The 126298-nt window shown below is 57.4% G+C and overlaps 2 protein-coding genes across 15 annotated transcripts; one reads left to right on the top strand and one right to left on the bottom strand.

Moving 5' to 3' along the window:
* The first annotated feature begins 4633 nt into the window (after positions 1-4633).
* Positions 4634-17176, top strand: DPF1 (double PHD fingers 1). Of its 11 annotated transcripts, none has more exons than XM_023649630.2 (12): positions 4634-4785; positions 10200-10360; positions 10444-10551; positions 11883-12010; positions 12256-12345; positions 12704-12782; positions 12977-13108; positions 14000-14050; positions 14142-14261; positions 15231-15343; positions 15891-15972; positions 16081-16502. In XM_023649630.2, the coding sequence occupies exons 1-12, from the start codon at positions 4643-4645 to the stop codon at positions 16149-16151; spliced, it is 1278 nt and encodes a 425-aa protein (XP_023505398.2). In that variant the 5' UTR covers positions 4634-4642; the 3' UTR covers positions 16152-16502. The 11 variants fall into 11 exon arrangements, with proteins under 11 accessions (XP_023505398.2, XP_023505397.2, XP_070080447.1 ...); XM_023649629.2 differs by having other exon boundaries at positions 15861-15972; positions 16081-16501; XM_070224346.1 differs by having other exon boundaries at positions 15891-15984; positions 16081-16460.
* A 2380-nt stretch (positions 17177-19556) lies between these two features.
* SIPA1L3 (signal induced proliferation associated 1 like 3) lies at positions 19557-112589 on the bottom strand. 4 transcript variants are annotated; one of them, XM_023649620.2, is made up of 20 exons: positions 110968-112589; positions 107089-107219; positions 99738-99926; positions 98709-98883; positions 95189-95292; positions 92361-92518; positions 86338-86914; positions 79737-80011; positions 73060-73311; positions 72263-72400; positions 62932-63059; positions 57438-57556; positions 54934-55361; positions 44456-44677; positions 34528-34693; positions 33881-34130; positions 31350-31493; positions 24360-24495; positions 23080-23161; positions 19557-21678 (listed from the first exon to the last, which is right to left on the bottom strand). In XM_023649620.2, exons 1-20 carry the CDS (start codon positions 112451-112453, stop codon positions 21535-21537), a joined length of 5304 nt encoding a protein of 1767 aa, XP_023505388.2. In that variant the 5' UTR covers positions 112454-112589; the 3' UTR covers positions 19557-21534. The 4 variants fall into 4 exon arrangements, with proteins under 4 accessions (XP_023505388.2, XP_023505392.2, XP_023505393.2 ...); XM_023649624.2 differs by having other exon boundaries at positions 33881-34127; XM_023649625.2 differs by lacking the exon at positions 44456-44677.
* Positions 112590-126298: the final 13709 nt, after the last annotated feature.

Genomic DNA, 126298 nt, shown 5'->3' with positions numbered 1-126298 from the left:
GGTCCCCTGGTGCTAACCAATGTCACATTTCAGTCCTCATCTCACTTGACCTGTCAGCCGCACCTGCCCGGCGATCCCTCCCTGTGCCTGGACACGCTCTCTTCTCTTGGCTCCTGAGGGACTGGCCACCCTCTCCTGGTCCCCTCCTGCCTCCTGGCTGGCTGCCTTTCAGTCCCCTCCTGGGTTCCTCTGCATCTTCGGGATCTGTCACTGACTGCCAGCCCCAGGTGTCCACCTTGGTCCTTTTCTCTCCCTGGAGAGCTCCTCCCGGCCCCCTCACTTTACATGCCATTGAGAACGCATAGCTCCCAAATTTCTCTCTGTGACCCGACCCTGAGGCTTACCCAGCCGCCCCACTTGGATGTCTCATGTGCATGTCAAACTCAACGTCCCCAGCTCAGCCCCTGGGCTCTCCCGAACCTGCCCCTCCCCCCCCTTTTGGGAGGGGGAATGACGCCTCCATCCCTCCAGCTGCTTAGGCCCCAGACCTTGGAGTCCTCCTTGACACTCCACAGACTTTCCCCTAATGCCCCATAAATTGTCCATCCGCAGATTGTGCCCACTCTGCCATGGTAGGCAGAACAATGACCCCCCCAAAGGGACCAGGTCCTGATCCCTTGTAAGGAAGTCTTTGCAGATGTGACGAAATCCAGCTTCTTGAGCGGGGCAGATTATGGTGGGTTATCCCAGGGGGCCCTAAATGCCATCACGGTGTCTTTATAAGACAGAAGCAGAGGGAGACTCAGCACACGCACAGGGGAGAAGGCGATGCAAAGATGGAGCCTGGAAGACGGGAGCGATGCAGTCACAAGCCTGGGAACGCCAGCAGCCCCCAGAAGCCAGAAGAGGCGAAGCACAGATTCTCCCAGAGCCTCTGGAGGGTGTGTAGCCTGCGGACCCCTTGATTTCAACCTCACGATACTGATTTCCGACTTCTGGCCTCACATTATGTCACCTTATCCCCTGTCTCAGGATTGTTGTGAGGGTTGCGTGAGCGTGCACGCTCGGAGGGGGCCTGGAGAGGGAAGAGCACCCATGGGCGGGACTCCTCCCATACCCACCCATCTGGCCAGCATACAGGTGCCTGGGGGTCAGCACACCCGAGTCCAAGTCCATGCTTTGCAATTTATTTGCGAACTCCAACCAGAGCCTGCACCTCTTTGGGGATGACGTCACGTCTGTCCCACTGAGCTGTTGAGACTACGGACGCAAAACCCTCAGCCCAGGGGTGGCCCACAGTAGGTGTCCAGCCACAGGAATTTATGGTGTAAGGATTACAGGTAACATTCACTGTGTGTTAAAATGTGCCAGGCACTTCTAAGAGCCTTACATGGGCCGCAGCATCCTCACCACGAACTGGTGAGGTTGGAGCCATTCCTCCCATTTTACAGAGGAGAAAAGTGAAGCACCAGAAAGATTGGGGAGGTTCCTGTGGAGCCACAGGGGAACAAGGGACATCAGCCTGCAGAGCCACACTCTCCACTCCTGGCTCTGTGGCCTCTGATACAGCTCTGCCTCCCGCCCCACCCCATCCCAGAGCCCGAGAGCCATCCGTCCAACTGCGTTGTGTTCCTTCCTTCTGGGTTTGCTCCAAACCCTACCCAGTAATCTCAGGCCTTGAGGTCGTTAGAAAGGCTTGGGGCTGGTGAAGGGCAGATTCTGCGATCTGCCTTCGGAGTCCCTGAATGCCTAGACTGATGGGGCGGCGTAGCAGGGGTGGCGTTTGCACGGGGGGCCTGACCGGATTCTGACGCGGGCAGTCAGCAAGCCCCCTCAGAGGAGCGGAGGGAGGAAGCTTGAGGTGTTAGCTGCAGAGCCAGAGCCGGGTTCAAATCTCGGCTCTCCCTGTGTGACGGGGGGAGGGTACGGTCCCATCTGAGCCTAAGCTGCCTCGTCTGATGCTGAGCTGACGTGCTCCTGCTTCCTGGGCGTGGTCTGGATGGTTCAGCGATGTAAAACCTGTGAGAGTCCAGTTCAGGTCCTGACACACAGGACAAGCTCAGTCAATGGGGCTTTATGTATTGTTGTTGCCCAGGTATTGTGCGACCCCCCCAGCCTCACCTCCTCTGTACCTCAGTATCCCCATCTGGGCAAGAGACTTCTGAAGTCATGTCTGGACATCCCAAGGGCAGCTTAGGGGAGGGCTGCATCCTCTGAAGATTAGTGGGGAAGAGAAGGATGGGGAAGGGGTGAGCAATAGCGTCTCCCTCAGAGGTGCAAGCCGGGCCCCCAGGAGTCTGGGACAGAGGGTCTCCTGGCAATTGCACACGAGCCTTTGGGGAAGGGGGTCAGACTCCGGTGACTAGGTGCTGCGCAGGGTCTGAGGCTCAGGGTGGGTGGACCAGTGTCTCCAGCTGCGGCCCCATGGCCAGCAGGATGGCTCTCCTGGGTCTGAGGATTCAGGAACAGGCTGTGCGGACAAAGACTGGGGCCACAGTGCCCTCTAGTGGCAAAATCTTTGGGTTCCAGGGTCAGGAGAAGCGACAGAGGTTGCAACTTCCAGGATGAGGGTTTGTTCCCCAGACTTGGGTGACAGCAAGATCAGGCATCAAGGCCCCAAGAGGTCAGGACAGAGTGCCCTGTGTCTTGAGAGGTCAAGGGGTCAGGCCTTGAAAAGATTCCCCTGAAATCTCCTCCAAGAAGCCCTCCCTGCCTCCCAGGCTGGGTCAGGAGCCTCCTCTGGGCTCCCACAGCCCCCTGTGCCTCCCCTATCCCGGCCCTGACCCCTCTGCCTGCGCGTGGCTGTCACTGTGTGGTGATGGGTCTGTTACCCCGCTGGACTGCGAGCTTAAGGCAGAGCCTGGGGCCATAACCGTCACTGCTGTGTGCCCAGCACGCCCCCGCAGGGCTGGGGACCATAACACTCTAGAAACGGGTGAATGTGCCTGCTAACCTCTGCCTTCTCTTTGCCTTGGGCCTTGGTGTGTGTGAGAGGGCACAGCCCGGAGCCCACCCTACCCTCTCCCTGCTGGTTGTGTGCCTCTGAGCTAGACCGTGCGGTGAGATCCGGAGCACAGTGACTAATCGATCCATTCACTTAGTCAACACACAATTACTGAGCACATACTATTTCCAGGCCCTGTTCTAGGCACCAAGGGAGGTGGAAGAACAGCCCCTGCCCTCTCCAAGCTGACATTCTCAGGGGTGGAGACAGACAATAAATCAAATAATGAAATAGGTCTAACAAACGATGACAAACTATGACAAGTGTCGGAAGAAACAGAAAGCATTTAAGAGGACAGAAAGTTATGGGGATGCTGTTAGGCTGAGGTCGTCCGAGGAGGTGACATTTAATTAGAAACCTGAATAAAGTGAGGGGTGGAGCCACGCAGCTATCTAGGGGAGAAGTGTTCTGGGCAGAGAGAACAGCAGGTGCAAAGGGCCTGTGGCTGAAGTGGGACTGGAATATTCCAGGAACAGGGAGGAGGCCAGTGTGGCTGGAGCAAAGTTGGCCAAGGGAAGGAAGGAGGCAGATGAGGTCAGAAATGTGCTGGGGGTTGGGGAGGGGATGGAGCAGAGCCTGGAAGGCACAGTGAGGACTGCATTTTATTCGAATTGTGAGAGAAGCCAAGGGAGGTTTTCAGCCAGAGAGCCTCTGGTGTCCTATGCTTTAGATAGCCCACTAGCTGCCATGGAGGGAACAGACGTGGGACTGCCCAGGTGGGAGAGGTGTGGATATTAGCAGGGTGGAGGCTGTGAAGGGAGAAGACTGAGTGGATTCTGGATCTATTTTGTGAATGTAGAGATAACAGGATTATTAGCTGATGGGCTTGGTGTGTGTGTGAAAAAGAGAAGAGAGTCACGGATGATTGATTGCACTTAGAACAAAATCCATTTTCTTTATAATGGCCTGCAAGGCCCTGCGTGATCTGGGTCCTTGCTCTCTCCCCCACCTTGTCTCCCCCCTCACTCACTCTGCTCCAGTTACACTAGTTTTCTTACTGATCTTTGGACGTGTCAAGCTTGTTCCCCTTCTCCTCCTATTGATGGCTGGCAGCTTCTCAGGGCTCAGCTCAAATGTCACCTCCTCAGAGAAACACTTATCACTCTCTCAAATGATCTTGTCTATTCATTTTCTTGCTTACCATCTGTCTTTCTCCATTAAAAGGTCAGCCCCTTGAGGGCAGCGACTTTGTCTGTTTGATCGCCGCTGTATCCCCTGTGCCTAGAAGAGTGCCTGGCACGTAGCAGGCCCTTAATAAATGAACAAAGGCATTGATTAACTCCCGTTCTTGTTTACAGGCTGGCTTACGCAGAAAAGACACACAGACAAGCCGGCCTAGACAAGAAGACATGACAGACCCCAGGGTCACCACATACCCTGGGGAGACCCAGAGGCCGGGGATCACCCACTCCCGGGCCCGCAGTGCCTAGAGGATGGAAAGCCCCGTCTGGGAATGGAGAGCCCCAAGGGAGGAGGGAAGGATGCTCTGGGGAGAACCCAGCCCCGCCCCGTATCCCCAGCAGCCAATGGGCGCGCGGTCCTCCCGACGCCCCCTGGGACGTGTAGTCCGGACCCGGGCGCCCTCGGGCGCCGCCGCGCGCCCCTAGACTCCACGTCCCGTCGTGCGCCGGGAGGAGCGGGGATTGGCCGAGCCCCGCCCCCGGTCCGCCCCGCTCCGCTCGCGCCGCAGCCCCAAGAATGAATGAAATCGTAGCGCGCTGGGCGGCAGAGCGGGCGGCGCAGGCCGGGCTGGGCCCGCGCGCGGCGGCAGCGGCGCCCCGGGCCGGAGGCGGCCCAGCCGAGTGGGCCATGGCCACCGCCATTCAGAACCCGCTCAAGTCGTGAGTGTCCCCGCCGTCCACATCCCTCCATCCCGAACCTCCCACCCCCGGAGCCCTTCCCCCTCCCTCGCTGGGGAGGGGGACGCAGCGCGCGAATGGTAGTTGAGTGGGGGCCTCCAGCACGCCCCCCCGTGCCCCTGGGGGGCCTGCCACCCCCTGTCGCCCCCTGGGGTCTGAGGCCGGAGCCCCTCCAGGGTCGCGGGGGCGCCTCTTCTTTGTCGCTGTCAGTGAAGGAATGTGGCGCGGGCTGGGGGTGGCGGAGGCCGTTTCCCCACCCAGAGTGGGGGTAGGGGCTTCCCTCCCCTCCTCCTGCATCTCTCCTCCTCCGTGTCTCTGGGGGCGCAGGCCTGCCCCAGCACGAGGATGGCAGTACGAACGCCCAAGTCCAGATCTCAGTCCCCGGGGTCTCCACCACCCTCTTCCCCTCATCGAAGCACCTTTCTCTCTTTCCCCGCTCTTTCTCCGAGGACCTCGGCCCGCGCGGCCGCAGGGTGGAAGCTGAGACGCCGGGGGTCCTCGGTTCGATCCCTGCTGTCGACCCTTTTTCCTTCCTGGGTCTTCAAGACCTAGAAGCCTCGAAGCCCCGGTCAGCTTAGACTGTGGGATCCCTCCCTCTCTCCGCCCATACACATCTAAGGAGAGCATCTCCCATCCGCTTGGGGACCAGATGCTCGGGAGAGGGTGCTCCGAGCTCCCCCACTCTCCGGGGATTCCCTCCCTTTCTCCCTGTCCGCGTCCGTCCTCCGTGCGTGGGCTTCCTCCCGGGCCCAGTGGCCAGGAACCTGGAGGCCCGGGTTCAAGGCTACCTGCCTCCCATCCCTCCCCTCTCCTAGCCATCCCTCGCTTTCTCCATCTCTCTTCTTCCGTCTCTTTCCCTTTCTCTCTCGCTCCCTCTTCGGAATCCCGGACTCCTGGGTCCCAGCGCTCCCCACCCCCCTTCCCCAGGCAGTGACAGCGGGTTCGGAGTGACAGGCGCGGCCGCTCCCGCCTCCCGCCCGGGCTGGCGAGCGCGGCACTCCCTTCCCCCTCCTCCTGGGCCCGGGGGAGGAGGCGGAGGGCGAACGCCGGCAGCGCCGCACAAAGGGGCCGGGGCGACCTCCCCCACCCTTCCCCCAACCCCGTGCGCTCGCCGCCTTGACCTTGAACAACGTGTGCGGGGGTGGGGGGTTAGGGAGGGGAGAGGGTTGGGAGGGGGAGGGGCCCGGGAGCGCCCCCCCTTACCCCAGAAGGGCTGTGCCTGGTGGCTGGACCACAGGCCCCTCTTGCTTCTGGTTTCTGGCGGGGGAAGTTGAGAGAGGAGGGGCGGGGGCTTGTAGGCACACGCCTACACGTGCGGCTTTGCGGGGAGCGGAAGAGGGCTGGGAGGGCGTGTGTGGGGTTGGGGTCTGTGTGACGGCGATCCCCTCCTGCTTCCCTCTCACTCGAAGTCGTACATACAGACAGATGTCTCCGCTATGAGGGACACCCTCACGCTGGCTGGGATGGGGGTCCTGTGCAGGTTGGTGGGTCTGTAGGCATCCAGGCCTCCGCACGCTAACCCTGGCCCAGACCTTGGGGGAGGCGTGGGGCAGCCCATTGCAGGGCCGCGGAGGCCAGAGGAAGCGTTGTGCTGGGAGCGCCAGCGCCCTTCTTTGCTGTCACCTTCCCAAGGGTCTGCAGGGGAGAGGGTGGGACTCCTGCTCCTGAAAGAATGTGAGTCAAATCCCCTTGGGAATGGGAGGCTGGAAGGTGCAGCCCTCAGAGTTCTGATTGCTCGCCTTCAAACCCCGTCTGGAGACACGGATCCCCCCTCCAGCCTCAGTGTTACCATCTGTGACCTGGGGACTCATAGCAGCTCTTATCACCTCGTGGGGTTGTTGTGATCTTTGTAAAGCCCTCACTACAGAGCCTGACCCTAGCGGAGTGGAGTGACGATTATTAATAGTATCAATATTGATTTCACTTGTGCTCCAGTTTCCACCTAGGGCGCTGGGGGTGGGGACAGGAGAGTGGTTTGCAGGGAAGTTCAAGTGTGGGAGAGGGGTAGGTGAAGGGAAGGGAGGGAGCCCCCTCCACAAGTGTCAGCCTGGGTCTGGGGGTCAAGTCGTGCTGGTGGACAAGGGCCTCTGGGGAGGCGACGGAGTGTTCCACACTCAGACTCCAAAATGACGGAGTTGGTGTAGGGTTCTGGGTGTGGCAGCAGTGAGCCGGGGTGTTGAGGCTGGAGATGTGGGGAGCAGTGTAAGGGTGTGTTGGGGGGTCTGTGAGGTGCAAGAAGAAGGTGGCAGGGCTTGCTGTGGGTAAGATGTGGGGTGGCCCCTGTGGGGGCCTGGGGGCCGGAGTGAGCATGGGGCTGCCAGCATTCCTGACTTACTCCCCTGGCCAGCTGCTCTAGGCCAGATGTAAAGCAGAGGCCCGCTCCCTTCCTTCCGTTGGGGATGGGGGAGGGAGAAGGTCAAGACCTTACCTGGGGGCAAAGGGGAGCCTTTGAGGAAGAGCTCTAAGACTAAAGGGGTGTGTGCACCTGTCTGTTTATCAGTGACCATGGGTGTGGAAGACCCCGAGCGGGTCTCTCTCACTAGGAGGCAGGTGGGGGCATCAAGTGACCAAGAAGCGAAGGCTAGTACACCTCTTCTGTCTGCTGGAGAGCCCTCTGGTGGACAAGGACATTTGTGGGCGTTGTCATCCATGCAGGGGCTCTAACTTGAACACAAACTTTGGACCAACTGGGTTCCAGGTGCATGCGTGGCACTGGGTGAGTGCCATGACTCGCCTCACTCTCTGGGGGTCCCCTAGGGCAGATCCTGTTTGGGTGACGTGGGAGAGAGAAGGAGGTAAGGCTGACTTGGGTACAGACATCATGGTGAGGGGTCCTTCCCGGAGTCCCACCTTCAAACAGCTACCAGCGGCAGAGAGCAGGTGAGCTCACCTCTCTGTGCCTCATCTGGAAAATGGGGTCATAACAGCATCACCCAGGAGGGTCATAATGAGGCGTAAATGAGTTAATCCCTGTCAAAGCACTGAGAACTGTGCCTGGCACATGGCAGGTCCTCAGGATATTTATTCACTCAACAACTATTTATTGAGCATCTATTCTGTGCCAGGCATTATTCTTTTTAACAACGGTTAGCTCTCACCATTTCACAGCTTAGTACCTGCCAGATCCTCTTTGTGGAATGAATGAATTTATTGAACACCTACTCCCTGCCAGGTGTCTTTTAAAACATCTTACCCATGTTTACTCATTTAATCATTTTACAGATGAGGAAACTAAAGCCCAGAAAGGTGAAGTTATTTGCCTAAGGTCACATGGTCACCAAATGGCAGAGCCAGGATTTGAACCCAGGAGGTGTGGCAACAACTCTCAACCAGCCCCGGGGCTGTCAGGCCTGCGGAGAGGGTTGAGCAGGGCGGGGTCACTGTGAGGTGACAGCCCCGAGTGGGAAAGGACAACAGGGGTCCCTGGAGCCAGGAGGGACTGGGGGGATGGGGGTGGGGGCGGTGTCAGTGAGCCACCGCCTGCGCCAGCGCGGGTGTGTTGGTGGGACCCTGTGTGGGCACCTGGAAGGCAGGCGTCGCTGTCTCCTGGCATTGAGGTGTGCGTGCGCGTGTCACTGAAAGTGCGTCTGGGTGGAGGCGTGGGAGTGGGGGCGTGCGTGAGTCTACGTGGGCGGCTGTGAGTATACGTGTGAATGTGTGTACACTGCCGTGTGGGTGTGCGCGTCCAGGTGTGCACGTGTGAGCGTACGCCCTTGAGGCTAGACGTGTGTACGGGTGAGCGTGTCGGGTGAGCGTGTTGAGTGACCGTGCGTGCTCCGAGCCCTCCTAGGCGCCCCTCCCTGCGGGTCCCGCCAGCCCCGGGCCCGGGACTACAACTCCCGGCATGCCCCGGGCCGGCCCGCCCCGCCGCCGCGATTGGCTGCGGCCCGGCTGTGCCCGCCCCCCGGGAATGAATGGATGGGCGGCCTCAGCGCCCGCCCGAGCGCGGGGAGGACCGACCCGGCGGGGACCTGCTGGGGGCAGGACCCGGGGAGCAAGATGGCCACGGTCATCCCCGGCCCCCTGAGGTGCCGCGGGCGGCGGGAGGCGGGGGAGGGCGCGCGGGCGGGTCGGCGCGGGCGGGCGTGTGTGTGGCGGCTGGGGGTGGGGCCGCCGGGGTGTCTGGGGGGCTGTCACCGCGGGCCGGGCTGCGCGGGGGTGCGAGCGTGTGTGACTGTGGGCTCTGGCCAGAACGGGGTCCGACGCGCTGCTCCTGGAGGAGCGGAGGGCGTGGGGAACTCCGAGTCCTCGTCGGGTCCTCTCCGGGGAACGGGGTCATGTCCCGACCTGCGACCCCCGGGGCTGGGGAGGGGGTGAAAAGGCCCGGGGGTGCGGGGGCCTTGGTAAACTTGAGTGAAGCCCGTACCACCTTTGTCTTGGCATGTGGAGTGTGTGTCACTTGTTTGTGTTCTGGTTTTCGTGGCTATGTGTGTGGATATGTGCTTAATTTCTTTTATTCGACACTAGGTATTTTTGGATATTTGGGTCTCTGAGTGTGTGTGTCCATGTCCTTTGAAACTGTGCCTCATTTGTGTTCTGTGGCTTTGCATACGTGGGTATGCATGTATTGGTGTGTAAATTTTTGTGTGAATATGGGTGGATTTGTGTGTTTCTGTGTCCTATATGTGTGTATCTTTCTGTGTTTGAATATGTGGCATTTATATGTTGGTTTTTATATTGTGTATCTTTGTGAATGTGTGTGTGTATCCTGTGTGACTCTGTGTGATTTCTTTGTATAGTGTGTCTGGATCGTGTGTGATTTGTGTTGTGTCTTTGGATATGTGTGTAAGTGCATATGTAGGTAGTTTGTTTTAACATTTCTTCTAACATTTGTGTATCTGCGTGTGTCTTTGGATGATGAGTGTGTGTGTGTTGTGGTGTGTGGGAACTGTTTGCATGTTGTGTGTCTTTGTGTGGGTGATTTGTTTATGTTGTGTGTCTTTGGATATGCCATGCGTATCTGTGCATGGATATATGTGTGATCTGGCTGTTTCTACACTATGTGACTTGAGATATCTGTGTTTTTCGGAAGATATTTGTGTGTGCACATATGTGAGGTTTGTCTGTTTCTCCTTTGTGAGTCTTGGGATGTGTCTCTCTTTGTGTGTGAATCCTGTGTGACTGTGTGCGATTTGTCTGTGTTGTGTGTGTGGATATGTGCTGGGATGGTAGGGTCTCGGTGTATTTTTGTCTCTTTCTATATTGTGGGTATCCACTCGTTGGCTTGAGGCCTGCCTGAGCCCCGGGTTGGGGGCTCCTGGGTCCAGGAGCGGCAGGAGGGGGAGAGGTGAGGCTGGGGAAGTGGGCCCACCCACTCCCGGCGGGCGGCTGGGGGAGGGGTGCTGGGCGCCCGGGGGCGCGTGCCCTTGCTGACAGCAGCCCGCCCGCCCTCGCAGCCTAGGCGAGGACTTCTACCGCGAGGCCATCGAGCACTGCCGCAGCTACAACGCGCGCCTGTGCGCCGAGCGCAGCCTGCGCCTGCCCTTCCTCGACTCGCAGACCGGCGTGGCCCAGAACAACTGCTACATCTGGATGGAGAAGACCCACCGCGGGCCGGGTACCGGCGGGAGGGCGGGGCGGGGCGGGGTGGGGCGGGGCGGCGGCTTTGCGCCCGCGTTCTGACCGCCCTTCTCCCTCCAGGTTTGGCCCCGGGACAGATCTATACGTACCCCGCCCGCTGTTGGAGGAAGAAACGGAGACTCAACATCCTGGAGGACCCCAGACTCCGGCCCTGCGAGTACAAGATTGGTGGGTGGAGCTTGGTCCTGTGCCTGGGTGGCCGCCATCCGTGCCCCCAGCAGGCGCTGAGAAGTGTGTGGTGGTGCCAGTGTGTGTCTGAGCATCCGCCTTTATTCCCCTCCCAGCCAGTGTCCGAGGGGCTGGCTGTGTGTCTGCAGGGTGTGTCTGGGTGGGACCCAGAGATTCTCCGCTGTTCCCTAAGTCACTGAGCTTCGACCTCTGTCTGGCCCTACCTGGGCCCAGGTGTATTGCAGGGTGGAGTGGTATCTGCTGTGTGTATCGAGTCTTTGTGTCTCTCCCCTTATGAGCTGGGGTGGATCAGAGTGTCTGGCTGTATTTCCTCCTGTGTGTGCCTTCGTGTGTCTGGGTGTGTCAGAGTGTCTGATGGTAACCCTTCCATTTGCAGTGGACTGCAGCTAAGTGTCTCAGTCTCTTTCCAGGTGTTTCCAAGTGTATTAGAAGGTTTATTTCCCCTGTGTGTGTCTGGCCTGTCAGAGGATCCAGGTGTTCCTGAGTGTGTCTGGGGGTTTCAGGGTGTCTGCTGTCTCTTCCTGGGGGTGCCCACATGCTCTGGAATGTCTGGGAAAACCTCTTCCCTTCGGGTCTGGCGTCTTCGGTGTATTTCTGTCCACGTGCTGGTCCAGCAGAATGTCTGGCCTTGCCGCTTCTTGAATGTGTCCAGTACGATCAGAGTCACTGGCTGTTTCTCTGCCCCCATCCAGGTGTATCCAAGTCTGTGTGGGTCCAGGTGTATCGGAGTGTCCACCTGGCTGTCTTCCCAGCTGTGTCTGTATCTCTGTATCTCTATGTATGTCCGTGTGTATCCATCTGAGCGACCCTCTCTGGGTGTGTCTGGATCTTCCCCATGGGTGTCCAGGTGTATCGTAGGATCTGGCTGTGTCTTCCCCCATGGGTCTGGGCACATCTGATGGTCTAATGGTCTCTTTCTGAGCGTGTCTGGGTGTATCCAAGGGTCTGGAGGTGTCTGCTCTACGTGTCTCGGTGTCTCTGAGTGTCTGGGTGTCTCTTCCTTTGTGTGTCTGGCTGTCTCGGATGCTCTGTCTGTATCTCCCCCATGGATGTCCCTGTGTTGCTTCTTGTGTATCCGGTTTGAGTGTGTGTATCTCTCCATATGTGTCCACGTGTAAGTGAGGGTCTGGCTGGGTCTCCCCAGGGTCTGGGCATCCTCCACTCTGTATGGTTGAATCTTGGCGTCTGTTGCTGGCTGAGTGTGGGAAAGCCTCGTCCCTCCAGCCGAGAGCGTGGTCCCCGACCTGGGCAGTTGGAGGAGTCCTCTAGGGACAAGTTCCCCACTTGACCCCCCGTGGCCTTGTCCCCAGACTGTGAGGCGCCCCTGAAGAAGGAGGGCGGCCTCCCGGAAGGGCCGGTCCTTGAGGCTCTCTTGTGCGCGGAGCCGGGGGAGAAGAAGATTGAGCTGAAGGAGGAGGAGACCATTATGGACTGCCAGGTAGGACCCCAGGGGCCCCAGCTGCCCTCTGTCCCCTGCCCTCGCACACCCCGTCCCTGTCTGAATTCTCCCTGTGCCCTGGGCCTTTGTGCCTCTGAGTCTCCATCCTCCCACGCCTTGTCTCTTTTTGGAAGACCTCTTGACTTGCCCTACCACCCCCCATCTCCAGCTCTGCCCAGGACGCCCCAAAGCAGAACAGTGCCCCCCACCTTCTTGACCCCCATCTCCCTTCTCCTGATGCCCAGAAACAGCAGCTGCTGGAGTTTCCGCACGATCTCGAAGTCGAAGACTTGGAGGATGACATTCCCAGGAGGAAGAACAGGGCCAAGGGCAAGGTACCCCCCAAACCCCCCTCCCCCTTCCCGTCCCTGCAGAGCCCGTTTAGGGAGTGTGCCCAGCGGTCAGACCCTGCCCCAGTTTGACCTCATTTACTCCCCAGAGCAGCCTGAAGCATTTTATGCCCATTTTACAGATGAGGGAATGGAGGGTCGGAGATAGTAAACCGTTTGCCAAACAGAGATAGTACAGTGGGTGAGCGCTGTCTTCATACCTGGGTTGCATATGGGGAAACTGAGCCCCAGAGAGCTCAAGGGAGTTAGGCCCACAGCTAGGAAGCGGCAGAGCTGCGATTCGACTTGTGGGCCCTTTAGTTCCCTCCCTGTCTCGGCCCCTCACTCCTGCCTCTCCCCCCAGGCATATGGCATCGGAGGTCTCCGGAAACGCCAGGACACCGCTTCCCTGGAAGACCGAGACAAGCCGTATGTCTGTGATAGTGAGTCCTTCTGAAGAGGGGGAGAGAGAGAGAGGGGGGCCCCAAAGACCCCTCCCGGCCCGCCCCTCCCTCCTGTCTGGACCCTGGTGGGGCAAGCTCAGGCCTCTGGCAGAGGGGGGAGGCATGATCCTGGAGGCCAGTGTGGAGGCAGCCTGGGCTGGGGGGCTGACGGGCCCTCCCTGCTCGCTCTCCAGTCTGTGGGAAACGGTATAAGAACCGGCCCGGGCTCAGCTACCACTACACCCACACCCACCTGGCGGAGGAGGAGGGGGAGGAGAACGCCGAGCGCCACGCCCTGCCCTTCCACCGGAAAAACAACCATAAACGTGAGCAGGCCGGCCGGCCGCGGGGGTGGCGAGGGGCCCTGGGAGCGGGGGCTGTGCAGCCTGCGAAGGAGGGGGCACGTTAGACATTTCTGGAAAATCTCCAGCTCGGCGGTCCCCTCCCCCCACCGACCATGGGGATGCTGGCTCTGGGGTTGCCATGGCAACCAACCATCTCTCCCTCACTCCCGGCCGGGCGTAATATTTCTGGGTCTGATTTATTGTTTCAATTAGAGCTTGGGGCGGGGGTGATAGATGACTCCCCTCCCTCCCCGCCCCCCTTTCTCCCTTCTCTGCTGAGCCCCGGCTGAGGCGCAGGGTCGGTGGCCTGGAAGCCGGTGGTGACCGCCCATGCCCATCCCATGCCAGCCTCGACAGCGGAGGGATGGGCGAGGGCTTGTGCAGATGCTCTGCTGGGGGAGAAACCATCTTCCCACCCATCCCTTGGCAGGAGAGGGCAGTCTCTGGTCCCGTCCCCATGCTCGCCCGGGCACCTCTGGCTTCAGAATTTTCCTTTGGAATGTCTGTTTCCATACCAGATCTTGGCCAGTGGCATCGACCCAATTTTTATCTCGCTGGGGCTGAGTGGGGAGTGGCTGTCTGGTAGAAGCGTGTACGAGCCGGGAGGCAGGGGACTCTTTCTGATGCTGTATTTGCCAAGTTGTTACCTAATAAAGAGGACATGTCCGTTGTCCTCAAAGTTAGGGGGCTCCTGGTGAGAATTATTTGGGTACCCCCAAATCTCTTTTGCTCCTGGCCGCAGCTCGGGGTAGCTACTCTCTCTCCCTGCCTCTCTCCTGCCTGGACCAAGGGGTCCACCTTTGGGGCTGAGGCTGGGGTCAGGGTGGGGCCTTGCCTATGGTGAGAGCCCCTCTCTCTGTCCTCCACCCCCAGAGTTTTACAAAGAATTGGCCTGGGTCCCTGAGGCACAGAGGAAACACACAGGTAGGGACGCCTCCCTCTGCCCCTACTTCAGCAGCAGCCTTGGACGGGGTGCCCTGCCTGCCCGTGCCAACCCCTGCCTGCTGTCTTGCAGCCAAAAAGGCGCCGGACGGCACTGTCATCCCCAACGGCTACTGTGACTTCTGCCTGGGTGGCTCCAAGAAGACGGGGTGTCCCGAGGACCTCATCTCCTGTGCTGACTGTGGGCGATCAGGTGATGCCCCTGCCGGAGTTTCCCGGGGGCCGGGGTGGAGAGGCCTCCAGGAGTGCCGATCTGGAGCATGGGAGGCAGACACTGAGGATGGGGTCCCCACGGGGGCCCTGCGGATAACCAGAGGGCTGCTGAGGACTGTGGGAACTGAGTGTGGTCGCGAGGCTCTGGGAAGGAGGCGATGTGGTTGCCATGGCGTGGCGGGAAGCGGACTGTGATGGCGGGTAATGGATTGCCACTGCCTGGTGCTGTGGCCGAGAGAGGGCACTTGCCACGGAGTTGTGGTTAACGGAATGTGGTTTCCCACGGTGGATTTGTGGGGAATAGACTGTGGTTGCCTCAGCACAGCGGCTAATGAATTGTGGTTGTCATGGTGTTGCGGGGAATGAAATATGGTCATTGTGGCAATTGGGGATAGTGCAATGTCGTTGTCGTGGCCCTTGGCTGTGGCTGGGGTGTCTGCACCGGGGTAGTGGGCTGACTGGCAGATTGGCATCACATGGTACTGTTAGAACCAGGTCGGTCGCTGCGGCATCCCGTGCAACGGGCTGGGGGCGCAGGGAGGCAGGGTGTGGGACCCTGCTGCAGAAGGTGGTTGCCATGGCCTCGTGCCTGGGAGGACGTGGCTGCCACGTTACTGCCGGTCCTGCCGTGGGTAATGGACGGCGGCCACCTCAGCACGGTGGTTCAGAGAGCGTGGCTGCCCGGGGTTGTGGGTGGTAGGAAGTGGTTGCCACAGCACCGTGGGTAATGGAATGCGGTTGCCATGGCATTCTGGGGAGCAGAGGGTGGTTGCCATGGCGGCTCGTAGGAGGCTGGTGGCCAGGCGGCCCTGCCCGCAGGACGGTGGCTGGGCCCCGTGGGCAGGGTGGGGCCGGGCTGTGGGCCGCAGAAGCTTGCCCGGCCTTCTGAGCTGTCTCTTCCCCAGGGGCACGATGACCCCTAACCGCATCCCTGCCCCTCGGCCCCCAGGACACCCCTCGTGTCTGCAGTTCACCGTGAACATGACAGCGGCCGTGCGGACCTACCGCTGGCAGTGCATCGAGTGCAAGTCGTGCAGCCTGTGCGGCACGTCGGAGAACGACGTGAGTGCCGCCCGCCTCCCCGGGACCTGCCCCCAGGCGGCCCCCGTGCCCCCGCCTCTGCCAGGAGCCCCTCCCTGGTGAACTCTCGTTACTGTATTAGTATTGTTGTCAGTGTCCATTCACTGGGCCCCGCATTTCATACTCCTCATCGCTCTGAGCCCTCCCAACACCCACAGAGGGAGGAACTCTTGAGAGAAACTGAGCCCAGAGAGGGGAAGGGACTTGCCCAAGGGTGCCCAGCTAGGAAAATGGGACAGCTGGGACTTGAACCCCTGTCCACTGCTTCCAGGGCTGGTATCAGCCCATCTCAGTGTCATGTGAATGCCCCACCGAATCTTAGAGAGCCCAGGCTACAGAATGCACACTGACAGTCCTCAGGGTGCTGCAGGGTTTTGCAGAGTCCGTGATGCAGACTTTCTCAGAGCCTTTTCTCGTGGAAGGGACCGCCTCCCCCAGCCCCTCGGACCTAGCCCCTGCCCCAGCCCCCCACCCCGGTTTCTGGTACCCATGCCCCCAGGGTGCCAGCTGGGCGGGTCTCACCCCCCAGGACCAGCTGCTGTTCTGTGACGACTGCGATCGGGGTTACCATATGTACTGCCTGAGTCCCCCCATGGCGGAGCCCCCGGAAGGTGAGAGAAGAGGTGGGTGGGCAGGAAAGTTGTCTGCTGGAGGTGGGGGGGGTTGGGCAGCCCTCCCCGGACCTGGGCCTCACTCCTTGTCCTCTGCCGCCCCCACAGGGAGCTGGAGTTGTCACCTCTGTCTTCGGCACCTGAAAGAAAAGGCTTCTGCCTACATCACCCTCACCTAGGCCTGGCTCTGGCTCACCGGAACTCTGGGGTGGTGCTCGCCTACCTGCCTCTTGGGGCTGCTCGGCTCTCCCCGTCCCTGAGGCCCCCCAGCGGGAGGGGACGGGGCCTGTGGGGGCTGGGCCCCCTTCCCTCCGTGCAAGTGGAATGTCGCCCTGGGGGTCGGCGCCCGGCAGGGCCCCCTCTCTCCTCCCCCACCCCTTGGCCAATGGGCACCAGGGGCTTCTGCTCCCCTCAAAGCCATACCCCGCCTCTGGGCGGGCACGAGGGGTCGTGGATGCCAGCTGGGGGCACGGACACAGTCTTTTTCTAAAGAAAAAGCCAAAAAGTTAAAAAAAAAAGAAAGAAGAAACTAATATATACAAAGAGTCCTATAAGGCCTGGCTGGGTGGACGGGGGCACCGCTGAGCCGTCCACTGGGCACCAGTCTATGCCAGCGTTCTGCCTGGCGGCCTCTCTCTTGAGTTTCTGGAGTGGCAGCTGTCCCCCTCCCCCCAAGGTGGCACCATTCCCCCCTGTGCCCACGGCAGGTGGGTGTGGTGCCCCCCCCCGCCCCTCTTGGTGCCCACCATGGATACTGCATGAAGTGAACCATGGCTCTGAACGCCGTTCCCGCCCCGCCCTGGGAGCCCCGCCCTGCCGGTGGCTGTGGCCGGCGTGGCTGGGTGGCTGGCGGCCCCTGCCTGGCGCCTGCTGGGATGAGAAGCACATACTCTGCAACGGACTCGTTTCTCCTGCCCCCCTGCCCCGATGCCCCGCCGGCCAGGCCAGACTGCCCTGGCCCCCCTCGCTGGCCATTTTGGGGGTAGCGAGGGGGCGTGGTTGTTTCTTGTGGTTGTGTGTGTTTGTTGTTCGGTTTAAAAAAAAAAAAGGGAAATTGAGGCTGCAAGTGGGGGAGGTGGTGGGTTGGGGGGTCTCCCCCAATCCAGGCATGCCCCTCCTTGTAAACGAGTCTCCTTTATTGCCTGCTCTGCTGTGAATTAACTTGTTCTGTGTATTAAACCGGGCCTGACCCGTCTGCCCACAACTACCTCGTCCTCCAGGCTGGTTTGGGGCGTCACCAGGAAGGGGAGATGGGGCCTCGCTGGGGAAGAAGCAATTGAGGTTAACAGCTGGAGCCGGCCCTACCTCCGTCTCCCCGTCTCCCCCCTGCACCCCGCCTTTCTCTGGCTTTGTCCCAGCTCCTCCCTGCCTTGCCGGAAAGGAGAAGAGGGGGGATGGGGTGGAGGGGGCTCCCGCCCCGCCAGCTGTGGTTGCCCTGGCAACGGACTGCTGCAGCTGCAGTGGGAAGTGAGGAGGGAGGCGGGAGCTGGGAGCTGGGACGGGGGGAAGGGAAGGGATGGAAATGAAGACGGTGGCCCCTCCCGGGCTGGGGTGGGAGCTGGGAGCCAGCAGCATCTCGTCCTAGGCCCAGACCTCACCTGGGGCTCCCTGTCCTGGACGGGTGGCAAAGAGCAGAGGGAAAGGGGCAAAGGAAAGAAAGGTGGAGACACAGGGACATCAGGAGACTGACATTTGGTTGAGGCGAGGTGAAGAGTGAGAGAGAACCAGGACACAGATGGGGAGAGAGACGCGGACAGAGAGTCACAAATTTATAGAGAATCAGAAAAAGAGAGCAGGAGAGAGCTGAAGAGGGAAGAAATAGAGCAGGAGAGAGATGGAGATGAGGAGAGCCACAGGAATTATGGCGAAGAGAAGAGATGGAGATTTAGTGGGAGAGGGGAAATAACTAATGAAAAATAGCAGACACATTTTGGGAGACAGAAGGAGGAAGGAGACAGTGATTTGGAGAGAGAGAAGCAGAAGAGATTCACGGAGGGGAGGCAGAGACCCAGGGCACACAAATGAGGAGAGAGAAAAAGAGAATCAGAGGAGAGGACATTTGGGGAGAGAGCCTCAGAGTCAGGACCAGGGACAGGCAAAGGCCCAGGACGACGACAGAGAGAGAGGAGACTCAGGGAAGAGAGGGACACAAAGAATTTAGGGGGCAACAGGAAAATCTGGAGACAGCCAAAGGGGGGAAAGGGTCAGAGACTGGATGAGGAGAGAGCCAGAGACGGGGTGGGAGGGGGAGAGACCGGGGGAGCATCCGAGAGGGCGCCTGTGTGAGAGAGAGGGGGACAGGGCACCAGCCAGAGGGAGCGGACAACTGGGGCAAGGTGGGGAGGGGACGGGCAGGGCACAGTTGAGGTGAGACCGCGGGCTGGCATGTGCCGTCCTGGGATCTGGGATCTGGGAGTTGGTGTGTCACAGGCGCCAGGAGAGGATGTGAGAACAGCTTGTTCCACCCGTCCAGGGCTGGTGGGGGAGGGCGGCACGGGTTAAGGATGAGGCCTCACGGAGGGTGGGGACAGCAGGGAGCATGTCTGGAACACTCTAGAATTTTTAGGAGATGTGGAAATAGTTGGTCCACCTCTTCTGGAAAAAGGATACATACCCGTTTTGAAAAAATATATTTTTCGGGGGTTGGGGGAAGGCCTGAGTCAGAGAAGCATCAGGTTTTAGCTCAGAGATGAAAAACTCAACGGCAGGTACACGGGGCTGGTGGGCCTGAGACCCTGCCACGTGGCCAGCCCTGTCCAGAGCTGGGCTGCTCTCAGATCCGGGTGGAGCCAGACCCAGACTTCCCACGGGAGGCCAGACTTTGGGATTCTCGTGTGGAATTTCGAGATTTGGAGAATCAGGTTGACCCTGCTCCTCCGGTCAAACTGCAAGTGTTCGCGTGGCAGCTGCAGATCCGGACCCCGGGAGCTGAAGATGCTCCCCGGCCAACGGCCAGGAGAGCCCCTGGAGGAGGGCCTGGCCCGGGCTGAGGCCACCGAGGCCGTCAGTATCTTTCCGGCCACCTCCACCTCGCCGTGCTCCCCCGGCCTGGAAGCTGGGGCATTTCCCACCCCAAACCACCAGCCAGATGACGGGCAGAGGCCCAATGCCACCCACGGGGGGGGAGGGGGGTGGAATGCAAATTCAGCAGGGCTGGGGGGGCTGGTGGGGGCGACAGCCCAGCCCCAGAGGCCCCAGACTCAGCCCCAGACTTGCTGCGAAGGAGACATTTACTGAGCTGGAGATTGGCTTTCCTGACACCTGGTCTCCAGAGTTCTAAAGGGGACAGTAATTCTAAAGCCAACACAACTCCGTGGGCTGGGTCTGGCTGTCGGGCCACCGGTACGGGACTTCCGGGGGACAATCTCCTGCTTTTTAACTTAAGGACTTTGACATTCCGCGTGATAGATTTCTGTTGTCTGGGTTTCGAGGAAAAGAAATTTGCAAGGCTGGTGTTCCCGGGCTCTTAGGGAAGTGTGTGTCACAGTGCTTGGGACAACGGGGACAGGGAGGGGGCCCACGCTGGACCACACCCTCTCGTCAGTGACTCCAGGCAGCTGCCCAGCTAGTGAGCACACGAGCCGTTTCTATGAAACATTTATTTCCTTTGAAACCTCCAGAAACATGCCAGAAAATCTCAAGACAGGAATAGGAAAAAAAAAAAATAAAAATAAAAAATCCAAATGAAACAAATCAACACATGAAAAAAATGCTCCCGCTCTCTTCAGCCGTCGGATAGAACACCAATCTCAAATTAAATAGATTTGTTTTGCAGAGATCCTTAAAAAAAAACAACAGAAAACAAAACCCAAAATCATAATTTACACTTGTCAATGTACATGATTAGGTCCCCAAAATGATTTGAATGATCTGAAGAGGTGAGGAGATGACTTAAAAAAGGGGGGGAGGGTGGTCTCCAGGTTAGGGTCCGAGGAGGGGGGGTGGGGTGATCCTGGAGAACCTTCTGGAAAAGGGGGTCCAGGGAGAGGGGCAGAGACGTCACAGTAGTTGGCCAGGGCTGAGGACCGAGCTGGTCCCGCCTCACCCCCCCCCCCCCCCCCCCCCCCCCCCCCCCCCCCCCCCCCCATGGAGGAGCCGGCAGGGCTGAGGGCTCCCCGGGGCGGGGCTGCGGGCAGAGGGGGATGGCAGGGGGGCACAAAGGGGCGCCCTTTGCTCTCACCCCTGCTCATCCAGCCTGGTACCTGCCCGAGTGCCTGTGTCCTGTGTGGTCCCCAGAACCCCCTTCCCTGAGGTTTCTGGCCCCAAAGAGAAGGCGGTGGGATCTCTGGACAAGGGCTGGCCGCCTGGTGCTCCCAGCCTGAGCCAGGCCCGCACAACCCCCTGCCTGGTGGCTCCCCCTAAGGGAAACCCGCCCGCCCACCCTGTCTGTCCCTCCTAGTCCTCTGTGCAGCCCCAGCCCTCGGGGGACGCGCCTTGATCCTCAGCTGGAGGTTGGGGGGATCCACAGATTGTGGCCATAAGGACTTGTTCTGGCGCAACTCTACATGAAAAAATAAATATATATATATTTTTTTGTTTTGTTTTTAAAGGAAAAAAAGAAACTCTGTTTCCTGGGTGAACAGTGTAGTACCACACCGGCCTGGCTGCTGGCCAGCTGCCCCTTATTGCCTTTAGAGAAGCAGCACCCCGTGGGGGCGCACGGGGAGGCCACCCCGGGCGGGGGGGGCCTGCGAGCCGGGCCGAGAAGGGCAAGCAGACCCGGAGAAGAGATGAAGGCTGTCTCTCTCCAGCCCAGAGCTGTCGCTGCGTGGTCGGGGCCGGTGAGGCTGGGGGGCTCTGCCCCGGGCCTGGTGGGCAGCAGCTGGAAGTGGAGGGGCCCAGGCGCCGAGGCTGCTGGCGGGCAAGGGCCGATAGAAACAGACCGTGTAAACGGTCCCACGTGTGCAAAGAGGGCGCTCCCTCCGAGACGCTGCCTCTGGATGCTGGGATTTCTGCTCTCCATCCTGGGACCCCCAAGAAAACCACTGAGCCTCTAAGAAAGTGCTCCTGTCTGCTTTCGGAAGGATGGGGTGGGAGGGGTCATGTCCGTGCTTTTTGGAGCAAGGGCACTGTTTCCCCTGGGGCCTCCTCTCTCCGGGGCCTCGGGGAAGGACGGTGGCTTTCACGCTGTGACTTTCATGCAGCCCAGGCTCTGTCGTATGTGGGGAAGCCAGCTGGTCGTGAACTCCTGGAGTGCTGAGGTCTGAGCCTCGCTCCTGCCCTCCCTCCCCTTCCTCCAGCTTCCGATGGCTTGGTCCTAGGAAGAGGCTGGATGGGGAGGGCAGGATGGGCCCCCGGGGCGTTGTGGGCACAGCCCAGCCCCCCGGGAGCGGAGACAGGCAGTTCAGAGGGAGGCCTGAGACCATGTCACCCTCTGGGGCTCGGGGACCATGAGTCCACCCTGGCCCCCAGCCCCGGTGAGGCCTGGCTCAGGGCCCACTGCCGTCTGGGGTTTCCGTGTCCACCGGGAGGGCGGCAGGGCCCTGGCTGGGTTCTCTTGGTCACGCCTGCAACCCGGAGCGAGCTGAGGGAGAAGGGAGCAGGGGCCGCGGCCTCTCCGTCTCACAGGTCCTTCTTGTCCCTGCAGAAGATCTCAGCGAACTTGCGCAGCTGCTCGCTGGCGGCCTGTGACTCCTCCTGCAGCCGCTGGTTGTTCTCCCGCAGGCTGGCCACCTCCGACTGCAGCACGGCCTTGTCCTGCTTCTCCTGTGGGTGGGGCCGGGCATCAGCAGGCGGCACAGCCAGTGGCTCCCGGACTGGGGAGCCCCGGCTCGGCTGTGGGATAGAGCCAGGCTGCCAAGGTTCCCATCCCAGCTCTGCTTCTCGACAGCTGAGCAACCCTGGGGAGGTCGCTGCACCTCTCTGGGCCCTGGGTCCCTCAGCTCTAAGAGGGGTGGCTGAGGTTTCTATGAGGACATATATGCCAAGCTCTTGAGACACAGCCTAATGTGGAGTAACCGTTCGCCAAACCCCACTGTCATTATCGTCACCTCATTTCACCCTCACAGCCGCCCAAGGACTTGGGGACTGCTGTCACCCCCATTTTCCCGGAAGAGCAGGTGTGGAGCTGGGAAGTGGGTGTGGGGCTGCTGCACAGGCTCCACGGCCTCTTCTGAGACGCCCTTCCAGGATCATGGACATCCCAGGGCAGTGACTTGTCCGAGGTCACACAGCATCGAGCGGTGGGGTGGGGCTGAACCCGGGCCCCTGGAGTCCTGTGCTTGAGACCCGCACGTTCTACTCTGCCACCATTTGCCTTTCACCCCAGAGTACATAAAACAACAAGTCGGCATCCTCTGACCTCTCTCTCCTCCCTCTTCCACACCCTGGAGATGAGGATGCGGAACAATCCGGAAGGTTGCCTTCTGCATGCCCCTCTGACTCGTGGATGGTAAACATTTAAGTGTGTGCTGTTCCAGGAAACAGCGCTGCTGCTTGCTTAGTTTTTTACTTACTGGACTTCTTTTGTATGTTGGTAAATATACAGATTTCTGTTATTATTTTAATTGGCTGCAGGATATTCCGCTGCATGGGTGTCCTGTCATTCACATAACTTTCTCCCGTGAAGGAATGGCTGCACTGGCTCCAACTTTTTATTGCTAATAGTGCAGCAATGAACATCCTGCAATTACATTTTTGATAAATATTGTCCAGCTGCCCCCCAAAAAGGTTGAGCCAATTTATTCTCCCTCCAAGAATGAATGAGAATTTCTCCGTGTGCTTACCAGCCTTCACTTTTTTTTTTTTTTTTTTTGGTGAGGAAGATTGGCCCTGAGCTAACATCCGTGCCCATCTTTTTCTATCTTGTACGTGGGATGCCTGGCACAGCATGGCTTGATGAGCGGTGCTAGGTCCACACCTGGAATCTGAACCTGCAAACCCTGGGCTGCCGAAGTGGAGTGCATGAACTTAACCACTATGCCACTGGGCTGGTGCCAGTATTGTCACTTTTTTCTCTTTAGTCTTGACTACATTCAAAGGTGGCGGCCTCCCCTGGAATAGAAGGGGTGGGTTGGGACATGGGCCTCAGTCTCGCTGGCCCCCAGAGCGTCTGGAAGTGGAATTGGGAGGTGCGTGCCACATGAGGCGGCTGCCTGGTTGCCTTACCTTCTGGAGGTCCGTGTGCAGCTGCTTCAGCATCACCTCCAGCTGGTACACCTTGCCTGTCAGATCCAGGGGCGGCTCCTCGCTGCAGGGACAGGGGACAGGGTCAGGCCCAAGGCCCAGAGCTAGGAGGAACATGGGGCACAGGCCCCTCTGCCCCCAAGGTTCTGGGGAGTCCTCTCCTTGCAAAGCCCCGAGGGGCGCTGGGAGGAGCAGCTCCGGGGGAAGCCGGAAGCCAGCCCTCCCCCCAAGCTCCACCCAGCGAGGGCAGTCTGTGGGTGAGGCTGGCGTCGTGGGAGCACTGAGGGATGCACACAGCCGCTGGGGGTGCGGGGAAGCGGGGGCTGCAGCAGATGAGGAGAGAGGCAGGGGTCTCGGCCCAGGGAGCGGGGAGCACTCGGCCCTTCCGCCCCCCCCAGCCCTTCCTCCCATCACAGTCCTGGACCTTGGGGACCAGGGGCTGCAGGGGAGGTGGAGGCGGGGGGAGGAGGTCACCAGTTTAGGGGCAAAGGGGGCGAAGGTGTGTGCCCAGAGGCCACAGGTCCTCCATTTCCGCCCCCGCCCTGTCCCCACCCCGGCTGCACTGGCAGTCACTGCCTAGTCCTGTCATCCCGGGGGCACAGCTCTGGTGGGGGCTGAGTTCTGCAGCCAGCGCGGGAAGCCAAACCAAGAAGAGAAAAGCCGCCCTGGAACAGCGCTCACAGTGCCCGAAGCTCAGGGCCCGGACGCCGGGCACGGCCAGGAGTGCAGCTGAGTGTGAAACGCACTACTGAGATCCAGGGACGTGCATACACGCCCTGCCCATTCTCTCTCCCGCTTTTTAATTCTAGTCTCTGCCAAGCGAGTGCCGACAGACATGGAGCACTAAAGGGGAGGAGACAAACGCACATTTGTCTCTGTCCTCCTGCCCCCGAGAGCCTCGTGAGCAGAGCCTGGGCCTCAGTCACCAGTGACTCGGTCCCCAGAGAGCCCAGCACAGGACCTGTGGGGCGGGGGAAGGCAAAGGGCAGGCGAACGTTTGCATAATTGAGGAATCCGTGGAGGAGACCCAGGAGCAGACAAAGGGGAAACTGAGGCAGAGAGCAGGGCCCCGAGCTGGGCAGACGGTGGGGGGGGGCCCTACTGTCAGTGACGTGCGAGGAGATGATCCTGGCTTTGCCTGGCGGGTGGCGGGCTGACTGCAGCACCTGCCTCCTGCCCGGTGTCCCTCTTTCACTGTGCGGGCGGGCCGCCTCCTGGGCCTTGGGTGGCCGGGCCCCTGGGTGCACCCAGGGAAAGCTCACCTCATGGTGGGGGTGGTCCTGGGGGTCGCGGGCCCCCTCTCCAGGCTCAGGTGGCTGTGGACAGCACTGTGAGCAGGTGGGACGTCCGGGCTCAGAGTTGGGTCGTTGAGAGAGAAGAGCGAGACGGCTCTTTGCACTGCCGGGGAGAGAGGGGGGAGCGGGGTTGGCAGGGCCCCCAGACCGACAAGCCACGCCTCCCCCTGCACATCCCCATGCCACTTCTGTGAGATCGCGCAAGCACCTGGGGGGGATTCTTGCCAAAAAACCAAATAAGGAGAACCAGCAAACCCCACCCTGATTCGGATCCTTCTAGATCCAATGGCCACTTTACACCCAACTCAAGGCACAGAGGAATGAGTGAAATGACAGTGTGAGGAAGGACCCAACCCAAGTCAGCGCCAGTGACCTGGTGTCATCAGTGAGTCAGTGGACCGGGTCGAAGCTGGCTGGTGGCCAGGTTGGGGTTTGCTACGCTCTAGCTCTGAGCGTGTCTGCGAAATTTCAAAGGAAAAGTGCAGCAGAGAATATCGTGTATACGGGGGGAGAAGTCACGGGGGGCTGCCAGTTAAAGCGGGGATCCCTGGGTCCCACGCAGACACGTGACGCTCTGGGTTCGGCCTGAGCACCTGCATTTTTAGCTGCCCTGTGACGGCAGGAATTGCTGCCCTCGAAAAGCGGGTCAGGGAGCCCCGGGGCAGCCGGACAGGGGACCACGTGGACCCAGGCAGCAGGCAGGTCTGCGCGTGTGCCCCGGGGAGAGGGCACCGCCAGGGGCAGCGCACACACACCGCCAGCGAGCAACTGTTTACACTTCTGTGCGTGAACAGCAGCACAGTAAAACCTGAACACCCTTCCCTTAGACTCTCCAATTATTCACATCTTGCCACAGTGTCTCTTTCTCTCCTTATCGGCGTGTGTGTATATTTTTTCCCTTAATCTTTGAGAGTAAACTGCCAACGTCACGGTCCCTTACCTTATGGACTTCACTACACTTCTCCAAAAAGTAAGGACACAGCACACTATCACATTCAAGAAATTTAACATTTATACCATACACTGTCTAATAGAATCATCTTAAAATTTCCCTGATTCGCTAATATCCTTCATAGCTCTTGTATTCTGCCTTGGATTTAATATTCTCTTTGAAAATATTTTTATATGAACAACTTCAAACGTGGCCCCAAAGCAGAGAAGATAGCATCATGAGTCCTCCTGAACCCATCACCAGTTTCAACACACCCTGGCTTCCCCCCCAGCATTTCCTTGCTGTTTTTCATTCTTCTGATTACTCCTCTCCTTTACTTTTCTTTTTTTTTTGGTGAGGAAGATTGGCCCTGAGCTAATGTCTGGTGCCCATCCTCCTCTATTTTTTATGTGTGATGCTGCCACAGCATGGCTTGATGAGTGGTGTGTAGGTCTGTGTCTGGGATCTGAACCTGCGAACCCCAGGCTGTCAAAGCAGAGTGCATGAACCCAACCACTACACAACCAGGCCGGCTCCTCTCCTTTACTTTTTAAAAACAGTTTATTGAGTGGCCAGCCCAGTGGGGCAGCAGTTAAGTTTGCATGTTCTGCTTAGGTGGTCTGGGGTTCGCTGGTTCGGATCCTGGGCGCAGACCTATGCACCACTTGGCAAGCCATGGTGTGGGAGGTGTCCCACATATAAAGTGGAGGAAGATGGGCACAGATGTTAGCTCAGGGCCAGTCTTCCTCAGCAAAAAAGAGGAGGATTGGCAGATGTTAACTCAGGGCTAATCTTCCTTAAACAAAAAAACCAAAACAGTTTAGTGAGGCTGAATTCACATACAGTACGCTGCACATGTGGAAAGCGTCTAACTCGAGAAGTTGTGAGGCATGTTACACACACTGTGCCTCCATCGCCATCCTCAAGATCACGAACATACCTACTCCCCGGGAAGTCTCCTGTGCCCATTTGCAAGAACCTTCCCCCAACTGTTTCCTCAATTTAAAACAACTTTTCATTTTGAAATAACTAGGTTTACAGAGGAGCTGCAGAGATGGGAGAGACTCCTGTGTCCCGTCCACCCAGCCTCCCCCGACGTGACTTCTCAGATAACCGGGACACTGTGAGCAAACTAGAAACTGACACCGGTCCCCATTATTCACTCAACTACACACTTTCTGCGGGTGGCACCTGTTTCCCACCCGTGTCCTTTCCCTGACCTGGGGTCTCATCAGATCCCATGTGGCACTCAGTTGCCACATCTCTGGGTCTCCTCCAACCCGGGACAGTTTTTCAGCTGTCCTTGCATTTCGTGACGTTCACACCCAAAGTGTTCTCGTCAGGCTTGGTGGAATGTCCCTCAGGTTCGGTGTGTCTGATGTTTTCATGGATTTGGGGGAAGACGAGACAGGTGGTGTGTCCCTCTCAGTGCACTGTACCAGGGGTCCATGATGTCACGCGTCTGGTCGCCGGCGATGGTGACCTCGCTCGCCTGGTTACGGTGCTGTCTGCCCACTCTGTCCACCGTGAAGTTACTGTTTTTCTCTTTCCATACTCAATTTGTTAGAAGTGGGGAACTAAGTCCAGCCCCCACTCAAAAGGAGAGCAGAAAAGCATCTGTGGAGAGCACAATAATCCAGAATATTCTGAGGCAGACACTGAGGCTATGTCAGCATCCTGCTTCTGCTGAAAGCTTCCCCACGAATTTCAGCACTCATCAACAATCACAGTGTCGTCCTGAGGATTCTCTGCTCCCCCTGTGCCTTCTAGATTTATGAATTGGAACCCTCCTGTGACCAAGAGTTGCCGCGTTACCCCCATCTGTGTATTAAGTTATTTACTTGTAAGAGAATGGACTCGGGTATTCATTTTATTCCTCGGGTTATAATCCAAGACGACCGCTATTGATTTTGTCGCTCAATCCTTCCACCGTAGGCCACCGGGAGCGCTCCAGGTTGGCTCCTGGGTCCCTTTGACACGCCCTATCCCCTTTTATTTTTTTTAGCCCTTCCCTATTTTCTGATACCATAGAAGGTGATCCCCTTTACTTTTTTGTTTTCTGGAATATTTTAAAGCAAATCCCAGACATCTCTGTATTTGTGTTTCACCTGAAGAAACATCACTAAGTATCTCTCCTGTTAGTTTTTTTTTTTTTTTTTAACAAAACTACTATGCCACGGACGCACCTACCCAAATTAACAATAACTCCTTTAGTCTTTTCCATTTATTTTTATTATTTTTTTTTGAGGAAGATTAGCCCTGAGCTAACTGCTGCCAATCCTCCTCTTTTTGCTGAGGAAGACTGGCCCTGAGCTAAAATCCATGCCCATCTTCCTCTACTTTATACGTGGGACGCCTACCACAGCATGGCTTTTTGCCAAGTGGTGCCATGTCCGCACCCGGGATCTGAACCAGCAAACCCTGGGCCGCCGAGAAGCGGAACGTGCGCACTTAACCGCTGTGCCACCGGGCTGGCCCCTAGTCTTTTCCATATAATCGACCGGCACAGGATAACCCACATATATCTTCACTAAAAAAATCAAACCTTACAATGAGCTGAAGGCACCATGACTCCACTCCCGGACTGGCCCCCTCCCAGCTCCAGGGCAGTAACTGCCACTATGGTATCCGCATTTCCTTCCAGGCCTCTCAGCTGCGCCCCCCACCTGACCGCCCCCCCCCCCCCCCCCCCCCCCAACCTCCATGCTGTCACTGCGCTGCATTTGTTAATTTCATAAAGGAGGAGGAAACAGCTCCCTGGGTGACTGACGCACAGTCTGGGTGAGGACCCAGCGCCACCGAGCTGGCTCCCTGAGCTTTCCCACCCGTGGGTGCGTTTCCCACAGACACGGGCAGGAGGGTAAAGCGGTGGCTGTGGGGTGCGGAGCAGGGGCAGGGCCCTGGGATAAGGGCCCATGGCTGGGTGGGTCAGTGTCTGGACAGCTCTGCCTTCCCCAGACGGCCTCCGGGTCTCCAGGGAGAGGCCTGGAGCTGGCCATCCGCCTCCCGCGGGCACAGGACCAGGATAGGATGCCGGGAGACCCGGGGGCAGAAGCCGGCCCAGCACCTGGCCCCACTCCCTGCATTCCTCCCGGGACACAGCCTGGCCCGCACACCCCATACAATCAAGAGCCCTGGGCTGGAGCAGACCCTGCCCACTGCTCCGGGAGCCTGGGGAGGGAGGGCCCCTCTGCAGGCCCCATGGAGACCTGCAGGGGACGCTCAATAAAGGCCCTCAGACCCCTCCTGGCTCCCAAATCTCGGCAAAATCCCAAACGTCCCAGGGACACACAGGCGTTATAAACGGTGAATCTATGTAAACCCACTTAATGCTCAGAGCCCCCTGCAGGGCGGGACTAGGATCTGACTTTACAGATGGGCAAACTGAGGCCACAGAAGCCAGCCTGTCACCCAGCCCACCCACCAGCGGCAAGGCTGGGGCTAGGACCCAGGCCGCAGCTCGGGCTTCCTTTCCAACCCCTGGCGATCCTCCCTCCCTCAGGAGACACCGTGTCCTCCACTCTCCGGGCCCCGCACTGCCTGGACCCCAGTCCTGCACAGCCTGACAGTCCTGGGACTTATAGGCGGCACGCGAAGTCCTTGGGCCACCAGCATCCAGTCTGTGGAGTCAACCAATGAACCAATAAAATATTCGGGGTTCTTGTTTCTCCAGGAATCACCCCTGCTGCCCACTGTGGCCTTCTGGACGGCGGGGGAGCAAGAGGAACGACGCCAGGCCAGATGGGCCATGACGACGGTCACTGGCTCACACAGGGGGAAGGCTGTCCCCACACCCCGGCTCCTGGGAGCTGTCGGCCGGAGGAGGGGCACTGTCAGGCTTGGGGCAGGGACGGCCAAGCCGCCCTCCACGGGGGCCTGTACCCTGCTCACACCTGCAATGCACATGGGGCCCTTCCCTGCTTGCCCGCCCCCCGCCCCCGCACCGTCACGCTCCATCCCCGCAGTCCTGTGAGGGCAGGAAGCGCCAGGAGCTCCCACTGCACCTGTCTTGTTAGGAGAGGCTGAGCGGAGTCCTCAGAAGCTGAGGGCCACTGAGTCCTTTCCCTGTAAACGGTCTGTTCTCTGAACAACGGAGGGCTGTTCAGGCGTGGGTTCAAATCCTGACCCATATGTCCTGGCCAGGTGACTCTGGCAGCCGAGCCTCGGTTTCCCCATCAGTAAATGGGAATCCTAACACACCCCTCAGACTGGATGGGAAGAGCTACTGTTTGTAAAGCGACAAAGCGCCGGCTCAGGAGGGGCTCCTGCTGCACAGCTGCCTCCTCCAAGAAGCGCCCCGAGTAACCCTCTCCCCACTGAGGGAGTCAGGCCTCCAAAGGCTCAGATCCACCTGCAGCACTGGGCTGCTGCCCGGCAGCCCTGCTCTACTGGTGCCGGAGCCTAAGACTGGGGTAGACCAGAGGCCCGGCCGGCATTCTCTGACCACTCCCCCCTGCCCGGTGGCCCCCCTGTCCCCCTGGGGCCTAACCGCCACAGCCTGCGGCCAGGAGAGGCTGCAGGATGGACAGAAGAAACGAACGAGAGCAGATGAGGAAGGAAGCTTCCTCTGGGGCCTCCTGCCACATGCGGACTGCTCAATCGGGGCAACATGAAGCACAGGCACCCTCTGCATCTGCACTGACGGATCCTGCTCTGCCAGACCCATGCTGGGCACCCAGTGGTGACTAAGGCAGCCCTGGGTCCTGCCCTCCCAGCCCGATAGGGAGAGAGACACATCATGAGACAGTGACGGCCCAGAGTGGTCAGGGCTGGGATAGGCACAGCACAGGAAGGGGGTCAGGGCAGTGGGATCACAGGGGCAGTGCCTGATCCAGATGGGGGATATCAGGGAGGGCTTCTTGGAGGAGGCACAGCAAAGGAGTGGCCTAAAAGATGGAAACGTGAGCCAGAAGAACATGCTCGTGTCTGTCAGGGATCACCCTGAGTCCCACTGTACAGATGAGGAAACTGAGGCTCAGGAAGGTGAAGCTGCTCGCCCAAGGTCAGGTGGGAAGGAAATAGCAGAGAACGCTAGCTGTTCCTCAGGATCGGTTTCCCGTTTTCCGTAATAACTTAATCCCACATTTTAGCTGGGCACATGGCCTCATCTCCTAGCCTGCCTGCAGCTAAGTGTGGCTGTGTGTGATGCTCTGGCCAATGGAAGTCAGCACAGGAGGAGGGTGAGGCTTCGGGAAGCATCCGTAAGGGGAGGGGATGTGTCCTCTCTCCTGCTGGTGGGAGCTGAACTTGATGGCCAGAGCTCCAGCAGCCATCTTGGACCATGAGGATGACACCCCCCCCCCAACCCTGCCCCCCAAAATGGCAGAGCAGAGGCTAGAAGGAGTCCAGGCCCTTGTGAACTTGTGGAAGTGCCACACCAGCCCCAGAGTGCCCACCCCAGGATTTTTTTTTTGGTAAGGAAGACTGGCCCTGAGCTAACATCTGCGCCAATCTCCCTCTACTTTGTATGTGGGACGCCACCGCAGCATGGCTTGATGAGCAGTGCCATGTCCACACCCGGGATCCAAACCCATGAACCCCTGGGCAGCCAAAGCGGAGCGCAAACTCAACCACTAGGCCGGTCCCCCGTTCCAGGATTTTTACCTCCACAAAACTTTGCATGTTTCAGTTATTGTTAATTTGGGTTTGCTGCCAGTTGCAACCAGAGCAAATTTAAATACAGTTTGGATTATGGCAATGTTGCCCTGTAATAATACAAGGTACCGTCTGTTGAGGGCTCGTTCTGTGTCTGACACGTTTCACACACAGCATTTCATATACTGCTCACTGGGGCCCCGGCAGTGGGAACAGTCACATCCCTGTTTTGTAGACAAAGTCACTGGGGATCAGAGAGATGAAGACACCCGCCCAGGCTGCACAGCGAGCAAGTGACAGGGTAGGACGTGAAGCCTGCTCCCCAATTCTGGGACTCAAATGCGTCCCCCTTCAAAGCCCCAAGGCCCCTCACTGATCCTTCTGAAATGGAGAAGGGTAGGGATCCGGCGAGGCTGGTGGAAGGCGCCTACCTTCGTATGCCTTGGCTGCATTGACCAGGCTGGACCACTCGAGGCCGGCGGCCGTGTCGGGCAGCGGCATCATCCCGGGGTCGAGGCGCCGCAGCGGCCGGTCCCGCCCGTCAGCCAGCGAGAGCTCCGAGGCCGAGATGGTGGCTGGCGGGGAGAGCAAAGACGGGGACGGTGAGGACGGCAGGCGAGACAAAGCAACTGACATGTCAGGTTCCACTTTATACCCGATTGTTACAATATTACACACAGTGAGATAAACACGTCATCTTTATTAGGTGAAAAACACCAGGGAGATGCCCTGCAGGGTGAGGGGAGTCACATGTTCACATGGGTACAATTTAATGAGGGTGCGAGGGGAGGCCTTGCTGAGAATGTGGTGTTTGAATAAAGCTCTGAAGGAGGGGAGTGAGTGAGCTGGGGGATCCGTGGGGGAAGAGCATTCCAGGCAACTGGAACAGCCAGTGCAAAAGCCCCGAGGCATGAACGTGACTGTAGGTTCAGAAAGACGGAGGAGGCCCGTGCGGCTGGGACAGAGCGAGAGGGAGAGAGTAGAGGGAGGTGAAGTGAGAGAAGTGACAGGGCTGGCCGTGTGGGGCCTTGTGGGCCACGATGACATTGTCCCTTCCCGTGGAGCCACGGGAGGGCTCTGAGCAGGGAGGGACGTGACCTAACATGGGTGCTCACAGGCGCCCTCTGGCTATGTGTAGGGACAGACGTGTGTGTGTGTGTGTGTGTGTGTGTGTGTGTGTGTGTGTGTGTGTGTGTGTGTGTGTGTGTGTGTGTGTGTGTGTGTGTGTGTGTGTGTGTGTCGCAGTGGGGGGAGCAGGGAGACGGAGAGGAGGCTGTGCTGGTCCAGGAGGGAGACGAGGGCGGACAGCAGCAGGCAGGGCTGTGGAGGGACAAGTGGGCAGATCCTGGATCTCTTTTTTTTTTTTTTTGAGGAAGATTAGCCCTGAGCTAAGACTGGCCCTGAGCTGAGATCCGTGCCCATCTTCCTCTACTTTATATGTGGGACGCCTGCCACAATGTGGTGTGCCAAGCAGTGCCATGTCCACATCCGGGATCCAAACCGGCGAACCCTGGGCAGCTGAAGCGAAACATGTGAACTTAACCGCTGCGCCACCGGGCCGGCCCCTCCCGGATCTATTTTGTAGGCAGAATGAGAAATGTTTCCTGGAGAGTGGGTGTGGGTATGTGATGGGGGGGCCCAGGATGTCATCGAGGTTCTGGCCTGGGCAGAGTGGGAGACCGCTGGCACTAAGGGAGACAGGGAGATCTGGGTGTGGGATCAGAAGTTTATTTCTGGAGGTGCAGTGTGTGGAAGCCATCGGACCCCCACCAGGAGCCAGCAGCCGGGGGGCCCCAAAACACCAGGACAAGGGATATGGACCCAGACACTGGAGAGCAGTGTACCAGAGGCTCCTTCTAGATGATATGGGGGGCCGGCCTGGTGGCACAGTGGTTAAGTGCGCATGTTCCACTTCGGTGGCCTGGGTTTGCCGGTTCAGATCCCAGGTGCGGATATGGCACCACTTAGCAAAAAGCCATGCTGTGGTGGGAGTCCCACATATAAAATAGAGGAAGATGGGCACAGATGTTAGCTCAGGGCCAGTCTTCCTCAGCAAAAAGAGGAAGATTGGCAGATGTTAGCTAAGGGATAATCTTCCTTGGGGGGGAAAAAAAAAGTAAAAATAGATGATACGGGACCTCAACCAAAACCCTTGGGATGGACACATCTCTGAAGTCACGATCTGTTTGGATCTGAGAAAGCTGTGCTGATGCTGTATATTCCTAACACCCCCAGAGAGGTTGGGGAGGACCCCATAGTTGACACCCCAGTGTCTGCGGGGAGCAGTGATGGCTGACACTGAGTGGGCTAAAGGACCAGAAACAGCCTCATGGCGGCCCAGGTTTGGGTCTCGCCACCCAATGAGTTTGGCCCCAGCTTCTGTGCTGCATTTCAATTTCAGAGCCTTTGGGGTCATGGATAAGGGACGACAGGGTGGACAAAGCCACGGCCACCCCCAGCCAGCGCTCAGCTTTTTGATGGGGCTGTGTGCACGGTGCCCCTTCACAAGGGACAGCCGGTAAATATCTGAGGATGAACAAAGGGGTGGGGGAGTCACACCCCTGCACCCCCCGCAAGAGGTGGCAGACTTCGGGTGAGTCAGCTAAGTCAGTCAACACTCATGAAGCAATCTGTCTGGTGCTGGAACCAGGAGTGGGGAGCAGCAAATAGACACCCCACCCTCGGGGCCCCACGATGAGCTCTCCAGTCTGATGTCCTCTCTCTGGTCTCAGACAACCCCAATCCTTGGGCGCTCTGCATCCTAGGTGATCCCTAGATGCTCGGCTAACATCCCTTGCCCCGAGGGTGACACTCAGTGCCCAACCATCAGGGCCCCCCTCCATGCTCATGTGCCCCCCAGATCCCTCCCTCAGCTGACACTGACACCAACAACCTCCAGTGGTGATGCCCCCGCTTCCCAGCCCTGGGGTCGCCCCCTGCCACCCCCAGAGTCCCGGCTCACATTTCTTCTCGGGGAAGCCGTTGCCGGGGGCAGGGCCCGTGCCAGGGCCGCCGGGGCCGGGGGGGTGGGGGTGCTGGTGCTGGCGGCGGGCGGGCAGCGTGCTGGAGGGGAAGGCGCAGGTGCTGGTGAAGAGCACGTCGCTGGGCAGCCCGGGCTCCAGGCCGGCAGGGCTGGCGAAGCTGGGCTCCCGCCGCCCGCTGCACAGGCTCTCATCCGACAGCGTCCGCTGCAGGCTCTTCTGTGGCGACTGCTGCCGAGACAGGGTGGACGTGTGGCGCGTCACAGCCTGGCCATGGTCACCGTGCTCTGAGATTTCTTCCCGGCCTGGTCATCAGTGGCGCTTACGCACCCAGCGTCCAACCCTGCCCCCTTTCTGGTCAAAGCACCCTGGTTTCCCCCTGGGGATACCACCTCCCCAACTTGTGGCCCACCAGGTTCTGGAGGGCCAGCACCACCTGCCCCCCAGGCCCCATGAGAAGGACATGAGGACCAACGACAGCGTCCTTTTCTGGCCACATGCGGTACTATTGGGATAACTTCCCCATGAGCCCGCCCAAGCCGGTTCACACTGATTCTGTCCCGGAACCATGGGACGTCCTGACTCTGTAGGCAGCTGGCCGCCCCCCGCCCCCGGCCCTGCCACGTACGCCTGCCTCCCGCTCCTGCTCGGGCGCCAGGTTGTCCATGATGATGAGCTTCTTCAGGTCGTCCTCGATGGTGGATTTGTAGTTCTTCCGCGGGGAGCGCAGGTCTCGGAGAGATGCCCGCAGCCGCGGCTGCCCGAAGACGTTTTTCGTGTTGGTGTCCACCTGCCTGGAACGAGAGGGTCGGGTCAGAGGGTCTCGGGCAGGCTCGAGTGGCTTCTCCAAGCTGTCCTGACCTGAGAAGGCTGGCTGCCCTGGGTGAGTGGCCGCAGCCGTGTCCACTTCACCTGGCGGAGTGCGACAGAAGCGGGACTCCGCTTGTCCGCTTGTTCCCTCAGCCCACAAATACCTCCTGGGAACCTTCTCTGGTGCGGGGTGGGGCGCGGGGTTCAGCCGTGAACGTGGAGCCAACCTCCAGGAGGGGAGACCTACAATGAGCAACTGAATGGAAAGGGAGACCCCATGAGGTGCGGTAGAGAGAAGGGTTTTGAAGAAAAAGAGAGCTTGGTAAGTGGATAAGGAGCCATAGGGATGGAGGATGGCGTTCCTGAGGAGGTCACTGCTGAGCAGGGTCCTGGGTGGAGGGAGGGAGCCACAGGGCGGAGGAGCATCCCAGGCCAGGGGGGCAGAGGGTGTGAGCAGGCCGAGGGGTGGAGGGAGGGGCCCGGGAGGGGCGGGGGCAGACGTGAGGGAACGGTGAGCCTCAGAGGGGACCTGGCTGCATGCGGGAGCCCCCGGACTCTGAGCTGGGGAGTGCTGCTCCTCATCTGCGCTTTGGGAGGACTGGCTCTGGCTGCTGGAGAGAAAAGAGACCCTCATGGGAGTGGGGACAGGAGGCAGCGGGGAGGCTCCTGCAGTTGTTTGGGTGAGAGATGGGGAAGGGGGGGGCCAAGACCAGGGCTTCCAGTCAGAGAGGAGGGATGGGGCCTCCCAAACAGACAGTCCCCTGGGGAGGACTGGCCCCTGTGGGAAGTGCAGGGCCCCAAGCAGCAGCTCCGGCCCGGGTGCCCCAGGGCCTATCATCAGACCTGCCTGACCTCGGGCTCCTCATCTGTCACGTGGGGTAGGAGAGCTCATGCATCATGGGGTGGCTTGCCCTGAGCGGGAGCCTAGAGCCCTGACTGCCACCGTGCCCACTGTTCCACTGGACTTCCCGCTCCAGAAGTCGGCCTGCGAGCCTGGCCACTCCGACCACCATCCCCCTCTTCGGCATTCCCAAAGCCGACCTTGTACCACCTTCCAGAATGCTCTGTGGGCTAAAAGCCACTGAAGCACAGCCTGGGGTTAAAAGCAGGAGCCTGGAGGTGGATGGGCCTGCGTCTGAGTCCCGGCTCTGCCTGTTCCTGCTGTGCGACCCTGGGCGGATCGTACCACCTCTCTGATGCTGGTTTGTTTATGGGAGAACACCCTGACCTCGCAGAGCTGGGGGCTTTGCTGCACAGGGCTGGCTGGCGCCTCACATGGCGCGGACGCTTGGAAAGTGAGGGCTGAGGGCTCTCACCGTTTACTGGAGGGTGACCAGCACCCTGACCAGCACCCACCCTGCTCAGCGGCTCCCTCGCCCTCTGCTGGCTCCACAGGTTGTCATCCCGTGGCTCCCGGGCCCTCTCCCGGCCACGGCTGGCGCCCGCGGGACACCATGTCCTCCACTCCTGAGACTGCCCCTGACGCCTCCTCTTGCCTTCCGGTTCTGGCCCAGCCTGTAGGCTCAGGTCTTACCTCCCCAGTGAAAACTGGGTCCCTGAATTGATGTGTCGCCATCACCGGGGGACAAATAATGACAGCTAACAGGGGCACAGCCCTCGCCGTGCGCCGGGCACCATCCCCCATCCCGAGGGCTCTGTGTAAGCCCACTTGTTAAACCCACATGGCAGCTCCCCCCGGAGCCACTATTCCTATGCCCCCCCCCCCCATTGTACAGATGGGAAACTGAGGCACGGAGAGAGAAAGTGACTACATGACACTTGTCCAAAGACACATGGCCTGAGTGGAGGAGTCGAGATGCCAGCCAGGGCCACGAGGCTGCAGAGTCTCCAGGGGTCACCGTGCTGGACCACCATGTTTCTATCACAAAAGACGGCCCCCAGAAGACGTATGGTGTGTGGAACATAGCCGCCTTTGGCTTAATAATACGCTTTTATATGCGGAAAGAACATTCTGGAAGAAACAATGAACAATGATGACCTCTTGAAAGGAGGAGTCATTAGGAAGTGGAAAAACAGGACTTTTTCATCTGATCCCCTTCTGAACTGTCTGAATTTACTGTACCAGAATCACATGTTATGACAACAATGATAACAAAAACCAGTTTTACAAAAGCTGACATCTAGACTTCATCACTTTGTAACTCAAGACAGAAGTCTTTGGCCCGTGGGGACAGAAGCTGTGGGGCTCCCCATGGTTCTGAGGTCGATGTCGTCTCTCTCCTCAGCTGCCAGCCTTGGGACTTTAACAAAGCGAGGGCGGGCGGGCGGCAGGCTTTGTCAGGTCATATTCCTCCCAAATGAGAACGCCCGGCCTGGGGGTCTGGCTGCATTAGGGAGCTCTCTGAGGGCCTTCTCTGGGCAAGGGAAAACCTTCAGATCCGAGAGAGAAGGACGGAGAGACGCAGAAACCCCGGAGCACGCGTTCCTCCCATGGGAGCTAGGAGGGGACTGACCCCCCGCGTTCCCTTTGGATTTCGCCATTTCCCAGAAGCCCCTGCACGGGGAGAATGAGACTCAGCAAGGACACATGATGTGCGGTGCCCGTCTCCCCCGGGGGGAGCGGCTGGGCCCTCGCTGCCTATACCGCAAAAAAGGGGCACTGTCCACAGGCTCTCCTCTGGAGGGCGGTCACAAGACCTGCTGGAAACTTTAAAGTGTGCTCTCCTTCTGGGAGTGTGTCCTTCAGAGAGGCTCGTGTGGACCCACGGGTGCCAGGGACACTTCACGGGGTCCTGCCTGTGAAGCGCACAGAATCGGTGGGCAGGAGAAGGGCGGGGCCCCAGAAGACAAGACCCTGTAGCTGCCAGAGACAAGAGGAGCTGACTCGCACGACATGGCAAGAGCTTCTCCCAGACCCGTCAGGGGAATAAAGCAGTGGTACGCATAGTGTGAATTCATTTTTAGAAAGCAAAACTCACAGAGCGCTTAGCTTGGCATATCAAGTTTACCAAACTCTCGGCTCAAAAGGTGGATATGTGGGGGATTCACTTTCAAACTACGTTCCTCACCACAGCCCACGAGGTCTGAACAATTTGTCCTCATCTCCTCCCACACAGGCCTCCCAACATTCCTTAAACACACCGGGCACGTTCCTGCCTCAGGGCCTTTGCACTGGCTGTTCTGTCTGCCCAGAGTGCCCTCTCCAGTATTCCCCATGACTGGCAGCTTCTCATCCATCCAGCTTAGCTCAAGTGTGACCTCCTCAGAGAGGCCTCGTCTGACCGCTGGACCTTCTGGGGCTCCTCCCAGCCCAGGAGCGCACGGTCATCAGTTCCTGTGCTGCTTTCTCACTGTGTGTACCTGTGCGTTTTGGCCCCACTCCTCCCACCTCCCCTGCAGCCCTCTGCACTCTATGGCCAGTGTCGGAACAGGGCAGGCCACACGGGGTGCACCCCGACAGTGCCTGCTAAACGTGGAGGACATGGAACCACCCCTCCTTCTAACCAACCGACCAGCTTCCCTACCTTCTTCCTTCCAGCCCTCCTTACTTTCTTCCTTCCTTTCACAGGTGTAAGTGACTTTTATAAAACAGAACAAAGTATAGAGATACTCTGAAAAACTGAGCCAAAGGACGGAAGTATTCCTTCCCCGTTCTGTTTAATTTGTGTCCATTTGCTAAAGTCACCTTCCCGCCCCTAGGACCTCCAGGACTCTAGTGGGACATCCTAATTCTACAGTGGAGGGCTGGCTCACCCGAGGAAATCATGCTAGAACCTTCTCCCTTGACCCTCAAGTCTGCACCTATCTCATCCCCTGCAGGTCCCACAGCCTGACACTATCCGTGGGCTGCCATGACACGTCTAACAGGAAGAAGCACGATGAAATTCAGTTTGGAGAGTCAAATTCATCATTTTTGCTCTTATTCTCTTTCTTCTGGAAGAATTTTCCAATGTATTTTCTTTTGTTTTTTTGCTGAGGAAGATTGGCCCTGAGCGAACATCTATTGCCAATCTTTGTCTATTTTTAATGTGAGTCACCAACACAGCATGGCTGATGAGCCGTCTATGTCCATGCCTGGGATCCAAACCTGTGAACCTGGTCCACCAAAGTGGAGCATGTGAACTTAACCACTGCGCCACGGGGCCGGCCCCCAATGTATTTTCTAAATTGCACATCCCAAGCAATAATTCAAAATGGTATTAACTCCAGGTTAAAAAACCAAACTGGCCTTATAAATCTCTGATCCTTTTCCTTTTTCTCAAGATCTCCGCTCTCCTCCACTGTTAGAGCCTCACAGCCTCTGAGGGTGAACTGGACACTCTCTGACGGTTCAACAAGACGAGCTCCCTGTCTACGGTCTGATATGGAACTGTCACCAAGGCATCTGGAGAGAAAAGAGCAGGCAGAAAAGGCTGAGGGCAGAGAGAGGAGGTGGCCACACTGGTAAATAGAAGGGGCTGTGAGGGATGCACAACCACACGCCTGGTGGTGCTGGGAATGTTCTGGAAGGATGCAGGAGAAATGAAATGACAGCCACTCTGGGGAGGGGGCTGGAGGCGGGGGCCGGGGCCGGAGAGAGCCTCGGTTTTCACGGCAAACCCTTTTCTGCTGGTTTGGTTTTCACCCTGTGCGTGTTTGACTTTTCAAAAAGCAAATGAAGAAACATCCAGAAGGTCCTGACTGACGGGCCCTGGACAGCATCTCTGCTTTGCCCGTGTTGTCTGAACTGGGATCCTGTCATGTTGTGGCATTAAACCACTTACGTTAGAAAAGAAAAAGACAGAAACATTACAGAGAAGGCTCTGCAGTCAGGACCCCGGCAAGAGCCGTGTCTTGTTCATGTGAGGGGAGCGCCAGAAGCGGAGGGCGACCAGAGGCTGCAGCTTGGCTGGGCCCCATCCCGCGACTGCAAGCCTCCACCTGGGGCAGCTCCCGGGCCGGTTAATAAGCTGATTAGCATCATTGCCCCATGGCTGGCGAGGACACGCACCAGGTCTGCACGGCACGGCAGGTGGCTGGCGGGTTTTCCTAGAAGGATGCTGGGAGAGGGGCCAACCCTGCCCCTGACGCTGGGGAGAGGCCTCCTCGGCTCCTGCCATGGCTGCACTGAGCTGGACCCAGGCCCGAAACCCCAGCAAGGAGGGGCCCGAGTGCCAGGTGTCACCCTCCAGATGCCAGTTCCCGCCAGCCTGGCCAAGAACAGCCAAGCGCCTCTGAGCCAGTGCTCACCCTCTCCCAGGCCGGGCCTCTCCGTGCCCGCATTCCTTCACCTCATCCCCTCGGAGGCCCAACAGGAGGGGGGCTGTCCCTCTTGTGGATGAGGATGCTTGGGGCCTGGGCCCTCAGGGGCGGCCCCCAGCCACTGCTCCACCTTCAGGCAGCACAGGGTGTGGTCCCCAGGGCCTGTCTCCCCCTCACTGGGCCTGGGTTGTGGAGTCAGGGGCCAAGCCACATGCACCTCATGACAACCCTCTGTGGTGTCGCTGACCCGGTTAACACCCAGAGGAAGGGTGGCAGCGTGGCCCTCTCTGGAGGAGGAGAGGCCCGTCCTGGCTATGCCAGCCTTGGGAAGCTTCTCGAGGAGGCCAAGGGCCACTGGCCTGCCGGGGCAGTGCCAGCCCTTCACCTGGGCTGAGATGAGACTGCCAGGGAGGAGGTGCCCAGGACGGCCACAGGGCAGGGCCAGGGACACTGGTGCTGCCTGCTCCCTGTGAGCCTGGATCCCCTGGGCCCCGTCACACCCGCCCCTGTGAAGCCCCGGGCAGCTCGAACTCAGTACTGGGCCACATGGATTAATGGATTAACGAAGCAAGTCTGCACAACTCTGGAGGTGGGACTGTCACCCCAATTTAAGGAGAGGGAACTGGAGGGGTGAGCAGCCCACGAGGACCCACCCTGACCCCATGTGGCTCTGCCCCCCAATGGCTGGAGAAGGCAGGCCAACAAGCTGAGGGTCCTGGGACCAAGTGGTCAGAAGGGGCTTTGCGGCCCGCTCCCGAGGCAGATGCACTCGGTCCCCTCACACAGACTCTCTGCCCTCCCCCAGCTCACTCCATCTGTCGTTCAACCAACAGAGCACATGCCCAAATACAGGGGGCCGCTTCCCTCCAAGAAACGAGTCCTCAGAACATACGAGTCCCTGCCTTGGACGGGGTCCGCCTTGAGTCTCTCCCGGGACGAGACGCTCTGCTCCTGATCTTGCCGGGTATGGAGCTGGCTCTGCCCCTTCTCACTGGGCGACCTGGGCTAGGCACTTCTAACCGTGCCTCAGTTTCCTCATCTGGAAATGGCAATAAGAATAGGATCCCTCTCCTGGGGCCAGGCCTGGACAGCCGGCGCAGAGTGGCCTGGCTGAAAGGCAGTGTGCCCTGACCAGAGAATGGAGGCCAAGAAAGTTAGGGCACGGATGTGGTAACTACTCCTGGGGGGATGGGCTCATAATACGTGGTGACCTTGTGGGGACAAATTACAAAACCAATCATCATACACTTGCAGTGATGAACCTGAACTGACCAAGTGAATCTGGGCAAGTGTCTCAACCACTCAGGACCTCGATTTTTCTCATCTGGAAAATGGGGTGCCAAGGGCCCACGCCTACTGTTCCGGACTCAGAAAGTACATGAATTTACGCAGGTAAAGGGCTGTGACGGTGTCTGGCAGGGCAGCTGTCTGTAAATGTAGGTAAATGTTATGCAAATAAATTCTTGTGCCTCGGGATAAAATTTTAGCAACAGCATCATACACAGATCAAAAAAACACATGCTTAACCTCAAATAATTTAGTTGGAAGTGATGACAATGTTTTCTGGAAAACTGGGTTAGGTGACTCACAAGTGACTGTAACAATGACAGAGACACTAACCTCCAAAATGCTCGGGGAGAGTTTGAATAAAACGGCTTTATGAAAGGGGAGTATGTGGACAAAAGCAGTCACTCTAGACTAGCGTATTATCTTATGCATGGGATTTTAAAAACGTATCGATAAATTAATAAATATTGTAAGAATCCATGGAGTTATCTTATTTGTGTCCCCAAATACTTTATAGATTCAGCTTACATACGTTCACACGGACACACACGTTACGTGAAGGGCTTCTCGGATCTTCCCATTGGGAAGGGGCTGGTTTTTAGGGTTGTCCTATATCCAGGCATATTTTCTGAGCATGTACTACGTCCAGGGCCCTGGGTGGGGCTTGGGGTGTCCCTGCTCTCCCAGGACTCTCAGCTCAGTGGGGGCGACAGACAGGAAGGCGGTCACCAGGAGATGACCTCCGGATGGGCGCTGGGCTGGGCCCACGGAAGGGAGGGGGCGCGGGCTCTGCGGGAGGGGTGAGCCTGGAGTGCGCTGGGAGACATTCTCCAGGGCAGGCCCCGTGTGCTGAGGTCGCGACGGGTGTTATGGGTCTTCCCAAAGATGCACTGAAGTCCTAACCTGGAGGGTCTTGCAATGTGACCTAAGTGGAAACAGGGTCGCTACAGAGGTAACCAAGGTACAACCTGGCAGTCAGGGCGGACCTGAACATGGTGGGTGTCCTCACAAAAAGGGGCAACGTGGACACAGATACGCGCACAGGGAGGACAGGAAGCCTGGCGAAGAAGGCAGAGGAGGGGAGACGCATCTGCAGGCCGAGGACTCCCCCAGATGGCCAGCAGATCAGCACAAGAGCAGATGACAGGGAGGCAGGGGGCACATCCCTCTTCACGCCCTCGGAGGGAACCCGCGCTGACACCTTGATCTGGGACTTCGAACCTTCAGCACCGCCTGAGCCTGGGCCACCCTAAGAGTGGGCCTTACATACCCTACCGGGTTGCAGTGACAATGAAGCGAGATGCCTGCCTCAGAGCTTCACGATGGGGCACCCAGAGTGCCAGGCAGGCCACTAGTGTCTTGTCACCAAGACAGTGCCACCTGCTTTCCCAGGGGGTGGGGGTGGGGATGGGCTGTGAAACAAAAAAATGACAGAATGACAGCAGGGGCCATGAAGGCCCTTCTGAGGAGATGGCAGCAGATTGGGCCTGTGTGGAGGGCCTGAAGCTCTGGGGCGAGCCCCAGGCGGTGAGGAGCCACTGCCACGGCCCTGTGGGTGGCCTGTGGAGTGAGGAGGGGGTGTGGGGTGGTCACATGGGGTGGACGGGAGTCGGCCCAAGCACACGGCGCACCAGGGCCTGGTATGAAACGTGCGCGGCTCTCACTAACCCTGGGGGGGCGGGGGGTGGCACTGGAGTCTTTAACCAGGGGCCTGGAGGACGGGGACTCATTCCCAGAATGCCCCTGGCTGTCAGGGAGGTGTGTGAACTGGATTCTCAGGGTGATTCAGCGTGCTTCCCCTCGACATCTCCAGGGACGCTGATTCTACTTCCTTATGATCTCTGTGTCACCCCCACATTTGAATGGCCCCATCCAAGTCATGAAAGATGACCTTACAAAGAACAGAATGGAGGATGGTAGACGCCCTCAGACCCAGCACAAGGGAGCCCTGGGCCAGGTTCCCAGGCTCTGATCCAAGCACCATCCCTGACCAGCTGCACGACTCGGCCTCAGGAGCCTCATCTGTAAAATGGGGCGAACAGTAGGTTCACCTCACGGAGCTGCTGAGGACTCAGTGAACTAACTCACGTCTAAGAACTCAGAACCGAGCCTGGCACACAGCCAGCACTCAGTGAATGTCAGACACCACAGTCCCCTATCATGAAGAAACGACGGCTCTCTCCTACCTGCGTACTTCTTGTCTCTCTTTCGATTTGCAGCAAAACCTCAAACGAGCTGCTCACACGGCAGCCTCCACATCTGCTCCCCTTCTCTCCTCCTGCACCCCCGAGTCAGCTCCACGGGGCTCCGTCCCAGCTGACCGCTCGTGGTCCATCACCCCCGGGCGCCTCCTTCTCAGCCTCCTCTGCTGGTCCTCCTCCTCTCTAATCACCGAGGGGCTCAGGCCCAGTCTGACACCTCCCCGCCTCTCTACCCACACTCCCGGCCTAGTCAGCTGCTCCAGCCTCGTGCCTCTATGCTGACGACACCCAGGTTTCTCTCTCCAGCCTGCTCCTCACTGGGTCCTCCTCTCAGCTCAAGGCAAAGCCACCCCTGAGGCTACGAGACCTGGCATCCTCTTCAACCTCGCCCTCTCTCACTCCACATCCACTCTGCTAGTAACCCAGTCTGCTGCCATCTGAGAATCTATCCTGAGGCCGCTCCTTCTCCCCTTCCTCGGCCTCCGCCCTGCTCCTGCCTGGGCCATCTCAGCAGCCCCTCCCTGGTCTCCCAGTTCCTTGCTGGTCGTGCCCCCCATGCAGCCACAGGGACCCTGTGAACACCGTTTAGATCATGTCCCTCCTGTGCGCCACACCCTCCCGTGAAGCCATGTCACTCTGAGCAGACGCTAAAGCCCTTAGAGGTGGCCCACAAGACCCTCCATGGTCAGTCCCTAAGGCGTCTCTGACTGCACGTGCTCACTGTTGCAGCCATCCCAGCCGCCCTCCCGCACACCAAGCGCGCTCCCCCCTCAGCATCTCTGAAGCGGTCATCCCTCTGCCTGGGATGCTCGTCATCCGCACACTGCACAGCGCCAGCCACCACTGACCTACTGCGTCCTTTCCTTAGTTACTCTATTTGTAGTCTATCTCCCCAACCCGAACGTCAGCTCCCCGGGGGCGGGCATCTCTGCCTGTTCACAGCTGTGGTCCTGGCGCAAACTGGTGCAGTGTCCTACTGACTGAGGACAGAGGTGCTGTCCCCTCCCCTGCCCAAAGACGCTCCAGCTGTGCCTCACGGGGCGTCCGGGCACTTACTTCTTGGGGTCAGTGAAGGGCAGCGGCCGCGCTGGGGGCTCGTCCGTCCTCTTCCAGCCTGCTGGGTGCTTATTGTGCACAGGCTGCTTGGAGAAGAAGGACTTGGGGACAGAGGCGGAGAGCTGGAAGGCGCTGGGCTGGGCTAGCTGCGAGGGCCGGGGAGTCTCTGCGCTGGCTGTTTTGTACACCTGAGCGGGGTAGCCGGCCCTGGAGCCCATGTCACTGCAAAGTAGAAACGAGAGAAATGAAGGATTGAATCCGCCCCACGTTTCAGAGGACCGATCTGTTTCAATTTACTCTTGGGAAAGAAGAAACTTCACTCACACAAGAGAGTCACAAATACACTCCTGCTGTGAAAATTCCAACAATACAGAAGCCACACAGAGAAAAGCAAAGCTGCCTGCACGGCCCCCAGTCCCACCCAGGAATGCCCTCCTAGCACGTTTGGTAGCTCTGTCGGAATCTAAAATGTCACCTCCGTGGGTGGATGTGCCCCGAGATTCTGTCTCCTGGGGACCACCTCCAGCCGAAGGTGGGGTCCTGCCACCTGTCTCTAGAGGTGCCCACGGTTCACAGTGTGCTCTGTCCTCTTCACCTTCTCCTGCGCATTCCAGATACACACGTGTACACGACCAGAGAACCAGCACCCTTTCTGGAGAGGGGGTGAAGAGCTACGTTTTTTATAACTAGGTTCATGTCAATACACTGTTCTGTAACGTGAATTTGTTTTTTTTACTTAAAATGTATCTTGCCATGTAGTCTCTTCATTTCAACAGTTTTTGAGCACCGACTACACGTCAGACAACATCCCAAGTGATCTAACCAAAACCACAGCTCAGCATCCCAAATGCTGGGCTCCTGTGAGATTAACGCTGCAGTGAACCCCACCACTGTTCGCTGGGACCCAACTCTTGGGGACCCAACCGCTTACCCCACTGAGGCAAATCAACTTTTAAAACTTTTTAGTAAAATTCCAATTCCATTTCAGGTAAGAGGTATTTAATGAGAAAATTAACGCCCTTGGAGTGTAAGTCAATACATCCTTTTTGAAGGTCAACTTAGCAAGATGAAGGGGTGGGACTTTGGACTATGGCCGAATGAGAAGACTGGCAATCCTCTCTCTAATAAAGCACAAAACTGACAAAACCCACCATTTCGGCACTTGAAACTGACCAAGGGCATACAACAACCCAGGAAACGTTTATACTTGAAAACTGTGGATCCCCAGGGAAGGAAAGAGGGCATGTGTGGCATTTTGGCCTGGGGCTCTTCCCACCCCCTGCCCAGCTCAATGAACCAGGAACTTCTGCCACAGCGGAATCTCTGGGACAGCGCCAGGCACACTAACACACGCGCAAAGAGAGTTTCAGAAGAAGGAAGAAAGAAAGCGGCAAAAGAGAGTTGAGGAAATCATGGCCGAAAGCCATCCAAATCCGATGAAAAACATGAATTATACATCTAAGAAGCTCAACAAATCCCACGCAGGATAAATACAAAGACATTCACACCTAGAAAAACAGGTGGACGTCAAACACTTATAGATAAAAACCTTGAAAGCATTAAGAGAAAAAGGATTCGTTGCACACAGAGGAGCATCAATACAACGATCTGTTGACTCCTGGTTTGAAACGGTGGAATGGAACGATATTTTCAAAGTGCTGGAAGAAAAAACTGTCAACCAAGGGTTCTACATCCAGCAAAACTATTCTTCACAAATGCAGGCAAAGTAAAGACGTTCCCAGATAAACAAAGTGAGTGAATTAATTGCTAGGATTATCTGCAGAGTGAAACAATACAAGTCCTCAGGTTGGAAGGAAATGACTCCAGATGGTGAGCTGAATCCACATGGAGAAATGAACAATCCAGGATGGCAAATCTGTGGTTTAGAAGAAAAGACTCTATGGATTTATGTTTCCGTATTTCTTCTCTAACTGCCTTAAAGCCATAAGACTGCATAAGGCAATAATCATAACACCATACTGTTGGGTTTATAACACAGACGGACATAATACATATGACAAAAATAGCACACAGGAGGGGGAAGGGAATGGGGTTATATTGGAGAAAAGTTTCTGTATTTTATTGGCATTGTTAGTATTAATCTGAATTAACTGATAAGATGCATATTATAATACGCTAAAAAAGTCCACAAAATTAAGAGAAATCCAAACTAAAATACACTAAAGTATACTTAAATACATTTAATTAACACAAAAGAAGTCAGTAAAGGACAGAGGAGCAAGAAAACAGTGCACATATAGAAAACAAACAGCAAAACAGCAAACGTAAATCCAATCACCATTCAATAATTACATTAAACACAAATGTTTAAACATCCCAATCAAATGGCAGAGACTGTCAGACTAAATTAAAAGAGCAAGCTCTGACTTATATGCTTTCTACAATTTAGCAGCATCTACTAACAGGGCCAGGACGGGCACTGGTGAGGGGAGGTCCAGGGAGCCATGGAGCACATCGCACCAGGAGTGGCCTGTCTGGGACGGCCAGGAGGCAAGGGCATCCGAGCCGAGAACTGGAGGATGAGCAGCACCCGTCGAACGCTTGACGTCCCTGAAGTCCGTGCCACAAAAGGCCAGCACCAGCACACGCAGACACACAAAGGATGGCACTGCGTGCTGTGTGCAATCAAGGAAACTCGGAAACGGCCGGAACGTCTTTTGATAGGAGATGAACACATCATCCCCAGCACATCCATACGATCAAAAAGTACGCAGCGAGTGCAAAGCATGAGGTAGATTTCTGTTTACGGATGTGGACAGGTGTCTGAGCTACAGGAAGTGGAAATAAGGCTTGGTGCAAAGCTGGACCTTCTTTCTCTTTTTTCAAATGTCTACGTGTTGTATGATTATTGGGCCTTTTTGGGTCTTTTTTACAAAAAGGAGATGTACGGTGTTTTTCCAACTGTGGGTCAGGAACTCAATTTAGTAGGTCTTGACCATTATTAAGGGGAAAAAAAGGAACAGGCTAAAATAAAAAACGTTGGTGTACATGACAGGACCGTGTGAGACTTCATTCCGGGTGTCTGTGCTGGGTGCAACGTAAAAGGCTTTTCCTGTTTTGGGTAATGGTCAAAAATGTTTGAAGGAACTAAGCTGGTGCCGACTGGAGAAAAATCTCCGGGGGAGTGTACACTGACTATCTCTGCAGGCAGCACTGATGGGGAACGCGTACAGAAGTCAAGCGAAACCGTCGAAGTCGCACAGGGTAAGAAGGAAGTGCCCTCTGACACTCAGTGCCCTCCTCTGGGCAGCCTCGCTCCACCCTGTCTTCCTCTTCGACAGAGCGCGTGGGCATGGGTGCGAGACCGAGTGCGTACCCTCCCAACTTGTCTTTGTAAAATAAATGGCAGCACATTGCAAGCTCGCTCTGCACCTGCTGTTACCTCCACAGCACGTTCTGGAGATCTCTCCACGTCAGGCCAGACAAGCCCCCTCTCTTCCATGGCTGCAGAGGGTCCACTCCATGGACATACCCTCATGGATTCTAACTCTAACTTGTACTTCCCACAGTACACATTTCTCGACCTTGTCAACAGGCATGTTCAACTTCTGTGAGCCGAGAAAACAAGAGAGGATCTTAAAAAGGAAGGGAAAAAGTTGAACACCAGCTCGATCCATTGCCTTTTTCCAGAGGGGCTGCTCCTCTTCAGGCCTCGTGGCAGACCCTGTGGTGTCATCCCAATACCACCCCCCCCCCCCCCCCCCCCCCAGTAAATAAAGGCTGACTACTTGTCCCTTGCTTGAGGGAGGTGACCAAACATCCAGCCCAGGGGGCGAATCCTGATTAGCTGACATCACTTGTCTGGGATGGGCTGGGGTGGGCCCGTGAGACACCGAGTGTGTGTGTGGACTGTGTGCCAAAAAACACACAAAGAGCCTTTGCAGAAAACATCACCCCCTCTGCCACTGGACACTGACTATCTGCTTAAATGACAGGCTCTGTGAGACCGTGAGGGGACGCAGCCTGTAGTCCAAGATGGGCAGGACAAAAAAGGGGAGAGAACCTGGGTCCTTGAGTCAATGAATTACCCAGTCCTGGGGCCCTGTTACCTGGGACTTCGAGTTCTGGGAGATAACAGACTTCTCCCAAGGAGCTGGAATATTCTGTTGCCTGCAGCCAAAGGCCTTCCCACGGCTGTCCCATCTTCAGCCGCTAGGAGCCTCAGGAATGGAAGCAGGGCCGCAACAAAGCGCCAGGCCCTCAGCAGGCTGTGCCTCTCCACCCAGCCCTCCAGGCGGGCCGCCCTTCCCACACCCCCAGGGACCAGGAGCCATGCCAGGCACGCTTCATTTCTCAGTGGCAGCGGGCAAGGTGTGTGGCACAGGTGGAGCCCCCACCCCGCCACCAATCAAGAGAGAGCACATTTTCTTTCTGAAGCACCGGCGTGGCCAGGGGTCCTGGCTGGCTGGGCCTCAGCTTCAACTTCAAAAGGGAGGCAGCACCGTGCGGCTGATGAGAACATAGGCCGGGCCGCCCACCTGGCCAAGTGACACACTGCACTCTTTGCTCAAGTCCTTTCCCCTCGACGAACCTCAGTTTCCTCCTCTGAGAAATGAGGCAGCGCCCGCCTGCCTCATGGATCACACAGCGCAGGCCGGGCCCGAGAGATGCTCCCCGAGCTGCAGGTAGGAAAGGGGTGGTGGGTCCAGGGGCTAAACGCTCCGGGCCCAGCCAGGACTTGGGGCGGGGGGACCAGCCTGCTCTGCATCCCTACCCCCACCCCGAAAGGCTCTGCGGCTCTGCATTTACCTGTGTTGTATCTTAAAGGAGCATTTAAGGGTTGAAGTGAAAGGTTCCGTGGCTTAAAAAACAGCTGAAAAAGCACAGGCTGGATGGAGACACCACACAGCTGTGCAGCCACGTGCAGCTCTGGCTGCCTGGCCCCAGGGACACTGCCGGGGGCCTGGTGGTGGCGTAGGCACCATGGGAGCTGGGCCCTGCCTTCAGGAGGAAGGATGGTGGCAGAGCAGGTGACGGTGGCACTGCACCGTGCCCCGCCATGCTCTAAGCACCTTGCAGGGGTCACTTCATTCCATCGCCCCAGCAACCCCAGGAGGTAGGATCTACCACCATCCCCATGTCTCAAGCGGGGAAACTGAGGCCCAGAGACTAAATAAACTCACCACTTGGTCTTAACTGCTGGACCAAGCTCGCCCTCTCTCCCTGGTGTCTGGCGTGGGCTTGACAGTCAGACCCGTCCCTGCACGTGGCTGGGATTACGCCCCAGCGTGGGAGCCGCGAGGGGCCGCAAGGCACCGTGTGGCCTGGGAGCGGAAGCGGCAGGTCCTCTGAGGGTGGGAGCGGACAGGACCCGGGGTGAAGACGCACTGGCTCAAGATCGATGCGGAATCCGAGCCCGCTCCCCACCGTGGGCACCACCGCAGCGGCCCCTGTAGCCCACCCCACAAACGCAGCCCCGGAGCCTGGAGCCCCAGGAGGCTGATGGCCCCCTCCTGCCCAGGGCGCTGCGGCCCCACCATCCCACCACCTGCTCCGTGCCCGCTGCCCTCAGCTCCTCCCCCTGTCCCTCCCTGTCACGCTGCTTCGGCCACATGGAAGCAGCCCCTCAACCGGCCAGAAACATGTCCACGCCGCAGCCTGTGCGCTGCTCCCTCCCGCTCCCCCGAGTCCCAGGAGAAGCCTGGCCTCCGCTGCCCAAGCTGACAGGGACTCCGAGCAGGTCTGTGTCACATGTGACCGCAGCCTCCTCGTGAACACAGGCGGGGGGGCCCAGCGGACCCTGAGGCCTTGCAGAACCTTTCAGGGCTGCACCCCCAGAGGGGCATCGCCGGGAGGGCCCGGCCGGGCACCTCTGTGTGGAGCCTCGGCCTGCCCTCAACGGCACTGACAGATTGCTCTGGAAGTTTGGGACGTGTGCTGCTCACGGGAGGTGGGGCTGGGGCCGCCCGGGATGCTCAGCCCACGGCAGTGCCCGCAGCAGGCCTGGTGCCTGGCAGCGAGCCCAGGAGCCGGGCTCCCATGACGAACGTCTGCGGGAGAATCTGAGGCACTGAGGTCATCGCTGGGCACAAGCTGCAACAGGCTGCGAGAGCTGGGGCGCTGGGTCCCTGTAGGGGTTCGGCAGGGCCCGCCTCTCCCCATGGCCCTCCAACTCTGCCAGCAAACTCACTCCCCACCGCCCCCACCCTGAGATTGTCCATTTTCCCCAGAGCAGCCCTGGGCGATCTCTCGTAAGTGAGATGATGTCCTCAAATGCCTCCCGTGGCTCCCACGTCCCTCAGATTGAACCCAGCATCTGACCACGGTCACTCCCGCCCACCCTACCCAGCTGACCTCCTGCCACTCTCCCCTCCGCCCTGGCTGCTCCACCCCCTCGGCCACCTGACCATCTCTGGGCACTGCAGATGAGCTCGCCCTCAGGGGCTGGGCACAGGCTGGTTCCTCTGCCTGGGTTGCTCCCTTGCTTCCTACAAAATGTCACCTCCTCCCAGAGGCCTTCCCAGACCTCCGCCCTGTTCGGGCTTTCTCCCCAGACCTTATCTCCCGCTGGCACGTTAATATCACACGGCTGCTCAGGCGTCTGTCTGCCTCGTTCTCTCCGGGAGCACCTCAGCTCCCTGGGGGAGGGACAGTGCCCTGCTGCATCGCCGTGTCTGAAACACAACGGGCTTCAGGGGCAGGAGAAGGTAAGGGCACCATTCCTCTCGGGCCTGCCCCGCCCCTCTCCTCTCCAGAACCTCTGGCTCCCCATCTGCAGCAGCCTCCTGACCCTCAGTAGCCACCATCTGCAGTGTGGCTGGCAGGACTGTGTGTGGTGTCGCCCCGCTGCCATCCCAACCTCCCATCCCAACACAGGCCCGCTGAGCCAAGGGGCCTGTGTTCAGGGACCTGACGGCACCGTCCCTCCTCCCCACCTCAGGACCTTTGCACACGCTACTCCCTCTCATAAGTACACTGTTCTCCGTCCTCCATCCTTCCCTTCTCTCTCTTTTTAAATTGTAAAATAGCCCATATACAGCAAAGTGTACAAAATATATATGTACAATTTCAAAAACAGCTACAAAGCAAACACCCACATAACTTGCCCCAGATCAAGAACATATCATCAGCCCCCCAACACCTCTTCACCTGCTCCCACCTCCTCATCCCTCTCACCCTGGGCAGGGATGACAGCCCCCTCCAGGACATTGTCCCCGCCCCAGGCTAGATTAGACGCCCCCTCCTCCCCCCGAGGCCTGTACCGTATCCACTCTGGGATCCCAGCCTGCTCCTCTGCAGCCTCTCCCCTAGCATCATTTATTCCTTACTGTTCTAACTATTGGCCTGCTGTCTCCCCGGCAGCCAGTGTGCCCTCAGCACCCAGCAGGGAGCCGGGCATACAGCAGGCACTCACTGTGTGAATAAACCCAAAGAGCTATGTTAACAAAGCGCTGTGACACAGAGCCCAGGGCGGCTCTGAGCACCGAGGCCGGGCAGCAGGCTGTCATCGTGCTTGGCCCGAGGGCACAGATCGATGACAGCAGATGCAGGGGCAGCGAGGCCAGCAGCAGGCAGAGGCCCATGTGGCCCCTGGGACCCAGGTCTGACCCCAAGCGGGTGCTTGGCGACCACGTGGGGAGCCTGTGCCTGTGGAGATGGGCAGACTGTGGGAGGACCAGCAGAGCAAGGTGGGGTGAGACTGATGGCAGGATGCGCAGGTCTCTCTGGACCGCTCTGCCCCCCAGCTCCCTGGCTGGTGCAGCCTCTTGTCCAGAAGCCCCTCCCACAGCGGGGTCAGGCGCCTCCTCCAGGCTCCTGCATCCCAGGCGCTTCCCTCACCCCAGCCCTGACTACTCGGCCTGTCACTGCCTGGGGCCAGGTCTGCCTCCCCCACTGGTCCAGGCCTGGGGCTGTCTCAGTCGGAGTCCCCAGCACAGCCCGGAAGAGGCTTGACCCACAGGAGACATTGTGCCTGAGCCTGAGGCAGGGCCTCATCTTTATGTACCACCCCCCACGATTCTAAGGGCAGCCAGGCTCGAGTCTTGTGCCAGGCCGTGTTCCAAGGGCTCTCCACACTGGCCCGGTAATCCTCACACGTCCCTATGAGGTGGGATTGTGATGTATCCCCCCTTTCATGGATGAAGAAAACGAGGCCCAGAGAGGTTCAGTCATGTGTTCAAGGCCACACAGCCAAGACAAGGCAGGCGGAGGGCTTGAAGTCAGGTGGGCTGGAGTCTGCACTCTCATCTCCCATGAATCTGTTTCTTTAAACCAACTCGTTTAATTTCCTGAACTTGCCCAAGGCAGGACCCGTCAGTCAGGGGATGGGTAGATAACATTTTTCCTAATACTCATTAAAGCCAGCACATATCCATTTAAAATAAACCCTTTTCCTCCGGTACCACCCAAATCACCTCAAGCACCCCATTTTGGGAAACGCACTCCCCCCGAGCGCCTGGTTGCCTAGGAGAAAACTTCAGGAAGCAGATTTAATGAGTGGATGAGAACATCTGCAATTAGCCTCGATTGTCTGCATGCAAACGAGAGCTCCCCAGCGCAGGGCCTCGTCTGGAGCCGGCTCCTCACGAACCCCTCTCCCAGACATGGGTAATCTTACGGCCACCCCCTGCCTCAGCCACCGCTGACCCCTCGGCGCTGCTGCCATTGTACCCTGGAAGCCAAAATCCCACAGGTACCAAGTGTACCAACAGGGCTGTGCCCGGCACAGGGGCGCCCACACTGAGACCTGAGCCCCGGGGGGGACTCTCCGGGTGCCGGGTCCCCCTTGGGGGGCGCTCCGACAGCCGTCTCCATCGATGGACGGTGGGCCGAGCTGAGGGCTGGGGGTCTCTTGGGATTTGCTCATTATTCCTCCTCAGCTCCCAGCTCAGTGTCTGGGACATAACAATCCTCAAGAAGCACTGAGTGAAATAAATGGATAAATAAATACATGACGACGCTGTTCCAAGGAGTGCGTGAGTCCAGAAGATGAGTAAGAACTACCCGCCCAGGGAGGCGGGCTGAGATTAGACCGAACCCCCGGGGCGCTCTCTCCACCTTCTCCTGGGCTCCTCAACTCAGGGGTCCCTGGGCCACGCCAGGGGGAAGCCCTGCCATCTGGACACTCTCAAAGCCAGTGTTTCCCAAATCTGCAGGAGAACCACTGCTAAGTCACGAGGTCACTGACTTGGGTCTCGAGTGGGAGTCGAACATTTTAAACAGACCGGCCCAGAGCCAAGTGCATCGCACACTGTCTGGCTAAGTGCGTTAGGGAAATTTTGGCTTCATTCGTCTTTAAACATAGATGTTTCTGTACAGACACAGTCCACTGTGGACTGTGGTCAAGGAGGCCTGAGCCACTGCCTGGGTGCACATGTCCTGTGTGGAGAGAGGCCACAGGTCTGAGGACCGGCAAAGGCGTCAGGAAGCCAAGGAGATGAAGACCCCGCTGGGGTCCTGGACACGGCTGGCCCCTGCTCAGTGCACTCAGGAAAGGAAAGGGAGGCTGTGGCCTTAAGTGTCCCAGCACAGGGATCCTTCTCAGGGGCCCAGGGACGAGGCTGAGCCCAGGGGGACTTTCCTGTCTCTGCATTTTTGTGGGCGGCAGCTCATGGCTGCCATCAGATGCTCAGGGTGGATGAGGTCCAGACTCCAGGTGTCGGTTCCTCCACGTCTGTTCTTTGTCACTTGCTCGCCTGCCTGCCTCTCTCCCACTGGTTCGCGAAGTGTGGTCCTGGGCCCAGCAGCATCTGCATCCACTGGGAACTTTGTAAAAATGCATATTCTCAGGCCCCACCAGTGAATCAGAGATGCTGGGCGGGGCCCGGCAATCTGAGTTGAACAGCTGTGTGGGGCCCTGCCCTTTACTGTGGGGGCTGGGAGGCTAAGCCGTGAGCTCCCAGACTTCCCGGGAGCTGGGAGCACATGACGCAGCTGCGGACAGGGGAGCATTCGCTTTCTCCACAGAAGGGAGCTATAGAGACGCCAAAACCTTCCCGCTGTTCTCCACCTTGCGCCCCAGGGGCACCAGAGCAGGAAGCTGGAGGTGGCACAATAAGGATGGTGGAGCAGGAGGACACAGGGTGCCAGGCCCCGAGCTACTGCACCAGTCGGCTCTCTCTGTCCAGACTTCCCATCAGGGGAACTGTTCAACCTCTTTGTTTAGGCCACTGTGGGTCAGGTTTCCCCAGACCTTCAGCTGAATGCACTCCTAACAGATAGTCTGTGATCCCCCCCAGAAGTCATAAAACCCGTTGGTCTCAGTAAAGAGAAAAGGAAAGAGAGACAGAGGGTCAGAGTGAACCAGAGACAGATGAGACGAACAGCCAGGGATTTTTCTCCCTGTACTGCGTCCTCGAAGGCTGATGGATGGGCAGCAGGGGTTGGTCCCCGAGCCGCCCAACTCTATAAGCAAACCAGTGTGCAAGCACACACATCTGTGAGCACGCTTCCAGACTGTGGGGGAGTGGGAGGTAGTCTGGTCCCCTCAGGAAGCCAGACTAGGGGCAGCGCCTTACCTGGGTTGCCTTGGGGAGTCACGGCTGCCCCCGGCCAGGCCGGTGGGGGTGCTGGAGCCCGAGGAGTACAACTTCGGCCGGTAGCCCTTGTTCTGGCCAGCCACCGCCGGGGCAGGCGACACCTCACGCCGCCTGTCCGAGTGGTGGGAGCGCCCGGCGGCCTCGTGCCCACCCCCACACAGGCCCACACTCCCGGGCGGCTTGTGCGGCTTGGCTGGCCGAGGTGTCTTGGCCAGCGACAGGCAGCTGGGGCTGGAGGTGTAGAGCGTGGTGTCGATGCCGCTGTCGCTGGAGCCGCCCTTGGACAGGGGGTCTTGCTCTGGCTCCAGAGGGTCCAGGGGGTCGAACCAGCGGTCGTCGCTGTGGCTGCTGGACGCGTTGCTGGAGAGGGTGTTGCTGCTGGAGTGGCTGGAGTACTGAGGCTCGCCCTGGAAGGCAGGGAGCGTGTCAGCCCTCGCTCGCCTCCCCGGCTCTCTTCGTGAGTGTTAAGGCTGGAGCCACGGCTTCCAGCTCTGGCCCCCACAGAGCGGCCACGTGACCTCGGGCAAGTGAACGAACCTCCCGGTGCCTTGGTTTCCACAACTGTGAAGCAGGACTCATGACAACCCTGCCTCACAGGGTTTGCTCAGAGGGAGACGTGGCAGTGGGGATGTAACGTGCTGCCCACAGCTCGGGCTCACTGCGTCTAAGACCTTCCCTCCCGAGTTCGCCCCTTCCCTGCCTTCGCAGTGGCGCCTCCATCCTTTCAGCCGCCCTGCCCCACAGCCTGGGAGCCACCCGACCCTCTTTCTGCTCCTACACTCGCATCCAGTCCCACAGCAAATCCCACAGCCTGCGTGCCCACAACAGACCTGTCCCCTCTCCGCCCTCCACGGCGCCACCCCGCTCCCATCTACCGCTGCATCACGGCAGCAGCCTCCTCGCTGGTCTCCCTGCTCCCTCCTGGTTCCCTTGACCCTGCCAGCCCCCACTTTGTTCCCTACATGCAGCCAGAGAGAGGCTGAGAACACCTGCAGCAGATCACGTCCCCTCCCTGCTTAGAACCCTCCCGAGGTGCCACCTCCCTCCAGGGAAGAGCCCACGAGTTCTGGGCTCTCACTTCACCTCCTCCCTCCCTCCTCATCACTCTGCTCCAGCCACACTGGCTTCCTCACTGTTCTCTGAGCACACCAGGCACACTCCCACCTCAGGGCCTTTGCACCTGCTGCTCCCTCTGTCTGCAATGCTCTTCCCCCAAGTATTTTCATGGATCGCCCCTTACTTCATTCAAGGTTTTGGCTTACAGCTTACCTCCTCAAAGGCCTTCTCGGACCCCCTCATCCTAACGTAGCAGAGCTTGATACACTCTCTTCCCTTAACCGTGCTTTGCTTTTCCTCCCCAGCAAGGATCAGTTCTCCGTGTTACATAATGCATCTGTTTATCTGCGTACTGCTTGTTGCTGCCACTGGGATGTCGGCTGTGTGAGCACAGGGGCTCGGCCATCCCCTTCATCACTGTGGTCCCAGTGCTGGGATGTTGTAAGAGTTCATCAAACACCCGTTGAATGAACGGACGCAAAAGGTGCCAAGTGCTCACCAAACTCTCTCCCTTTCCCGGGCGCACTGGGACTACATTTCCCAGCTTGCCTTGCACTTCTGTGTGGCCTCGTGACGGAGCCTTGGCCAATGCAGTGGAAGTGGAAGTGACTTACGCCATTTCCAGGCCTGGGCCACAAACACTTCCCACGGGATCCTCTCTCCCTCTCACCCCCGTCTGCTGGAAAGAGGCCGGGACCCAGCAGAGGCTCCGGGGCCCTGAGGACAGCAGAGCCACAGGAGGAACGGAGCCTGGGTTCCGGGACCGCTATGTGGAAAGCTGCTCACTGAACACCTGTCCTGTATCGTCAGATGAGGGAAATAAGTTCCACTGTGTGAGGTCACCGAGGTTTGGGGACTGCCTGTGATGCCCGTTAACCTACTGCCGTAGACTGAAGGTTTGTGTCCCCAGGTTCACGCGTTGAATCCTAATCTCAGATGTGACTGGCGGTGGGGCCTTGGGGAGGCAACTGGGTCATAGGGAGGAGCCCTCACAAATGGAATCGGTGCCCCTGGAGACTCCGAGAGCTCCCTCGCCCCTTCCGCCACGTGAGGACCCAGCGAGAAGGCTGCCTGTGACCCAGGAAGCAGGCCCTCACCAGACACTGAATCTACCTGTGCCCTGGCCTTGGACTTTCAGCCTCCAGAACTGCGAGAAATAAATTTCTGTTGTCCCTAAGCCACCCCAACCGTGGTATTTTTGCTACAGCTGGGAAGACACCTACCACGACAGATGCAATAATGAGAAACTGGCTGGTTCTAACTCCAGACCAAGCATTTAGCTCCTCGGCTAGAGTGGACAGTGGCAAAGGGGGAGGACGCGTGGCACTCAGGGGCCCCGCCCAGGGGAGGCCATGCCCCACAGCACTCAGCTCACTTAGCTGGCAGTCCCAAAGCCCCAGGGTGGGGCGGGCGGGGCCCAGACTCACTTTGGAATGCCTGTTGGGGGACTCTTTGCCTGCCGCGTCCTGCCTGGAGGTGTGCTTGCTCCCGCTGCTTCCGGCCATGGCTGAGAGCCGGGCCTGGGCGGGCACGTGCCACAGAGGCTCTGCAGGAAGAAAGGAGACACAGCAGCGGTTAGAGATGACGCAGGCTGAGGAATGTGGCCTAGAGATATTTTGATGGTCCCACCCTCTGCCAGCCCGCTGGCTCAGCTCACCAGGGCCTTGACCCCATCTGCTCCCGTCCTGGGTGTGAGACTCGGTAATGGAATATTTACTGAGCACTTTCCACTGTGCCAGGCACCACTCCAGCGTTTCACATGGTCCACTCATTGATGCCTTTCAGCAACCTCCATCACCATCCCCAAGGGAGGCTGTGCACACGGCCATCCTTACAGGCCTTCAGACTGTTTTGTAAATTCCTTGTTCACATTCTCTACCTGTTTTTCTATGGGGTTGACTGTCTTTTATCTTACTGGCGAATAGGACTCTTCGTATAGGCAAGGTAGCAATCCTTTGTTGGTTAAACGTGCATAACGTTTTTAAAAAAGGAAAACGGCATCATAACAAATGTCCTACAACTTGATTTTTCACTTTACGATATACTTACACTTGCCTTTCGCTTTGCTGCTTCGTAACACATCCTCACGCAACTGAACATGTGGTCATCTTATTTTTAAGAGCTGCACGGCATTCCAGCACGTGAATGGACATCGGTTACTTAACCAGTTTCCTACTGATGGATGTTTAGGTTATTTTCCATCTTTTCTTTGCAACAAGGTTTTAGTGGCCTTCCCTCTACATGCAACTTGGAGCAAGCGTGGGACGCGTCTGGGACAGAGTTCTACAAGTGGGCTTGCTGGTTCAAACGTGAAGTGGGTTTAAAACCATGACGGCTGGCGTGGGTGTAAATTAGTCTAGACTCCCAAGGCTGGTCAGTGTGCCTGACCTGAGCATCTGACCTTAAAAAGCAAAACAATGACCCAATGGAAGGCTAGTCAGTATCGATTAAACTTACAAATGCACTAACACAGCATCTGAACCAGATGGTCTCACCCCAGAGCCCTCACTTTTGATCACTGCCGCGTTTACGATACTCATCAGTAACGATGATTGTTACGAAGCCAGTGTCCCGGGTCAGCAGCATGACCTTGCTGCGTCCTCTCAATAACACTGTGAGGTAGGGACAGTCCCAGTCCCACAGATGAAGGAGAACATCAGGCCGCAGGGGTTAAGGAACTGGTCCGAGGTCTCCCAGTGAGAAGGGCTCAGACCTGAGCTCGTGACCCCTGTGCCCTCTGTGCTTCCCCAACACGACACCACGGGTAACGAAGACAATCAGGGCTTGACAAGCAGCAGCTGTCATGCTCCTGGTGACAGGGGGGTCCTGTGCTGAGGGCTGGGCAGGTGTGATCTCACTGGGCCCCAAACTGCCCTGGAAGGAGAGACACCTAGGACGTCTACTGCCGAGGAGGGATCTGAGGTCACTGTCAAGGTCACATGGCTGACCCAGAATTCCCGCCAGGCCTGTCAGAGCCTGTGCTTAGAGCCATGCAGCCCCAGGGTGCTCTGGGCCCACGTTCCTTCCTGCTGGGGGAGGTTCCCGCTCTGGGTGGGCCGGGCAGGGTGCTCAGGGCCACCGCAGAGAGTGGCCTGGCTGGTACAGTGATGGGTGTCACCGTCTGTGTGGCTTTGAGTCGGGAACCACAGATACGAGAAAGCGGGGAGGCTGGCCGTTTTGTCTACCTACTCCACGTCTGGAGTGGGGTTTCCTCTTTGGAGCATCCCACGGGTACAGGAGGTACCCGTCCCCTGGGAGGCAGCCAGACCACGCTGGGAGACCAGGTTTCTCCTGAGAGCCAACCCCGTGCAGTCATGTGCAAAGCCTTCCAACCACCTACAGCACCAATGACTCCCACATTTCTGTCTGGCCTGGACCTCTCTTCGACTTCAGACTCATATATATGGCTGCCTCACCACCTCCAGTGGGGTGTCTACTGGGCACCTCCCACTGGACACGGGCAAAGCCAAAATCTTCCCCCAAACCTGCACCTCTCACCGTCCTTCCTGCTCAGTCCATGTGGCTCTGACCTTTCAGCTGCTCAGGCCACAGCATCCTTGACTCCTCTCTCTACACCCACAGAGGCATCAGGGAACTGTCGATTCGACCTTCAAAGGACCAGATCCAGAACCAGCCCATCTCTCCCCCATACTGTCCCCACTTGTCAAGAATCTGGAGCCTGAGGGACCCTGTGAACACCTGAGTTGGATCCCATGCCTCCCCCGCTCAGAAGAACTGAGCCCTGTGGCTCCTGTCTCACTCTGAGCACAAAGTCGCAAGGTCCTCCCCCGTGCTCTGTCCCCGTCACCTGCCTGACCTCGCCTCCCACCACTTCTCTGCCCCACACGGCCCTCCTCTCGTCCCTCCAGCTCCAGACTCACTGCTGCCCCAGGGTCTTCCAGTAGCTGATCCCTTCCATGGAAGGCTCTCCTTCTAGTCTCGCCTCAAATGTGATTTGCTCAGAGATTCCGCCAAACTCTGTCAACCTCTCTCTTGGCCTGTGTTAGTTTCCACTTGACATGCGACATTATTGGTGATTATTTTATCACCACGTGCCCCCGTGTACTGTCCATCTCTCCTACCAGACTGTCAGTTCCAAAAAGGCAGGAGGTGCCCGTCTGGCCCACACTGTATCCCTGGCACCCAGCCTGGTGGACATCATTAGTGACATGTCGAAGGAACCGAGGGATGAAGGCCAGTCTCCTTCTCCTCTGGCTCTCCCAGTGTCCCTGGCTCTGCCCTTAGCAGGCCCTAATTCTGGGCTGTTCACTGTCGTCTGGACTGGCCACCAGTGACCTTCCCTTTAACACCTTTAACACGGGTGACAGACACGGATTTGGTTGTGAGAGAGGTGCTGAAACTGTGCCCGGGCTTGGACTCCGGATAGCTGGAGACTCTGGGGCCACCTTCCCAACCTGGGTGCTCAAATGCCTGGGAGACACTCACACTCCGTGGGTGAGACACTGCGGGTGGGGTCTGCAGGTGGGGGAGGTTAAGGAGGGTTCTAGAACCCAACAGGCCTTGATTCAAATCCCAATTATGCTGCTCACCAGCAGGGACCCTGGACACGTGACAATCTCCCTGTGCCTCCTTTTCCTCATCTCGAGAACGGGGCAGCCCTAGTGCCCACTCTGTTGTGTTCTGGGATGAGGAAATAAGTGCACAAACCTGGGTTGCTGTGACTATGATTATCATCATCTGAACAGCTGTGCAAGCCCGTGTCTGTCATGTTGTCAGATCCCTGCCCCTCACCTGACCACCTTTTATCTGAGTCTGAACACATTCTAGACTGCGTGATGATTTCCAAACACACACTCTGTGTGTGTGTGTGTGTGTGTGTGTCTGTAGGGGGGTTGTTAGTCAACTTACAACAAGGTCCCAAGGAAGTGAGAGGGGCACCAAGCTCCAGGGGACAGAAGAGAGGAGAAGGGAAGAACAACGGTGGGTTTCTGTGACACCTTATTTAAGGCCCACGGTAAGTGCTGGAAAAATTTCCTCCCTGTTTTAATGAAATCTCTAAGCAACACTTTTCTTTTATTAACTGGGTGGAGAAAAAAAAGATCCGTATCTGTCTGTGTCGGAGCAAAGATTGCGGAAGTGCTGGCAGTGATGGGCAGGACCCAGCGCGCCGAGGAGAGGAGCACCCCGTGTCCGCAGGCCCTGGGGGCAGTGCGGGGGGGGGGGGGGGCAGGGGCAGGGCTGGGAGGGTGAGCTGCTGGCCTCCAGTCCAACCATTTTCCCCGGTTTAAGGGAACCCCGGGGCCAGGGTACTGAGGTCTTCTCCAGGCCGTTGACCCCGGGCCGTGCAACCTCCTCCCTACCCCACAGTGCCCGGGGAGCCGGTGACGCGCCGGCATGGCCAGCCCCAGGAGCTGCCTGGAAATTCTCGGACATCCCCTAAGTGGACACGTCCGTCCCCTCCCCCTCCCACGTCAACACTCTCTGATACTTCCTTTCTTTTGAACCCACCCATTCATCTGGTGGTTCTCAGACTGTAAAGGAACTGCAAGTTTGCTATGTGAAATTATGTTTAAAATATTCCCCTAAGGAGTACATGCCCACGAGCAGTAATTACATCAAGGAGAACGAACAGATGAGGAGATGCTCATCTCATCAGACGGCAGAAAAACGGAAACTAAAACCACAACCTGCTACTACTCTGTGCCCCCCTAGAATGGCTGGAATGTAAAGGTTGGTGAGGGGGCCAGCCCAGTGGCACATGGGTTAAGTTCGCACACTCCACTTCAGCGGCCTGGGGTTCACGGGTTTGGATCCTGGGCGCGGACCTACACACTGCACATCAAGCCATGCTGTGCTGGTGTCCCACACACAAAACAGAGGAAGATGGGCACAGATGTTAGCTCAGCAACAATCTTCCTCAAGCAAAAAGAGGAAAATTGGCAAAAGATGTTAGCTCAGGGCCAATCTTCCTCACCAAGAAAAATAAAAAAAGAAAAAGAAAAAAAGAAAAGTCTGGAGAGGATACAGAGCAAATGGAACTCTTGGGTGTCACCGGTGGCAGTGTGAAATGGTTCGTCACTTTGAGAAACAGTTCGACAGTCTCTTACAAAGTTAAACATGTGGCCCAGCAATTCCTCTCCCAGGTACACACTTACAGAAATGTGAGCTTGTGTTCATCAAAAGACATGTGTGAGAATATTCCCCAGCGGCACTATTCTAAGCAGCCCCAAACTGGAAACAACCCAAACGCCCATCAACACTAGAGCAGAGTCATAAAGGGTGGGCCATTCATCCAATGGAACGCTACTCAGAAACTGCGTTGCTACACACTGTCCCGCGGATGACTCTCACGGACACGACACTGAGCCCAGCAGCCAGCAGCACACACATGATGCAGCCGGCGGAGCCTGCAGCCCATAAACTTCAGCACCAGGCAGGACTGGGTTTGGCTGTGAGGAGCAGGAGTGGGGGGCCCTCGGGGTGCTGGTTGGGAGGGGCATGGGGGCTCTTGGGAGGCTGGGTGTGGAACGCGGGTGCGTCACTTTGTGATGGTATCACACGGGATGCTCAGCATATGCTGTTCGTCTGTAACAGTCGGAAAACAGCACCGGAGGCTTATGGAAGGAACAGCCTCACAACACCGTCCTCCTGAGAGCACCGCTTTTAGTCCTTTTCATCGCTGTCTCCTGGTGGTCACCACCCCACGTCACACATCTGTGCTCTGGCTGCTGACTGACAGTGCTGGCAGAGGCCGTCTGCTGAGGCCGTCTGGATGGATCAGGACCCGGCTCACCGGTCCCCACGGCTCTCCCGGGTGACCTCTCTAGTCTCACATGTGGCTCCTGCAGCTTTTCTGTGTTTTATCCATGACTGACAGGCGAGGGGCGTCCCCCGTCAGACTGTAAGGGAGGGGTGTGCAGGGCGAGGTCGGTGGGCACGGCTGGCCTGGGGGGGCCTTACCTGGCTTCTGGCGCTCCATGGTGCTCTCCTGGCTGGTCAGGCCGCCCGAGGAGGAGTCGCCGCTGGACGTCCCATCGTGGCCGAAGTGGGGATCAAAAGACAGCAGTGGGTGAGGGGCGGCCGCATACCTGCAGGGGAGTGAGAGGAGGTACAGGCGGGGTGAGGACGGCTGTGTCAAAACCACCTGAGCCCCGGGCTTGTCCCCTGGGGGGTTTACGCACAGGAGGCTCTGCGAGGAAGGAGAAAGCAAGGCTGGATGAGTAAGCCTGGAAACCTGCTATTAACCGAGGGTCAGGAATGAGTCTCGCCTGGGACTCCCGCCAGGGAGCTGGTGGTGGCAGGGAGCGCAGGGCAAGGCGGGTCCTCAAGGAAGGAGGGGCAGGAGCCACTTGGGGCCACCGCCCTACCCGTGGGCTCCTGGAGGATCCTGTTTCTTGGCTGCAAAACGGGGTGAGCTGTTGTCAGCAGCCCCCGGGGCCTGTTGGGCTCCCCCTTTCTCGGGTGGAACAGAGCAGGATAAGGAGTGTTTGCAGGCACAGGAGGCCTGGAGCCGGGCAGGATGGGGTTCAAACCTCATCACCGCCTCTCATCCAGCCAGGGACAGACAGTCACTTTCTAGCCTGGAGACTCAGTTTCCCTAGCTGTCAGAGGCAGTCACAGTAGGCCTTTCCCTATAGAACTGAATGACATCCAGGGTGCCCAGCACTGGGCCTGAGGCTGATACGACACAGGTGAGCTGGGACAATGGGCCCACGGGCCAGAGCTCTGCGCGTCCCTCTGCCGGAGGAGAGCACAGCTGTGCGCTCACGCCTCACAGCGAGGCAGATCTGGGCTCAAACCCCTGTTCCGCCTTGCAAGCCATGTGACCCTGGTCCGCAAGCCTCGTCGAGGTGAGCCGCAGTTTTCCCATCTGAAAAATGGGATAATGACATTTTCCACCTCACAGGGTCACAGAGCGGAGGAAACAGTCGTCTCCCAGACAGACTCTCCTGGAGGCTGGCTCTGCTCACCCACAGGCCAGGGCGGAGACCGAACGGGGGAGGGGCCCCCGTGGCCTCACCCCCCGGAAGCATCCTCCATGCCCTGACGTGAATCCTCTGGGCGCCTCCCAACGTCCATTCACCTCAGCTCAGAGTCAGTCATGCCAGAAACCCTGCTCCCCGCCCTGGCTTGGTTTGGGCACAGGCAATAACACAATTTGGCTAATGAGATGTGAGAGGGTGTGAGTTTTTAAGATTCCCACAAAATATTTCTGGCTTTTCCCCTGGCAAGCACATGGCAGGAGGGGACCCCTGAGATAGGTGGGGGGGCCGTGCGGCTGGTTCTCGTCAATGAGCCGTGAGGGAAGTGACTCGGAGATGGAGGCTGCCCCGGTGGCCTGGGTTCTGAGACATCCCCTGCCAGCCAGCAGTGGAGCTGCACCCTGGGAGGGAAATAAACCTTTGTCAATTTAAGTCACTGAGATTTTCAGGTGCTTGTCACCTGGCATAACCTGACTGATATGGGAGAAATCGGCTACAAAAGTCTCTTGCTTCTAAAAGAGATGGCCTCTCTTCTTCATCTGGGCGTTGCTGGTCCAGGCAGAACACCGCGAGCTGCTGTCAGCCTCCGGCTGCCAGTCTGAGGATGAGGTCATGGCTGCGGGTGAAGAGGGGAGGTGGAAGGAACCCGGCCCTAGGTAAAGTAGTCGAGATGCTGCCTTAACCCTCCCCGGGCCTGCCCTGCCGCTGAGCCTCCTGTCCTGTAAGATAACAAATTCCTACAATGCTTGAGCCAGCCATATCTCGGTTCCTTGCGGCCAGAAGCACCCCATCGACACAGGCCCCGTACTTTGTGGCGTTCCTGAGCCTCGACGAGTCAAGCCCATATGGTGATCACTCGTCTGGCTGCTTGTGTCTACACTTGCCACTTGGGAGGGTGATGCAGTGGGACCCCCGACATCCAAAAGAGGAGTTAGCCGACTTCTCCAGGGTCACCCCGCCAGCCCCAAGCCAGGCGGTCTCCGCAAAGACTGACTCTAAACACCTCCAGGGCAGCAGAGGGCGGCTTCAGAGACGCACTGGACTTTCTGAAAACTCGTCTCTGCTCACCTGCCGAGAAAACACATAACATCCCCCCTCCCAGACATCACCTCTGATGCCTCCCGGAAAGGAAGACAGAGCCAGGACGACAAAAGCATAAGCAATCTTCAGCTGACCGGTTGACTTCGCAGCCAACTGCCTGGTAAAGTGTGGCTCCTCCATAGCTGGAAATGGAAGTGTTGATGTGCTCGTTCCATTTTCTCAAAGGCTCTCCATCAAATCCCGAGCACGAAAGGAAAACAGCAGCAGCGGCTGGGGTCAGCCGGAGGAAAGAGGAAGGTATGAGGGGCAGGTGCTGCATGCGGCTCCCCCGAGATCCCTCCCCTCCCCGCCTTTGCCACCGAATCCCAACTGCACCCAGGGCAGCAATGCCATCAGTCAACGGACTACATTTCCCAGGCTCCCTTGCAGTTCCGGTCAATGAGATAAAAGTGCTGCCCGTGACGTGACTTCCAGGAAACCTCTGGAAGTGCGCTCTGGTGCCTCTGCCTCATCCTCTCCTCCAGGCTGAAGACCAGGAGGACGCAGGCCAAGGACGGCAGAGCATCGGCGACGGGGAGACTGGCTCCCTGACAACACGGGAGGAAGTAACTATCTCATCTGAATCAACATTTTCTGTATCATGAAGGCAAACCTAATCCCACGCAGCACAGAGGAAACGGCCAGGACAGACACGAACGAGGGCACAGGCCTCTCCTGAGGGCAGGGCTCCAGCCTGCAGTCACTCTCCCACACCGATCATGGACCAAAGGACGGGTGAAGCACAGGCTGACTGGGGAGAGGGTGGAAGGACGGTGTGGCCATCGTGGGCTGCCACGCCAGCAGCCCTCAGCTGCCGCGTCCCTGCAGGTGGAGCCCCGATTCTGCTCTGGCAGGCATCCTTCTGCCAGGTGACTGGAGTCAGTCCTGATGGTTTAAGACAGTCATGCAGGCGACCTTGCCAGGTTTGGTTCAGGGATGGGCAAGTGACCCAGTCCCTTCACTCTCAAAAGCAAAGAGAAGCTCTTCTGTCTTCCTCTGAAGGGCACTGGTTTTCTTGGGGCCACAGAAGCCATCATGGGTCACGAGTGCAGCCAGGTCCCTGAGGACTGCCCTGCAGAATTTAACCAGCCATACATCTCGGGACTTCTTATTATGTGATGATAAATCCCTCCAATGCTTCATGCCTTCTTCTTCTTTTTTTTTCCTGAGGAAGACTTGCCCTGAGCTAACATCTGCTGCCAATCTTCTTTTCATATGTGAGCCATTGCCACAGCACGGCACTGGTGAGTGGTATAGGTGTGCGCCCGGGAACTGAACCCAGGCCACCAAAGCGGATGCACTGAACTTAACCACTAGGCCACCAGGGCTGACCCTTCATGCCTTCTTGAGTTAGGTTTTCTCTCACAGAGAGCCAAATGCCTCCTAACTGCGGTACCACTCTTTAAGGAGCTGACAGAAAAATACAGAGGGGAAAAAAAGCCAACTAGGCAATCTGATGAGCCAGGGTCTGGGGCCTGGTCTGGCCCTGCAGGCTGGGTGAGCCGGGCACATGATCTGTCTTAACGCTGTCCCGAGTGCGGTCTGCCCATCCTGCATGCAACGGGGCAAACTCCTGAGGGCAGCCAGCGACCGCCAGCCTCTGTCACCAGCCACTGGCCCAGGCCCTCCTCTCGGCAGCACTGGTCTCAGCACCGCTCGGACACGGACGTTCCATGTGTGAGCAGACGCGCAGGGCGAAGCCACCCGCCCATGCTCACGGCTCACGGGGCAGGCCACTGGCTCACAGGGCAGGCCATCTCGCCACCTTGTCCTTCAGTAAGTTTGAGATGGGCCACGGGATAGGTTCTGTCCACAAGGGCCTTTGTGCTCCTAAAAGCCTGGCAAGGAGAAGCCTTCAGCAGGAGACAGAGGAGCCCAGAGGCGGAAAGGTCCGGCTTGTGTCACACAGTCTCCAGGATGGCAGGGGGCAACTGTGCAGCAGGAACAGGGCTACGGAGCTGAGGCCTAAGGCCACCGAGGCAGCCCGACCTGCTCCCAGGCCTCTTACCACAGGCTGGTGACAGCCTAGGAAAGACACTTCTGGGGGTTTCGGGGATGAGCTGTGCCAGGGATATCTGGCAAAGCTTGGAAGCTAGCTACGGACAGAGATAAAAACGCGGAGGCTTGGGCCGCGGAGAGCAGAGCCAGGCTCCACTGGAGCTCTGGGAAGGGACGGGTGGGCAGGGAAGAGGGAGAGGCCCAGGAAAAACTGCTATGTTCCCACTTGTCAATGCCAGAGAGCCGGAAACACAGAATCACAGCCACCGAGGGTCGCTGTGGGCAGGGACCGCATCAGGGACAGTGCATGTCGCCTGGATTCGGAGGATGCGCTCAGAGCCCTTTGGGCGGGCAGCACAGCTCTGGGATCAGGGTGAGCCCCCTGAGTCACATGCCTGGCTCTGCCACTTCCTGGAAGAGTGACCTTGGCCAAGAGGATTCACCTTGTCGAGCCTCAGTTTCCCCTCCGTGAAATGGGATAATGAACCACCTACTCGGAGAGCCGCTGGGAGCACTCGCTGAGACCATACATACAGATCAATGGAACAGACTGGAGAACCAGAAACAGACCCACACAAATGTGCCCAATTAATGTCTCCTTCCAACGGATTTTCGCTTTAAGGAGCAAAGGCCATGTGGTGGAGGAGGGAGAGCCTTCTCAGTAAACGGACATCTGTAGGCAAAAAAGGGAACTTCACCCTAACCTCTCACCTTATGCAAAAATTAACTGAATGAAATTAACTTAGGATGGATCATCATCTTAAATGTAAAATGGAAAACAATAAAATTTTCAGGAAAAAACATGAGAAAATCTTCAGGACTAAGAGTTCTTAGACTTAACACCAAAAGCACGATCCGTAAAAGAAAGAAAATAATTTGGACCTCATCAAAATTAAAAGCTTCTGTTCTGCAAAAGATCCTGTTGGAGCCGGCCTGGTGGTGTAGTGGTTAAGTTCGCGCACTCTGCTTCGGCAGCCTGAGATTTGTGGGTTTGGATCCTGGGTGTGGACCCATGCACTGGTCATCAAGCCATGCTGTGGCAGTGTCCCATGTACAAAACAGAGGAAGATAGGTACAGATGTGAGTTCAGCAACAACCTTCCTCGAGCAAAAAGACTGACAACAGATGTTAGCTCAGGGCCAATGGGCGAATCTTCCTCACACCAAAAAAAAAAAAAAAAAAGGGACCCTGTTCAGGAACTAAAGACTGGGAGAAAATATTTGCAAATCATATATCTGATGAAAGACTTGTATCTAGACTACACGAAGAACTCTCCAACACTGAAAAACACTGAATCCAATGAGAAGACGGCCAACACGAGGCACAGACACTTCACTCAAGGCACACACAGTTGGCAAATAAGCCAGGAAGATGTTCATCGTCATTAGCTGTTCGAGAGACACAATGAGCACCATTACAGACCTATCGGAATGGGCAAAACAAAAAACTGCAATGAGACTAACGGGGGCGAGGATGCCAAGAAAGTGGATGGCTCCTCACTGCCGTGGGAATGGGAAACGCTCCGGCCGCTCGGGAGGGTGGTTTGCCAGTTCCTTTTAAAACTAAACACGGACTTACCACACAGTAAGCAGTGGTATTCTTTTTTTTTCTAAACACTTCTCTACACGCAATACAGAAGGGTCGGCCAGCCCTTCGCGGCAGTAACCCTGCCCTCCACTTGCCAAGTGGCACTTAGAGCCACCCCCCACCCCAGCTTTACTGAGGCATCACTGACAGATAAAACTGTAATATATTCCCAGTGCACCATGTGACGGTTTGATATACGTCTATACTGTGAAATGATTACCACAACCCAGTTAATTAACACATCTATCACAGTTACCCTTTTTTGGGTAAAAACACTTAAGATCTACTCTCTTGGCAGATTTTAAGTATATGCTACAGCTTTATTAACTATAATCCCAGTGCTGTTCCTGAGACCCTCAGAACTTAATCCATCTCATGACTCAGAGTCTGTACCCTGGACCAACACTCCCCGTCCCACTCGCGCCCCCGGGGAACCGCCACTCTGCTCTGTTTCTCTGAGTTCAACTTTTTTCCTGATTCCAGATACAACTGATACCATACAGTATTTCTCTTCCTCTGTCTGATTTATTTCATTTAATGTAATGCGCTCCAGGTCCATCCACGTCGTCACAGATGGCAGGATTTCCTCTTTTTAGGGCTGAATAATACTCCACTGTGGGCATGTGCCACATTTCATTTAGCCATTCTTCCACTGATGGACACTGAGGTGGTTTCCTCAACTTGGCAAGCAACTGTATCCCTGGGCATTTATCCCAGAGAAATGAACACTTATTTTCACACGTGTTCAGAGCATAAATATTTATAATAGCCCAAACCCAGAAACTACTGAAACATCCTTCAACGGTGAATGGTTAGCAAATTCTGGTACCTCTGCACCATGGAACGCACTCAGTGGCAGAAAGAAATCGACTACAGATACGGGCGACAAGTTGGGTGAACGCCAAGGAAATTATGCTGAGTGGAAAGCAACCTCAAGAGGATACATACGATAAGATTCCTCTTATATAATAACATTCATGAAACAACAATTAAAGAGAGATAGAACAGATGAATGGGTGCCAGGGGCTGGGGTGGGCGAGGGATGGGTGTGGCCATAATGGGGTGGCAGGAAGAGGTTTTGTGGTGATTATACAACAGAGAGTCTTGACTGTGGGGGTTACATAAGACTACACACGTGACAAAACTGCACAGAGCCACACACACACGCGTGTGCATGCGTAACTGGTAAATTCTGAATGTGTTCTACGGATCACACCAAGGTCCACATCTTGCTCGGTCTTGGATTACAGTTACACAAGATGTTAATACTGGGGGGCTGCGTGAAGGGTCCATGGACCTCCCTGTACATTTCTCTGCAATTTCCTGTGTATCTATAATTATTTCAAAATTATAATAATAAAGGTGGGACACCAAGACTTTGAAGTGAAAAAAAAGGAAAGCTCCCTGGGGCAGCAGTAGCGTCATCCCCGCCACCTCTGTTCTCGGGCCACCTGCCACATCCAGCCTCTGCCCTGCAGCCCTTGCCCAGGGGTCTCTGCGCCCTGCAGCCCCCATGCTCCTCTGGTTCCTCCCGAGTTCCACACCCTTTTGCTCATTCACGTCTGTGGCCTCTGCTCTGTCTGGAATGACGTCCTTCCTCCTCTCTGCAGCGAACTCCTACTGATCTCTCAAAGCCCTGCACGAATGTCACCTCCTCCAGCAGCCAGCCTAGACCTCCAGGGTGGCAGGCTCCCTCCTCCAGGGCCTGAGTCTGAGCACTTTCCTCAGGGTGCACATCTCTTCTAAGACCCTCTCTCCACCAGTCAGCGCTCTGCCCCGCGGAGCCCCGGTGAGTGGGCAGCTCCAGCATTTCTCCCGGCACATGGCACACAGAAGCCCTGGAGAGCCCGTGCTGACAGGAAGCTGACTGGCAGCTACCAGAAGAGAAGAGAGGGGGTATGTTTCCCCTGGTTTTACAGCAGAGGCTTGCGATCAAACGATGGTTAGTGGGGCAGCTCTCAGAGTGTTCCCTCGATGGCAATGTTGGCATTGCACGCTCTGCCCCAGGCCGACCAAGCCAGAAAGCTGGGGGTGGGGCCCAGGCATCTGGATGTCGACCAACCCTCCCTCCAGGTGCTTCAGAGGCAGGCCCACTGGCCGAGGGCACTGATCCCCGGCCTCACGGCAGGGGCTTTAAGGAAACAAATTCACTCCATCCTTTCATCACACACATACCAAGGATTCACCATGTGCCAGGCCCCGTGCTGCATGACGGTAACGCAAAGATGGACCGGGAAGCCTAGATCCTGGGGAGAGGGCTTGCTCTCAAGAGCACGCATGCGTGTAACACACACACACACACACACACACACACACACAACTGGGCTAACAGAATGGAGAGCGCTCACGGCCACGGTCGGGAAACACACAGGGAAGCGAGGGGCAGGGCACAGACCTCCCCGAGTGCCGGGGGAGGTTCAGGGCAGGCTTCCTGGAGGAAGAGCACCAGTGGGGTGAAGAGCATGAAGAACTTCTAGGAGGGAAGAACATGAGGAGGGCTCTGAAATGCCGACGGCCTGCTTAGGAGACTGGAAGCGGCCAGCGTGGCTGATGTGTGCACCACACACGGCTGGCGAGGCGGGCAGGGCCTTGCTGGCCACGGGGAGGCGTGCAGGCTGTGTCCTGAGGGCTCTCAGATGCACGAGAGGGGTCTGGAGCAGGGGACAGGTGTGGCCAGATACAGAAAGAGCCCTCTGGCCGCTGTGGAGGGTGGACCAGAGGTGAGACGAAGGCCGGGGCCCAGGCAGGAGCCAGAGCGATGGGGGGGACGGGGTAGAGACGCTCTGAAGACTAACGGATGGACCGCAGGAGGGGGAGGAGGAAGGGAGGCATCCAGACGAGGCCCACAGCTCGGGCCCGAGGACAGGGGAACGGAGGAGCTGAGGCAGCTGGAGAGCAACCTGGAGAGTCTGGGTTTATCGGGAGGGCCCTGGGGAGCCATGGAGGAGTTGGGAAGATCCCTCAGGCTGCCAGGTTGGCGGAGGATTCAAGGGGGCAGGACTGAAGCGTAAAAGGCCATGAAAACGGGGTAATGCTGGTGGCCTGGTTTCGGGAAGCGGGGCTGGAGAGTTAGATGAATGGCCGTGCTGGAAGGCGGATGGTCTTGCTCAAACAAGTGATACAGCTGTCAAGAAAATGGCAACCGGGGCTGCCCTGTGGTGTAGTGGTTAAAGTTTGGCATGCTCTGCTCTGGTGGCCTGGGTTCAGATCATGGGTATGGACCTACACCACTTGTCAGTCACACTGTGGCAGCGACCCACATACAAAGTAGAGGAAGACTGGCACAGATCTAGCTCAGGGTGAATCTTCCTCAAGCAAAAAGAGGAAGGTTAGAGACAGATGTTAGCTCAGGGCAAATCTTCCTCAGCAAAACAAACAAACAAACAAAAAAAAGTAAAGAAAAACAAAAAAGAAAATGATAACCAAAATTTTGCTGCAAGGAAAGCCGACGGTGAGCCCTGCCTGAGTCGCTTGGCCCTAAATCTTAGGAGACACAGCCAGTCCTCCTGTTGGCCCTCTGACGACCTGCAGAGATCTAGAAACCCCATAAAATGGCAAATAAACTTGGGGGGTATGTGCGTTTCCTGCAGAAGAAGGATCCCCAGATTTCACCAGATTCCTTAAGAAGATGAAGAGAATCTGACCTTTCAGGGGATGGCTTGTATCTTGCGTAGGTGGCTGAGCCGGGGGTGGAGAAGCTCCCAGAAGGCTGCCGGTAGGGAGGGACTTTGTCGGCCCCTGCTGGTGATGCTGTGTAAGGGGTTTCTGGGAAGCTGACAGGCCTGGAACAGAGACAGGAGGAGGCCGGGAGTGAGTGTGGAGGCCACCCCTCTCCCCACAGAGGACGGACATACCAGGCCGTTCCCTCCGGCCCAACCACCTGCCACGTGCCCACCCCCCAGGGATGAGAGAGCTGCAGGGCACAGGGCAGCAGGAACCAGGACCACGTGCCGGCCCGCTCCCCCGGACACTGCCCAAGACGCTCTCGCCCGCTCCAGGGACGAGGCGAGACGACCTGCAAGCTGGATTCCCTCATTTTCTGGAAAGTTCTCCTTATCTTTTAACAGATTCAAAGGAATATCTGTAAGTTGTATGTCATCATAATGAAACGAACTCCCTGAAGCCACCAGCCAACCCCAGAACAGAAGGGCGGCAACGCACCCCCACCTGTGGGTGGCTCCTGTCCCCCTTCCCTGCCCCCCTAGAGCAGTCACCGTCCTAAATGGTGTGCTTTCAGTCCCCGACCTCTCAGGAAACAGAAAGTTCTCATTGCACGTGGCGTGGTGGCTGCACTCCCGGCCCTGGGCCCTTGGACGAGTCAGGGAGGGAGAGAAGGAGGCACAAAGGAGGAGGAAGGAGGGGGCTGCGGAGAGGAAGAGGCTGGGGAGAGAGGAGGGAGGGAAGGGCGAAGCGTGGGAGGGAGATGACGGGGTGACCTTACCTCTTGCTGTGCAGGGGCTGGGGCTCCCGGAAGGGGACCACAGGGGGCTGCTTCGGGGGCCGGCTCAGGGACTGGGCGTGGCCGGGGGTGGCTGGCGGGGCCCACTTGGAGGCTGGCAGCGAGTTGTGGGACGCGGGCCCGCTCCACTGCCAGGGAGCGTTGCTGCGGTATGGGGGCCGGCCCCCGGGGGTCACGCTCTCCGGCTCTGCCTTGGGCTCCGAGGTATTCATGTCATAGGTCTCCGGCCACCCCCTGGAAGAGAAACCTCGTTACTTGGAAAGGCCCTGGCCCACCAGCGCACGTGCCTGAGCCCCGGAACACGGGGCTGGGACTGCCCGGTCAAGTCTGAACGGTGATGGCCCGTTTTCAAGGCCGCGTAGAGACCCTTGAAATTGGTCTGAAACTCACCAGTTTCAGAGTCCTCACCTGGGACGGGGCGCATCAGGAACTCTGACTGCCCGGCCCTCTCTAGCTCCTCTCCTCGCCTCTCCTCTCCGTCTCTCGTTTCCCTTCTCTCCTCTCCCTGACCCAGGCCTCAAGCCGGCCACTGTCCCCCATGGCCTGGCTCGGCCCCCCTTAGCAGTCCTCAGGGCCAGAAAGGCGGATGCCCTTGGAATCAAAGGATAGTATCTGCCTTGTTCCGAAGAAGCTCAAAGGCAGCTGGAAGAGGAGCAGGTGACCTACTTTGCAGGGTGGTTAAAAAAAAAAAAAGCCACAAAATCCAGAACCTTGAAATAGATGCAGAAGGGCCTGTGGCTCCCCCAAGACCAGGCTGCACAAGCACAGGCTCGGGCTGGAGGCGGGGGCTCCGCGCGCTGGCTGGCACTCTCTACCGCGGCTGCAGCGCAGCACGGTGGGGGCTCCGAGCCCGAGGAGGGGGCCGTGCTCACAAAAGCCGCCTCCCAGCGGCTGTGGGAGCCGAGCTCGGAGGAGCCCTGGGCCTGGAAGCTCTCCTGCCCCCGTCGAGGTGACCCTCTGTGGCTCTCCTGAGTGCCCGCAGCCCACGGAACTTTCAGGGCCACCCGGCAAAAGACCTGATGGGCTTGGTGGCTGGGAGGCCGTAGGCCCAGGACACAGCTACTCAGGAGTCATGAGAAGGTGACCCAGGGAGGCGCTCTGCACGGGGCCTGCCCCACTGTGCGCCCCGCAGTGTGAGTGGGAGCCGACATTCGGCAGCTCCTCCTGGCTCTCTCTCTGGGTTGGCAGGTGCTGACGCCTCACCAGGTACCAGGCGAGGAATGACAACAATACGGATGGCCAACAGAGCCCGGGGACACAGCAGGCCAGGCGTGTGAAGGAAGGCACCATGCGGCCCCCAGGCAGTGCACGCACCGCGTCCGCCCGCCCGGCTTCCGCATCCTGTCTCGTGAGAACAGGTCTGTGCGCTCTGGGGGGGCGGGGGGCTCACCTCACTTCCTAGCTCCAGGTATGAGCACGTGACCCAGGCCTGGCCAATCAGAAACTCCTCTCCCCCAAGACACACCGCCCGGCCCAAGATGGGCAGGTGGCCAAGCAGGCCAATCAGAGACAGTAGCATCAGTTGTGGACCTGATCCGGAACTGCTGGGGGCAAAGATCTACATCCCTGGGGCTGCTGAGCTGGGGATACCTGAGCCTGGAGCTCTGAGGAGGGGAGTGTGCCTGAGGACAACAGCGACCCAGCAAAGGGGATACGTGGGAGAGATTCCTCGTGAGGGCGCCTGAGCTCCTGCATACGGCCACAGCTAAATCGTGCCCGTCCCCTGGTCTTGTCAGGTACATAAGCCAGTTAAGTTCCTCTTTTGCTTCAACACGTTTGGGTTGGTTCTGTTGCTAGTAATGGGAGACCTGATTACCGCGTCACATTTTAGAGAGAAGTAAATTGAGGCACAGAGAAGTGAAGTAACCTGCCCAAGGTCACACAGCCGTAAGAGGTGGAAACTGGATTTAAGTATATTTAAGTTGACTCCAAAGCCCATGTTAGCCACCATGCCCACTGGCCCACTGTACAGTGCTGTGGGGACCAGTGGGCAGATTTCTTGGGTCCCCAACGTCTCCTCCAGTTACTGACAGCTTCACTTTTGGCCAGAAGCCCCTGGGCATGACCTCAAGGAGGGCCACAGCATCTCATCATCTTGAAGGCAGCTCAGAGGGGTGGCGAGCCAGGGCTCCTGGGCCGGGTGGCCATGGGGAAGGGATCTCCTTCTTGGAACCTGTTTCCTAATCTGTAGAACAAGGTGGGTGTGGGCAGTCTGGGAGCATCAGGAGAAAGCCAGGCCACGCCACCACCTAAGGAACAGAGCTGATGCATGCTGTCGCCACCTCCAGCCCCCTCTGCCCACAGCTACCTGCGGCTCCCACACGCTCAGAGGCCCAAGCCTCCCTTCCAGCTGCTGAGGTCCAACCACACCCAGCTGCGGGCTCGGAAACCAGCTCCTGCCCAGCATCTAAGTCACCCTGCGCACTCAGCAGGGGGACGCCGAGCCTGGGCCCCTCGGCTGCTCTGAGTCAGGATCCTCCTCGGGGCGGGGCCCAGGAGTCTGCATTTTACTGAGCTGCCCGGGATGATCTCGACACACGGAAAAGCCTGAGAAGCCCAGTTTGTTGACTGAGTTTTCGAATCGTTTTCAAAGATGAAAGGGGAACAACAGAGTGTCCTTGTCCTGTCTCTCTGTCCCCTGGTTTCACCCACCACAAGCAACCACAGCTTCCAGTTTCTTACATATCCTTTCCGAAATACTCTACGCAGATAAGAAATACAACTTAAAACAGTCATAAAAACTGCACCCTACAGCCCCGTGCACATCTGGCTTCCTTCTGCCTCAATTAACAGTGTTTCTCACCAGGTGCTCTCAGCAGTCACTTCATCGTCCCTAACCAGCCAATTCCTCCTCATCCCACGGCTGATGTGCCATCAGTCAGCCCCACGGATGGATATTTCGGAGGCTTCCCGTCTTCTCTCTACCAACAAGGCTGCGCTAAGGTTTCTGTCCTGCCTCTCGGGCGCGTGGGGAGCCGTGCGCGGGAGGGGGCCGGGCTCGCAGACCGCTCTTGCTCCCTGACTCCTGACAGCCCAGTCTCTGGGGGCCACGGCTCCTCTCTCACCTCTTCTACTCGCTCACTTGTGGGGTTTCAAGTTCCCTTCTCGGGGAGGAGCTTCCGACCTGCGACCGGAGGTCCTGAGTCCAACATAAGGGGACAAAAGCATCCTGGGATGGCCTCCCCCTCAGGCAGCGACACACAGTGAGATGAGAACACCCCTCTGGAGCCTACTCCAGCACCCCAGGTCGCCATGACACATCTCAGCTGGGGCTCTGGGATGTCCTCTTGGCTCCCTGGCCCGGCCCAGCTGTGGCCCAGCGGTGCAGGGCTCACTCGAGAACCCCAGCCTGTGGCCTGGGGCTGGGGGCCGACCCCCTGTACTCTCCCCAGTTTCTAGAGAGCACGGGGTTGGACACATACCATGCAGAGAGCGCTGGTGGCAGTGACAGCCCTCTGCCCATGCCCACGCGTTACCGCGATGTTTGAGCCAGGAGGCCAGGGCTGCAGCGAGAGGCTGGCGGGACGCAGAGCTGGGGTTATCAGCTCTGCAAATGAGGTCAGCCAGACGCCTCTGCGTTTGAGGAACAACAGAACCCATGCAAGTCCCAACCCACGCCAGCCCTGCAGACGGGAGACCCTGTCTCGCAGCCGCCTTGTAAAGGGAGCAGGATGCTGGCTTTCGCCTAAATAGGGCAGGGAGCGGAACGCATCTGTCTGGTCACACCCTCCCTGGCCTGTCACCCCAGAGCCGGAGAAGGGAGCCTGCACACTCTGACTTCGCTTCAGCGGGTCCCTACCTGCAGATCCAGGGGCGGCTTTCCGGCCTCTTGGGCACACATTTTGGGACAGTCACCTGACAGGCGAGCGGGCTCATCGTGTGCACACATGCGGGTGTGAGCGTGTGTGCAGAGCAAGGAGAGGAGGCCTGCAGGGAGCTCGCCGGGGGGGGGGTTACCTCAGCTGGACTCGCTGCTGCAGGGCTGGGAGCGGGTGTGGCTGGGCCGTGGCTCCGAGCAGAGGTGGAGCTGGCCCTGGAAGAGGCGCCAGAGGTCGGGGGACCGGGGTGTGCGTGGGGGTGGCCAAGCCCTTGGCTGCAGAGTCCAGGCCTGCCCACACTGTCCCCCGCCAAGTTCGGAGCAGAAGGACCCAGGAAGCGGGGAGGGAGCACTGCATTCAGAGCCGCGGAGCAGGATGGAGACGGCAAAGTGGGTTGAGCTCTGCTTTGCCGCTTTCTATCTGTACAACTCTGCACAGGGGGCTGGGCCACGCCAGCCTCGGTTTTCTCATCTGTGAAGTGGGGATCACATCAGCCCTGTGAGGTCACGTGTGTAAACTCTTGGTGTCCCCTCACTTCCTGCCCTCCTCCTGGCTCCCTTGGCTCTAGCCACACAATCAAGGGCTGCTATCCTCACCTCGGGCCTTTGTGATGGCTCCCCACTCCCCCAGGCCTTCCCTGACCACGCGTCCATTGTCAGGCCGGGCTCTTTATCTTCCTCATGCCCTGTGACTCTAGAGCGCCCCCTGCGGGCCCAATGCAGACCTACGTGGTGACAAGTCTCCTCTCCAACCTCGCAACCACCTTCGGGGAAAGCATCTGTCATCTTTCCCATTTTACAAATGAAGGAACCGAGGCACAGAGTGGGGAGGCCACCTGCCCAGGGACACAGTTAAAAAGAGGAAGAGCCAGATTCAAACCCAGACCACCTCACCTAGGAGCCGCTTTCTCACCACGCTCAGCCGCCTCCCGCTTCTGCAGCAGGAAATCACCTTATCTGCTTCCTTGTTTACTGTTTGTCTCCCCCAATCCATCCATTAGCTCCCGGGGGCCAAGGCCTTCACCGTCCTCTGTGCGGCTGTGTTCCAGCACTCGGAACCTGTCTCCAGTCACCTCTGGAGGTTGCTAGGGTAGCCATTTATTCTTCTAAACACTGCCTTTATCCTGCCTTCTCTGCATCAATGACGTCTCAGAGTCACCGAGAGTTACTGAAAGAAAGCTCATTTTGGAAGAATTCCAGCCAACCAACGAAGGAGGACAGACAGAACTGAGAGCATCGCTCATCTGTGGCCCGCAATGAAATACCGGATCTAGCAGTGGTCACGAATGGCCGCTGACAGCCGGGGGGCCGTGTGTGATGATGGAGCGGGCCGTGTGTGATGATGGAGCGGGCCGTGTGTGACGATGGAGCGGGCCGTGTGTGACGATGGAGCGGGCCGCCATCACCTGCACCCTCTGTCTGCCCTTAGTCTCCCTCACAGAGGGAGAACCAGACACGTGGTGCCTCCTGACGGACACACCCGGGAAGTGTTGTTGCCAGAAGGACTTCAGCCAGAATCAGATCAAGCTCCCACATGGAACTCCAGTTTACGGGAAGTATGCGTGCTGGAGGAACCGGTTCGGGGACACCACGGGGATGCAAACAGCTAAACCCAGAAGTGGGAAACTCTCAAGGACAAGGGACCTGGCTTCTTCCCAAAATAAACGGCAAGGAAAAAAAAAGAGGGAGGGGAAACTAAGAGATTAAAAGGAGCCTGAAGAGACCCATCAACCAGATGCAATGGGAGGAGCCTGGTTAACAAACAATCTCTCTGCTACAACAGAAAGCTAAAGAGAGGAGTGGGTGACACTGACTTAGCAATAATTTTAAAAAGGTCCTGAGTGGGGAGCGATAGGTTCCAAGGCTGGGATTGCTTTAAACGATCCCAGGTGGGGAGACGTGGAGATAAAACACAATAAACTGGCCCCGTGCTGGTAACTGTCGGGACAGGGGGCTCCGTGTACTGTGAATGTTTGCAAGGTTCCATTTGAGAGATGAAGCAAAACGAAAGAAACAAACCCTCCACTGACTTCCCACTATGCTGGAATAATAAACCCAAGCTCATCACCGTGTCCATATGCTCCCCCCATGTCTGCCCCGTCCCCTCTCCCAGCTCTCACCCCTGCTCACTCTGTTCCAGCCACACCACCTCCCTGTGCCGCAGGGATGTGCCCCACACACATGCGCCTCAGAGACTGTGATGGCTGGCTCCTGTCTGGGACCCATTGGCCTGGAAAACCACATGGCCGCCTCCGCCTGGGAGCCCTCACTGACCACCCATAAGGGGCTCTCCCGCCACACGACAGGCCCTTTTCTCTAACCCGCTCTAATTTTCTCCACCCCGCTCTAATTTTCTCCTGAGACCTCATCGCTGCCTGGTCCCACATCATTTATCTATTTAATTATTGCCCATCCCTCCCTTTAGAACACAAATCCCAAGGGAGCAGGCACTTTGTCACTGCTGTGTCCCCAGCACTTCCAAGCGGAGCTTGAACATGGCACGGGCTCCATAAACGTGAGCTGAATGAATGAATGAAGTGCAGTGCGCCCTCGGGCAGGTGACTTTTACTGGGGTGTGCGTCATCTAGAAGATTCAGACTAACAAGGGCGCCCACCCCATGAGGCTGTTGTGGTTACACAGGATAACCTGCATACGGAGAGCACAAGCCAGAACTGGCCTGTGTAAGTGTTCCATGGACGTCGACCCCCAGCCCCGTTACCATCACCACTGTCTGCAGGGTGAGAAAGGCCCTCGAGTGCCAGCTGAGTCGGGGCGGCCTCATGCCAGCACTCTGGGAGCAGCGAACCCCACCCGGCTCCCAGCTGCAGGGGACCCCCTTACCTGCGGGGCGTGCCGTCGTCAAACGGCGGGATGATGACCACCTTGACGGTGACCGAGGTGCGCAGCAGGTCGATCATCTGGTCGTGGGTCAGCGTGACCACGGCCACCTTGCAGATCTCCACCAGCCGGCTGCCTTGCCGGAGGCCAGCCTGCCAGGCAAACCCGTAGTCCTCCACCTCGGCCACCGTCCCGTCGTACTTCACGTGGAAGCCCAGCTGCCCGAGCCCGTTCCGCCTCAGGGTCATGTCCACCGTCTCCCAGCCGTTGGTCATCACCTGCGGGCAACAGGCGGGATCCAGCCTCAGAGGCTGTTCCGGGTCAGCTCTTTTGCAAGACCCCCAGCCAGATTCCCTCCTCTGAGGCCAAAGACCCTGCTGACCCCCACCTGGGGGTGCCAGCGTACAGGAGCACAAACAGCCTCCCAGTCCCAGCGGGGACTCCTGACTCTGGGGGATGTGGAAATGCAGCTACATGGCTCACTAACCCGAAGAGGCCACGCTCTCCAAATGCCCCCGCCTCCATCCTGCCCCGGGGACAGCGGGGTTGCACTCTCGGTCCGCTCGTGGCTGGTGGGCTCAGGGACCTTTTTGGCCAAGGGGTGGTGAGAGGAACTGGTGCGTCCTCTGGGCCGGGGCACTTAACTGCCAGTCTGAGACCCTCCGGAGCCTCTCCCCTCTGCCACAGCCACTGGGACTAGTCCAGATAGTGGCGGTCTGGCCAGCTGGGGTCCCGGAGTTAGAACAACGTGGAGCAGAGGCCCCAGCTGAACCTAAGATGGATGTGTAGTGTGGGCAAGAGATAAACCTTTGTTGCTAAAGCCACTAATACGTATCCTGACTGACAGAATGTTTAACCAAAGAAAGCCGAGAAACAACAGACCAGCGAGCCTGGGATCTTTTCTAGGCTGGGGGCTCGCGCTGTATTCTTTACTTCATGACATCATCTTTAGAGGCACAAAACTCACTCCCGATCTCCCAACCTGGAGCCGACCAGACACATGGGGTCTTGCCTCCAATTTATTCCTTGCTTCACAGGTGTAAGGTTTTCCTCTGGATAACGTACTACCATAGATACGAGGACCTGCCAAACACAAGCACCAGTGCTTCAGCATGCCCTTAGGGACGCCTCCTCATCTTAGGATAGAACGATCACCTTAAGAAGCTATGGCTCTTACAGAAGTTGCGTCACGCTCTGCCTGTCCTTTCCTAGAACCGTATCAAGGAAAGAAAACACGTGATGACGGTTCGCATTCCCCGTGAGAAGCCATCCATCCCTGGCTAGAAAGGCTGTTTCACGTGCCTATCAGAGCGGGGGCTTTCACACTTTACTGACCACCACCCACAGTAAGAAGGAATTCTATGTCACAAGCCATGCTATGCATTCACACATTTACACACACAGCCATACACACAAAATGGTCCACGCATTCCGGATCGATGCCATTCCTGAGCGGGCAGAAGGGAATGAGAGTTTGGATGGGAAGGGCTTACCTGAAGATGTGGTCCCATCTGTGTGGTCCCTGATCTGGATGGGGAGAATCTGGGGGGACGCGTAAGCCGGGAACCACGTCCCCCAAAACAGCACTTACACTTACCCTTACTCACTGGATGTACTCTGACACTTTTATTCTTTCCCATCCAACCCTTGAAAACTGCCAATTGAGACCCAGTAATTGATTTCATAGCACCATTTATTTATATGACAATAAGGAATTATTGTTAATTCTTTATGTACGATAATGCCAAAAGTTATTCTTTTAAGAGTCTGCATGTTTTGGAGCTAAATGTTGAAATGCTCACAGATGAAATGATAGGATGTGTAGGATCTGTTGCAAAGTAAACGGGAGGGAAGGGAAGAGACAGGACTGGCCACGGGCTGAGCTGCGGAAGCTGGCGATGGGGTTAGGAGTCCGTGACGCAAGTCCCTCTTCTTCGTGTATGTTGGGAATTTTCCATAAATAAAAATTCAAAAAACTGGTTTGAACGAGAAGCCTACTATTTAGTGCCTCGAAAGAGAAAGTTGTGACTGGCTTTGTCCTAGCCCATTTCCTCTGCTTTGGGAGTCACAATTCTTTGAAGCAGTCACCCTTGTGTGCAAAGAATTTGCTGTGGGCTACAGAGAAAAGTGCTGTGTGTCCCTGCCTGTGACTGAGGAGGCCACACAGCCCTGGGCGTCCGGGCTGTCCTGACGGGGAGGGCCTGACCTTCCAGAGGCCCGGCCAGCTCAGACACTGCCACGGCAGGGGCCGTCGACTGCCTTCCGTTCTCCATCTCCCCTCCTTCCTTTTAGGAGTAAGATCCCCCCACACACTGCAAATCAGAGTTTTGATGGGCACAGGGTCACCTAGTTGGGGACGACATTTCTCAGCTTCCCTCACAGCTGGGTGTGGACACAAGACTTGGTTTTGGCCCACAGGATACGGGCAGAAGCGATGGAAGCTTTACTTCATGTTCTTAAAAATGACACGGCTTGCCCTCCTCGCTCACGCTTTCTCCCTCCCCACAGACGGGAAGATGGATGTGGAGTGACTCCGCTCTGACCACGCAGACAAGCACGACATCGAAGCGAAAGCAGGAGCACAAGACAGAAAGGACAGGAGTCCCTGGGCTTCCCCGCCAGCCCCGACCAGGCGCAGCGCCACCTCCCAGAAGAACCTCCCATCCTCCTTCAGATCTGGGATTCTCAGGCTCTCTCTGAGGAGCCTGGTCTGTGACGGCGCACTACACCTGCTCTGCGTCATCTTAAACAGGGGACAGCGAGCTGGCGGGTTAACTCCTTGGCTGCTCTGTCTCTCAGCGTCCTGGAACCTCTGTCCCCTTCGCTCTGGTAACAAACTAAAGGAAGCACCACCCGAAGAGGAGAACCATTCTCGATGTTTACGAGGTCCCAGAACGGCCCCGGCACAGGGAGCACCTTCTGAGCCCAAACACACAAGCCAGGCCAAAGGAACCTCGGCCGCGTCATGTGGCCACACAGGCCCAGGTCCCCTTTTCAAAGCTCATTTTCCTGGGGACTGATCTTAGTGTGCCGGGCACGGGTCAGGCCCTTTATAAGCTCAATTAGGCTAACATCTCACTTAGGAGGTAGGTTCCACTAATCTGCCTATTTCACAGCTGCGGAAACTGGGGTGCTGACCGCCGTCCGAGGCCACAGAGCAGATCCGACTCCTGAGCTCGTGCCTTCAGCCACTGTGCGCCCTGCTGCTCCCCCTGCCGTTTATGCTTTTATTTACTTCCCCCTCATTCTTCAGGACGATTCTTATGGATCGTTCTAGTCTCAGTTTATAAGTCATTTCCTTGGGGAGGGCCCCCAGCCGCTTGGTGGGGAATGTCAGTGGGACGTGGGCTGGAGGACATGGCCAAATGGTGCACTCAGGCCCCCTCTAAAGCGGGCACCCAGCACTCAGCTTCAGCTGACCGTGGCGCGTGCAGACCCAGGCCCAGCAGAGCCCAATCCCCAGCTTTTCAAGACAGGCCAGAATGCAAGATTCCCGTGAAACCCCCTGAATGCTGCTTTCGGAACTAATTAGATGTGTCTGGGGCTGCATCCCACCCACCAGTCTGAGACTATCCCCCCATGACAGGTTCCCCTGGCCTCCGACGCTCCCCTTTGTGACCTGCTGGCACCTGTAATTCCTTGTTCAACATCTGCCTTAGATGGGAGCCCCAGGAGGGCAGGCCCAGGCCACCGTGGTCACTGCTTCGTCCCAGCACTGCCCAGCCCAGGCCAGGCACATCATAAAACTTCACAAATGCAAGGTGCCTGAGTCCCCATTCTGCTGGGGGAGGGCGTGGACTCCTCGCCCTGGAGGCCTCCACAAGGGGAGAGACTCGCTGTTAGGAATCGTTTAAGAAGATGGTCTCTGTCACCACTCCCAGCCTCCTGGCTCCTCGGCGGGCCCTGGGGCACTGAGACTGAGGAGGCTGTGGGGATGTGCTCTACAAGCCCCGCGCCAACAGTAGGCAGAGGGCAGGCGTGGGATGGAGTGGCACAGGGAAGATGTGGGTAAAACGTCCTCTGGCCCGGTGCCTGGCATGGTCACTGCTCAAGGAATGCAAGCTGCTGTCAGGATTTGGGGAGGAAGAACGCCCTCATGTCTAAGAACCCAGGCACTGAACCCACTCTGGGCCCTGGGCAAGTCGCTTTGCCCCTCTGGGCCTCAGTTTCCTTATCTGTGAAGTGGGGATGAAAATGGTATCTCCCTCTCTTGATTTTTGCAAGGAAGGAATGCAAGGTCGTGCAAGATGCTGGGCAGGGCCTGCCAGTCAACCTCTGTAACTGTTCCTTCTCGCAGCAGGTGGGCACACACTCTGTACACGGTCACTGAGCGTCTACTGTGTGCCAGGTGCTGGCCCGGGTGCTGGGGACATGGTGGGGGTCCATGAATATAGGAATACATGTCAGAGAGTGGGAGGTGCCACGGAGAACATGAAAGCAGGGAAAGGGGGGGTTAGATTCCCAGGGCCAAGTCGGGGAGGAAGGTTTGCAATTTTAGGTAACAAGGTCTCACTGACAAGGTGACGTGTGACTAAAGGCCTGTAGGAGAGGAGGGAATGAGCCATGTAGGGGTCAGAGAAAGCGTTCCAGGGAGAGGGCACAGACAGTGCAAAGGCCCTGAGGCTGGATGCCTGCCGAGCACAGTCGGGAAACAGAAAGGTCTGAGTGCCCAGAGCAGAGACCGAGTGATGGGGAGACGAGGTCAGCATGGAGCCAGATCACACAGGGCCTCGCGGGCCACCGTAAGAACCACTGCTCTCACCTAGGGGGAGCTGAGGGTTTGAGCAGAGCAGTGACGTGATCAATTCCTCTGACTACCTTACTGAGAACAGAGCACAGGGAAGCGGAGGTGGGGGCGAGGGAGACCAGCGAGGTGGCTACTGGCCAGTCCAGGGGAGGCCGGGGGTGGCCACAGAAGGGGAGAAGTGGCTGCAGTCTGCCTGGTGAAGGAGCTGATGGGGTGGGTGTGGGTGTGGGAGAAAGAGATAGGCGAGGCTGAGGCCAAGGCTTCTGACCTCAACAAACGCAGTGACAGACTGTCCGTTACTGAGACAGGGACTGAGAGGTGGGGGAGGAAAACCAGGAGTCTGCCCCTGGACATCTCAAGGTTCAGGGGTTTATAGACACCTGACGGGAGATGCCAAGTAAAGAAAACAGTTAGCTACTTGCCACAAGTTTGGCGAGAAACAGGTTTTGGAATCAGAAAACCTTGGATTCAGACCCCAGTCGGCCACCTACTGGCTGTACGACCTACTGTGAGTATCTATACCACTCTGTGCCTCAGTTTCCCCATCTGTCAGGCGGGGATAAGAACAATATCTACCGTCCGGGCGGGGCGGAGGAGTGTGAGATCGTGCATGTAAAATGCTCATTAGCACAGTCAGGGCTCCACAAACTCATTCAACTAACCCACTAATCAGCATTTACTGAACATCTCTGATGAGCCGGCCCTGATCTACGCATACGAGATCAGCAAGCAAACAAAATGGAGGCGGCCCTGGTTCACAGACCTCACACCCCAAGGGGAGCTCTCAACAGGCACTGTGGTTACCAATGGCTGCACATGAATTCTGCAGCCACGGAGGCCGAGAGCAGGGCTTTACAATCCAGCCTGAGCCAACTGAGAGAGCACAAAGGCCCGGAAGGGCGAGCACGGCTGGTAGACAGGGTGGTGCCGGGAGGCCGCAGCCCAAGTCAGGCAAGCTCATCTGGGCCACATAACTCATCCCATCCTTAAAACTTTCATGTGATGTAGGATGACTATGGTTCCCATTTTTCAGATGGGGAAACTGAGCCACACAGCAGTTACGAGCTCAGGTCAAGGTCACACAGCTGGGAAGTGGCAGTGCTGGGACTTGAAGCCAGGCCCGCTGACTCTAGAGGACGTGTTCTTAACGCCCATGTTGCACTGCCCTCTCTATTTTGCATGTGCGACATGCTGTTCTGTTAAACCCACTGCGAGCCCATCGCTGACACAGCCCTCCTTCTCAGAGCTCAGGTGTGGCCTGAGTACTTCTGAGCACAACCTCCTAGCTTCAAGTGGCCAATGGACTGAGCCCGAGCTGTCCACCAGGAGCTTAGGGTAAGATTTTCATCCAGACTGTGAGTCCTTGTCTTTTAATAGACGTTAAGCCGTTCATGTTTATTGTGATTACTGATGTGGCGTTATTCCTGCCACAGAATTTTGTGTTTGTTTTGTTTCCTTTACCACACTTTCTTATATTCCCCCCACCTCCCTACTTACGCTCCATCCTTTAATGGCCTGGAAGCTTTCTCATTCTATTTCAATTCTTCTAGAAAGGACCTTTACATTTTTAACATAAGCTTAACCGTATTTCCTATCAACATCTAGAGTGAACAAATACGCCGTTGTCCTCCCACCAGGACGGCATGGAGAGCTTTGGACCCCTGGCCGAAACCTTCCCCACAAGGAACCCAGGCCGCAGGGCCCACGAGACCCCTGGTGTGTTTAAGTGACAATTCTGGTTCTCTTGGGGCCGATCAGTGCCCTGGCCGGACTGACTGGGCGAGGGCAGGCATTTCAGCCGTTCGAGACCTCTGCCAATCGCAGAACCACTGCCCCTTGCTGAGCTCCCTCCCTTACCTTCAGTCTCTGCACGATTTCCCTTATGTCCTCCACAGAGCCCTCTGCAGCCTGGACGAAGATGTGGTCCCCTCGCCCATAGAAGATTTTGAGCGTCGAGGAGTCTGGGGTCCAGCCAATGACATCCCCGCAGTAGCAGTTGAACACCACCTCCTTGGTGCGAAGGTCCAGGAGCACCACAAACTCGTTGGAAATTCCCAGAATGCAGTCGATCTCCACCCCCTGGGCGTAGTCCTGAGCTGCCACCCTCCAGGCGATGGCCCCTGCACTGTGTTGCTCGGCGCCCGCCCGGGCCTTGGTCTTCTCCTTCTTCTTGGAGGTCAGGGAGATGAGGTTGAACTTGCCAGTGGAGTCGATGGGTGTGTTGGAGACACAGTTCTCAGCCAGGTCCTTGAGGTACTCCTGGCGCGTCCTGGTGGCCATGGTGTGGAACTTGTCGGACTTGTGCGCGGCGTTCTCGGCATTAATCACCTTGGCCAGCAAGAAGTCTCTGAAGACGTCAGACTTGCGGAATGTGGTTCCACTGGGGATGGGGGGGCCGAAGGGAGGAGCGTCTTTGGATCGGGTCACAGCCATACTGGGGAGGGAGAAATCATTTAGACGACAGAAAGAAAGACGCCTGAGATTCCCTTTAGAAAGAAAATACACGATCAGAAATAGGAGCTTCCAGTTTAAGAATGAAGTCCACACCTAATTAGTAAGTTGCTGGCTAACTAGATGGAAAACTTCAGAAAGTCTTGGGGCACAAACATGCATTTTCACCTCCTATACAGAGGCTATCAGAACATCCACTGATATTCAAAGAATAATTCTAGCACCGTTCAACTTCAGCTACCCCCCTTATACGTACCTACAGACGGTGTGGTACGTTAGATTATAGTTGGGCAAAAATTCCCCGCTTCCTCTCCGCCTTCACGGACAGGCCCATTAATCCTGGGCGTGGGCAAGTGACCCGAGTTGGCCACTGGCTTTCAAGTGTGTGTGGGGCCTACTGGTCCCAGAAGGATGACGGACACCCGGGGCAGACCTGGACCCAAAGCCAGCCAGCCCCCACTGGACCTGCCAGTTTTCTGTGAGCCAGAAAGAAATGCTCGTGTTTGTGAGCCGCTGCATTGGGGTGGTGTGTGAAGCAGTGTGACCGCAGGAACACCTGACTGACACGCTGCCAGCTGTCACACGGTCCCAGCGACACCTCCCACCTCCTGTTTCCTCCCTGTGCTGCAACCCCACAGTGCGCAGGGCTGGGGCAGGGAGAAGCAGAGGAGAGGCAGGCAGGCCCCTCGTCCCCAGAGGCTTCCAGACGGCAGCACCCTGAGCTGGGAATCGGGAGAAGATCCGCTAATAAGTCAAGTTCGGAGATTTGACGAAGATCTTGGATGTGACGTTCTAATGACCAAATCGAGTGGAGAGTCAGGGCCTACAAGGCAGAGATTTCTAAAATAGAGCGAAAAGCTCACGGCAGCTGCCAGTGCTCACCCCGGGGCCGTGGCGGGGGCAGATGAGCTGCTGAAAGGCGGTTCAAGGGGCCGCGGAGACTCCCTGAGCTCTGCTGCTCACACGGCGCCGATTAAAAATGGTTAAGAGCCGTAAACGAGCAGCGGCAAGCTCGCCGAGCTGCTCCTTCTAGAGCACTGTCCTCACCCTAACACCTGCTCTTGTGAGTATGGCTGGGACAGACGTCTACTGCTTCTCCTCCTACCTGAAAACAGTGTTTTAAACAAGATTCCTGCGGAAAACATATTCCATGAAACCCACACACTGTGTCAGGCTCATTCAGGTCCTGACTCCCCACTTGACAAGGGGGCCGGGCAAGCTCCCCGCCCTGTCCGCCAGCATTTCCAGGACGCCCTCTCCTGGGGGCCCTGGGGATGCAGCGGTCCCTGCCCTCCCGAGCTTCTCATCTGGAAGGAGACATACTAAACACACTCACAAACGAACTCAGAAACACCAAGAAAGTGAACGGGGCACGTGAGAACAGAAGGACCGGATCTGACGGGGAGTCCAGGGGGGCCTCCTGAGGAGGTGGCAATGAAGCTGGGATGTGCGGCTGAGGAGGAGCCGGAGGAAGAGCCGAGGGGAGGGCGCCGCAGGCCGTGGGCACAGCACATGCGAGGCCTGCTGGGAAAGAGCACACAGGAGGCCAGGGTCAAAGAGCCCAGACAGCAAGGAGGGGGAGGCTGGTGAGGTGGCCAGGGGCCGGGCAGGCCAGGCCACGTGGGGCCCTCATGGTTAGTTGGCACTTTTCATCCTGCGCAGGAGAGCAAGTGACTGTCTAACCATCTGGGCCGCTGTTCACCGCCTGCGCCCCCAGATCCAGTCTCTGGCCTTCTCTGCCTGACTCAGGGTCCAGAGGTGGGTCTCTACGGGCGAGGTCACCTTCGCCTGGGTACCCACGCCCTCTGGCTTCCAGCTGAGTTCAGCCAAGATGTGGCGCTGGCAGGCGATGGAGGGGGAGAGGGAGAGGATGGGGTACTTCTTTCTCTGCTGGGCTGGGATAGTGGCACTGCCTGCGCCTACTACTCACTCTGTCCCTTCCTCTCAGTCAGTGCTCCTGTCAGGTGGGCCCCCTCCCAGAGCCACCTCTCTCTAGCTTCCAGAAACTTCTCCCATCCCTCTTCAACTTCCTCAAGCTGAGGGGGTGGGGCAACGGCTCCCTGCTGTTGCTGGTTCCCAGATGCCTCGCTTCTTGTATGGGTTCCCTTAACCTAGCCATGCCTCTGTTAGTCAGTCCACTAGCTCCCTTCGGGTAAAGTTGTAAGGGAGGCACCTGCTCCCTGCTGGGTTCCTGAGGGACGCAGGTGCTGGCACAGAGTGACGACCAGATTGACGTCTGCAAAGACCCCCATGGCTGTCCATGAAGAAAGGACTGGAAGGGACCAGAGCATGTGCAGGAGGCCACGGAGGGAGCTCCTGCGGACCCAGGCGGATGAGGCCAGTGCCTCACTCTCCACCTCCACTTGCCACTGTCCATGACCTTTGCTGTGTGCCTGGAGTGCCGCATGGGCGGGTGCCACCCTGGGCTCGGCTGGTGCCCCAGCACGAGCACAGGTGCTCAGTGTGGGTTAAGGAATGACTTAAATTTGAACAGACAGACCAAGAAGGAATAGATTTCTACCACCGTGCAGCGGCTGTAGGTTTGACGGAAAAGGCATTCCCCAGCAGAAAGGTTCTCCAAAGGCCCCACACACCAGACAGGTTTTACTCCGAGGGAACCCTCGTGGGAGCGGCCTGGCCCCGGGCAGGACGATGCATGGGATGGCCTTGCTGGCGCCTTTAATGAACCGGGCCTTCAGACTGTGCTTTACAGACGTGAATGGCTCGGCCACGTCTTCACTCAGCACGTGGCTGCTTATAGTGACAGATTTTGGCTTTTCCCATAGTCCTGATTCATGATTTTAAGAACCAGGAAACTGCAAGCTGCTGAGGCTTTCTGGGCAATCAGAACAGCTGGTCCCTGGCGTCCCAGCAGGAGGGACTGGCTTTTCCTAGCCCACGGGCCACAGGGAGGCTGGTGCTGTGCAGACACAGCACACGTGAAACAAGAAAGGATGGCAACTTGCTACAAACCAAGAGATGGTGGGACCACCAGGTCGCCCGGTCACTGAGGCTCAGGAAGCATTTCTAGAATACTCACAATGACGTACCCAACTATTATTTCGATTAAACGATGTTTGGGCCAGGCATCTGTCCAGCCAGCAGAAATGTCTTTGGGCCCACTATGGCAAGCACCGTGCCAGGACAGACACACAAAGGTGAACAGGACATGGAGTTACCTTCCAGGGAGGCAAGAGCCACATAAATCAGTCTTTTTCACAGTGTGACGAGTGCTGGGACAGAAACGTGCTTGGGGACACAGGGGAGGCAGGGTAAGGTCTGTCCAGAGAGCAGCTGCCTGTGGGGAACGACGGGAGGGGAAGGGAAGGGAGCGGGAGGGCACAGCCTCTGCTGTATGCGTAACATTTTCTTTCTTTAAAAATGAAGAGAGAGCTGAAGCAAGCGTGGCAAAATGTTAACGTCTGTTAGATCTGGTACTGGGCACGGGGGTGTCTGTTATATTATTTTCTGTACTTTTCAGAATGTTTAAAATATTACAAAAAATATATTAAGTTACATTGTAAAAAACAAGGAAGCTTTGCACATCAGAAAATAGCAATTACCGTGGAGACCCGGGAAAGGCTGGCCTGGAAAGGTGGGAGGTCAGCCGCAGGCTCCTGGGATGGCCTGGGGGGAGCGTGGGAAGGGGGTGAGGGCCCACCCCCTACCTCTGATGTGCTACGAGTGTGTGTGTGTGTGTGCCCGCGCGCGCACGTGTATGTGTGTGAGCCCTGACCGCATACATTCTGAGTCACGTGATCCGGGGAATTGCTAACTCCATCCTCCCTCACCAGGGCCATCTCTCAGCTGCTGGGAACTGCTGGATGGCCATCTGAGTGACCGCAGGCCCACACACAGCTTGGAGGTGCAGGTGCTTACAGCTATGCTGAGTGTCCCGGGAAGAATCGGGTAGGGGCCCTGCCACAGTGTCCTGGCTCCCAGGAGCCACCCGGGCCACATCTAGCACAGCGGTTCTTAACAGCAAGCGCTGCACACTGGAACCTCCTCCGTTCTCTCACACACCCGGCCAAGAGAAGGAACTGGGAGGTTCTGGCAATTCCACCAAGAACACCAGTGCGCCTATGCATACCCTTTGACCCAGGAACTCTGTTTTCAGGCATTTACCTATCCCAGCTGTACACTTGGACATGTGCACAATGAGAATATAAACAAGGGTATTCGTGGCAGGATGGACTGTAACAGTGGGAAACAGGAAACAACCCAAAGGCCCATCGACAGGGATGGGGAAAAATCCTCGTGCATCCATAGGATGGGATGTTTGCAGTCAGGAGCAACAGAAAAGCACTTTATGTACTGGTTTGGGATGATCTGAAGGACTGCTGTGTGAAAAAATACAGGACGCAGAACAGTGCATGTGACATGCCACCATCTGTAATAAGAAGCTGGAAAAGAAATGCTCCTAAGTATTTGCTTATGTGTGTAAAACATCAGGACGCACGAGCAGCTGCTCACAGGGGTTGTCTTGGTGGGGGCGACTGGGCGGGTGGGGTCAGAGGTGCGAGGGAGACTTCGATCTTGTCACCTTTCTGTCTCACCGTTTGTCTCTCCCCAGCCTGTTCCCCAGAGGCTGCAGGGCCACTCCCAGGACAGGGCTGCCCTCCGCCCGGCCTGGGTGAGTGATGGGCTGTTTCTCAAGGACCACAGCTCTATCCTCACCCCACACACAGAGTGCTTCCCATGGGGCCTTGGGGGCCGGCCACCCTGCGGGTGAGAACTGGGGCTTGGGGAGGATGCGGAATGGCTCTGAGGCCTGTGCCACTTGCTGATCTGTGAACCGAAACCCTCAGCTTACTCCCGGCGGGGCCCTGCCCGCCCGGCCCCCACCCTCCCTGCTCCCAATTTCCCCGTGGGCTGTCACTCACTCCCGTGCCTCTCAGCCTGTGCGCCCGCTGCGCAGGCGTGGCCGGGGTTTTGCTCTGGGATGGGCACCCGAGCCCCAAGCAGGTCAATGAGCCCCCATTCTGAGGCTCTTTCTCCTGGGAAAGGAAAGCTCTCTTCCTGCTGGATTAGCAGCTGGAAGGATGTTAAGCTCAGAGCCACCAGCACACGAAGCATCGGGCTGGAAAGCGGAGCAGATCCAGCCTGGACCCGTCATGTGGGAGAGCTCGTATGCACACAACCGCCTCTTTGTCCTCAGCCAGCTTGAGGCAGGTTTTCTGTCACTTGCAACCAATAGACATCAGGCAAATCCAAACCCCTGATGGTCTCCTCATCAGACCTGGGGTGACAGGCCCCCTTCTGGCTGAGAGCCACTCTCTCGGAAGGTGGGGGAATGTGTGTTCACAGCTCCCCCACCGAGCACAAATGGGGGACTCGGCGGGCGGTCTGGGCCAGGCCTGCTCCCGGCCTCGCTCTCTGCCTGTGGCCTATTTCTGTGATCTCCTGGGGGGCCCTGTGGAGGCGCGTACCTGTAGCAGACGTTATCCGTGCAGGGGTTGTGGGCTCGGACGATGATGAAGACGTGCTGGAAGTGGGAGCGGATGTTCCTGGGGGTGAACGGCAGCGCGCCGGGCTCCTGGAAGATGATGGTCACGATGTCGTTCCCTATGTGCCTCTTCCTCAGCAGCTGGTAAACGGGACACGGCGGGCGGGGGGGGGAGGGGGGGGCGAAAAGCATGAGGTCGACTCCAGGGTCCCGCCTGGACCATCACAGCAGCCTCCTCACTGTCTCCCGGTCCCCAGCCTGCCCCACAGCCTGGCCCCCATGGACCCCTGCATCAGGTCACGTCCCTCTGGCTCAGAGTAAAGCATGAAGTCCCCACGTGGCCCAGGGAGCACCCCTGCCCCGATCTGCCCCGTCACCTCTCCCCCACCTCCGTCCATGCTCCCCCTCGCTCATTCTGCTCCAGCCACGCTGTCTCCTGCTGTTTCTCAAACACATCAGAAACGTTTCCTCCTCAAGGCCCCTGCGTGGCTGTCCCCTCTGCCTGGAACATTCATCCAGCAGAGCCCCACACGGCTCCCTCTCCCCCGCCTCAGGTGGTGGCCGCACTGTCACCCTCCCACGGAGGCCTTCGCTGTCTTACCCAGCCTCACCTCTCAAGACCCCATCTCTGCTTTCCTGCCCCTGTCACTCAATGTTTATCGACACCTCGCACACAGCGGCTTTGCTCTCTTCCTCCTGTTTCTCGTCTGTCTCCTCCTGCTAAAGTGTCAGCCCCATGACAACAGGACTTCACCTGTGCTGTTCACTGTCCACTGCTGTACCCTCAGTGCCCGGGGTAGCGACTCGTATACAGTGGGTGTTCAATAAGAACCTCCTGGAGGAGAGCATGGGCTGGCAGGCTTCGATCTGCTCGAGGCCACGCGCACAGACAATGAAGGCAGAGTGAGACTGGAGACCTCGGGCAGGGCCGACCCCAGGCCACCGGCCCCTCCTCAGACACCCGGGAAGGAATGGCCAGGGCAGCTGTGGCTTCACACTGGCCTCCAGGAGCCTCGTCCTCTCTCCCTGCTCGTCACCATCTCGGGGCAGACTCTGTGACTTTCGCCTGCGACGGTGGATTCATGGTGTTTACTTGTCTGCTGAAATCACATTGCTCTTATTTACACACACTCAGCCTTCACAGAACTGTCAGGAATCCCCATTGGTCAGGCGAGGTCCACAGACGGGAGTCCCACGTGGCTCCACGTGAGGTGGCCCACAGCGTGAAATCCAGACACACGGAGCAGCACAGCTCACGCTACTGAACCGTTAGTTCTTTATGTGTGTTGGAAACCGGATTAAATTAAATTGCTAGATCTAGTACCCATTTCCTGGGGCCTGGCCTGCACTGCGTAATTTATACCCACATCTTAAAGTCCACCTCACTTATGTTCACAGCAACCCCTGAGGCATTAACGCATCCTACTCCTTTCCGCTGATGAGTAAACAGGCTCATGGCGGTTCTATGACTTGTCCTGGGTCACACAGTCATGGGCGGAAAGACCAGGATTTGAATCCACTTCCGCTTGACTCTCCAACCCAAGCTCTTCTCCAGCGCGCCTGCCGAATACCCAGGACCAGGCACTGCTTGCTTCCTGGGCCCCTCCTGGTGCCAGGCCCTGCCTGACGCTCAGCTTTCACGCACAAGCGCAGGGACCGTTCCCAATGACCCCAAGACACGGATGCTCTCATTCCATCCATTCTACAGAGCGGGACCCCGAGGCTCAGAGCGGACAGTCACCCAGTAGGAAGTGGCAAAGAACAAACCCGAACCCAGGTCTCACTGAGACCAGCGCTCCCACAGCATGCTAGTAGGTTAACCTGAGGAATCACTGACATTTGACTGTCTTTGGCCTATAAAATCTGCATCACCTGTACCAATGGAAAAAATAAACACTTCCCAACTCATCAAAGTCTGCAGAGTTTCTGTTCATCAGAAGCTGGAAAGAGTGGTCCCCGGACTGGGTCTGCCTGATGCATCCAGGCGCAGCCTCTGGGCAGCCCACCAGGTCCGCTTCCTCCTCCTCCTTCAGCATCCACGTCCAGCCCCTTTGGGAAAGCCCCTCCCTGATCTCTGTCGCCTTCCAGGTTGAGCTGACCCCACTCACTCTCTCGAAGGGCGGGCCTGTGCTCTAGGTTTGCCCAACCAGCCCACTCCATCCCTGCCCAGGCCCAGGGACTGGCAAGCAAATGGTCCAACAAGATTCAGCCCTGAAACATTTCTGGGACCCCTGGAAGGCAGAGCTCTCTTTCCCCTGGGGTGGCCACCCCAGTGGGATGTGAGCTGGGGGCTGCTAGGGGGCATCTCTGCCACTTAACTTAGGAAAACCTGTGAATAAGGCCACTATGAAAAAAAGCAGAGGTGAGAAATGGAAAGGATTCCTAATACTGTTTGAGCCCCTGGATCCAGCCATACCTAAAGCCAGCCATCTCCTAGCACTTGAGAGTTACATAACCTAGTAAACCCCAATTTTTGCTCGTGCTAGTTTGGTTTGTTTCTGTCACTTGTGGTTGAAATAATGTTGACTGATTTACTCTTGTTTTTCATAGGACCTGGGGGGGGGACTCGAGAGACCCTTGAGGGGAACTGGGGTAGCTAGAGGCAAGCAGGGTGGCCAAGCAACAACTAGAAAAAAACTGACATCAAGTGACACCTGGCCTAGTCTCCAACCCCCAGGTGACACGACCGTGCTGTAGAGGGCCGCCAAGGCCAGGCAGGCGGCCAGCCAACAGCGTGGGGAGGGAGGGGTCTGGGTTCGGGCTGTGCATCAGCTGGGCGTCACCTGGGCCCCGGCCCTGGGCCCCACTGACCTGCTGCCTGTTGTTGGGGGTGTAGGGAAGCAGGGTGGAGACGTGGAACATGATCTCGTAGTCCTGGTATGTCGTGTAGAGGGAGTGGGTTCCCGTGGAGTCGGCTGAAACAGAAACACCAGTGAGCACCACGTCCCCAAACCTCTGCGCTTCCGCCACGTCCCACAGACCATCTGCACCCGTTTGTAAGGACGTTTGCACTTAACTCCACTCCCTAAGATTAAATAAACTTACATAAAAAGGAGATGTTACATTATACACCCACCGGACCGGGAAAAATTCAAGTGTGACAGTACCGAGGGCTGGTGAGGACGGGCAGCAACTGCGGCCCTTGACGCGGCCGGTCAGGTGTGCAAACTGGTACAACCACTTTGGAAACCTTTTTAGCAAGAACTATTGAACCTAAAGCTAGGCTTAATGATGGCCGGGCACCACTTCTCCTCGGAGCAGAGCCTAGAGAAATCGTACACGAGTCCCCGGGATACGGGTACGAGTGGCTTCAAGTATCAGTTAGAAGAATGGATAGACAAACCAGTATGTTCATATTGTGGAAAATTACACGGCCATGAAGAAGAATGAGTCATGGCCGCCACATAAATGACTTCCGCAAACAGACCCAAATTCTTAATCTTTAGACTTAAAGGCTTCGCACGATAGGGCCCCTACCTGCCTCCCTCACTTCATCCTCCATGTTAGTTCCCTGGACAACAGCCTTCAGACCTCAGGGCCTTTGCATGTGCTGTTTCTTTTGCCTGGAATGTTTTTCCCACTTCCTGTTTGATTCTAACTCGTCCCTCTCACATCACATGCCACGTCCTCAAGGAACCCTTCCCAGCCCCGACACGATGTCAGGCTCTCCACACAGGCTTGCATTATCTTGAGCTGCTCCTCTCGGCCCAGGGAGGAGGGCTGGGTTTTTGCTGAACGCATGTGTGAACCCTAACCCACGCTGCAGGTAACTCCAGGGGTCGTGCTCAGCCTGGAAGCCTGCCCTTTGGCTTTGGGGCGTTCAGGTCCACCAGCTTGATTTAACTGGAGGGGCTGCAGACACAGCAGGAAACAGCCCCAGGAGTCCCTGCTCTCGTGGGCTTATGTTCTAAGCGAGAGGCTGTGACGAGGGAGGGCGCTGAAGCCACGGGTGGCCAGCGCCAGAGCCAGGCCCGAACCAGGTGACCTCTGGTGGCTGCGAGCCCAGGGCACCCTGTCTGTTGGCTAGGGAGACAGGCCGGGAGCAGGGTCCTCTGGAAACCCATTCCCACAAGGGCCACATGGCAGCAGCTGGTGTTCATCAGAGCACTGATTCTCAGGAAAGCGCTGTGCTGGGCATCTGGTCCTCACAGTGGCCAGGGAGGGGGCCAGACAACAGCATCACTTTGTGGGGGATGCTGAGCCTCCGAGGTAGACATCGGCCTGGAAGGGGGATGCTAAGTCTCCTGTCCCTTTGCCTGAGCGTACTGCCCTTAGCGATGAGGAAACAGTGTCACCACGGAACCACAGCGCTGGCGCTCACACCTGCTGAGAGGCCGCCGCCCAGCAGTGCCCCACAGCTGGCAGACCTGGTGCCCGCAGAGCGAGGGCTCAGTACGTCAGGGTCCACACTGTGCTCCTGAGGTCAGTGCAGCGATCACCCTCACTTTACAAACGGAGAAACTGAGGCAGAGAGCAGCAAAGCCACCTGCCCAAGACCATAAAACCTGCAGCTGGCACAATGGGAAGGTTCCTCCTCCTCCTGCCTCCTTCAGCAGAGGCAGTGATGGTGAGGACAAGAGCCAGAGGCACCTGGCTCGACACTTGATTCACCTCTCTAAGCTTGGCCTCCTCATCTGCGCCTCCATTTTCCAGATGAGGGAACTAGGCTTGGCGAGGAAAGGCGAAGAGCGAGTGATCAAGCCAGGGTCCCATCTCGGGGCTTTCCGACTCGGCCTGAGCAACCAGCCCACCCCATGGGCAATGGGCAGCCCTCTCCCAGGAGCCATGATGCCAGCACACAACGTCACTGAGCCACCCCCCAGAACTGCTCATCATGAAACAGTTCAAGCCTCTGTATCATATATAAATATATTTATGGATGTGTATGGGCTAGGCGCAGATGGAGGAGAGAAAATAGGCGCAAGAAATGTCAACCATCTAAGACATGCAGACGACACCACCTCACTGGCAGAAGGCGGCGATGACTTCAAACGACTTCTGACGAAAGCGACAGAAGAAAGAGCCGAAGCAGAAGTGCATCAGAACATCAAGAAGAAAAAACCACGACCACAGGAGAAACACTTGACTTTAACGGAGACAGTGAAGACGCCGAAATTCTTAAACATCTTGTTTACCTTGGTTCAGTCATTAATTTAAACAGAACCTGCAGCCAAGAAATCAAGAGAAGCCTGAGACTCGAAGGGCAGCGACGCAAGAATTAGGAAAGCCATCGAGCGAGGAAGTGTCGCGGGAGACCAAGGCCCCGGTTAGCCACACCTCGTATTCCTGACGACCCTGCAGAGGCGTGAGAGCCGGGCAGAGGAGGAGGCTGGCGGGCAGTAACGGATGCATCTGATATGCGGTGGTGGAGGAGAGCTCTGCGGAGAACTCTGGACAGCCAGAAAGATGAACGGGGCGTCCCAGAGCAAACTAAGCCTGAACGACCACTGGAGGCAACAGTGGGCCGTCCTGCTTCGGGCACATCGTGAGAAGGCGGACTCTTTGGAAAAGACAAGAAGGCCGGGGAAAGCAGGAGGCAGCAGGAAAAGAGGAAGAGCAAATATGAGACGGACGGAGTCCATACGGGAAGCCACGGAACGAGTCTACAGGGGCAGAGCGGGGCTATGAGGACGGGCTGCTGTGGCCATCACTCATTCACAGCGTCGCCAGGAGCCGGAGCTGACCTGATGGCATGTCAAACACACGTGCGTGCACACGTATGTCCAGGGAATGCTCTGATGAACGTGCTTCTCCACCACCCGCCTGAAGAAACAGACCAGCACCAACACTCTAACGTGAGCACACTGTCCATTAAATCCACCGTCTCCCCGAGAGGCGGCCCCCGTCCCGAACACGGCTCTGTCACTGCCTTGTCTTTCTTTAGGGTTTTACTATATAACAACCACCTTGCAAATGGCGCATTGTTGAGTGTGCTTTTACTATAATCATCGTGCAAAAGGCCTCATTCAGACCCGCTGTCCGTGCTCCACCCCAAGGACGCACCCTTGTCCTGGCCAACGCCTGCGGCTCTAGTCTGTCACTGTCACTGCCATACGGCACCCTGCTGCGGGAATACACCACAGCTCTGCCTGTACGCTGGGCACCACCCCGGCGTCTGTGGGGACGGATGCTCAGGCCATCCCCCAGCGCACACGGACACGTCTAGCAGAGCAATCGCCGAGACGGGGAGAAGGGGACCTTCAGACTGGACTAGCACATGCGCTACGTACTGTTTTCCAAAGTGGCTGCGCCACCTCGCTCCCACCCGCGGAGGCCGGGGGGCTCCCCATGATCCAGCCGGCTGTCCCACAAGGCCCCCGCTGCCACTTACTCTTGACGTCCAGCTGGGCGGCATACTTGGTGAAGCCCTTCAGACAGACCTTCTCGCCGAGCAGGGAGAGGAACTCCTCGAAGGCAGGCCCGGCCTCCTCGTTGTTGTACATCTCCTCCTCCGAGCTCTGGCCGGCCTTGCAGTACAGGACGCCCACCTTGTGCTTCCGGCAGAGCTGCGCGGGCGACAGGGGCTGGTGGAGGCGGGCCGGGCAGAGCCGCCACAGGGGAGGGGACAGAGTGGGCTGTCTCGGGCGCGGAGCCCAGGGAGCTCCTGGGGCCACTTGGGAATTCAGTGCCACAGCCGGAGAGGAAGAAAAAGGCGGAGGGCACGTCCCAGCTGTCCCCTCCCTCCATGCCATTCCAGAGAAGCAGGGCAAGGTGCCCATGCCACCCATCCTCTTCTCTCCACGGAGGGTGATGCCACCGTCGAGGGAGAAAGAGATGATCACCTGGGCCAGCTTCCCACAGAAGGCGGGCTGGAACAGCTAAGGTTCTGCCAAAGGAGATTCTGGAGGACTCAAGGCCCAGCACAGGCAACACGACTTTTTAGGGGGTGGGTCCCCAATCACCGTATTTGATGAACCCCTGATTCCCCTGGTCACTGGTGGCTGGACCACGGACACACACCTGACCGAACTGTGGCCCAGTGAGAATCTCTCCTGGGCGTGGGAGTCACCTGGCTGGGGGCTACATGTGGCTGTAACTTTCCCGGCAGTTCTGGGAGCTGTGGGAGGGCCAGAGAGGCAGAGGGAGCGAGTGTGCAGTGAGGGGGAGGGAAAACATGCACACGCATGCACACACGCACAGACACACAGGAGCCTGGCGACTGTCCACCCCTAGACTATTTCCTTCCTGAGATCCGTCACCCTCCTGCTCTTGGCACCCCCAGAATTTGATAACAGATCCCTCCTTTCACTCAAACTAGCTTAAGCGGGTTTCTGTTCTTTGCAAAGAAGAAAGAGAGCAGGACAGAAGGCGTGGCGAGGAGTGGCTGCGGGCTGCTGCCCCAGGCCGGCCGGCCGCTCACCCCTTGCTCGTCGAGCTTCAGCAGCTGCTCCGTCACCTTGGGTGTGTTGAGAGCCAGCCGCAGGCAGTGGATGTTGAGCTCAGGGATGACGTACTCCAGCGCGTCCCTCAGGGGCAGGCCCCGCCCCGTCCCGTGCTTCGTGGCTGTGGGCGTGGCGTCCTCCAGGATGGAGCCCCGCAGGGTGATGAGCTGAGAGGGAGGGAAGGGAAGATCAGGAGCTCTGGGCCCAGGAAGGGTGTTCTGTTCTCGAAGCAACACAAGGGCCAGCAGTGGGGCTCTAGGGCCAGAGAGCCCGGGATCTGGACCAGGACTCAGACTTGCTGCCACCCGGCTGTGTGAGCTTGACTAGGACACTGCCTGTCTCTGAGCCTCAGCTTTCTCTTTAGTGAAATGGGTGCAGCGATGGGGTCACAACCCTGAAGGGAGGCTGGGAGGATGAAATGAGACAACGATGGAACACACCTTCATTCGTTCAACAAATACTGACCGCGTGCTCCTAAGTGCCAGCCCTGCTCCAGGTGCGGTGGACAGAACGAAGACCCCCGTCCTCGTGGAGCTGGCATTCGAGTGTGGAGACGGCTCACGTCAGGTAGTGAGAAGTAGGATGAATAAAACCGGCTCCAGGTGGGCACTCAAACCAACACTCTCAGTGACGTTATCATGATTTTATTAGGTGTAAACATACCACCATAAGCTCTTCTGTACAACCCGCGCCCACCCCAGACATCAGCACCGCCGGGGAACCATCCGGAACTGCGGCTGGTTTTCCACTTGGTTTCCTGACAAAATCATGACCAGCGGTTCTGATCCGGTTGGTCTGGGGTGGGGCCAGGCATATATGTGTGTTCACTCGTATACTTATAAACATACACATTTTTAATAACACTCAGACGATTCTGACTTATAGCCAGGGTTGAAAACCGTTAGTCAAGCCAGTCAAGGCCATCTTACTCCCCTTTCCCTTCCCCAGGTGTTGCTCTCCAAGGTTTTCCAATAGCTGGTCACGTGATTAGCTCCAGGCAATCAGACGGGAGGGGAATTCAGTTTGGGGGGACTTTTGGGGCAGATTTTCCTCCCCGGTAAAAGGAAAGTCCTTTTCCACCTGCCCATTTCTTCTTGCTAAGGACACTGGTGTGAGGATAAGATGCCTGGAGCTGTGGCAGCCATCTTGTGATCATGAGGAAAGAGACGACAACAACAAAATCACAGAGAACTCAATCCTTGCAGCTGCCTACCTGCAGGCTTCTCATTAAATAATTAAAATAACTCTCATTTGTTTTAGTTATAGTTAGTCAGGTTTTCTGTCACTTTGCAGATAAAGCAATTTCTAACTGACACACCTTTACAACAAGTCCCATTTATGACAGTAGAGTTCACGGCACTGTATTCCAGGGATGACAACAGTTATGTAATTACACGTACAGGTTTGTTCAGGGGAGAGTTTATCATCTCTGAAGCTCCAGAGGTTGGCGCCTTCCCCAAGGTCACCACGGTGAAGTGGCGGCACCAGGGCGCCATCCCAGGTTTGACCTCTCCAAAGCTCATGATTTTTTTTTGCTGTGAAGTGTAACCCACACACAGAAAAGTACACAGCTGTGTAAGTACAGCTGAAGGAACCATCACAAGGTGAACACCTAGGCAATGCCCGCCCAGAGCAGGAAATACGACCTGCCGGCCCCACAGCCCTCTTGCGTGCCCCCCCTCCTCCTCTGACTTCTAACACCACAACCTATTTCTGGGCTTTGGGCAGTCCACATCCTTTTCCACTGGCTTCTTTCTTCTAACGTTATAGATGTGAGATCCCACCGTGTTGCCGCAAGCGGCTGACGTTCAGCGCGATGGACTGAGTCCCTTGTGATGAGCACGGAAAGTGCTCCTGGCGTCTGACAACTGTGAACACGGCTGGGGGAACGTGCAAGAAACAGCGCTCGGGGGCCCATGAACAGCTTCTTTTGGGTTTAGACCTGAGAGAAATGGCTGAGTCACGGGCACGCCCGTCTCCAACTTCACTGAACTGCCAGTTTCCAGGTGGCTGTCCCAGCTTCCCTGGCAGCCCGGTCTGATGGCCCCTGGTGCTCCCGTCCTCACTGACACCAGCTCGGGCTTCTAGCCACACGGTGCTGCTGGCCCCGGGTCCCGCCGCACCAGGCTGCGCCGCAGCAGGTCTGCAGCAGTGTGGGGAAAACGTCCTCTCCCAAGGGGACTGTTACAGGCTCCCAGAACACACCCGCGGCCATGGTTTAAGACCAAGGAGGATGAGTGTTAACTGGAAAAACATCCTCACCCTAAGTCAACAGGCAGGAAGCGGCAAAAACAGCGTGTCCTGACATCGCCCTAAGCCGACGGCCCCCTCAGCAAAGAGGACCCAGGCAAGGGGCGGGGGTGGAAGGAGAGGAATGAGCTGGCGGCTGGGAGTTCCCAGTTCTGGCCCTGACAGTTCACAGACAGACACATCTGGCCCATCGTGAGCAGGGCAGTCCTGAAACAGGCCATGAAAGGCACTGACGCCAGAAGCTCTGCGGCCAATCGGGGGGTTTGTGGGTTTCAATTAACGCAGCACCGGGATCCGCAGCTTTGCATCCTGCGGACGCTGCCCCACAGCGCCCTCTGCTGGGCGTCGAGCAGAATCCCCCCTCCTTCCACGCTGGAGACAGGTGGCCTCCGGTCACATCTCGGCTCGGATGACATAACCAAGAGCCACTGCTTGAAAAGCTCCCAGCTTTCCCTCCTCTGCTGGGGATAACAAGTCAGGTACCGGGAGGCTGCAATGAGCGGCTATCATCACTCTCCCCCGGGTCCTGTCCCCTGTCATGCCCCCCCGGACTGTGACAGCCGCCTCGCAAGGGTCTCCTGGCTCCTGTCCCTGCTGCCGCCCCACCCCAGCCCGTTCTTCCCACAGCAGCTTGAATCAGATCACGTTTCTCCCCAGCGCAGAACCCACTAAGGGCTTCTCATCTCTCTCTGAACAGTCGGCACTTGCAGCTCAGTCCACGAGGCCGAGTGATCTGACCCTCGATGCCACCGGGCGTCACCTCACTGAGGACATGCAGTCACGGGAGCCGTGAAGGGCCACGGAGCCACGTGAGCAAGCAGGTCCCCTCTGCACAGGCTGTCCTCCACCGGCCCCCACTCAGGTGCGTCCCTGCCTCTCTCCGTGCTGGGCGGGGGGCGCGCCCTTTAAGAACTTTCCGTGGGAGGCCATCTGGGAGTCGGTCGGCCTGGGTTCGAATCCCGGTTCAACTCTGTCCCTAGCTGTGTGACCCTGGGCAAGTCGCTTAATTTCTCTGTGCCTGTGTCCTCATCTATAAAATGGAGATAACAGTGCCCATCTCAAGGGCTGTGAGGACTCAATAAGATAACCCACGTACGGGGCCTACTCAGGACCACACCTGGCAGCCAGCAAGCGCTCGACACGTCTCAGCCATCATGACGTGCACACGTGTCAAATACATTTGTACTAAGCCACATGCATCTCAAATCTTTAATTAAGACTTTAAAAAAAAGTTTAACCATAAACAGGAAGCTACAACTACTTTTTTCCCCACTTAACAGTATGCTTTAGAGATTACTCACACACACACACACACAATCAGGTACCTACTGAACACAAACGAGGCCCCACTCAACGCACTATTACACTTGCTTTTTCCACGTAATACGAGACTCGTCCTTTCTACTTTGCACACTTAATTAAATTCACGACAGTAGTGACTGTTACTATTTAAATAGAATAAAAAGCCAAACCTCTGACCCTAACAAAACTAAGGCCCGTCAAAAACTCATGTTGGGGGCTACATGGCACCCATTGGGCCTGGCGGGCCAGCCTGTCGCTGGCTAGTGGGGGCCCCTGTGTCCCGGGAGAGACAGAGCCAGCGGGGCTCAGGACAGGGTGGCCCTGGCATGGGGCTGGGCCCGTCCAGGCTCAGGGTGGGGCCGGGCCGAGGTTCAGGCGTGTGGTCTCAGAGCCCAGCTCGCAGTCTGCTCTGCCCGGGCGGGAAGCTCGGGGCTGCCAACGCTCACCTCCCATCTGCTGGGAAGTGTGGGCCCACTCAACTGTCTGCTTGGCGGCCGGGGGCGGCCATCTGGGGCGGGCCAGCCGGTGGCTTGGACACCAGCCTGGGCCCCTTACTGGGGCCCCCACGCCTTCGTCTACAGGAGCTGGAGACTGTGCCTGTGGACAGGAGGAGGACAGCACCCTGCCCGTGAACCCAACCCCTGCTCCCCAGCACGGCCCTCTGACCTCGCAGGAGAGCGGCCACACCGGCCGCGTCATTACAGTGACATCTGGCGCTCAGAGCACTCACTGCCCTGCCCACCCAGGGGACCCTCCCCACGGCTCCAGGGCAGGGCACCACACACAGCCGCCTTTACAGAGGAGAAACTGAGGCACCCCAGGTGAAGCCTTCTGCCCAAGGTCACAGGCTGTAGAGTGGCCAAGCCGGGCTGAACCCAGCGTGTCTGCTCCCAGAGCCAGGATTCAGCTGGGCTCCGGGCCGAGGCAGCCTGGGTCTCGTCCCGGCTCTGCCCCTGTGGGGCCCTGGGCCTCCACGTCCTCATCCATAGGGTGGGGATTATCAAGGGACCCACGTCACAGGATGCAGAGAGGATTCGAAGGGTCAGTGCCCTGAAAACCCTCGGGACGGTGCCTGGCAGGAACATGTGCTAAATCAGCTCTGTGATTACTCTTGGTGTTCCTCCTTTTGGGCTGTGTGACCCCTGCTCTGCCTCCAGGAAAGGAAAGGCCTTCTCCTCCAGGACCAGGCCCAGCACAACCTCACCGAGCCCACACCACAGTCCTGTGACACTGGAATTCCCAGGGTGAAATTGAGGTTCTGAGAGAAGAAGCCACGTGCCTAAGGTTTCATACCTGCTGAGTGGCTGAACTAGGACCCACAGCAGGTCTCCAATGTGCCTGCCTCAGGACCTTTGCACTGGCTGGAATGCTCTTTCAGATATCCACACGGCTCCTTCTCTGAAATCCTTCAGGTCTTTTACTTAAATGTTACATGATCTTGCCAGGGCACCTCCCTGACAATCCTGTCTAACAATCTTACCACCCCTCAGACTTGCCTCTCTTCCTTGCCTCCACCTCGTCAGCACGTACCACACTGGACAATTTACTCAGGTTATCTGTGTACTGTCTGCCTCCCCTGCAAGAATGCAGTTCCGTGAGCATCGCTGTGGCCTTCCTCACCACTGTGTCCTCAGTGCCAGCCCAGGGCCGGCAGGTGGTGGTGCCCGGGGAATGTCTGCAGAGTGGATGAATCCTGTGCCCGAGTCTTGAGGGCCCCGGGCCCAGCTGGGGGTGGGACAGAGGCTGGATCTGCGGGTGCTGGGGTGGGAAGCGGACAAAAGCAGGCACAGGCTGGAATGGCGCCAGGCGGTTTCCAACCTGCTGGAGGGACCAGCGCAGAGCTGTCGCCCCCTGGCCCAGCATGTCCGCACCGCGGTCCCGACTCCCAGCACACACACCGCAGTTGGGTATTTTAAAAATTCATCCTACACACACTACTTTCATTAAAAAGAAACCCAACGAGACAGAAAGGCTGGCAGGAAGCTGAGTTCATAACCCACGGCTGGGCCTGCTGTGCGGTCTGGGCTGAGTCAGGGGAACCCCAGAGGGGGCGAACGGTGGCCGAGCACAGGCTGACATCGGCAAGTCCCCTAACCTCTCCGGGCCTGTTTCGTCAGCTGTACACGAGGACAGCACTGCTCTCATCGTACGACTGTCATGACGCTGAATGATTGGACACACGTGAAGGCAGAGAAAATGCCCGACACCCAAGGTCACTGAGATGCGCGGTCCAGCAGCAACTGCAATAAATACTATCTGTCAGCACACGACTGTCGTCATTTCACCCGGCAGTTCCCCGTGTCCGATACAACAGTCGGAGGCAGTGTGAGCTGTCACCTCACATTCTGCTCATGTGGCCAGGAAGGTGGGGCGGGAGGCTCGGGAGATAGGGGGCCGGTGCCCACCTGCGGTCTGGGGCTGCCTTGCCTCAGAGCCTCCGTGCCGTCTCAGTCCCCGGAGCATGAAGGTCCCCGTGAGGGGACGGGGCTGGGGCCTCGTGCGGCATCTGCCAGTCTGGACGAGGTCCAGGCCTGGTGGGCCCCACCCCCACAGTCCCTGACAGAGCAGCCTGCTGGGTTCCCGTGTCTGGGCTAAGGCCAGGCCCAACGGGGACCGGCAATGCCGGGCAGAGGGAGACCCATTCTGGGGGGCCTGCCCCGCTGACGACTGCCCCTTTTCTGGCAAGGTCTTCCTTACTTGGGTCTTTTGGAAGTCTCCATCATTTCTGCTAGCCTAGTGCCCCTCTTTTTTCGGAGGAACCGTCTGCTGCCTCCTCCAGGTGGCTCTGATGCAACTGTCAATCACAGTGCCCTGCCCCTGGCCCCAGGGTGGAGCACATGTCCCAGATCAGGCCAGTTTCTCTATCACCCCTGATGACATGGACTGGCCCAAGGTGTGGGCTTGTGATCTAAGCAGGGCCAGTCAGAGTCCCCCCAGGAGATTCGGCAGATAAGAGTCTCTTAAAGATGAAGAAGATTTGAGCAGCCAGTCTCCACTTTCCTATGACATGGACAGAGCTTGTCGGGGGCAGAAGAAAATGACAGTCACAACGCAAAAAAAGAAGCAGAGCCTAGGGGATCAGAGAGATAAGGAGGCAGAGCTCTGGTGACATCACTTGAATGCCTGGATCCAGCTATGCCTGAAGCTAGCCCTATGCCTGGAGTTGCAGTCTCATGAACCAATGAATTCTACTTCTGGCTTAAACCAGTTAGAATTAGATTTCTGTCAGTTACAAGTCAGAGTTCTAATGTGGCAGCCTGCCCTCAACAGGCCTTGTCCCCTAGCCACAGCTGACACTTAATCCAGGGTAAGACGTCTGACCAAGGGAGGACAACAGGGCTCCCTACTCGGAACGGAAAGAGATGCTGGGAGAGTTTTGACCCACGGGCGTCAACAGCCCCCTGCTGAGCGTCCCCAATTCCCACCCCACCTGAGGCCTGTTGTCTTAATTCTCCTTTCCATTCTGCAGGACATCTCACGGTCTCACACTTCCTACTTTATTTCTTGCGCCAACCACACTGAATCTCTTGCATGTGCAAGAATGTCAGGCCCTGCCACCAGACACGCTGGATCCTAATTCTGGCCTGGCCGCTGACCCGCTGACCCCGTAGGAATGGTTTCATTTCTCTGAGTCTCAGTTTTCCCTTCTGTGAAATGGGGAGCTAACCGGATGGCCTGCAAGAGGTTGTTGGGAGGACTACAGGAGGGGAAGCGCCTGCCCACAGAACCCGGGCAAAGGAAGGGCCGTGACATGCTTAACGACAGTGACAGGCCTACCTCACGGGTCCGGAAGATGATCCTGTACTGGTACTGAGGCCCGTGCTCCTTGTGGTCCTCCAGCTTCTCCCGCTTGATGCTCACGGCCACTGGCCCCAGCTTCTCGTCCACGCCAAAGTAATTGGCATGCTCTGAGGGGGAAGAGCAGGCGAGTTCAGAGTCAGCCCCCCGGGAAGGTGGTGGCGTCCCACGGCCTGTCCCTGAGGGGACAGCTAGGGCGGGCGCTTGTGCAACCCGTGGGATCCGGCCACACAAACCTCAAGCCTGGTCACGGCCACACTCATAGGAGAGACCGTACGATGATGCCCCTCTGACAAGCCCCAGAACTCCTGAGCCTCATCTCTTCCATGCTCTCCTCCGAGGAATGGGGGCCCAGCTGCGACCCACAATTCAGAGCTGATGTGACAGGGAAACGAAGCCACATAAAGAAAATGCTTAGCGCCACACACGGCGTGTGACAAACCCAGCCTCACTGGGATCATCCTGTCTTTGCCAAGGTTCCCTCAGCTTGGCTGCCCATCAGCCCTTGGAAAGTGGTGAAGATTCTAGTCTGGAGGCCTCCTGCCCAGCTGAAATCTGGGCTCTGCCGCTTGTCAGATGTACGGCCCGGGCTCAGACACTGGACAGCATTCTCATCAGTAAAATGGCCCGGATCAGGGAGGACGGACTCGCCTCTCAGTGCGGTTGTGAGGGTCACGTAAGTCACTAAGCGCGGAGCGGGGCACACAGGAGGCACGTGAGCAGTGCGGGCTAGTCCCGTCCCCATGGCACAACGGTTGTGGAGAAAAGGGCCCAGGACTCAAGTACCTAAACACGACTTCATCTAACCCTGTACCTACAAACCCAGGAAGCTTAAACGCTGCTCTTTTTGTCCTCGTGGTGACAGAGCTTTTAATGACCCATGGGGGAAGTCTCCTGTCCCCTCCCCTCAGCGACAGCTGGCTCCCCCTGTCTCAGAGCCCTTCCAGGCAAACAGCTCTTCCCGATGGGCGGCCCCAGCATCTCCAGCTCGTGGGGGACGCCCACCAGCAGTCTGCCTTCACGTCTGCGAGCCAGCGGCCACCCACTGCCAGCGACTCCTTCCCACCCTGCGCTCTGACATTTCACTGAGGGTTCCCGGTCCTGTGAGACGCTCCTGGCAAACCAAAGGCTCATCAAAGGCCCAAAAAACGTGTTACTTCACGGCCCCAATCAGAACAGCACCTGCAGTGGGTGACACCACCGCCCCAGCCGGCCAGAGAAAGAGAAAGGACTGTGCTTCCCGGATATCAGCTCAGTCCCAAAGCAGCAACAGAGGTTCTTCCGCACTGACGCACACCCGCCACCTTGCAGTCCTGACATGCGGGAGGCACTCAACAAACACTGACCAACAACCAATTTATGTACAAGCTGCCGGGGCTACCAAGAAACCGTGTCTACAGAAAATGGCTTTTTTTAAAGCTCCGTGATGAGGACTTACGCATGTCTGATGAAGAACTAAGTGTTTTAATGTACCATCTTATCTGATCCACTTCAGAGTCCTCTTAAGGAGGTCTTTCTGGGTGTGAGCTGAAAGCAACGTATCCTCTACTGGCATGGCACAAAATTACTGCATAGACACGCAAAATCAGGCTTTCACTGGGCTATTCGGATCCTCTGCATCCTTGTTTTCTGGCTACTGGATTCGTCAGCTTCAAACAGAGACCCTGTCGTCTTCTCCCACTGGGTATGGATTTGCCCACTTCTCCCTGTAGTGGGTTTTTATTTACGAACCCCAACGCAGGCTGCCAGGGACACACGGTTCACAACCACAAGAGTTCCTTGGTGATTTTTAAAAAATCAACATGAAATGTTCAGTTCCTCGAACAAGTGCTTTTGGCCTTGAAATCTAATTCGTGTGACAGTGGTGTTGCCTCGCTGCTTTCTCTGGGTTTAGCAACTGGCAGGACTTTCTCTTTGCACCCCTTTATTTTCGATCTGTGTCACCTGGGCTTGGGGCATGCGATGCTGCAACAGTCATCTCCATTCCTCACGGGAGGACGGAGTGCAAGTGCTGAAATGTGTCACAGAGCTAATAAGCTTTGGAGCAGACACCCCGATCGCAGGGGTCTGACCCCAACGCTGGAGCTCCAGAGACTGCACCTGAGCCCAGTGAGACGGCCCAGCTGACATTCATTATGTTTGACTAGGACACTCAAACACATTTTAAGCTAGCTGATGTGGAATACTAGCTGCCAATCCATCACCTATCCCTCCCTTTTTCCTTTTTAAGAAAAACCTTCTACTTTTGAGGGAGAAAAAGAGAGGGATTGTGTCTAGCTAAAAACTTACATTTCCCAGCCTGCCTTGCAGATAGGAGTGACCAATGAGTAGAAGCAAGTGGACAGGGCTTCTGAGAAAGCTCTTTAAAGGGAGCTGACTTGACAGGAGATCTGCCTTTTTGCTCTTATCCTTCACTCTTTTTCTTTGCCTGGAAACATGGATGTGATGGCTGGAGTTCCAGCAGCCATCTTGGACCAGGAGACCACCCTGAGGGCTGGAGGCCATGCACTATGGTTGGCGTTCCACTGATGAGGAGCAACCATATCAGGACTGGGCTGCTGACTTCCAGACCTCCTTATATGAGAGAAATACACCTCTGTTTGTTTAAGCCTGTAACTAGCAGTTTTAAGCAATTCTGAATCGATACAGCTGCCAGCATTTACAAAATTAGGACAATCTACACTAAAAAAATCTGAATTTCAGGAGAATCTTGAAAAACTGGAATGGCTGGCAAGACTGGATTTGTTTGCATTTCCTGCATGACAACAGCAGGCGGGAGCCAAGCAGAAGCTGCCCTGTGCTTGGCCCCTGCATGGCATGCCTCACTTCTGCGTGGGTCCCGCCTGGCCCCTGTGGCTGCCCGGGTTGTGGTCCCTGCACTCTGCAATGCTGCTTCCTGGGACTGTCCCACCAGCACCAAGGAACCTGGGGATGGAGGGAGCCCGTCTCTCCCTGGTGTTAACACCTTCCAGATATCAACAGCTCCACCTTCCAAGGGGCTCCAGAACCTGCCAGTTTGTTCCCCACTCCTGGGCGCCCTCCTGGACGTGTCCATCATCATCCCCTGCCTGGACTATTACAGCAGGCCCGCCCTGGTCTCTGGCTCCCCACCCCCACGGTCTGTTCCCAAGAGGGAGTCAGACCAGGACCTCTCCAGCCCAGAGCCCCCCTGTGGCTCCGCCTCACTCAGGGCAAAAGTGAGGGCCCTCCCATGGCCCACAGAGACCCCCACGCTCTGCCCTGTCACCTGTGCCTCCGCTCCTTCCCCTCTCCTCACTCTGTCCCCGCAACCCTGACCTCCCTCCTAGTCCTCCAGTGTTCCAGGCCTGATGTACTCCACGTTCCCTGTGCCAGGAACACTGTCTCCAGTCTCCACACCACACCAACCTAGGAGGCCCCTCGGCCTCCCCCATCCCACCCTGACACCGTCTCCCTCTTCCCTGCTTCACTCTCCTCCACGACACTTGCCACCTTCAGACACACGTTTCACCTAATTACCTAGTTTCAGCCTTAGTCTCACCCCACTAAATCGCTAAGTACCAGGAGAACAAGATTTTTGTTTTCAGTTGGTCAATACTGTAACCTCAGGCTCTCGAAAGTGCCTGGCACATAGCTCAGCCGAGCAGAGATTTGCTGAATACGGGCACATCTACTGTCCCCTGGGGCTCACGGTTCGGAGTGTGAGCCGTGGGGGCCAGGAGGCTGGCTCGCAGCCCTTCTCCGCGGGGGCTTGCTTTCCTGCCACACCCTCAGTGCCGAGAGCCAGGTCTGGAGCACTGCGAACGGGTGTGCAGGGGGCGTCTCCGAGACAAGCTGCCCCCTCCTCCCCACCCCCGTCCCCCGGGCCCCGGCCGTCACCTTTGCCCACGAAGAAGTCCTGGTAGTAGCGTGCGCCCAGGTCCACGTGCTCGATGCTGTACTGCCGCGGGCGGCTCTGCGTCCGCTGCTGCTCCTTGGGCACCTCGAGCACCGAGATGCTGGCGTTGGTGCGGTAGGCGCTGCGCGCGGGCTCTGCCGGGCGGCCCTCACCGCCGCCCCCCGGGGAGCCAGCCGCCCCCCGGGAGAAGCTCACGTCGCGCTCGCGCTCGCCGCCGATCTCGTTGCGGAAGTGGGGGCAGCTGAGCAGCAGCTCGTTGCTGGTGTCGTCACCCAGGTCCTGCTCCAGGTTCTCCTTGCAGTTCAGGTCCTCGGTGCTGGCGAAGGCGGGCTCGGGGCCGCCGAGGCCGGGGGTGCGCGTGGCACCTGGGGCGGCGGTGGCCGAGGCGGCTGAGGCGCCGGTGGTGGTGTTGCGCCGCTGCGCCGTGGACGCGCGGTTGGCGGCCGCCTCGTGCAGGTCGAACAGCATGCTCTGCACGTCGAAGTGCGCGAAGCTCCTCTGGCACACCCACGGCCGCCCGGCCTCCGGGCCGCCCCGCGCCTCCTCCGCCTCCCCGGGCGCCCGGGCCGCCTCGGCCTCGGCGCGGCCGCTCCGCAGCTTGCGGAAGATGCACGAGTCCCCCGCGTCCCCGGCGCCCGGGCCCCGCGGGGGCTTCTTCCGCGCCTTCTCCTTCGTGGGCTGCAGCGCCACCAGGCCGTCCTTGCCGGGCTGCCCGTGGCGGGAGTCCCCCTTGGCGCCGCCCCCGGGGACGTGCGCGCCCCGGTCAAGCTCGGGGAGGCGCGGGGCTCCCCGGGCCTCGGGCTGCTCGTTGCGGAACTCGTTGAGGATGTCGAAGAAGCTCTGCTCGGGCACCCCCTGCACGTCGATGGAGGATGTGCTCCCGTACTCGCGGAAGAGGGGCAGTGCCCCCGCGTGCCGCGCGCCCCGCGCCTCTGCCGCGTCCTCCGCGTCACACTCGCTGAGCGTGATCTCGCTGCTGCTGCGGTGCCGCAAGGGGAGGAAGGCCCTGCCCGGGGACCGCGGCCACCCGTCCTGGAACTCCACGTCTTTGGACCTTCTCCTGGACAGCCGGTGAAAGGCTTTGGACCCCGAGAAAGCCGGGGTGCTGGCGGGGGGCTGTCCGTTCTGGATGCTCCTCATGGGATGGGCCACCTTTGTGGCCTTCGTGCCGTCTGTGTCCTGTGAGGGGCTGGGGTTGTTCTGCTCTCTCAGGGCCTCCCGCTTGGGTGGCCAGTCGGCCACTCGGGCGCGCACGCCCATCTTGGGCATCGCGGGGGTGGTGGGGCTGGGTCGGGTGGTGGCGCTGGCGGGGCTCTCAACAGGCTGGGCCATGCTGCCGTTCTGGACCCAGAATCCCATGGGGGCGTAGTCCCCTGTGTGTGGCCCCGGGAGGACATCGGCCCCCCTGACCCCACAGCTGGCTGCCAGGTCCACAGCATCATTGGGAATGGGCCGATAGGTGGTCATAGTCCACGGGCACTGGAGTGCTACTGGCCCCCGGAAGCTGTCGGGTAACTTTATGGGGTCCCCTGGGCCTCAGCCATTGTTCAGGGCCACCAGTCCCAGGAGGAAGGATGCTGGGCCCTGAAGCCTGATGGGAACGTTGTGAGCCTGTGGAGTCCAGTTCTCCACCATCGCTGTGGACCACGGCGCCGGAACAGCCTCGGGCAGCGGCTGCTGTCCTGCGGCTCCAGAACGGGCGGCTCAGCAGGGCAGGGCCAGTGGTAGATGTGGGTGCCGGCCAGCAGGCTGCATCGGTATCCTCGCGGCCATCCTAGAAAGGAGAGAAGTAAAGGTGAGCGGGACGTGACAGCTTCCAGAGGAGGACTTTTTTGGACAGCTTTACTCACTTACAAAACCTTCCTATTTTAGACATTTTCAAACATGCCCAAAAGCAGAGAGAAGGGCGTGATGAGCCACCCCGCCAGCTGCAACCGCCACTAACTAGTAGCCATGCCTGCTTCGGCTCTCCACCCGCTCCTGTCCTTTGTGTTTCTGACAGAATATTTTAGAGTAAATCCCAGACATCAGGCCATTTCACCCGTCAATACTCCAGACTGTATCTCTAGCAGATAAGGCCTGTAAAGAAATAACCACGATGCCTTTATCAAACCCGTCTAGATGAGTAAGAATTCTTTAATCCCATGTGGTACCCCATCTGCATTACATCTCCCCATCGTCTCCAAGATGTCTTTGCTGGTTTGTTCAAGTCAGGATGCAAACGAGAGCCATACTCCGCTCTGGCAGACGTATTTAAGTCTCTTGTACTCTATAATGCCCCCCGCCACCGTTACTTTGATGGGACTTCCTTGTGGAAGGAGTGGGGTCCCTTGTCCCAGGATCTGGCTGACTTTTCCCTGTGGTGTCACTGAACACGTTCCTCTGTCCCGTGAGTCCTGTCTAGGGGTGGCTGCAGGGACAGGCCAGACCGTTGTCCATCTGTTCTGCAGTCTGCCCGACCAGCCCCCCACCAGAAAGGAAGCGACAATAAGCGCTGAGGCACCGTGAGCGCTGGTGGATTTGGGCGAGGGAATCTCTTTAGAAACCTACATGACCAATAGATCCCAGGAGCCGGTTGATCAGCTCCCGTCCTTTCTTTGCTGAGACCCTGCCCCTCCCGCCCCCCTCCTTGGCTCCTTGTTGCATTAGGAATAAAACCCAAATTCCTTCTGCGGGCCCACCAGCCCCACAGGATCTGGCTCTGCGTCTGCTTGATGCCCCTCCCCTCCCTGACCAAGAGCCCATCACACTGGCCTGCTTTTTTGTTCTCTGACATACCAACCCCATCCAGGCTCTCTGGGTATCCTTCCTGGGTTCTTCACCAGGCTGGTTCCCTCCATGGCGTCGACTCTTCAAGGAAGCTTTCCAACCACCGCATGCAGATGGAGAAGCTCCCGTCCCCTCAAAGCCTTTCTCTGTCACCCACTCTGCTTGCTTTCTTTCCTTAGCAGTTACCACCAATTGATATTCTCTTGTTCATTACCTGTTTACCGTCTCCGATGCTAACTCATCAGTTCCAGGACGGCGGGGTGTCCCAGCCCCGCCTCCCAGCCTCAAGAAGAGCATCCAGGACTCTCGTCCACTATGTACTGTAGGGACCAGCGAGCAGGCAGCCCTACCTAACCCACCGGAGGAGCACATCCCAGCGTGCAGAGCTCCAGGGAAGGGAGCCCGGCTTCTGCCTGGCAACCCGAGGACTCTGCAGGATCACCTCCCTTTCTGTCTCCCTCAAGTTCTGGAAGATGGAACGCTCTGCGGGGGAGGAAGGGGACAGTGGGCGCGGTCTGGGGCAGACCCTGTGGGTTGTCCCAGCAGCTGTGACCCCTCCTGCTTCTGCTCAGGGCAGCAGAGCGCTGGTTCGGGCTGGGCATCTGACGCACGGGGACCAATAACTTCTCTCCCTTGGAATGTGGAGCCAGACATGGCCATGGGGTCAATGTGTGCTGGTGCTCTGAGCGAGCACGTGGCAGGCCTCCTGTGTGAGTGTGTGTGTATGTGTGTGTGAGTGCGTGAGTGTGAGTATGTAGGGGGCATTTCCTAACTCGTGCCCAGACGTACGGAGTGAGCTGGCAGAGAGACTGAGGGGACACCTGACACATTCACAGAGAGAAAGAGTGAGGCGGGCCTACAGTCTCTGGGAAGATGGGAAGTGGAGGTGGGGGGGGCAGGCAAGAGGGCACCCCTCTTCCTGGTTCCCCACGAGCAGGGAGCACGCAGGGGAGGGGGCAGAGAAGGGGAGGAAAGCGGAGAGCTCCTAGGCCGGGCTGGCTACGGGAGCCAGGAGGCGAGTCTTCAGTGACCTGGACGGCGGGGGCGTCTCAAGAGCAGGTGCACCTCAGCTCCGGGGACCAGCCTTGCAAGAACGTGGATGCCAGACCATCAGAGTTTTCAGGGGAAGCCAGAAATCTAGAATCGTGTGCAAAATCTCCCAATTTGAAAAAAAAAATATATGGCAACCACCACCACCTACCATGCAGAGATGATCTCTAGAAGGCTTTTCAAGAAACTGCTCACAGTGGTTGTCTCTGGGGAGGGGAACTGGGTGCCTTCCCCCCACTTCATGTTTTCCCCTTAGTACTGGTACTTAGTACTTTCCCCTTAGTACTTAGTACTCCCCAGGACCTGTGTTTTGAAAGAAGTTTACTTTTCGTTCTACACCACTGGCAATCTTTTGCCAATTATTTGCATGGACTTCTTCTAATAAACAGATAAGTACTTAAGAACATTACCAACCAAAACCACAATGAGGGTCAACAAAGCAAGTACGTGGGCTGGATGTGGGCGGGGGCTGCTGGTGTGCGACCTCTGGTGACTGTCAGTGTGGCAGCTCTGCCAGAGAGGAGGGCCTGAGGCCAGCCCCACACTCCGCGGGCTGCTGGGTCCCAGGCCAAGCTAAGGGGTCTGGCCGGCCGAGGGCACTGCCTGCACTGGCAGCCCGGCGCGCCCCTGGGTCAGCCTGGCAGAGTGCAGAGGATCAGTCCCGTGAGGCCGCACTGGGGCTGGCTGGGAAAACCAGTGGCCCGGATGTGACCCTGACTGGCTGACGCAAGCACCTCCCGACCCACAGGCTTCACTGATGGCATTCTGTTTGCAGCTCAGTCGGAAACTCCCAATCCATTTTGCTCCCTTCTGTGAAAACACACAAATGTTCTCAAGGCCCCACTCCCTTTGCACAAATCCCCTCTCTGAGCAGGTGCAGTCGAGTCTCCCTGTGATGCTCGGAGGCTGAGTGACACCCACGGCCTCTCTGAGATCCAGGGACTGGTGCACATTGGTCCCTTTACAGCTGTCTGTGGCCGAGCTCCCCCTTCCTGAAAGCACGCTGACCTTCCTGATGAGAAAGCCCCGACTGCCATGAGAGCCAGACCGCCTGGATGTGCCATGGACTGGCTACTGAAACTGTGACTTAATTTCACTCTGTAAAATGGGGACAATACCACCCGCCTCACGGCCACAGCTATTAATACCACTCCTTCATGTATCTTCGGCAGGAGGTCCACCCCTTCTCCCTAATGACAGAAGCACAGGCATGGGGGAGGGGGACCCAGGACCCCAGCTAAGAGCACAGAGGCTGGAGGGTGTCCTGCAGAGGCGGGGCATGTGGCCCTGACTTTTCCCACAGTGACTGCTGGGGACCCTTGCTTCCTTCCCTCCAGCCTCCCTGGGCTCCCGTGTTTTCTGTGATTGCTCCTCTGGCCCAATGATGGTTATCAATTCTGCTTCTGCTCAAGACTGTCAAGCGCAGCTTCTGCTGCTGGCATCCGAGAACGTGACTAACACACAGCGCCGTGTGCGAGGAATCAGCTGGGGCTGGTGGTGTGAAGGGACGGGGCCACGACAGCAGCACAATGAGAAGCAAGTGGCTGTGGGAGAGTCAAGTGGGACGCATCTGGCTGCAGTGAACAGAACACTGTTTAACGGGGCAGCTCGGGCGATGAAGACATTTCATCATCACGTGTGACAAGGAGGCCAGAGATGCCGGCACCACCCTCGGTCCAGTGGATGATGTCAGGCGGTTTCTTTCTCCCCCATCCCGCCTGCCTCCCTCCCGGTGCTGCTGGCTTCCATCTTTGGCTTCTGGGCTCATGGCTGCAAGCTGGCGGCCACAGCCATGCTTCTCCCTGAACCACGAGCAAGGGGGAAATAGAGGGAGACGTAGGCGTGTTCTTGCCCATGTGCCCCCGATCAGGAAGAACCTTTGCTAGAACATTTGCCCTACCTCCAGAGACTTTCTTTTATGTCTCATTGGCCAGAATGGGGTCACTTATGGCCACTCCGGGTGCCAGGGAAGCTGGAAAGAATCTGTGATCATCCCTGGGAATGTCTGAGTCTGTTAGGAGAGCAGGCAGCCAACGGTGGACCTGTGTGAACGCTCCCTGACTGTCGCCTGGGAAGGAGCTGGGGAGTCTGAGCTGGGAGGAGGCTCCCTTATCAGGCCCCCAAACCTGAAGCCTGGAACAGCGGGAAAAGAGGCGAGCGCACAGCCTCAGTATCCTGAAGGGCTCTGCTCCGTGTGGCCACAATGTCCACCAGAACCTCACAGGCCAGAGCAGACGGGAGAACACACGCCTTCCAGTGCCAGACGTACATGTTTTGCTTCCCCAGCTTCCATGGGAAAGCTTCCTTTTCCCAACAACAGCCCAGGTTTCTCTCTGGGAACCTACCCTCTCTGACTCCCACCCAATGGGCCAGAAACGGGGCTCCTCTGGAGCTTGGGAACAAATCATGTGACCTGATCAGAACCAGTGAGACCCAGTGACATCTCTGCCAGGAGTGCAGGGGCTGAAGACTCTGCTTTCCCCTCTTACCCTGAGTCTGAGAGGACGTGAAGGATGGAATCACTGCAGCCATCTTGTGACCATGAGGGGGGAACCATCAGTGAAAGGAGCTGAGACTTAGGGAGAATCTGGGGGCTGTAGTCAGCATTTGAGTCTCTGCATCAAGCTGGACCTGAAGCCAGCACTATTCCACTTCCCGCCACTGGACAGTTTAGTTACATCACAAAACAACTGTAACAGCAGCTACCGTGACTATGATCCTTCTGAGGTCCAGGTCCTTTTCTAAGCACTTCTGTCGTCTCTCTTAACTCTCGCAACAAGTCCATGAGGTAGCCATCGTTATTATCTGCTTACTTGACATCAACACCTTTGCAGCTCACGTGTACTGCCAACCGGACATTCCCAGCTGCAACTCTCGCTCTCTCCCCATCCACCAGCCTCGGACCTTCTCAGGAGTCAGGATGGGCGAAGCTGTGCTGCAGTAACAAAGGTCCCCAAGTGCTCAGAGGCTGACATAACAAAGGTCTGGTCTTGCCCACGCTGCATGTCCATCACGGGTTGGCCAAGGGCCCTGCTCAGACCAGCTTCGCTCCCAGTTGACAGAGTGGCCCTTTCCTGAGACTGCGCCCATTTCAGAGGGAAGAGACACGGCTGAACCACGCAACGGCCCTCTGAGCTCCTGCTCAGGAACAACCAGTGTCACTTCTGCTCACATTTCACAGGCCAAATCTAGTCACACACCCAGGACTGATGTCAACAGGCAGGTACACCAGAGTGTTGGTCCGAACAGGAAGGCAATTGCTCACCTGCTTCTTCCAGGTCCCAGTGAGGGTGCTCCTTCCATCCCAGGCAGGAAACATCAGCGGCAATGTGAGCCTTCCCTCCACACGTCCAGTCCAACAACCGCAGTCCCACTGACTCCCCCCGGCAGATCTGAGTCCGTCCTCCCTTCCCAGTGCCCACCCTGGCCCGAGCCGCCGTGACTTCTCACTGGCTGATCACACCACAGCCTCACTGCTGTCCCTCCTGCTCCCCACAAAGGGCCCTTCTTCACCCAGCAGGCAGAGCAATCTTAGGAGAAAGTTCAAAATCCTCACCTCAGCCCTCAAGGCTCTCCACCCCTCTTCAAAGCCCTGGCTCTCAGGGCCCAGGCCACAATGTCCTTCTTTCAGTTCCTCTTATGCCCTGTCCTCCCTGCTGCCTCAGGGCCTTTGTACATGCCATCCTTGCTGCTCCTTCCCTTACCCATGTGATTTTCTCAAGACTGAGGACAAATGCTACTTTCTCACATGACCTTCCCTTCTCACCAACCTTGCTCAATCCGGAGCACTCTGCCTTTCTCTTTGGGGGCACCTACATCAATATATGTAAGTAATTTACCATGTAATTAATTGTTTGCCATATGTAAGGTTTGCGAGGCACTGAATGTGAGCCTCTTAGCCACTGCCTGCATCCCCAGCACAGGCCATAGGAAGCCATTAATAAACCTCTGCTGACTAAATGAGGGATGGACGACAATATCACTGGGAAGAGGGAGCACCGGCTTGGGGGGGGGGGTCTGTGACCTGAGGGTAGGCGGGGCTCGCCTGGTGCCCAGGTGTGTCTGTCCCAGGAAAGAAGCACGTCCAAGAGCTGAAAGTAGTGAGTGAGTGGAGTGTGTCTGGGGGTGGGGGCCGGCGGATGAGGGGGCAGAGGGTATCCAGGGCCTCCTCCCATGCAGCCTCTGTGTCCAGGGCGGCCCCGATCTGCTCCGGCTGCTTCCCCTCCATGGAAGTGTGATCCAGTCACTGTGCTGTGGGCTCAGTGGGACCCAAGAGCTCAGGACGGCTCAGGACAGTGACAACAAACCAGTTAGTCCCTAAAACTCATTCATTCACTCACTCACTCATACAGCAAGCACCTACCACATTCTTACGAATCATTCAGTCCAAAACATTCATTTGGACAAAAAAAAAAGTACTAAAAATTTATTCCACACTTACCAGGTGTGTATAACTCATTCATTCATTCCACAAACACCAAGCACTTAAAATCCATTCACTTATTCAGTACATTTCTTAAGCACCTACTGTGCACGTTTCACAAGAAGATACAGTCCTGAGCAGGACAGACCACGCCCCATTAGCCGGATAGGGGGAGGCAGGAGGGCGGGTGTGACGGAGGCAGGGAGCGGGGGCCCTGGGGAGGACCAGGTGCTTGCAGGGCTGGCTGACAGTTATTGGTCTGAAGAGCATGGGTGATCATTACAGGAGGTATTTTGAGGGACTGCTGCCCTGGGAACCTTGTCCCTGCCCCTTGTCCCCCAGTGCAGCGGGCTGACCCCGACTTGTTCCCCGTGGCCCCTCCCCCGGCTGAGCCCCCAGGCGTCTGCGCACTCAAGGACCGCAGCCTTGGAGCGTTTTTTGTCCTCCTGAGACTCTCAAGAGCTCCAAGTCTGCAGCGCACTGGGATCTACCCCATGTGTCCTTGCCGTGTGGGGTGGGGGGGACAATATGGTGATGACAGTAGTGACAGTAAGGCTAACACAGACTCTCCCACATGCCTGGCGCGGGGCCACACACTTGGCGTGTATTAACTTGCATGTTATAATCACCTTACAAGGGAGGGCTTCTAGCATGCCCATTTCACAGATGAGGCGAAGGCCACGTGGCCCACCCCACAGCTGGTGGAGCAGCTGGGGTTCAAGCCTCGACAGTCTGGCTCCCACACTCCACTACTTGGCTCTAAATAAAAGATGGCGCGGTCCAAACGCGTGTGTTGTGTGAATGCATGAAGGACGCAAGTAGCTTCAAAATGAATTCCTGAGGACGAAACTCCAGAAAGTCACCCACCGCTCAGCGGATTTCAGGGTAAGGAGCTATTTTCTCGCCCATGTCTCTCCCACTTTATTTGAAACCTGAGCACACAGGGGACCACCTGGGGGCTCCCCCAGGAAGGAGACAGTGGACTCATCCATCCGGCTCAGCAGGAGGCGCCGCGGCACAGGCGCTGCTCCCTCAGCCTGGAACAATGAGTGGCACCGGACCCGTGGCCGTGTGCGCTCTGATCCCTACTTCCACCACTTCTGACACCAAACGTGTGGGTTTTCCACACGAAGCAATTCTCCACTTCTCCGCAGACACCCACTGGGTGTTGTACAATTTCATTTGGTCCTGATGCTCACTACGCAGAGCTGGCATCAGACCCCACAGGCAGAGGCTCAGTCCCACAGGGCTTCCCCCCCACTTCTGACTTGGCTACAAATCGGGGTTCCCACGACCCCTTCTCAGGTTCAATAATTTGCTATAAGAGCTCACCGAACTCAGGGAAACCTTTTACGTACGATTCCTGATTTATTATAAAGGATACAGATGAACAGCCAGATGAACAGGTCCACAGGATGAGGTCCACAAGGGTTCCCAGCGCAGCAGCTGGAGGGCTCCCAGCACATGGATGTGATCGCTCTGAGCCCCGTTGTTTAGGGTGTTCCCATTAAGTAGGTATAATTGATTAAACCTGGCCATCGGTAATTAACTCAATCCCTGGGTAGGGCTGAAAGTTCTGACCCTCTCCAACCGCACAGTGGGCTCCCCGGGGCAACCAGCCCCATCCTGAAGCTATCTAGGGGCCCACCAGGGGTCCCCTCCTTAGCATAAACTCAGGTATGGTTGAAAGGAGCTTATCATGAATAACCAAAAACACTATCGCCCATGTCACTCAGCAAATTCCAAGGGTTTTATGCCAGGAACCCGGATGAAGACCAAATATATATTTATTATTCTATCACAATAACACACTGTGAAACCTGCACTTTCACATTTAATGTCAAAAAACCCAGAGGATCGGTGTACCTAATTTAAACCCTCCCAGGTGGAAAGGAGGGGCCCGCGTTCCTAGTGAGGCATCGGGGTAGTCCCCACATGGGCAAGCACAGCCATGTACAGCCATGGCACTCAAACAGATGGGGGTCCCACGTGGGTCAGAGGTCCCGAGTGGCCTGGACCGCCTCTAAGGGTGTAAAGTGGTATCATTTTTTCCCCTGGGGGGAACAGGAAGAATGAACTGGAATTATGCACTGCAATTTTAGGTGTGCACACTATTTTATTTTAATCCAGCCATTTCACTTCCAGGAGTCTGTCCCTCAGTCACACCAGTGCATATCGGAAGACAGGGGCACGGTGGTCGGACTGCGGGGCCTTCCCACTGCCACGCTGCTGTGACACGGAAGAGCCGGGGCCACCAGCAGGGGACGGGTTAAGGGAATGTGGGCGCCTCTATTCCAGGGAACACAATGCAGACGGGATAAACAGAGAGGTAGCACTGTGTGTCATGCATGCAAGATGCCCACGTGGCCCTGAGTGAATGAGCTCAGCTCACACTTACTGAGTGCTTACTGTGCACCAGGCTAAGGGCTTTACACACAGTCAGCCATTTAAACCTTTCGACAACCCTGTGAGGGAGGGACTAATACCATCCTCATTTTAAAGCCAATGCAACTGAGTTCAGAGAGGTTGAGTAGCCTGCCCAAGGTCACTCCGCTAGAAAATGGTGCACTGGGATTCGAACCCACACAATCCAGCTTCATAATCTGTACTCTTCTACTCTATGTTGCCACTTGCGAAGGGAGAGACAAGTTGTGGAATAGTTTGTATAGCATGGCCCTGTTTGGTTTCAGCGAAAGCGGGGGGGGGAGTGGGGAGATGATTAATGTGTGTGTACACAAGTGTCTCTAAATGTACAGGAAAGTGCCTGGGAAGACAGCCACCAAACTGCTAACAGTGGTTACTTCTAAGGAATAAAACGGGGTGGACAAAAAGGGAAACGTTAAAAAAAAATTTGATGTGTCTCAGTTCAAGGCCGGCCTCAGGCCCCTCTGAGGCCCTGCCCCAGTCTGCACCCTGGAGCGAAGCCCTGTGAACAGGTCCTGCGTGCCTTCTTCTAGACCTTTCTCTGTGAGTCTACAAGGAGAGGCATGGCGGGCGCGGAGGGGTGGCGTCTCAGGCTGGGGTTACGTTTTCAGTTGTAAAGCGAGCATGAGATGCTTGGTGAAATGCTTGGTGAAATGCTTGGATCTTTCCAGGCTTATGGAGAACTATCTTCCTAGTTGCTTTTCTTCCTCGTTACCAGCTCTTGGCCATCCTCCCTGACGTGGCAGCTGCAGCACAGAGCTTAGAAGCAAAGACCAGCCAGGTCCAGCTCCCAGTTCTGCCACCTGACCAGCTAGGGAGAGGCAGGTAAGTTAGCCATGCTGTACCTCAGTTTCCCCATCTGTCAAGTGGACATGGCAGGGCTGAGCTCTCGGGGACGGCATGAGTTAATGAATGCAGACTCGGACGGTCTCCGGCACACAATGATAGACAAGTGCCAGCTATTGTTGTTTTTACTTGTGTAATAGTAAAAAGAAAAATCTCAAGCAAACGAACGGAACCAAATGTGGCCTTGGGATGAACGCTGGGTCCTCAGTCCCAGGGTGGCCTGCCTTGAACAAGAAGAGGGGCGAACCCCCCCTTCCTGGCAGCCCAGCGCCAGCGCCATGGGGAGGGGCCCCTGCGAGTCCCCGTGGGGTCGGGCGGGTGTGGCTGCCTCCCTGAAGCACATGTGGTTGGGCCTCTTGCTGCAGCTCTGGGCGCAGGCCCACTCACTTCAAATGAGACTGCGATGTGCAAAATTAAAAAAGCATGCTTCCCGGAGTCTGGGCACCGGCGCCAGGCCCACCCAGGAGCCGCAGCCCCGCGGGTGCGGGGGGTGATGCTGCAGAGCCGGGCTGGGGGCCTGGAAGGCCCAGATGAGGGGCCCGTTGGTCAGGGAAGCCCCTCCTGGGGAGGTTCAATCGGGGGCACAACCCCTGCTCCAGGTGGCCGGACACCCCAGAGGGACCTCGCTGGCTCTAGCCAGGCCTGTCCTGAAGCTGCTGCACTGGGGTGGCCATGCCGTTTACTTCGATAGTGAAACTTTTGGTAAACAGCAGCTGCCTTGCACCCCGAGTGTCCCCACTATTACTGCGTGGGGCAACGCTGGGCCCACAGGGGCTTCTGGGTCTGCTCTGAGGTTGCTGGCGCCCAGGTGGGGCTGCTGGTTACATGTTTAGTCCGTGCCCCTAGGGCCCACTCCTGTGGCCAGGCCAGGCTCCTTTAGAAGGCAGTGTCTTGTCAGCATGGAGCCTGACTTGCAAACGAATCCCAGCTAATTGCCACTGAAACCTGTTAGGATCACATCTGCTGGGCCTGGAGATTAAATCAATATTTGACAATCTTGATTAAACAGAGCCAGGGACTTCTTGTCAGAGAACATCTGCCAGAGTCCTGTTCCTCCCAGCCCGCCCTGGGGAGCCAGCCCGGGCCTCTCCGGGTCTGCTTGTCCTCACCTGAGGATGGCTCCGGGGGGGGTGAGGGGGAGCAGGGAGGCCCCCAGGGACCCCGTGGCCAGGAAGGCTCCCTGCGGTGGGAGGGAGGTGGGTAAGCGGGGCACACAGCCGGGTGCTGTTATCCGGGGCCCAGCAGTGACCACCCTAACTGTCCCCTGATCTGGGGCTGCCGAGGGCCACGCCCCGTGCAGAGCGCTGGTCACAGAACACTGCACTCAAGTCTCCTGGTGACCTTTGGAGGCGGGCTCTCATCACCTCCACTTCAACATGGGGAAACCGAGGTCCCCAAGGGCACAGCAGGGATGAGAGGAGGAGTGGGGGTTCTGAACCTGGCTCTGGCTGACTCCAGCCTCCGCCCTGTGCCCAGTCCTGGGGCCACTGCGTGAGAGCACAAGCTGTCAAAAGGGAGAGCAAAACCTGGCCCTTAGAGCCAGGAGCCCAGGGGGGAGGCCTGCGCCGGGGGTCCTGTTCCCCAACCGCACGGAGCAACAGCAGCCCCTCGAGGAAGCACGGGCTGCACCCCGGCTCTGCTCACTCCACGCGGTGTCCTGGGGAAGGGCCCTGCTGTTCCCCCAACTGTACAGAAGGGCACACCGAGGCTCAGAGAATCTAGGTACCTGTTCAAGATCAGCAAGGAGGCAAAAGGCAGAGGTGGGGCTCAAACCCGGGTGGACAAATTGATGGCCATCACAACCACTGCCATGGCTAACAAGCAGGGAGAGAGTTAGGAAAACAGTAAGTGCTCAATAAATGCCCACCGTCCATCCTCGAGTGATTTTAAGGCAGCAATGAGGCTCATGCTCTGGGGCCAGATGGCCTGGGATCAAATCCTGGCCCCAACACGCACCAGAGAGGATGGCAGTGCCACCTGTGGGACTGCTGCAGGAGCCCGAGAGGATCCCCATGAGGCACCACTGCCCACAGTGGATGGCACACGATAAGCCCTCACCCATCCTTATCAGGATTTAGAAAACAACAACGGTGACAAAGCACCCCCAGGGTCCCCTCGTGCTGGGGGCAAAGTGGTGGTCAGACACCCAAATGCCTGCGCCTGCTGCTCCCTGCTCTGTCCCTAGGTCTGAAGCCGAGGTGAGGTGAGGCCTCCAGAAGAATTTTCTGAGTCCATAAAAAAAAAACCCACGCAAAATCAAAACCAACCAGGCAACCAGTCAGCCACCTGGCCAGATAACCAACTAGCCAGCCAACCAGATAACCAACTAACCAGACAACCAGATAACCAACTAACCAGACAACCAACCACCCAGTTAACCAGCCAATGGTCTCATGTTTCTGTGTCCCTGTCCCCATTTCCACATCTCTACCCTCTGTCTGCATCCCTGCCCCGCGTTTCTGTGTCTCTGCTCCATCTGTGTCCCCGTGCCTCTGTCTCTGTGTCCCTCTCACACATATGCACACACAGATGGCACAGCCCTGCACATTTCTGGCCCCTGAGTCAAAAATCCCATGTTAACTCCCCACAGCGATGTGTCCCAGGCTGGGCGGCTCCTGCCCAGTCCCTCTGTTACCCCCTCCCAGACGCCAAGTCCCCAACATCTGCAGAAGGGAGAGAAGCTAAGGAATTGGCCAAGATTATTAAAAGAAAAAAAAAAAGGATGGGGAGGCAGATACCAAACCGTGCCCCTCCTAAAAGCATCACGGGCACAGGCAGCATTGTTCAGGCCCCGAATGTCACGTATTCTAGGCAGGATTTCTGACTGTCTCGACCAGTCTCACCCACCCTGAAGTGGAATCTCAAGAGGAAATTGGCTGCTTTAAGAGAGAACAAACTCAGAAACCCCAAGAAGAAATTCGGAAGAAGGGCATAGTCGCTCTTACCATGAAAATAAATTGGTACTTAAAAGAAATCCCCAGTACATATTTGATAGCTATATATCTGCCTAGGCTGACGCAGAGCACAGGTCTGGCAGGCCGACTCCAGCTGCACGTGGGTGCCCCCAGGGGGCGGGACGGTGCGTGTGGACGTGGGGCAGCGACCCGGAAGCTCCCAGACTTCCCGCAGCCAGCGCCTCCACTGACCACCTGCACTGTCATTCACTGGAGGGTCCCTTCCACCCGCCGCTTACTAAAGCCTTCACGGTATCGGTGTTGCAGTCACTGTATTTTTTTCCAATACTCATCGAACAACATGCACGAATGTGAAAATTCGTAAAGCTTGTCTGTGCATCGGTGAAAGTCAGTTTGGGCACCAGAGACGCCCTGACATCCAGGTTGGGGTGCGGCTCTCCGACACGATCCTGAGCCCAAAGCCAGGCACAGACCAACACGTGCAGCCGATGCTTCCGTTTACATAAGGCTCAGAAACAGGTGAAACAGAACGGTGGTACTGAGAGTTGCACACAGGCGGCCAAACCCTCAAAAAGCAAGAAATGGTGACCCTGGAGTCCAGAGCAGCGGCTTCTGGGGGAGGGTCTGGAGGGCGGGGGCACGGAGGCTTCTGGCAAGGCTCGCCTCGATCTGGGGGGGTCACATGAGCGCTTGCTTCCTATGTGTTCAACGCACTTCTCAGTACGTTTCACACTAACAAAGTTTTAACAAGTCTTCTGTGCTGCGTGAATTCTTTTTAAACAACGATCTGGTACTTTTGTGTTCCGTAAAGTCACTCTCGCTGCCCTGGCTTGGAACCCCCTCTCCTACCCCAGGCTTCCAGTGCCCAGAACCAGCAGGACCGCT

Source organism: Equus caballus, chromosome 10 (assembly GCF_041296265.1).
Source record: "Equus caballus isolate H_3958 breed thoroughbred chromosome 10, TB-T2T, whole genome shotgun sequence".
Taxonomy (NCBI): domain Eukaryota; kingdom Metazoa; phylum Chordata; class Mammalia; order Perissodactyla; family Equidae; genus Equus; species Equus caballus.
This window is presented reverse-complemented; position numbering and strand designations above follow the sequence as displayed.

Bases quoted from the DNA above. Each gene is read 5' to 3' on its own strand.
- DPF1 (XM_070224345.1), top strand. From the start codon at position 4,643: ATGAATGAAATCGTAGCGCGCTGGGCGGCAGAGCGGGCGGCGCAGGCC. The intron at 12,011-12,255 runs GTAGGACCCCAG...CCTGATGCCCAG, and splicing joins AGACCATTATGGACTGCCAG to AAACAGCAGCTGCTGGAGTT. The intron at 12,346-12,703 runs GTACCCCCCAAA...CTCTCCCCCCAG, and splicing joins AGAACAGGGCCAAGGGCAAG to GCATATGGCATCGGAGGTCT.
- SIPA1L3 (XM_023649620.2), bottom strand. From the start codon at position 112,453: ATGACCACCTATCGGCCCATTCCCAATGATGCTGTGGACCTGGCAGCC. The intron at 57,557-62,931 runs GTAAGGCCCCCC...TTCTTCCTGCAG, and splicing joins CATGGAGCGCCAGAAGCCAG to AGCCTCTGTGGCACGTGCCC. The intron at 44,678-54,933 runs GTAAGGCGCTGC...TCTACTTTGCAG, and splicing joins GACTCCCCAAGGCAACCCAG to TGACATGGGCTCCAGGGCCG.